Raw genomic sequence first — 120,975 nt, 5'->3', positions numbered from 1 at the left:
ACCGTAGGCAGCAGGTGCTGCGCATGTAGCATTCAAGCTCATTTCATCCAAATGGGGTTTTACCCGAAATTGTTTCCATATTAAAGAATTTGGTTCTATAAATCTTTTTCTTTATTTTAGAATTTTTTTAAATGGCACTCACTATAATTAGGGTGAAATTAGTGACCACCCACTATTATGTTCAAAATTATATGGAATCAATTGTCAAAATTACAAGTTGCCTCATGAGTCTGGAGATTTCAATCGATGGAGTCATAATTTATAAAATTAATTGTTTGGTTAACCGAATATGTGGAATGAAATTTGTGGAGTGATTTTTGTGAATGCGCAAATGTTTAGCATTTTTAGGGCCTATTTGGTTATATGAATTAAGATATTTGAATCTGAATTTACAAATGGGAGATTTATACCAGTTTTGTTGTGTGAATCCCTGGATTCATGAAATCTAGGGATTCACCTTTTTACACTAAAAAAGTATAATGTGAAATCCAAAGATTTCACCCCTATTATAAAAGCACTAAACATTTGAACCATGACTTCATAGATATTTTTTCAGAATGAATCTACAGATTTCATTCAAAAGAATTTAGGCTAACCAAACATTTAATTTTATGAATCATAACTTCATAAATTTGAAATCTTTAGATTTTTGAAATCTCAAACCTCAAGTAACCAAATAGGCCCATAAATCTACAGATTCACATTTTTAGTGAGAAGATGAATTTCTAGATTTCATGAATTTAAAGATTTTCACAACCAAATAAGTACAAATCTTGCACTCATGAATTCAGAGATTTGAAATCTTTGGATTCATGTAACCAAACAGGCCTTAAGTCATACCCAAAAAAATAAATTTAAATGACATTATTGCAACCAATACAAATTAGCCGTTGATTGTCTCTTTCCATCATCTGACTTCCCTCTCTTCGGCGGTAAAGGGGGAAGTCAAAGAAGAAGACTTGCATAAAGCATTTAGAATTTAAGCTTGATCACATAGTTGAGCGAAAATTCAAATAAGCTTGTTTGACCATTGAACTAACATTTCAGTTGTTGTAGTTGGCCAAAGGGCAATATCTCATAGTTCAAATATGGCCAAATCAAGATCGAGAGCTAGCTATGTTGGCATCGGAACTCAAAGACACAGAGATTGATCATTTCAACAGGTTACCAAATTCTCTCCTACTCATAATCCTCAACAAGATTGGAGATGTCAAAGCCTTGGGTCGCTGTTGTGTCGTCTCTCGTACGTTCCATGGATTGGTTCCTTAGGTCAATAACGTTGTGGTTCAAGTTGATTGTTTCATCTCCGACAACGATAGTAGTTCTATAGCTTCTTCAACAGATAAAAATTATGGTGTTTTCTCCAACTTCTTAACCGTGTGATCATTGGTGCCTCATCCGTTCTCTCCCCTGAAACTACCAAATTGGAGATTATTACCAGTGTTAGTGGCGGCGATGTTTCATGTGTTGGCACTAATGGAGACGACAATGGGAATATTCCTAAATCGTTTTATACTAATGGAGGATTGAAACTAAGAGTCGTTTCGACAATTAGTTCTCTAGCTGATAATTGCAGAGCACCATACTCTTGGGGCAATAATATCCAAAGGGCCTTTGGGTAATTTGGATTTTAAATGAGTTAAATGGAATAATGACACTTAGGTCATTTTACTCATGACTTAACAGAAAATCTAAAATGCGGATAATTCGTAATTTTGACAGTGAATATCATATATATTTTAACATAATAGTGGGTATGGTATGAAAAATTCTTTATTTTATCATGAAATAGATTTTGAAACAAACATTGATAATTTATCTTGTAACTTAGGGTTGGGTGAAAAGTAGATTTCACATTAAGGTGGACCGATTCTAGAGGTTCCATATAGTAAGGTTGATTGACTTGGAATCCAATGATATATTGATGATCCAAGAAAAATATGAGAAAAGTAATAAATGAATGATGAAACGAAGTGGGTGTTGTGTTATTACAAAGAAAGAAATGAGAAAGATAATTTTATCACAGGGCTTCTCCACGCGTGAAGCATGAGAATATTTCCTCAGTTCCTCCTACCCACAGAACATGCTTCAGCTTTTAATGATTTTAATGGGTTATCTAACTGGCAAACCGTACAATTTAATCTAAACTTGTCTCCATTTCAATTCTGCATTTCAGTTTATCAAACAAAAAAGAAGGAAAAAAAAAAAAAAAAGAAAAAAAATGCATTTCATTGTTTAATTAACTTTTTTTTGGGGCGGGCGCCGGGGGGGGGGCCGGGCGGCGCGGCCGCCGGGGCGACGGGTTCTCGAAAAATACAGAGACGCCCGTTGGGTTCTTGGTTAGATTGGAGAAAGCCAAGAATGGAAAAATGAAGAAGATGATTTCAGAGATGGGATCTTAAGTGGGATTTTAAGAGTTTTTAATCATTTGGGTTTTTTCTTTGGGGCAAGTATGAGTTAAATGGGTTTTTCTCGGGGGCTATTTATACTTTAAAATTATCAATTTTGATCTCAACTATTAAATTGGTATTTTACAAGTGTTGCAATTTAATGTCGCACTAGTGTGCATAGTAGAGAGATGTGCACAACAGACGATTTTTTCCCCTACAATTTATTTTACATTTATCAAGTCATTTCACTAAGTAGAACTAGAGTCAAGCTCATAAAGTACTCATTCTAGACCAGGTCTCATTATGCCAAATTTAGCCAAGTCCTAGACCCTAGCATAAACATAAATCCAAACAGGGTTCAGGTGAGTCAAGCCTAACTCATTAACCCCTTAAGAGAGTCAAAACATCATATCGCCCCCAAGCCCAGGGGCTCAGATGGGGGGGGGGGGGCTCCTGTAGTCAACATCTTGGGAAGTCCCATTCTATTACAAGGGTCCAGAACAAGATTGAGGAACTAACCTCCTACCCCGAGAAAAGCTGGATGGTTTGTTTATACATGCTTTGAGACTTAACATTTCATACCTACTAGGAGATCCATAGACCTTATACCTATTTGCTTAGGGTGGCATTCTAGTCGAACAGTGAGTAGGTTAGGATCTGTCAATGTTAGCCTCATCTGTCATATCAACAGGCCTAGACTCGCAATAGCTTAGAAGTGACGTGTCATCCCTAAAGGAGACTAATTCGGGGCAAGCTAGACAATCCAACAACTATCGAAGCACTAGGTTCTACTACAAATACCATTCACCTACGACCATATCTAGTAATACGCACATACAATTCATCTTCTTGCTAGTATTTTAAGTCTTCGACCTCAGGAGCATTGTTGATCCTGAATTTAACTTAAGCTTCGAAAGTGGTTGATTGGCCCTAGATCCGGCCAACACTCACTTTTCTTTGTGAACAAGTTATTGAGCCAACCAGTGGCTTCAGCCATGGTTCATGCGAAGGGGTCAGATTTGGGCGCAATAGGTCTTGAAGGGTTGACTCAGTTGGTAAAGACTAATGTCTCACAAGAGGTCAAGAGTATTTACCCAAAAAAAGAAAATAAAATAAGTCAATAATTCGAATTTCTTCAGTACCTAATATATAAAGCTCCCTTGAAGATTAGTTGAAGTACGTATAAACTAGTTTAGAGAGTAGTCCTAGTAATAAAGCTCCCCTTTTGCTATCTATATGTTCATCTATACAGCACGTTGTGTTAGTTAGGTTATTAAGATCAGGTCTTATATTGACTCACCAACAAGGGTTGAGGCCTTGTTAGTGCACGTTGAACCCACTTTTAACAATGTTTTAGGGCCTTTTTGGTTACATGAATCCAGAGATTTATGTGAATCTGTAGATTTATGGGTAAGGGGTGAAAACCAGAGATTTCAAAAAAGTTATACATTTGCACATTCACAAAAATCACATCGATCAAATAGTTTTGTAGGATGAATCCACAGATTTCATTCCACAACCAAACATCTAATTTTATAAGTTATAACTCCATAGATTTGAAATCTATAGATTTGAAATCCCTAGATATTTGAAATCTCCAGACTCATGTAACCAAACAGATCCTTAATGCATCTCTTTGTCATAAAAATTTAATCAAAAAAGCTTTTATATCTATCTATGAATAAGTTCTGGCTCTTTCTTATAAATAGATTGATAAATCAACGCCCTTTAATGATTTTCCCCTAACAATTAATTAGGTAAGAGTAGTGAGGTGACCACCAGAAGATTAGAACAAGAAAAAACATTTAAATTGTTTATTGCTATATTAAAAGTTAAATGAACAACTCGTGTAGTATTTTTCCAAATGATTCTAGTTCTTTAATGTATGCTTGGTACGATTGTAGTTTTTATTTGTTTGTTCTGCAGGTACACTTGGGCGATGACGGTTGGACTTGCTTGGTTTGCTTGGCTTAGATCACTTTGAGCCTACACCAATTTGTTAGATTTAGGCTTAGCTGTTTAAGGTTTTGGTTCATGGTTCATTTAATTTTTGTAATTTTTGGGTCGTTTCTTTGCTCTTCTTCTTCCCAAAGATTGTTAGGGTTCTTCAAGAAACCTTGTTGTCGTATGGTGTTTGGCCATGGTTCTTAGTGCACAAGGGATGATTTCGAAGCTTGTTGGTGTCATTGAGATCTTCTAGAGGAGGTCTATCTTCGGTTGTAAATGTTGTGTATAGTTGTAAGGTTTTCAGTACTCTCTTTCATGGTGAATTGGGCTCATTTCTTGAGCCCTGGAGACGTAGATCAATTAATCGAACTCCAAATCATTGCGATCTCTTGTGTTTTTGTCTTTAATCTCTTAAACAATCTCACTTGATTCATCACCGATTATAAATTTATAACAATATTACTTGCATTCGAAGATAGTTGGGGTTGGAGTTAAAGACTCCCATGTATTTAAAATCATCTTCTATAACATGCACTCTTTTTTCATTTTTGATAGTATATATACTTTCTATAATACGCAAGTGTAAAATTATAAACAAAAATTAAAAAAGAAAGTGAAATTATTTTAAGGCTTCTGATCTTGTGTCAGTAACTTATTAAGAGATCAATTAGACTTAGAAATTGAACAATTATAAAAGTAGAGGGAAAATATTCGTGTACCTACCATCTTAGGGTTGTTTTAATTGCAAGTCTTGTTTTTTTTTTCTTCCAAAAAATAGTCTCCTTTTCATAATATATATAAAATCACTAGTTCCAAGATTTTTTTTCTTTCTAAATTAACCAATTATATAAAAATAAAGAAATTTGTCATCAGTACTTCATGATTTATTATTTGATAATAAATATAATTTAATATGATAGAAAGCCTACCAAATATTTTATCTTTATTATTGTAATTGAGTTATTTTTCTTTTATTAGTACAATACGTAGAGTGGTGGGGCCAGATGACATCTCACCAATCACTAGAAAATCAATGGAAGGCGCTGATGTGGTAGTTAGATGTTCATTGGATTTTATGATTTGATAATCATATATAATTCCATGAAACTTCCACCAACATGTCACTGTCACTCACTATTTATTTCTATTTTCGATTTTCTTTTTCTTCTTTTGTATAAAATGGGCCAAGAAACTTAGAAAATATAACCAAAACGAATCAAACTAAAACACAACTCTTTAGAAAATCCTTTCTGAGTATATTTGTCATTTCTTGCGGAGGATCATTGAAAAAAACTAGACCCTCTCTTCCAATTAACTATTTCTTAGACAGCTAATCAACAATCATGTTATTTTGACCTAACATGACCAAATTTTGAATTTTCATTTTTTTTTCTTCTCACAAATTAGCTCATATGAAATTGGGTAGTTATCCGTACCTCCAGTCATATTATACATAGACCCCACCTTTTTTAATTAATCATCATAATTTATATTAGGCCCCAAAAAAAAAAAAAAATTCCAAAGACCCCAAAAATAAAATCAATATATTATCCCACAACCTTATCTTCTTCATGCGTCACACTCCATTTATTTTACAAATATGTGGACTTTTTTCATCAAAAGGAAAATAAAATAAAATATCCATATTTACCCAAAATCTCTCTAAAGGCCCACACAGTCACAAAGATCCACAGCGAGCAGCCCACAGCCCACAATCCAGAGCAAAATCTTTTCCATATTTTGTCTCTCCCTCCTCATCCTCGTCATTCTCAACTAGCCTTATCTCTCTTTCTCTCTCTCTCTCTCTGTGTGAATCGCTCGAAAAGAGGAAAGGAGTCTAGGTGTTAGTGAAACTTGTGAAATTGAAAATGGAGGAAGGCAAAGATCAGAAAGCCCAAGTCATAGTCTTCCCCTTTCCAGTCCAAGGCCATATAAACCCAATGCTACAATTCTCCAAACGCTTGTTCTCCAAAGGTCTTAAAGTAACTCTTGCCACCACTCACTTCCTTCTTAACCACTCTGCCTTCCAATCTCAAACACAGAACATTGTGACAGTAGAACCCATCTCAGATGGATTTGATCAAGGTGGCATTTCTGCAGCAGCAAGTATTGAAGCTTACAACGAGCGGTTCAAAGCTGTAGGCTCAGAGACCTTGTTTGAACTCATCAAGAAACAGAGGATCCCTGTTAAGTGCCTTGTTTATGATTCAACTTTGCCTTGGGCTCTTGATGTAGCCAAACAACTCGGTATAGCTGGAGCTCCATTCTTCACTCAGTCTTGTGCTGTGAGTGCTATCTATTACTATGTGAAACAAGGCCTTCTGGGTCTTCCTGTGCAAGGACCTACAGTGTCCATTGATGGACTCCCTCTGCTTCATTTAAATGATCTACCATCCTTTGTTTTTGACCCAGAATCTTACCCATCATTGCTCCCTGTTATGTTGATCCAATTCTCTAACCTTGAAGAGGCAGATTTCATCCTCTACAACACATTTGACAAGTTAGAAGACCAGGTGCAAACCTCTGGGAATTGTTCATCAATTCACTTTGGGACTTTAATTTTTTTTTCTATGAAAGAGTGCTTAGTTCCTTTCCTAGTTCTTCAAATTGATGATTGATGAAATTTTGTTTCAATCAGGTATTGAATTGGATGATGAAGCAATGGCCAATCAAGACGATAGGACCAACTGTGCCATCCATGTACTTAGACAAGCAGACTGAGGGAGACACAGATTATGGTCTTGATATATTCAAACCAAGTGAAGTCGATTCCATGACAAACTGGTTGAACAAGAGAGGAATATGTTCTGTCATCTATGTGGCCTTTGGGAGCATAGCTGAACTCAAAGAAGAGCAAATGGAGGAATTAGCACTTGGGTTGAAGGGAAGCAACTACTATTTCTTATGGGTAGTGAAGGAATCAGAGAACAAGAAGCTCCCAAATGGGTTTATAGAAGAGACAAAAGAGAAGGGGTTGGTGGTGACTTGGTGCCCTCAATTGGAAGTGTTGGCTCATGTTGCTGTTGGTTGCTTCGTCACACACTGTGGGTGGAATTCAACCATGGAAGCTTTAAGCTTGGGAGTGCCCATGGTAGCTGTGCCCCAATGGATCGACCAAAAGACTAACGCCAAGCTAGTTGCAGATGTGTGGGAAGTTGGGGTGAGGGTGGTAGTGGATGAGAAGGGCGTTGCTAGAAGGGAAGAGATAGAGAGATGCATTAGGGAAGTTATGGAGGATGACAGAGGAAGAGAGATTAGGGGGAATGCTATAAGATGGAAAGAACTCGCTAAGGAAGCAGTTGATGAAGATGGAAGCTCAGATAGGAACATCAAAGGGTTGGCTGAGAGAATTTTAAACTGGTCGGAAATTGATCAAAGTTAACCGTGCATGGCTTAATTTGGTATTGGCTTATCGTGCAAATATATGTACTCTTTTTTTTAGGTAAATATATATTTATTCATAAGATTCCAGTGGAGTGGCCGTTCAAAGCTCTAACAGCCACTGACTGGAAATAGGCCATTCAACCCGGTATAATGGTATGTAAGGTTGATTGCTTTCCTGGATAGGATATCCGCAATAACATTGGATTTCCTAGATATGTGCCTTGCTCCAAAATCCAGTGTGTAAATGTATATACTCACTAAGTAAGAAAAAATGTGTTGTCTTGAAAATCTTATTTCTCTAGCAACCAAAGAGAAACTCTCCTCTACTCCATTTGACTACTTCAATTGTTTCATCTACTCAAAAGTTAGGGGATTTATTTATAGTCTCTAAGTTAGACATGGAAGATTTATACTTTAAATTGAGGCATTATTTAGTTATAGCTCTAGAAGAAACAAGCACAACGTAATACTTTTAGGATCTATTTGATAATCCACCAAGTGTTTTTGCTTCAAGAAACGTCATAAACAGTTCTTAATGTTTTTGGATGCAAAACTTGCCTCTAAAATTAGAAATTTTAAGGTGTATCATAAAACTTGCTTCTAAAATTAGAAACTTTAAGGTGTCTGATAAAACTTGCTTCTAAAAGTAGAAATATTATCAATACACATTAGGACTGAAGAGTCAAAACCAAACAACAACAAACAAAATAATATGAAAACAAGGATTCTTTTGTAAAGACAAAGATTAGAGCTTCAATGGAGATAGAGAAGATGAAGAACGTTCTTGGTTGTTAGGGTTGAAGAATGAACAAACTAAAGAGTTCTGTTGTAACATGAGAGAATTTTAGTAGTTTTCTGTTTCAAGCAAAAGTAAATGAAAAACCACTAAGAAAATATATATTTGACAGCTGTGGGATTTGAACCCACGCCCTTTCGGACCAGAGCCTAAATCTGGCGCCTTAGACCACTCGGCCAAACTGTCAATGAATATAATGAGATTAGCTTTTAATTGACATCCTCTTCATCCTCTTGGCCCCCCCACATTATGTACGAGTCCCATATCCCTAAACCTACTCCCTCACTCTCCTCCTTTATCTCTAATGGTTTATGGACTCCCCCCGGCCCCTTCTCACATTTGTCTCACACAAGTTTGGTCCTCCCTTCCCCTTCCTCTTGGACATCCCAAGTGACCTCACCATTTGTCTTCCCTCCCCTACTAAAACCGTCACCACCTCCTTGGCTTGGAACCTTGTTCACTCCCCCCCTTGCCCCTTGGGCCACTTGGTTTGGTTCAAAGGGCATATCCCCTGCCACTCCCTAACTCTTTGAAGAGTCCCTAACCTTGGCCTCTCCACCCAAAGTTTCCTCATTAGCCACTACATCCTTGCCAATCCTATCTCCTTTGTTGGAATGGTTCAAAGGACCTTGACCACATTTTCTTCACTTGCCCCTGTATCGGTCCCTTTGGGGGAAATCCCTTGCTTATGTTTGGTCTCGCTTGAGATGCTTCTTTTGCTTGATATTGGTCTTGGATTTTGAGAATATTTTTAAGCTCCATTATCTTTGACTGAGTTGGTAAATTACTTTTCGCTGCTACTATCGACCAGTTGTGGTGGGAAAGTAACCTTAGGAGGTGGACTTCCAAATCTTGCTCCGTAGATATGATTTGGAAAGCCATCTGTTTTGATGTCTCTACTAGGCTTTAGTCTATCCCCCATCTGTTATTGATGACACCCCAAGGTTAATTGTTGATTTTTGGGGTCTAGGTTTCTGCCTCTAGCCTCCCTCTTAAAGGGTGGTCATCTCCCTCCCCTTTCTTCCCCCTCCATACATTCTTTTTTCCTTCCTTTTGCAGCTTTTAGTTAAGTTTATTATTCATCCCAAAAAAGAAACAAAAACTCTCCCCTACTCATTCAAATATTTCAATTGTTTCACCTACTCAATACTTGGAGATTTGCTTCTTGAAAGTTTTATTCTAAGCTAGACATGGAAGATCTACACTTCAAATTGAGGAAGTGTTCAGTTATATCTCTAGAAGAAATGAACACATTATAATACTTTTAAGACCCGTTTGATAACCCACCAAGTATTTATGCTTCGAGAAACAACATAAGTAATTCTTAGTGTTTTTGGAAGCAAAAACAATTTTATAAATATTTGATGAAACTTACTTTTGGAAGTAGCAATAATATCAACAGACACTAAGATTGAAGAGTCAAAAGCAAACAACAAACACATTAATATGAAGGTAGGGATCTAGTTTGCAAAGACAAGGGCTTGTGTTTCACTGGAGATAGAGAAGATGAAGATGAATTTTGATCACCAGAGATAGAGAAGATGCATAACCAAATGATTCTTAGCTATTAGGGTTGAAGAGTCAATGAACAGAGAGAGTTCAATCATAATATGAGAGGGTTTTAGAAGCGTTCTTATGTTTAGGATGCCAAATCCCATGAGTACCCCCTTTTAAAACTGATTCACTTAACTCATTTAGCTCCCATCTTTTGCTCAAAAAATTAGACACCAGAAGTTGTTGTGTTAAAAGTGCTTCTTGAAGCAGAAATTTAATAAATTTTAATTTATGTTGTAAAAATCATCAGTGTTGCGCCGACCCCTTGAGTGAACCACGGTTGACTTCAGTTCTTTGGCTTGAGTTTGTCCACAAGAGAGAAAGTGAGTGTAGGCCGACACTATGGTGGTTCAACCACCTCTAAATATTATGTCATTTCAGGAGCAACATCACCCCGAGAGGCGCATTTAGTTACTAAACCTGAAAGAGCTTAGTAGATAGAGTGGAAATAAATGAGCATTACCATTAACTACGATAAATAAGGCATATTTATAGCTAAACCTAAATCACTAGGACTGTTGGATCTTCTTGGTTATAAGTGCTCTCTATGACCTCGACACATCATTGGGCGTAGGCAAGGTTCTAAAAATCGCTAATATTTAGGGTTTGGTGGTTGTCGAAACCACTGAAACCTAGAAATGTCATCAATCTTTTTGGGGGAATTTTGATGATTCATTTCTTCCTCTCTTCCGGCAATGGTTGCGACTTGGGTAAATCCAATGGAAAGTACAGAGAAATCCATTGGTTCTTGAAACCATAGAAAGTGGAAGAAATACCATCGGTTTCTCTGTATTTTTTTATGTTTCTTTGATAATATATAGAGAAACCCATGTGCAATCCCTCAGAGATTTCTTTGGTATTGCTCTACTGTATTTTTTGTTGGACTTAAGTCACATCCAACAACAACAGTAGTAGAAAACAAATACCACTCAACCTTGTTCATTCATCACAGAATAGTCAATCAATAGCAACAAGAGAAGAGGATAGGCTTGTGACTGAGGAACCCATTGGAAAATACAGCGAAACAACAAATTTCGACAAAACCAATTTTTTGGTGACTTTTGGCCAACCTTGTTTTGGTGTGGTGTGCCATGTCGGTACCTATTGACACGGCAATATATTGCCGACATTGCATACCTTGGGTGTAGGTTACCATCGATACCTGACACCAAAAAAGGTTGAACAACTGATGTGACAACTCCAGGCCTGAATACCCAACAATTTGGCGGGAGTTTCAATCCAAGCTGATATGTTTGAGGTCAACTAATCATTTAACATGTACTGAACATTAATTGCAAAGATGTGAGAATCTCCTAATACAACAAAAGAAATCTTTCCGAGGGAGTGGACCTATCCACTGATATTTCTTGAGGACTGTGGATCAATCTTAGCAAGGCACTGTCCTTGACCTCACACTCCTCGTTTGGAATGGTCTACCATCTAGTTGAATTGACAATTGGGTCTATTGGCCGAGCTAGCAAAATTGCACAATAATCATAAACAAGACAACCTTTATCAATTGGTATTCAGGCAATTTTTTGTTTATCGAAGAAGAAACACTGTAAAATTTTCAATAAATTATCTAATAGATAATTAGGATTTGCTTAATAACCCATCAAGTGTTTCTGCTTCAAGAGACACCAAAAACAATTTTGAGTGTTTCTCGAAGTAAAAATACTTTAGAAGCATTTGATAGAACTTGCTTTTGGAGGTATTTTATTGCAATAAACGGAAATAAAGAAGATGAAAAATAAATACCCTGGTCGGAAAGACATGAGCTAGAATTTCAAGGAGATAGAAAAGAAGAAGATAACACCTATTGTATCAATTATTTTATTTTTCAAATTTTACTTTTCAGAAAAGATGAAGAGAAGTAAAAGAAACCATTATACCTAACACCTGTCGTATCAAAATTATTATTTTTTTCTTCTAATTTTAGATTTGCCAAAATAAAAACAACTGTAACAGAAAAATTGACAGCTGTGGGATTTGAACCCACGCCCTTTCGGACCAGAGCCTAAATCTGGCGCCTTAGACCACTCGGCCAAACTGTCCCCGAATGGCTAGTTAATGCTAACTATAATAACAGGGTGAAGATCCTCGAAACCCATGCCCTTTTACCTGATCCTTTTCTGGGGCAGTAAAGCTTATAAATTTGACAATCATGAAAATATTTGGTAATCAAACAAGTCATGAGACACACAAACTGTGCAATTTGAATAATGGTCATATGCAATGTATTCCGTATGGTGGTTATATGCGGTGCACTCTGGAGAGTGGCTACAATTTATTCAACCATAAAAAAACCCCTCGTGCAATGGACCAACGGGGAAATTCCATGTGGTATTGAATGGCTACTGTTGTATGTTTGTTTTCCCATACACATCTCGTGCTAACATTCTGAATGTTTTTCTTTTTCTAAGGTAAACCATTGTGAATGTTTTCATAACTAAATCTAGAACCTAGTATATGCGGAGTGTGAACTGATGGAGATGCACAGACAATGGAAGAAGAGAAAATATTATGAAAAATATATAAGTTACTTGTTTCATAATTAATCCCACACAGGAATACTATGATTTCAAAGATGTGAATCGACGGGATGTTACAAGCTTTAGGATACCACGCAAAACCGTGTGTTTTTTAGGGGGTTTATAAGATGAGAAAAATGTTGGATCCTGCTCAAGTGATTCAGTGTAACTTTCAAGAATTGAAACAATCTCAGAAAAGTGAGGACGTTTATCTGGATTACTTGACCAACATCGATTTATAAGATGGCTGAATGCTGCTGGGCATGTTGAAGGCAGTGGAGGCCTTGCATTCTGCACCAACCAAAACCAATAGGATACAAAAAATTAGCGATGAACTCTGCAGATAATGAACCATCAATGATGAACTTGGTAGATGGGAAAGACACATATAAAGAGTCTAGTTACTGTTCTGTGTGCTTCAAACTATGCAATCAACACATAAATGGTTTCATCTCCTTTTACGGCATTCATGTTATATCACATTTCATCTTTTGGAGCTTCGAGGGTTTAGGTTCTCAGATTTCCTTTCTGTCGTTTGTTTTTATTATCTATATTATTTCAAACTGGGGGAAGAGGATATCAAACCAGGCAACGGTAAGATCAAGATATATCAAGCAGGAACCAACCTAACTTGATATTAAGTTCAACTCTTCTAACAAATGCGCTTACATCATTGTCAATCCAACAAGCTACAAAACAGAAAGTGATCTAGAATTATAGTTTTACATTCAACAAAACATCGAATTATAAAATTTCCTGCATGAAAATTTTAGGTTTTGGTAACAAATGATTGAGGAGACATGTAAGGTTTCATTGTGGGGGTTCTATCGTACTAACAGATGGAATGCCACACACATTTGATGACTATGCACTGATAGGGTATGGTGAAGGTTCAACATGCACTAGGAGCTTCTGCGGAGAAGAAATATCCAATAGTCTGATTTGACATTTTCTATGTTGTTCGAATAAAGACACAGTCCCTTCAAACACCCTGCTCTCATTTTTTTTTGGTAATTACCCTGCTCTCATTTTGATTCAAGAATTTATGGTCTTGGTGATAAATATTTCATGAAAGAGGGTAATAAAACTAGAAAAAAAAAATTGGATGCAAGGAATTCACTCCCCATAACTATACTAGACTTTGTAAGAGAATCCACTTGCTCAGAGCAGTTAGAAATAATTTCTAGGCTAGAAGTCAGTGATTTGCACTCCAGTTTCCAATTTCTTGGTTTATAAGCTGCGTGTCGCTACTTCATCTGGGTTGTAGATTCTCCTGTGTCTGATGCTTACAAGATAGATAGCAGAGTAAAAACTAGAAGACAGTGACTGATTTCTTCAGAAAATTTCCACATTTGGTTTGGAAAAAGAGAAGAAAAGATGGGCATGTATCAGGCTGACTGAATCTCCAGTCCATTCTCCAGAGGGAATACAGCTAGTAAGAAAACCTTCTGGAAATCAAACTTTCTTCACAATCAAGATATGAGAAAAGTTGAGTTTTATCAGGCTACTTCACAGCACAGACTTATTGGACAGCTTAGGTGCTCTTCAATTTTTCTTCCCCCCCCCCCCCCCTTTTTCTGTTTGGTTTAATTTGGTTTGATGGGGAAGGGAAAAGGGATGGGGGTGCTTTAGTGCCACGCAGCGAGCCAGGAAGATGCAGCTGAAGTTGCCCAGAGAGCTAGTTGTGAAGCGCTGGGAATGGAAATGCCCGAAACACAATAGTCGAGCCAGAGAGGCCAGGCCGGGAGGCCTGAGTCAGAAGCTTTGGTAGGGTGACCAAATGCCCCATGGAGAAGACGTAACGCGAAGAGAGCGAGGGCTCAAGTAGTGGGAGCAGTCCTTATGTGGTGCAAGCAGTGGGAGGAGCACATACTTAGGGAAGTGGAGTCATTGTGAAGACTAGCGTAGAGGTCCCTAACTTTTATGGAAGCTGAGACCCCCCCTTACTCAATATAGGGGTCTTAGACTGGTTAGTCGCGATGGACACGTAGGTTTTGGAAGTTAGAACCCTGTTTCTGCCAGGTAATTTATTTCACAGGTGGCCCTTATCTATACTGGCATTCTACAGCTTTTACAAACAGACTGTTTGATTGTATAGAAGGCTTAATGAAGAAACAACCCAAGCTGCACACTTAATTTGTAGTAGTTCTAGAAAAACAAACATGTCAACTGGTAAGTTTTTAGCCTCTGGACATACAGTTATCATATGCTTATGAGTTTTCCATTAACAAAGTTGGTTGGCAAAAAATCCACAAGGCAGAAATAGCAATTATCTGCTGTTAAATTCAACAAATATTGGCATAGTAATAGGCAAGCTACTTTAGGATCGATGACCTCTTAGGGTGCCAATTATTGCACATACGTTCATGCAAAAATTCTTATTTAACACTATCTTGGAAATGAACAATACTCAAGGATTTAAGGTGAGTATACCTTTTCGGAGACTGCAAAAGCAGCCTGTTCTGATGTCATGCCCTCAAAAGGTGTCAACGATGTTAGAAGCTCCCAAAGGACTATCGCAAAACTGTATACATCAGCACTCCTCTTGTGATGTTTTCCCTTTATCATTTCAGGTGCCATCCAGCGGTATGTACCTTCAAACCCCTTTCCAGAGTCACACTCAGATTCTAAGCATGAGATCCCAAAATCAGCAACCTTCACACTCATATCTTCACCAAGTAGTAAATTTTCTGATTTAAGGTCCCTGTGGACTATCCCTTGTGAATGAAGATAACACATCCCGCGAGCAACATCAAGGGCAAGTCTCAAAACCATATCTAGTGGAAGGGAATTTGGCTCACGGTGATGGAGGTATCTTCTAAGTGAGCCTCCACATGAGTACTCAGTGATGATACAGAACACGGGAGGTTTTTTACATGCTGCAATAAACTGCATGAAGTGTAATAAATGCAGTTTAATATCACAAACACATAGACTAGACCACCCATCCCACCACCCAACCCCAGAAAAAAAGAAGATAATAATAACAATAATAACAAAGCACTGAAGATATAGCAGCAAGTTAAATTAAATGCTATGAAAATTAAATATGGTTGCAAACTTTAGCCGACACAGACAGACATGGTAATATACTAATATTGTAGTTCAAGATTTTGCAAAATAATTCAGTTTCGACATATCTTGAAACAATCTTGTGAGATACCAAAGGAATACAAGGTGTCAGGTTGAAATTTCAGTGTTTTGACAGATTTTGATATGTATTGTTTCGGCTGAATTTTGATGGAAACAACGGTTTTGATTTATGCTATATATACCACATCTCAAATGAACACACTCGAAGTGCATGGTTAGAAGATTTGCGCAAAATTTGAAGATGAAGGTATTACTTTTCCTAAAACCAGAATTTGCAACCCAAAAAAAAATTTTAAAAAATGGTATAATTGGTGGATGGCCTTCAATTTTGTGCATTGAAGACCATAGCCCGACCTATGACTTCACGGAGCTAGACTTGTTTTTGGTTTTGCAAATAGCTTGCTTCAAGGATATAGTGGTTTAGATCTTGCCCAAACCTGATATGGTACCAGGACTCTAGAGTGGGCAGAGGTTGACTCGCTTGAATTCATGACTCCCATATCTTTGACTCTAGTAGTTAACCATGTATGATGTATAACATTTGACAACCATGAAATAGTTGATAATTTTGTCTATTCATTCCTCATGCATATTTTAAGTTGTTTTAATTGAATTATCTGTGTTCTAGTACTAAATTTTGTGTGTAAAAGGCCGTATCAAAGAATGGACACAACCTATCCTACCAAACTGGGGCCCAAAGGCACAGTGTTAGTTAAGGATTTCTTATTTTTAAATAATATATAGAAAAGAAATAAATCTAAGGGTTTCAGTTTCACCATGTTAAATGGCAAAACATAGGGCTTTCTAGGAATTTTCCAGACCTAATTTGGGCTTGAAACCATTTACCAGAACTTACAAGCAAAACCTATAAGAATTGGACAAAATTTTGGTGTTTTAAGAAATATTTTGGCTTTGAGCCAAGTCAAAACCAAGCCCAGCGCCAGAATCCTGAATTGTCAGAAGAAAAGATTATGATTTGACATATGGTGAAAACTACTACTGTAACACCAAATAGTTGTTTGCCATAATCAAGCTAAGTAAATTCACCAATCTTGCAAACCAAGACATTTGAGCTTTGGCAACTAATGGAGAAAGATGTGATGACAAATCATATCAAAATATTTGAACAACTCAGGTGCAAATAGTGATTGGTTAGATGGTAAAAGCTTTTGTTAGCATGAAGGGTGTGGTTTCAAATTTGTGGGCAGCCACTTGTAGCAAACGATGCATTCAACAGGACCAACCCCTATCCACCTTCCTAGACCATGCTAAAGCAGGACTTTCACCTGGTTTATGTCCACTCCATACTTTTTGATGATCTCATAACTCATTAACAAGCATTTCTTCAACCAGCAGCATAAAATAATCAGAATATTGTCCAACGCTACAAAGGGCCAATCCAATGCTGAAGGCTTCCGCACAAGCAGAGTACCCGAACCTTGGAAGCAGGGGGGGGGGGGGGGTTTGGCAATTTTTCTGCGCAGCCTTACCCCCCAACAATTTTTCCTGAGAGGCTGTTTCAATACCTTGACCTCAGTCTACAATTGTGGTCCACTGATTCACTGACCATTGCGCCAACGCCCACCACTATTTTTTTGGGGGGCTACGTATGAGGCTGCAATCTGAGAGTTTTCACAAACTCTTGGCTCTTTGGAGTGAGGTCTACCACCTTATTAAGTCTATGTAAGAGTACTTGCTAAGGTGATTTTAGTTGAGGGGATTGATCTCCAGGTGGTACCTTATTATGAGTTATTACATTGAGCATGAACTTTGTTTCGTTCTAGTTGGTGGGGTTTATACTTTATGCAAAGTGAAAGACATCAATGCAAAGAAAGCTCAACTTTGAACGAATAATATGACTCCAACAACTTTGACAACCTATGAAGGCTAACAGCCACTTGCTATTTTACATGTTCTAGAACCAGACCAAACTTGCATCCAGGATTTACAGTAAATCAGGACAGGTTGTAGCAGCAAGGGGTGACACTGAGAAAGGACAAGATGAGTAGCAGATGATTTTAGGGTAGAATAAGGTACATTTTATACGGAGTAACAGAGAGGGCAATGAGAGAAACCAATTATGCAGCCTTTTAGAGGAAGTGATCTGCTGAACTTTCTGATTATTTCTTTTTGTCTTTGCATGGTGAAAATGAAAAACATCTATTGAAGATCTAATGTCCTACAATCTCTAAAAAGTAGGGAATGGAAAAAAGTCAGAGAGATCTTTACATTGTGCAACGAAGCTTGGCCCAGCAAACTTTAAATCTGTTCCGGACACATGTTTGCGTCAGTGAAGCTAAAAATGTCTTTACATCAAAAGTATCAAGAGAAGAACAGCAGGGTGTATTGTAGTCAGGTGATAGAACAATCAATTGAGTGTTGTGCATAATTTGCCACAAACCCATAACTTGAGAATTTCAAAAATGAGAACCTAGAATTCTACAAAGTACTAGATACTGAAAAGGGAAAAACAGAGCATCTTTCTGAAAATTTAATGAGTAAGAAAAAAATAATAATAAATTATTTTCTTGAATTTTCATGAATACAAGGAGAGCAATATCCCATTAATTTGCAAAAAGTGAATCTTCAAAATCCAAAAAAGTCTTTCAGGAAAAGAGATTAAGTTTTAAAAGGAGAAAAAACCTTTTCAATATGGGGGCGACAGTTGATGCGGACTGGTTATGTAGATAAATGAGACTCCACACAGCCCACAGGATGAAGTAATTAGGAAGTCCCAGAAACTGACAATTTTGTGTGTACGAGTTCAGATTCTTCTCATCCTATACAATATTAGAGAAAGGCCCAAAGCAATACGCAATGAAGTATTGGTCAAAGAAGCACAGTCGACATGGTTTCAAGTGTAAGCGTCAGACAACATTCTTCCCGTCTTACAATTCAGGGGAAGAGATTCAAGAACATTCAAAGCTAATGTTCAATGAGGAACAGAGCTTACAGTGATTATATTAGGGTGCTGAAGACGAAAGAGCAACGCAACCTCGGAAGTGAATTGTTTTTCCAATATAACAGCCAAACCCTCGTCTTCCTCAGGCTGGCTTACCAGCTTGATCGCCACGGCTCTTTGTTTGTATATGCCGCGATAGATACGACTGTGCCGCCCCGAAGCAAATTTATGCCCAATGTATAACTGAGACAAATCGGCGCTCCACGCTTCCTCACCCTCTCCTTTTATTTCTGCACCAGGTGAAACCAAGTATTTGGACCAGGAAATGGCTCGTTTGTATTCTCCAAAAGAGAGTCTCCTTTGAAGTCTAACACGATGTGGTGTCTGCTTGAACCACTGAAGCTTCTTCATGTTATCCGATTCACTACTTCCGGAATCATCAAATCTCCCCTCGTGATGCTCTGCCTGTTTCTTCGAGAGCTAAACCGATCACATCGCAGAATTCCAACGTTAGATGTCTGAAATGATGTACAGCATTATACCAGAGTGAAGAGTACAAGCATAATATCTAAACACATCTCGCCATTATCGAACTCCTCAAGTGCTGAGACACCATCAAAGTGCATCTAAGGACGAGTATCCTTCAATAACCCAACATGTCGACATTTTACCACCAAATCGAAAAACAATTTTGCTCTTCATCGGAAACCAAAACTCATAGAATGTTGAAGCCTAGAACAATGCTCAAAGCCTCCATTTTTCTGCAGAAACGAGAGAAATAGAAAACCTACTAAATTTAGGCACCAACATTGAAATCCCCAGCTGGAAATGAAAATTAGGAAAAAAATCCAGAAAATTCCAGGGAGAATAAACCATTACAGCTCAAATGTAAAATAACTCCAGAAAATTACATAATAGAAATCGAAGAAATCGATGTGAAGCTCAATTCATGGGACTGATAAATTTGTTACGGAGAAAAAGCTCAATTCTAGGGTTGCAGAGAAGAGGAAGTAGGAGAGTAAGTGACGGTTGTTGTGTCGGTATCTTGTTAGGCGCAGGAGAAGTGGGTCCTACTTTATCTTTCCCAACGTGGTAAGCTTCACGAATGAGGGACAGATCTTGTCATTTCTGATCGAGACTTCAATCACCTACATAGTTCCATTTCTCTTAAAAGCCCTTTCTGGCCTTATAATTTTCTGAAATGCCACTACCATCTTCTAAGTCCTAACCATTTAGATGGTTCAACCACTGGTCTGAAGTCTAACCGGTCGGACCTCGACCCAAACATCTAGTTCGATGAAGGCTGTCAGTTAAGCTGTGAAGCCTGCAGAAAATTATTAATAACTAATTGGGAACGGTTTCGTTTTTCTCCTCACATGCCAGATCCTTCGAAGGGCATTATCGTCAAGCGTGGAGAAAAGAATAACGGTTAACGGAAGGAAGGTTGTTTTGACGCTTTAAAGGGTAGTTTAGGCCGTTAGAATCCAGACAGAAAAGGGTTGAGATTTGGTCTTCCTTTGGCAGGGATGGGCAGTTTTGAGCAGTCAGGGGAGTGGAGCTGGGAGCAACATGCGGGCTATGGTCGGAGAGTGTCGGACGACCTTATGGTACATTCCGAAGAGAAAATGAGTTCGACTTCAGTGCTACGCAATGTACTGTAAATGGTCGAGATCGGGTGCTTTAGGTGCTGTGCAAGCAATTTCTTATTTATCAGCCCGACCTTACATCCTAAGTTTAAAATTACTATTTGTTAAGTCAGACTGTTCTGGAACTGGTCTGACCTAGGTATGGTCTAAATAATAGTTCACAAATGGAATCAACCAAGTGATCAACCAGCTATCCATTCCTAACTCTCCATTGATAAACCTAATTTTTTTGAACACTTTCCCTGAAAAACATGAAAGAGACCCACCCATCTCAATCATATACGGATGTGTATGAAGTGTCTGTCAGCCTCTGTATGGAGGGCGCAAGAACATGTGCCAGCCACGCACAATAATAGCATTGACATCTTACCTTTACACGTTATCAAATATCATCCAATTAAGACTTGGCTTCTAAAATATCTAATGTTGAATAGGACACATGCAAGGAATCACCTCTAACCATTCCAAGAAAGCCCTAAGGTTATGAATATAACTTATGTATGATTCAGATGGGATCTACTTGAAGCTATAGCTCTTTTCTGTTCTCATCTAAGTTCAGAGAGGTTTCTTCATTATTTGCTATTTGAATTAGACTTGGGCATTGGAGGCGGTATCTCGATCCATGACGATCAACTCACTCTTAAACCCCTGTTTTTTCTCTATCAACAGTCCAATCCTATTAGAACCAACTCCAATTAGTTTAACCATGAGATTTGATAGCAACACTATCCATGAATGGTATTTTCCAAACTTTGCGAAGAATTATGATTGGGAGATAAAGAAGTCATAGACGGTAAAAAAAGCTTAAGAAATGAGTCAAATGTAGAATCTTGTATTCAATGTTGTTTTTGTATTTTTGAAAAGTTTAACTTGCTCACATCAGCATTTAACTGTGATTTTCTAACGATAGAAAGTATTATTGATATATTTTCACTTTAATGATAAATTGAATGACTCAACGAGTGGCATTAGTCTTAAGGAGTAATTTAAGGGGGTGGCATTGAAAATTTCCCAATTGTTAAAGGTAAAAAGGTTGAATCGGCCGGACAATGGTTGTCATGTGGAGAGAATATAATGATGACAGTTTAATTACCCTTTTAGCATTTTAGAGGGGCCAATTACATAATTCTCCTTTGTGGAACCTATATTTACATTACACCCACTTGTCCAAAATTTACTTTGACAGTTTGAATAGTGTCTGGTTGTATGGCATGTGTGTGAGCACTTCCTTGAGTTTACTAGTTGTATGGCATCTGCCATTTGCAACAAAGCATGAGGCAATGGAGTCCGATTCACCTTCTCGTTGGGGGAGCAGTTTGTGGCTTTTTGTTCCCCCGATGCTTTTTCTACCACAACAATTTGGGGGGTACAAGGGATTCATTGTGGGCTCCACGTCTAAAATTTCTTCTACAATTTTGCATTCGTGGGTCTCACTTGTTTTTGAGGTCTAAAAGTGTCGAAACTGCTCTCCCAACATGGAGGTGATCCTAATTCGGAGGCAATGACAATGCACATGATGGCACCAATGGGTGGGTCCAAATATGGTAGCAAAGTCTCTCATATCCATTTATAGGTAGACATATTATGTTGGATCCGAGTTCTCAAAGCTGCAATTTCATGTTGGGTTTGGGCTTATATATTCGAAACCTAAAGCAACTCATACTTTCAGTGTTACAAATACCTTTGAGCCCAAGTCCTATTACCTGATAAACACAATGTCCAACAGACTTATGTTGGACCATCCATTTCTTTATGGATGAGGGACATGTATTTATAGGTCACATCAAAAGGTTGAGAGTAAATTCAAACAAAAATTTTCTTATTTTTCAAATCTAACATTAACCCTTTTGATGTGATTATGGACATGTGTCACTCATCCATAAAGAAACAGATGGTCCATTTCCTTGTTAGAAATGGACAGGATGAAAGTCCAACTTAGCTAGGGTGGACTGGTGGCACATAAGCCCACAGGACTAGCGTAAATTACTTCCTATCTGTAACTTCTCCAATACAAGGTCTACCTAAAGAGAAGAATAAGTTACATTTACATCCCTTGGGCATGGAAATATTGTGTTTATACTCCTTGAAATTTATTCTATTACGTTTGAACTCGTTGTGTTTTAGATTATGTATCAACCATATCTATACTGTTAGAATAATGGGATTAAATATAACTTAATATTCACTACCCTCTTCTACTTTCAAAACCATTTCAATTTTTAGCAACAGTTGATTTTGTATCATTTTTTATTTTTTATTTTTTTTAATCTCATTTTTAAGAAGATTCAGCAACAGTAAACACATATTTTTTCATTTAAAAGCAACAGTGTTAGGTACAGATGATGTTTGTAATAGAATAAATTTTTAGGAGTCTAAATATAATAATTTGTAAACTTAGAATGTGTATATATAATTTAAACATTTGTCCCTTCCAATCTTAAACTGCCTTTTTGTATTTAGATGCTTGCATCCTTATTGAACCAACATATTCTCCCTTACAACTTTTTGTAAATTCTTTAATTTCTCTGTGAATCACTTTAATGTTCCATTGATAGCCATTATTATCCATGACGATTTTTAGTAAACTGTCACTACTTAGTGTTCATTGGATGCAATTTTCTGAAAACCACCACTAATCAAAAGTCAGAAGTGTCACTGATGATGTTAGTTTTTTTGTAGTGTCTGTCTTGCTCTGAATTTATATTTCTCATCTGAAATTTTTTTCTTCTTCTAAATATTATAGGTGTATTCTCACACTAGCAATACGAGAAATCCTGATCTTCAGTGTCCACACTATAAAAAAATGGGTATTAGTGACAGTTTTATCCACCACTAATTATGCCGAAAACTGGCACAAAATGTTAACCATCACTGAATATAAACCAATTGAAAATTAAAAAGGTCACGGATTCTCCTTTTTCTTGTAATGCCAATATCAACTAGTTTGGTCAATCTTACTACCCTTGATTCACTTTGCTAGACTATGAGAATATCATTTTGAAAAGGTTTGCTAGTTTCCAAAAAAAAAAAAAAATTCTTACCTCATAAAGTGTGGTATCATGTATGGATATGATTGCACCTCAAAAGGAAATACCTTTTGACCAATTTGACCATCTAAGAAGAATCTAAACTTTCCAAAGTCTCTAATTACTGGTTATCCTTATAGTCATTATAATTATATTATTCAAGACATGTGTGTTCTCAGGGTATTCTTATCAATGATTTATCTTGAAAGATGAAAAAGAAAGAAAGCAGAAAACATAGGATTCAATTCTTTGATTCATACAGTCTGGAATAGGTTGTTGCTGTCACCTTTTTTTTCTTTTTGACCTAAGATGTAATCATCTTCTTCATTCTTTAATCTCCAATACCCACAGAGCCAAGTTGCAGGGATGGGTTGAGGAAAAAAGACAAGGAGGAATTAAGGATGAAAAAGAGAATAGAGTTGACCGATGAAGGAAGATGATGATGGCTGGTGATGTTGATTTCTATTGTTCAACTATGTAGTTTGACATTTTTGAAAGTGTGGTTTGATCTAAAGGCTTTTCTGTGGAGATTACTAAAGCAGGTGGTGGGAGACAGATGACCAAACAATTGGTGGTGGAGATGTGGAACAGAATCCTCATCAATCCCCACATGCACGCACACATGAACAGATACAACACAGAGTGATGAGGTTCTCTTCTCTTTAGACTAACTCTTTTTTTCTTTCTTTCTTTCTTTGTGGAGAAAGAGGAGAGAAGAAGGGTCCATGGAGAATTTAGAATATCCAAAGCTCCAAATCATCATCTGGAATCTCCTCTCAATGCCCAATCACTAACAAGTCAAATGTCAAAAAGCAAAGTTTTCCTTCCTTTTCTTTATTTGCTTGCTTTCTTCTCCCCCAGTCAAAACTCCGGAAGTCCTCTCTCAACCCCAATGGCAAAGCCCACCACACAATCACACATCCCCATTCTCACCTGCACATATATCATTGCTTCCACTTGATAGAGCTCGATCGAACTCCTCTTGAATGTATGGTGAAAAGATGTGAGAACAACGTTATTCTCTACTCTCGAGAGTAGAAGATTCCAACTCAAATATCTTAGTTGAATATGTGCAATGACAGCTGGATGAGAGTCATGCCGTGCACAAGCACACATCATGGTTAATGTGTGCAGCATTGCTCACAACCAAGCTGACGTGTGCCGCAGCATCGGAGATGAGCTTAGTCCATGGTTTAATTACTTAGTGGTATCCTTACACAATAATCCTTCACCATGAAAAGAGTCATACAGATAATGTATCGCAATAATTACAAAGACGGATCAAAATAGATCATTAACACTCTCTACTTCTTATAGCTGTGGTTGCACCACCTCGGCAATTATGACAGTCCAATGGTACAATAATCAATCTCGATTTATCAATGGATCACATCCTAAGGTGTTAGAACAACAACCATCACTATGAGAAGTATAAGATAAAGGAAGTAGAGAGGATATGGATTTGGTTCAAGCAACAACTATTTTTTAAGATTGATGTATGGATTAAGAAAAGATCATAAAACGAGAACGGGACATATCTGTTTTGATGCTTACAACCTTATCTGCATACTTCATTTTACTTTTTGCCGAAAGTATGGAAGATGGTTTTTATTTTTATTCTTATTTTTATTTACCTGACTATCTGAGAAAGAAATGGGATATTAATTTCTTTTTTTTAAAACCCAGAACCAAGTGGGCATGGATGGGACTTGGAAGAAGAGAATGAATGATTTTCCTTCATTTTATCTCCCTTTTTACCCCTGAGTCGAATCTTATCGTTCTCACTTTTCACTTTCCTTAAGGTTTATCTTCACATATGATATGATTCATGGTATGACAAGAGACAGGAAAATCTACCCATATGGAATTATCTGATTTTGTTGTTTATGATGCATATATCTCAAATTCTTCGTCAGTAAAACCTCCCTCACTTGGGGTGTCAAGTGAAGCAGCAAGAGAAAATGGAGTAGGCAGAAGCTGATCGCAATATTCGGGTTCTTGTGTGGACCCAGAAAGCCAGAAGAATATGGATTGCTGCCAATGTCATCCATTGTTAAGGTTACGTTGATCTTATAATCATCTTAAGTGTGTAGTGCATGCAGATTCTCCAATGGAAAACACCAATGAGCCTAATAATACCTTCTCAAAAAGAGAATCATTCTGACCCTCAAAAATTTTCTTCATCTACAACTATAAATACCTTCCCACTCCAACCTTCTTCCATAGCTCCTCTCTTCCTCGTCTCTTGTCTCTCATCTCCCTTATACATAGATAATCAAATAATGATGGACAGCAGAACCGACTCTTCTGAGACTCTAAGGTATATAAACTCTCTCTCTCTCTCTCTCTCTCTCTCTCTCTCTCTCTCTATGTGTGTGTGTGTGTGTGTCTGTGTGGCAGTACTGTTGACAACTAAATTGTTTTCCTCAGAACCCATGATGTAAATTTAGTCATGGCTTCCAGGCCATGAACTTGCATACAAAAGCAAGTTAGCAGTTTGTGGGTTTTATCCCAAACATGGGATATTGATTCTGTTAATGTAATTTTACAGAAAACTTACAAGAGTATATATCATCAACAGGAACAAGTGTGCAGCATGCTATAGGCAATTCAACAAAAAGGAACACCTAGTGGAACACATGAAGATCTCATTTCACTCTTTTCATGAACCCATGTGTGGTGTCTGTGGAAAGCACTGCAGGTCTTTTGAATCACTTAGGGAACATCTAATAGGCAAGCATCAAACATCAAACCTTAATACCCATTAACTACTTCTGCCATTAACATCAACTGATTTTATTCTACAGGTCCTTTGCCAAAGGTGGAATGTGCAAAGATTTTCAGTCTTAGAGGTTGCAACTTATGCTTAACTGTTCTTGACAGCTCTAATGCTCTTAGGTTCCACCGAGGAAGATGCCAGTTCTCCCGTGCAACCCCCGCAGTAAGTCAATCAATAAGGTTTTAATTCATTGCATATCCATTGATGAATTGGTTCAAATAAATAATGTGTTTGTGATCTTTGTTTCTTTTGTAGGGATTGATCTCCAGAATGTCTAATTTAGGAATACAAGATGAACTGGTCAGAATTGATAATGGAAGAACAAGAGGGCCACAGGTAGTTGCACTTGTTTGCAAAATGGTTGGTGGGGGCAGTGATGGATCATTAGATCTTTGTGCCAGGGTTTGCCTTATTGATGAAGATGAAAACATTATCTTCCATTCTTTTATCAAGCCCCAAGTTCCAGTCACAAACTATCGGTAACTCGGGTCATTCTTTGTTCATGTTTAAATCATTGAAACTTGCCACAAAAGCCTAGTTAGTAACTAAGAAAACGAAATACAATTTCAGATACGAAACAACTGGAATTCGACCAGAATACTTGAGAGATGCAATGCCATTAAAGCAAGTGCAGAGGAAGGTTCAGGATTTCTTGTGCAATGGTGAAGCAATATGGAAAATTCGTTCGAGAGGAGGAAGAGCAAGGATTCTTGTAGGTCATGGTTTGGATCATGACCTGGATTGTTTAGGGATGGAGTATCCAGCTCTTATGATCAGGTATATATATGTCCCCTTAAAAGTGAAATCAGTTAAGAATCTACTCCATCTTATTAACTGATTTCTTGATGATCATATGACCCTCTAGGGACACAGCCATGTACCCTCCATTGATGAAAACAAGCAAGCTCAGCAACTCACTCAAGTATCTGACAGAAGCTTATCTTGGGTAAGAACTCAAATTCCAAATAATGTGCAAAATTTCCTTTTGATTTTTCATATCATCAATGGAATATTAACTAAAGCTCTCATTTTCCTTTGGCAGGTATGAGATCCAAACTGGAGTACAAGACCCCTATGAAGATTGTGTAGCTACAATGAGGCTTTATATGAGAATGAGGTCACAAAACCATACTGCAGAAGACTATGATGCATCAAGTCGGAACAGTTTTTCACTTTTAAGACAAAGTGAACTTGAGAGAATGACACCAGATGCATTGTTGGCTATCTCAAAGTCTGACTACTATTGCTGGTGCTTGGACTCTTAGGAGAGTGGTGGAATCATGAACTCATCTGGCTCACCAGCAGAACCTATTTCCTCCATTTCAATAAATCTGATGCTTAATAATAAAATAGAAAAATAAATGATCAAATCTAATCATCTTGATTAGATTCTAAATTTGTGCTATGACTAGCCTTATTATGTTGCAATAATGTTCTTAATTTTCCCAGCTTGTAAGGGCTGGGTTTGATCAGTATTCAGTTCCAACTTATAATTGTAACATTGATTCACATCCATGAGTGAAATTTGCAGTCCAGAACCATTTGCTCATGGTTATTTCCAGTTATTTCTTGATCTATCTTTCTTCTCTCTCATCAAACGATTAGCTCCAACTTGTTTCTATCACATATGGCAGGAAACTGACTCCTAGAAGTTGCGGCAAAATCCACCAGACAATTGGTGCCAAAGAAACAATTCTGTTGAGTGAGAAGTCCAACAGCTTTCTCCAATTCAAGCTGCAAGGACTAATGAATATTAGGTTCTTCTTTTTCATTTAAAATTACAATAATCCAATGTGAGAAGGAATAGTTTTTGAATCATTAATAAAGTTTTACTACAACGATGGTCAAGGGAGCTCAACTGACCTTTGACCTAAGGATATTGATTCGCCCCAAAAATGAAAAGGATATTGATAAGGATATGAAACCCTTTTCCTTCCTTGTACAGTAGGGCAGGCACAAATCCTCTATTCTCATAGAACGTAGCCACATCGATAAAATAATATGCTTCACAAAAGAAAATTTGATCGATTTTACTTGCAATTATTCCCCGTCTCCCCTTCCTCCTTTGCTTGTCTCCAAGTTCATACCTTAGAGCCTGTTCTGGTGGTTAAGGGCCAGCAATAGTGACTCTTCTAACACTAAAACCTCCCCTCTTTTCCTCTTTGGGGTAACAGAGAAACAACCGAGCAACACCTTTTTTTGGGGGCCAAGAATGATAGAACTACCCAAGAGTATCACAGAGAAAAAGACAAGAGTAAACACCAATTATGTCTCTCTTTTTTCTGAAAAATCTCTAGAATACCCCATCAGCAAACTTTGTTTAAGTCATGATTGGATAATTTCACAATCCTTGAATTACCCTCAACCATTTGTGCCTAGCAGTACACTCAACCAATTAGGAGTGCTTGTTAGACATACCTTTCGAGCACCAAACGGTCTTGCCAGTTCTTCTACCTCAGTTCCAATCAAATGCCCCCTCTGATAAATTCTCCTTTTACTGTTCACTTTCCAATGGAAAATTTTGTTCCTTTCAACCAAACTAGCACCAGAATCTCACCTCCTTTGATTCCCTTACACTACCATTAAGTTCTCATTCGTAAAATTCCAGCTAAATTTGATGGACACAAAACGGTGAAGTAGTCTTATGTCACACATCAAGCATCAACCAGAACTGAATTCACCACAGGGCAAAACATAGCAATAAAAGACCAAAACAACCAAGAGAAAGAGAATGCATCGACATACACAAATGAATGAATGGCATTAAAAAGTGGATAAAGAATTGAATTTAGATATGAATCATAGATATGTCCAATCCAGCCCATCCATACATGATGCATATCACTAAGGGCCAAAATTAACGGTCTACATTTCCAGAAGGCAAAACTAACCCATTACCTTTGAAAAAAATGCTTGGATGTACCTGACCAATGAAACTATTGCATCTCCTTTCTCGGCAAGAGTTTCATTGGTTGTAGTTGGTTTATTCCCAAAAGGTGGAGAGGCAACTTTTTCTCATTTTTTTTTCTTCTATATGACCTCAGAAAGAAAATGAGATAAATATCTTCAATTCTCTTTTGAAGGGGGAAGTCGTGGGAACTTCTGTTCCCCAGGCCCCCCAGAAAAAGCAGCATAGAATTCCGTGAGGGGAATGGTTACTGTCGTATCTGGGTCGGTTGATCAACAACTGCGCATTCCATCATGGGTGTCAGAGACGTTCTTGTGGGGCCTCGAGATACAGTTACCAACCCTCGATGTGCAGCACCTTCCATGGCATTTTCCACGGCAAAATTGTCCACATAATTTTCTGGATTAGAATTCTCTATTCGGATTGATTGGAGCAGACCCTGCAACCTCAACAGATTGCTCTGGTCAATAGGCTGGGTTGGCACAAAGTGCGTGGAGGTTACAACGTTGGCAGGCATCCTCCCTAAATCAGCATGGAGATTAGAAAGTGCACTGAGGTCAAGGTTGGGGAAGACGCAGCATCGGCAACGTGGGCACTTGGCATTCAACCGAAGCCATTCATCAATGCACTCCACATGAAAATTATGCGCGCATGGGAGCCCACGAACCTGCACCATTTCTAGTAAGAGACTTGGAGCTGAAAAGTATAATAATTCTTACAGAAGCAAAAAAGATATTGCAATAATCCATTCTAACAGTACTTGCTAATCACCATTCCTGAAAATACATACTGCTTGCTTAAAATGGTCAAACAAGTAGGTCAGATGAGTAGACAAAAAGATGACTAAGGATTCAAAGTGCCACAAATTTGTGTTGTGAGAGGGAAACCATCCATTAGTGATCACACCAAACTAGAGATTAGTATTCGAACCACCAGCCGGTGGGGCAAAGGTATAAAATCAGTCCATAGAAGAAGCAAGCATTCAACAATTTAAGGACCAGGATCAGGGGTGAGATTGGCTACTGGGAATACCTATCCAGATCCGTTGACATTGGGGTCTGGACCGTGCAATCTGACCCATGAACACAAAGAAACTTGTATGGATGTACGAAAGTCCCTAAAAAAACTGAGTAGTTTTACTTCATAATCAATAGGAGAAAAAGTGAACCACACATTTGAATCATGGTTGTTTCAGCTATTCCGATAATAAATACTAAAATTGAACTCAAATACATAGCAGGGGACCATATTTAATTTTATTTGATAGAAACATGCGAGGATTTGTCCATCTTTGACTCTGAATCTGAACAAGCATAATCTTTAGCTTTATGCTTTAGATGAGACTGTACCATGCCCAAGAAAGCAAAAACTACAAAAGAAAAATAGAAAAATTTCCACACCTAACCAAGCTTGTCAATTTGATTTAAGGATCTTCAAAAAAAAAACCAAAATATAGAAGTTAGATCTCTTTAAAACTCATATCTCTTGTTGATTTTAGTGCCGGAAAATTAGAGATTAAACAAAAAAAGGCGATGTCATGAATTTCAGAGAAGAAGATATCACAAGATTTCCATGATAGAGCTCAGGTATTCGTTGCAGACTTCCAGCCTTAGGTTTTGTAGCAAGTCTATATAAGGGCCTCCAATTAATGCTACTCTATAATAGCCTCATAATTTGGATTACCAAACAGCAACCCGATCTGGATCAGCCATGCCAACAAATCAGGTTGCTCTCTTCATTAATATGAAAGTAAAGAGCAGATGCAACTTCTAGAAATTAACCATGTAAAGAAAGTTGCCAGAATGAATAACTGCTAATTAAGAGACACCTACCTCATTACCAACAGAGAAGTCTTCAAGGCAAATAGGACATTCAGTGCAATCAGTAGGAACAGCCTTCAGCCTAAACTTGGGAAGTTGTCGAATAAGTGCCTCCACTGCTTCTCTCTATTGTGCATTTAAGCATCATAAAAAACCACAGCCATCAGTATCATCAAGAGAGTAAAACTAACAAAAGCAACATGAACCAAGGGACAACATCTCTTCAACCCTACTGGCAGTTTCATACAGATGTTTCCCTCGCTAATATGAATCAACAAAAAATATCAATGCAAGGGTGTTGTAAGTATCAACGGAAAAAAAAAAAACTATAAGCTTAGCATTAACATGAGGATTCACAAGGCCAGAACAGAAAGAAGACAACCACCAGTGCTTAATAGGGCCCTATATACAGAACAGTCTGTCAACTTAGATTTCTCTAACCCCAGCCAAGCTGTTAGCAGATCACAACCTTCATCCAGAAAATCATATTTCTAGAGGCACTAATATGATTATATGAATGCCAAAAGACCCCCCATCTCTCAACTACAACAACGACAAGCCTTGTCCCAACTAAATGGGGTTGGCTACATTGATCCTTGTCTTCCAATCAGCTTTATTTGAGGCCTAAGCTATGCATATCCTTAGGCCTCAACTCCAACTACTTAATTACAAACAAAACTTGGTTAACTTTAACTAATAAAAAATGTATCCCGTCCCATATGGACAGAAATCTTAAGACTGCTACAATCAAGGACATCAATTCTGCAAAGAGTCAGACATGCCAAGTTGACTTGAAAAGTACAAAACCAGCCCCTTTATGATACATAAATTAGCCCCAATACCTGCAGGACCAGGAATTCCTTGAGAGCCCCACCAAAATTGAACTTAATCATCATAATAGGAACCAAAAATCTGCTGAAATCATTAGAAAACAGTGTGGAATTGATAACTAGATCCATTCCTTCACAAAGGAGCTAGGCCCAAGAAAAATATTAGACATTGCAGCCCAACCCAATGAACAGGTTCCAGTTATAACATTTTTCCTGTTTCCATCTTCATCAAATCGAACCCCCCCCCCCCCCGGCACAGTTATTTCTTTTAGCTAATGAAAGTCCTTCTCATTCTATCTTGCAAATAATGAATCAAAATGACCCCCAAATAAATATGGAGCTTTAATCAGAGAAAAGAACAGCAATAAGTTATCAGCACAAGCTCTCTGGCGTGAAACTGAAAACGGAGGAAATCTTCTTTTCTTAATCAAATTATCCTAGTCATGATTTACATGTTCAACAGATTGCCAGATCACTGCATTTCTCATTAAAATCATTACCTACAACCTTTTCTTAAGAATACTATCTAAGAAAAAGAAATTAAGGATCTCCTATACGGGTTGGAATCTATTTCTGAGGACTGTGAGGAGAATATGATGCAGGAACATCAAATTATCAAGGTGGAATAGAACATTCCCTTCTGTAAGGGGCAGAGGAATGATAATGGTGTTCCAATTTTGTTGTTGTTGTGGTCGTCGTCGTCTATGCAAATGGAGAGGTTCATGCTTACATAGATGAGTCGAAACAACGGAGAGAGGAACAAAGAACTAGGAAAGTTCACCTTGTGAGATCAAAATGCATTTTCAAAACCATGAAATATCAGCTTAAAGATGCTCCAGTGAATGAAACACCCTCAGCAAACTAGCTGATTCAGCCTCGACTGAATGAACCAACCCAAGATTAGATTCTCGAAATAGGCTGTAGAGAGTTATTTTGGCAAATCTAATGGTTAGATTCGAATAAAACTTTAAGGGATTGGTATGCAGGTCCTAAAGAGGGTACGGTGTGAAAATTGGCTAAATCCGATGGCATTCTTAAATCTGGTAGCAGTTTCAGTCCTAGGACTTCTATGATTAATTGGTCTGAAGGACTTGAATGGAGCTGTAACTTGGGAATGTAAATTTGATATGGGTTAAAGGTTCCTCCAAGTTTGAGTCAATTCAAGTTTCCAACAGATAGATTGGCATAGGTCTGACCAGGAAATTTGATGTCTAAGGGAATCTGAAAATTTAAGAAAATCCAAATAAAAAGGTGAGATGGAAGGGGGGGGTGGACAACTGGCTGCCACTTACGTGAATGTAGGAGACTTGTTTAATGCTGTGGAGGATGGTCAACTAACTTGAAGGCAAGCTGAATGCAAGGCTCTAGAGGAATGCTTGCTTGGTTTTACAAGAGACCCTTATCTCATTGGAGGTTCCTTAACTATGCTGAGAACACTATTCTCGATGGAATAGCAAACAAACACAACCTGAGCTTAAAGCTGATACAAACCTACCAACTGTAACATGTGTAGGAGCCGTTGGGTTTGGGTGTCTTGTATTCTGCAGGTCTATGTAATTATAGTTTCGGTTTTATTTGTAATTGAAACAAGGCTTCAAGTCAATTACTAGTATTGGGTTAAAATTGTAATTATATGGGGATTAGAGCTTTAGGTTTTCCTATAAATAGTCTCTATGGGATAACCTAGGTAACAAGACAAGCAAAGGGTAGCACTTTGTGAGGTGTGAGAGTGGGGTGAGGTTTTCTAAAATAGTGGAAACTCTTTTTCTCTCTGGTGAACATAGTCAGTTTTGTCAAATCACGCTAAATTTTTCGTGTGTTTTGTTTATGTTTTTCTTCGTGGTTGTGCATCTGTTCCCCAACAAGTGGTATCAAAGCAAGGTTCGATGGATCGTCACAGAGGTGTGCAAAGATTCCGATAGAGGAACGGTGGTGTAGGAATGGAGAAGGCTTTCATAGATTGATCGAAGGTACGATTCTCTAGTTTAGAGATCATGAAGTATTTTTATTGTGATTGTCCAAATCGGGTGAACCGGGGGGGAAGAAGTGGACAATTGGTTTGGTCATCAGAGAAGAAAAGGCGATTCAGTTTGACACTTTTTTCTGGTTCGTAGGTTGTACAAACATTTTTTGAGAAAAGAAAAAAAACAAACAAAGAAGCTGTTTTGAGGTCTAAACCTTTTTTTTAACAAAGAAATCATTACAATTGAGTGGGTGGGGAAAAAGAATTCTAAGTTGTGAAGAAAAGAGAAAAAAAAATTCGAAAGGTTTATTTGGTGGAAGAAAAGACAAAAGGGAAGAGTTTTTTATTTTTATATTTTTATATTATCGGATATGTACTGTACAGATTGTTTCCACAGGATTTTATGTGAAGGCTTTTTGTGCGGGGTTAGGTGTTCCTAAGGTTTTCAGGCGTTTTGGACTTGGTGGAAATGATGGATTGAAGAGATTTCGTTCTATTCGTACGGAGAGAAACGGACAGGGTTTTTAGGTTGATGAAGGGTACGAAGGGCACGGATTAAATGGCGATGAAGAGTTCTAATTTCTCCATAGAACTTCTCAATGGTCATAATGATTTCACTTTGTGGTAACAATGGGTGAAGAACCTCTGTACACCGGAAGGGACTGTAAAGGCTCTTAGGGAAAAATCAGAAAGGCCAGAGGCGATGAAGGAGGATGAGTGGCAAGAGTCAAGGAATCTAGCAAACAGTACAATCCAGTTGTACCTTACAGATGATGTTCTTCATGAAGTCATCGGGTTGGCGGATCCAAAGGAAGTCTAGGCAAAACTAGAGAGCAAGTACAAGTCCAAGTCATTGACAAATCGGTTGTTTCTGAAGAAACAGTTATATGGCCTTCAGTTGTCAGAGGGAGCGAAGTTTGACAGGCACTTGGATGAGTTAAACAGGATTTTGATGGAGTTGTCGGCTCTTGACGAGGAGATCAAAGAGGAGGACAAAGCATTACTCCTATTGGGATCATTGTCTTTGTCATTTGATCATATTGTTACCACATTACTTTTTGGTAAGGATACTTTGAAACTTTGATGATGTTATTACTACATTGCTGATGAATAAAACAAGGTGGAAAAATAGCAATAATAGGGAGTCAGATGAAAGTAGTGCCTTGGTTGTAAGGGATGGTCATAGTAAAGGAAGATCAAGTGGGAGAATGGAGGGGTCTAGCAAGTCAAAGGGTTACTCATAGTCTGCTGGTCACAAAGTGGTTTGTTATTATTGCAAGGTGGAAGGTCATATAAGGAAGGATTGTCATAGGTGTAAGGAGGATAAGAAAAAGAAGGACAAGGAGAGTGATGAATCATCTACTGTTGTCTTATGGAGTGATGATGAAGGAGATAATGTCTTTTAGACTTCATCATCAAGTTGGATACTTCAAATTGGATTTTAGATTCTATGTGTTCATTTCACATGTGTTCAATCAAGGATCAATTTGATACATATCATACATCTGAGGGTGGTACTGTTAAACAGACAAATAATGTGGAACTCGGAGTTGGGGCTGTACGGATTCGCACGTTTGATGGGATTGTGCAAACTTTGATTGGGGTTAAACATGTGGTAGGTCTACGGAAGAATCTATTTTCATTAAATACTCTGGATTCTAAAGGTTTCAGATGGTCATCTAAAGGTAAAGTTCTCAAGGTTTCAAGAGGATCCATGGTTGTGATGCGGGGAAAGATGATTAGTAAATTGTACAGGTTTGCAGAGAGTGTTAAAACAGGTGGAGTTCCAGTTAGCATTCGGGTAAGGGGTACAGGAAGGTGGACAAAATTTGCAAGTTGTTCAAGTACCGAGCAAGGGCAAATCTGGAAAGTAAGCGAGTGAGTTTCACTTCAAATTTGGTGAGTGGCGGTGATCTCTCGAATCCGGCTGCGACAGTAGGAGAGATGGAGCCATGTCACGTTGTACGATGCAATGAATTGTATAGGACACTCAAAGTGGGGGTGTACGCCATGTTGGTTTTGGTGATGGCGGTCAGGAAGGCATCCTCAAAGGAGACGTGAGCTATGTGGTAAGGTGTGGCAGATACACAGAGACATGTGATTGCGAAGAGACATTAACTTTCTTCAAGGTGGTTTGCAGAATCCAACCAAGGTGGAGATTGTTGGGTTTGGGTGTCTTGGATTCCATGGGTCCATGTAATTATAGGTTTTTGTTGTATTTGTAATTGAAATAAGGTTTTGGGTTAATTACTTGCACTGGGTTAAAATTGTAATTATATGGTGATTAGGATTTTAGGGTTACCTATAAATAGTCTTTGTGGGATAACCTAGTAACAAGGTAAGCAAAGGGTAGCACTTTGTGAGGTGTGAGAGCAATGTGAGGTTTTCTAAAATATTGGAAACCCTTTTTCTCTTGGGTGGACGTACACGGTTTTGCCAAACCACATTAAATTCCTTATGTGTGCTTTGGTTGTGTTCTTCTTCGTGGTTGTGCATCCATTCCTCAACAAGAGCTTATTTATAGCCTTACAATTGTAATCCTACTTGTACTTGAAATACTTTACTGAATTGAAATAGAATTCTAACAATATGGACTATCTTAACATGGACTAATTAGGTATCATGTATCAACTTTGATAAGTATCATTACTTGATGTGTATAACTCTTAATACACCTGACCCACTTTAAACAAAACAAATTTTACCTATTTTCATACTTGACCTAGACAAAACTTATGGGCCCATAAAATAGGTCGATGACCCTGTAAACAGAGGAAACGAAGGCCCAACCCCCATATCTACCAACCCTAGGTTGATTTCAAAGATATATAGGCCAATTCAGCCCCAGACCTGCATCAGTGGCTTTCTTGGTTTGGCATTGAATCTCCAGAAGTACTAACAACGGTGATCTATACACACAGACGTGGTACACACACAAATTTTAAGAAATAAAATATAAAAAATATATATTAAAGACCCTAGGACTTCTGATGGGAGTTGTGATACATGATCCAAGAACAATATGGTAGTTCTCTTTGATTATTTTCAACGAGCGGGTATGGCTAGAAAATTGGAAGATTAATGACTAATAGCTTGAAGTAAGCAACTCAAGTAAGTGTTGCATCCAATAAATATCAACTTAATACCAAGAAACTGTATTAAATAAAAATACATAAATGAATAAATTTCTGGTGACTACTGAAATAGTGGTCTGTACATTGAGAAGAGGCCTTTCCAAGAGGGAAACTTAGGAATGCACACACATCTCTATTAGCTAGTGGTCGGTAACTTAGCGAGAGGAAAAAAGGGCATTGTTTCAACATTGACCTAGAACCTTTCACGTTGGCTTTCTCTTAAAAAAATGTAGTTTGAATAATATTTGGCATCATTACTCAGTTACTGTAGACACATTACCCCAAAAATGGTGTTTCATCCAGTGTCAACTGCTTTTGAAAATTTATCCACTAATCCATTTCAAGCAAATATTGTCACTTTGCACAGAATTGGAGGTCTGGTAAATTTGAATACTAAATTTGGGGGACTAATTCACAAAGATGAGGGATGTCCACTGATGGCTCATGCAGGGAGTGCGTAAGAGGCTAAGAGCTACCAGTTTTGGCCATGGAAATGCAGACCATTTATAAAGGAGTTCAATTTTGCATTGAAAAGTGTTGAAGTATATGCAAGTCTGGACTATTTTACTGTTCATGTTACTGTTCACGTGAACAGTAAAAACTGTGTTACTATTCACGTGAACAGTAAAAACTGCATAGTTTCTATTTCTAATGTAGGAGTCTTGCTACATAAGTTTTGGGAGTTTTTAGAAAGCATAGTTTCTATTTTGGTGGTAGTTTCTATTTTCAGAATTTTCTATTTTAGGAGCTAGGAAGTTACTAAAGTTGTAATTTTTTGTTTCCTTTTTCTAAAGGACAATTACTTGTCTTTCAAGTTGTATTAGATTCATTAGAAACTATAAATAAAAGGGCTCTGTGATTCTAGACTCTTAAGCAAGAATCACAGGCCTCTTCTACTTGTTCTTCATCTCTCTTCTCTTCTTCTTCTTTTCTCTTTTCTTTGTTCTAGTTCAGCTGTTATTTTGATTATTTAATGCTTGTTTTCTAACAAAAATGACTTGCTAAATGTGTCGATCAGATAAGACTCCAAGTTGGCATGGACATCAATAATGGCAGCAATCAGGGGCCTTGGAAGGTGTAAACATTGAAAGGTAAGATCCTCCACTTGATCTCAATGCTTAGGCAGGACCTTCTGCATGTGTGGTGAGAGCAAAACCAACCAGCAGCTTTCATGACAGGAGTGCAAGTTGTGAATACAGAGTTTCTGTAGAACCCTATTGAGTTTCATATCAAGGTGATAGATTTCATTAGAAAAGATGCAGAGTAACAAATCCACTATATAGTGTAAACAAGACTTGGACTTCGTTTGGGGTAATGGTTACAAGGGTATGGCCTTTGAGTTTCCACCCCCCCCCCCCCAGGTGGGGGTTCCTACCAACTGCCTCCTCCTGTGTGGTTGTTTTCTGATATAACACTGTTGTAAGCTTGAGGATTATTGCTCAAAGAAAGTTTAGTTTATTGATAGCCCTCAATGGGGAATTTATAGCTTACAATTTTGGCAAATCCTCCTTTGAGTAGGAAAAGAAATATAAATACATGAAGGAATAGAAAACCAATCTAGAACTGAAATTAGAAATAAAAACAAGGCAGGAAATAAATAAAAGAAGGAACCCAAGACTCCAGTGCTAGATTGAGAGGGACTATTTTGTCCTCCACTCAAAAAATACAAGACTTATTTAAAATTAAAAAAGAAGAAGAAGAAGAGAAGAAAAACAAACTGCTCTTCCAGGTGTTAGTCAAAGTTCAATAGTAAAACTCCATTTGAATCAAAATCTAAGCATAATTCAGACAGAAATTCAGAGCCAAACAACATTCTTGTATTTAATAATAGGGATAATTACTATTGCCCCCTTATACTTTGGTTTTATTACTAATCAAACCTCTTTCTTTATGAAATTACTATTGCCCCCCTCACTTCTAACAGTGTTAAGTGGTTGTTAACATCAAATATGAAATGTCTATTTTGCCCTTCATTAAAATTAAGAAGTCAAAAATATGGCATTACCCTTATTTATAGAAACTATATTGAATGTCAATTATATCCTTAAAATCTTATATTTTAGAATTAGTTTTGGATTTGGTGGGACCACTTACTTATGGTTGTTGAAACTCTGACATTCTACTTAAATTTTTCATAATCACAATGATGGAAGTTTTACAAACATATTAGCATATAAGATGCTAATTGATAGGAAATTTGGTGACATGCATAATGGTCAGCATATATTAGGTGAATTTCAATTTCCAACTTTGAATTAAATTTGATATTTCTTAATATTTTAGTTTCTATTTCAAGTTTTATCTAATTAATCTTTCCTTTATTTGATGATTTCTTTTTAGAAAAGAAAATTCACATCTTTCCTTTATTCAGTAGTTTCTTTTTAAAAAAGAAAAGTTAATTTAAAGTTAATTTTTTCTCATAGTTAATTAAGGGTAGTATTATAACTTGACAAAAGAGTAAATAAGTAAAAAGATAATTGCAGGGTTATTTTTGGGATTTTAAAAAAATATATAGATGCCACATCATCAATAAACTAACGAAGCTTAACGGTAGGGGGCATTAGTAATTGTAGACAATGTTAAATGTTGGATGAGCAATTTTAAAAAGTACATGGGATAAAGTAGTAATAAAATCAAAGTACAAAGGGGCAACAGTAATTATCCCTTAATAATAAGATGGCCCAAATAACTTGATCTAGTACTAGCACGTAACAACAATTACCTGGGTTACAGTCAAATAAAGTCCCGGATGGTATGCAGTTGTATCTTGGCCCATCGCTCTCATTTCCCGACTAGCTGCTTCAAAAGCCCAATCAGGTACCCGGACCATGTCAACCAACACCTGAAACAGAAAAGAGTGACCTTTCAATGTAACATGTTCAATGAAAATAAGGAGCTAAAGGACAGGAAAGGTTGCCCAGTGAAAGCCACAACATAGTTGCACATTACAAAACAACAACAGGAAGTAAGGAAATTCCACTGTCAAGTGTCAACTAAAGAATTAAATCAAGCCTGCTAAACTATAATCCATCAAGCATATTCTCACCACCTCAACCCACATCCATTTTGGCCTTGACCTGCCCCTTTCACTGCATAGTGCATTTTGGCTGGATTTAGGGAAGAACTAAAGCAGGGATGGAAGTAAATCACCAACACAATATATGATTCGAACTTGCAAGATTAATGGCAGATATGCACCAATAACAGTGAAGTGGCAGAACAAAGGGTGAGGTAAATAATCAGGACAAGTAAAGTTGCATTTATTTTCCACATTTCTGTGGTTTTACTCTTCTGGCTCACACAGAACAACCTAATAGTTTGAGATGCCTTTATTTTTCAATTGGGAAAAAGAATGCTAACTAATCGTGTGCTTCCTGCACGGTTGCACCTAGACACATGAGCAAACTACAAAACCATAAAGCCTTCCCCCAGTGAAATTGAAATTTCCATCCGGATAGATGCCTCCGTGTGTACTTTCATTGGTCCCCATACTGGTGCAGTAGCTTTACGACCAATTAGCATTTTCTTGCCCTTTTCAATTAACATAATATGGCTTCACCAATTCCTTCTTCCTGGACATACAGAATTCTTTCTCAACTTCTACCAAAACAACTGATAATCATATCCTAAAAGTCTCTGAGAGGCCTAGGATGTAGCGGAAAGTGAGGGGGAAGGGTATGGGTTAATTACCATTGGGAGGGGAGTGACTTTAAGATCTGAAACTGAGGGGAAGGGGTTGGGATGGCTGCGGACAGAAAGGGGAGAAGGCTGGGGTTGGGAATGGGAATGGGATTAAACTTACTTATGAATTGAAAGAATTGCAGAAAGCTCTCTGTAGAATGCTTGAATCGATGACCTGGTTGAGAAAACAATGAACAAACCCAGCTGCAGGGTATCCCTAAGTATCCCACGACTTTCACAAGCTAATATTCTCAAACTCTATTTTCATTCAATGATCAAGACTGACTCTTACAAGAAAGACTCTGGCTATTTATAGCCACTCAAAAGTCAAACCCAACAAAACTCAATTTCCTAATTTAAAACAAACTCATAATAAGACTTCCAAAAGGGAAATAACTCTTCCCAAATTTAAGGCAGCTCAAAATAGGACTCCTTAATAGGAAATATCTTGACTCTTTAGTAAACTGATACTTATCATATTTGAACTCTAAAAACAGATTCAAACTCTTAAGATAAGGTTTCCTTGAAATTAGGAATCTTATCCTAAGACTAACAATTCCAATTAGTAATCAATTACCAATAAGAACTCAACCTCTAAGACTCTAAAATAGGAAATAAAACTGAATTAACTAATTGCACTAGACTTGGTCACCATTAATACTCAATCCAGGGGTAAGAAATGACCACTCTACCCCTGGGATGGATTCGGCTCTTCTTAGTTGGGCCCTAATTGGGGGCTGGCTAGGGTTGGATACATCAGCCCCCTCCCTCCCCCCAACAACAGAATAATATAGGAGTTTAAACCTATAGGCGAAGTGCCTAGAAATTTAATAATTAGAGAAAGATTTCCTTCTAGGCCAGAGAAGGAAGAAACTTTTCAGGTTTGGTATGCCAATAAAGTTATTATGGTTGAGTAAAAGCATTGATTCATTTACAAACAGAAAAACTTTCAGCTACAACAGAATTAAAAAAAGGAAGTCCCAAGAAAGCACTAAATAACTCCAAAATAAAATTATGCAACTTACACCAAATTCCGAAATTGGAATTCCTTGTTGACCACGTAACTGGTGTGCTTGCCTTCTTGCCAACCACTAACTCAAAAAAACATCAACCATATTAGGATTAAGATATCAGAGGTTACAATTTTAGAACACTAGTACACTTGCTAAATCAGATCATATAGACAGATAAAGTTAATGATTGAATGAGAAAATGAGGGGGGGGGGGGTGAACAAATTACAGCCAGCTGACTAATTGTTATTCAATCATGGGGGAAAAAACCTCAATTCCTTGGGAAAGTAAGGTGACCAATTTCTGATTGTGCTACACGAGCAGCCCTAAGAACTTCAAGATATACACATAACTGCATTATGCCATAATAAATGGCACAAACTCTGACAATCATCACCATAATCAAGAAACAAACTTTACCACCAAAACTGGCACATTATGAAGAGTTGAATTAGCAAACCTATAGTACAGCTCATGTACAAAATAAAGAGAAAATATAAACCTCCAAATTCATGACCTGACAACCATCAATCTTAAAAACAAAGAACTGTCAATAAACGAGAAAGAGAGTTTCGTTCTAGTTGAAATTCATGATGTTTGAAACTTTGAAAGTTGTCAGAACTACTCTCCTCTTTCCCCAGGGAAAAACTTAGGATCACTCAGGTAGATAATCTTTTGAAATGACATCTAACAAAAGATACCCCGACTTCCAGGTGATACTGGTAATTCCAACTGTTAGACTGACAAGTCAAGGCCTGAATCAGCCAATATCAGATTTCAGCATCAGATAGTCCTGGATTTCTTCTCCCACCCAACTTATTCAGATTAAAAGTTGACAGTGAACATGGGACCTTGGATCAACATGTCTACAAAATCTGAGCCCCATCAGAGAGCCATGTGAAAGATATTTAAAATGAGGAGCAATTTGTATCATCAACTAAGTGAGTGACACCTTATGAGACCCTTCCCTGAGGAGAAAATCTGGCAATATTGCTGAATCACAGCAAAACCTGTCAAAAGTTGGCAAAAATATTTCTGCTTCCCATGGTCCGAAATCTCTTAACCAATCTAAATTTCAAACATTAACACTTCATCCAAAAGAAAGGCAATTGGTTCGTGATTGACCTCTAAAACTAAACTTAATACCCATTGTCATACTCAACTCATGTACCCATACATTTCTACATTAAACCCAATGGAGCAAACGCCCATAGCCTTCCTAAACCATCCATAGGCTATCTCCTAGGAAACGAAGCCCAATCTTGCGCTAGATCTGCATCAAGGACTTATCCGATCTTCTACATGCTAAACTAGTCTATCATTTGTTCCTTTATTCTCCTTTCCCACTTTTTCAATGCTTTAATTTTATTTCCTTACAATCTTGGTTCCTGTAGAGCTCTTATGTTATTGTTAACAGTACCATTCACAACCCCGCCAAACACAAGAATTATTTACTTTCAATTTTCTCAAACCTTAGGATCAGTCTCTCTCAACCTAAATCTTCTCCAAAACCCTGGTTTATAATCTATTACTGCTGAATGCTGATATCTTACTCTTATCTTAAACAAAATCTCTTTGAACCATGCCATAAGACTTTTCCCACCACCTCTTCCCAAAGCATAGGCCTAGAAATCATAAACCATAAGTGCTACTACAGCGCTCATGCATAGATCTTGTAAACATTTAATTGTACACTTACGATTTTTGCTGGAACTGTAACACAAATTATCCATTTTAATATTCTTCAATTCTACTGCCTCCTAACCATATTAGAAGATACCAATTTCATGCTCTAGTAATGAAATGTCAAAACCATAGTATATTTGGAGCATCAAAAGAAAATCTTTATAGTGTTCAATCACCTGAGTTTTCAAACCAATAAAGATCAGAAATTATTGGAATGATTGGAAGCAACTCACTTTTCCTGTAGAGATGCAGGCAATGCAAATGAGACCACAATAGCTGAAAAGCAACCAAATAAGGAAACCCCATTTCTGACCTTCCTCAGGCAACTGCAAGCGAAAAATAGCAGAGCATATAAAGATGAAGCTTTGTGTGCAAACTTTGTTGCCTAGCCATAAGAAAAGTATTCAAAAACTCACGCAGCTTCTTGCACTAGTAAACCAAAGCATCCCAATTACACTCCAAGCCCAAAGGAATGGATATAGTAGCAGTGAAAGAACTGCAAGAACCACAATTCTTCCATAGAAGCGAACATATCTTTGCTGCCACCCAAGATCTCTGGAAGCATGTAAGATTGAACCCAAGAGGGGTAGAATCATGTTATTTGCAATTCATGCATGAAAGATGAAACACAAATACAGGTAAATAATTTCCTTCAAAGAAATCAATGGTAAAAATAACTGTTTTTGTAGTAAAGAAAGTGCTTTATTAAAAGGAGATTGAATTGAAAATGGAACAACTATTGAATGAGTTTAAATCCATCCTTAACTCTACCAATTGATGATTAGAAAGATATAGATTAATCAAATCAGAGGTTGTCGGAAAAGCAGAGAGGATAAAGTGGCACCCTTGGCAACTGCATTGGAATTTGATGGATTTAGCATCCACAAAGTAATATAGAGTTGGTGGAATCCTTAGTATTGATGTTTGCACATCGATACAATATCTTGAACCAACATTTTTTGCACATCATGAATTCATGAAGCATAATTGTCAAGAATTCTATGCACATTACTAGTAAAAGGATCAATTGCTGCAGACTGAGAGAAAAGAAAGTATTGAAATTTCAAGTGGAATAATTAAAGCTTGTGCACCACCACTGATAAACAGCATGAAGCTATATGGCTGAAAAGCATGAAACGTCAAACACCACTGATCTCCTAAGCCACAGAACCATGAAAACAAGCTCACCATTGTGAATGACTACATGGCCAAAAACTTTGATAGACTTCATTACCAAATGGACTGTAATTGTGATTTCAAAGACCAAATGGCAATAAAATAGCTGGTAGTGAAACATAAGTGTGCTACAAAGTAAGAGCTAAACAATCTAAAAAGCCTAATTCAAACCAAAATAATATTTTTGAGGTGCATTCTAATTTTGTGAAAATATAAGTTATGGGGAATTGTCCCATCAACCATACGATGAAAACTTAGGTGCTTCTTTTCACCAGAGTGACGACACCTTGAAGACATAAATAAGGAATGTTGCACTTTTGGACACAAACACTATGAACAATGTAAAGAAGAAGAATCACAATCTGCATAAAGTTCATGCACGAGGACATGAATAGCATCCCCATGGGCACCATCGGATTTAAAATTCAGTCACCTGCAGCATAAGGTGTGAGTACTTACAAACCCATCCCTGCAGCTAGGCCATTATCGAGGAACATCAACAGGCGGAAAACAAAGACAGTTGTATAGTCAACCTGCAATAAAAAGAACCAGCAGAAGAAATTAAAATGGGACGGATCAGAACCCAATCCTCTGATAAGTACGGAGAATTTTCAAAGACTGCAGAAGTCAATGTTGTAGTCTTCAAAAGCCAGAAGCTCACCACAGTCCATAAATGCAAAGGATATGTACACAGATGGTAACGCTTCCAGTTCATCGAAACAATTATTCTGTTAAAGATGTCGTTAAAGAATAAAACTCAAGCTTAAAGTCCGACAGATCAAGTTCAAATTGCAAACGTTTTCAGTTCACATCTTCGGATTCTTAAACTAAGACGACTGCTCGTACAAAGAGAAGGATACATACTAGTCGCGAGCATGGACAAGAAGAAGCCATCATACCTACAAAAGAAACTCCAAAAATGATAGCAATAAAAACCCTTGGACGGCAACTGAAGAAAAAGTAAAGGAAAAGAACAGGGAAATGTACATAAACATCTTCCACCAAATAGTTCTCAACATTTCCAAGAAGAATTTGGACTGACCACTTGAAATTGACACCTCTGATAGCCATAGAAGTAACCAAACCTGAAACCTAAAGCGCTAACAAGATTCAATTATCGCTTCAATTCTAACATCTAAGATCGGCTCCTTCCAAACTGCTGCCCGAAATGCAACGATCACAGTAGAACAAAGAAGAAATTTCCATCAAGAGATGAACCGTGAACAAGAGAACAGATTGACGCTATGACATGAAGATAAAAATAAGAGAAAATCTCGGAGACAACTAAGTTGGCAGCTAGAGTAGCAGAGTGACAGATCGAAAGAGAAGATGAACAGTGAATAGAACAGTCCTTTTCTTTCTCTTTTCCTTTTTTTCTCTTTCTTTTTGTCTAATAGAGCAGCCCTTTTCTCGTGTCGTACGGATCGAAAAGTAGAGGTAAAACCGTAAAAACGCTCCTTGTCGATTCACTCCGTTACTTAACAGCGTTACGATCTGTCGGATAAAAGCACTATGCTTCTTTACTGGGATCTATGGGGAGTTAAATACGACGGCGAGTGATGATGCAAGGCAATATTAGTTGATGACGTGGAAAAATTTTAGGTTCGTTAAGTGGGTCTCACTTTATGTTAATTACAGGTTTATCCGTTGATGACTCGGTAACCAATCTAAGTGCCTCTACACCAATCGGGAGAAGCATAAAAGAATATTTTTTTATTATGATTGTCTACACATGAATGGGCCAAGTGTTCAATATTGCATGTTGTAGTCACAACGGATCTGATTGGGTCAGATCATATTGAATTGTAAGAAAGCCAAAGATCCATCAAGCTAGGAGAAGAACAAGCATGTTTGGAATTGACTTGGCTTTTCGTATTAGAAGTTAGAACTTAGAAGATCAACAACCGAGTTAATCTGCGTAGGAACGTAGACAAAAGAACAAGTCAAATTAAGACAGTAAAGTTGAACATAAGCTATATTGGGGGTAAAAGAGGATGGGGGTTTTTGTGAATGAGAAGTGAAAACGATGTGCTTCTTTTACGATTTTAAATTATATGATGAGGTGGGGTCCATATGGAGTCAGTTAAAATTTTGGTTTTTTTTAATTTTGGTAATAAAGGCGCTTTATGTATAGGGAAATTGGAAATGAGATTACATATGCCGCTAGTAAGGAATAAATCCACAATCTCTCTACTGAGAGGTGAGGTTCACAACCACTCTACTATCCTTCCATTGGCTTTATATATATATTTTAGTTGACGAGTTTGTATTAGTGGGGCGGGGGGAATTTTTAATTTTTTTTGGTATCTGAGGTTCATCCGGGCTAGCTTGCGTGTACCTCGATTACGTCCTCAAGCTTAGGGGGAGCTTTGTCGTCCGCAAGAGTCGAAACCATGACTTCTCCACTGAGAAATATGGATCTTACCACTCTATCAACCCTACATTGACAATATTACTAATATAAGTGCAGTCTAATATAAGTGCAGCCGAATGAATGTGAACCGAACCCATTACATACCCATGAGAATTTGGGCTTTTTTTTTTTTTTTTTTTGGGTAAGAAAAAGAGGGGATGCAATAGCGGCGACCTAGCGCCCCCCCCGCTACGCAATGTTATGACTTTTTATCGAGTGCGACCAATGCAAACATTAGCCATGTGCACTACCAGCGCAAGTACTGGCCCCGTCAGCAGAGCCCCATCGGAGGCCTAGTATAATCCACAGAAGCCTGTAGCACTCATGCCCAGACCAAAGAGCACACAACTGTCCAATGCAAGAAACAGAGGAGCAGAGGGGATTCGAACCTGGGACATAAGATTTACCAAACCACTTGGGAGTGAGCTTTGGACCATTAGACCACCACCCCATGAGAATTTGGGCTTTCAACCTCTCAACTAATCCACCATTGACAGTTTTATTTTTTTTCCGGTGTCCGACTCTTATTGTTTAGTTCAAAACTACTAGGGAGCACATTTTTCTTCCCTAACGGGATGCTCTAGACTTAGCTTTTGTTGGGGCTTTTCAATAAGATTAATGACCTCCGGACAATCAAATTTCGACAAAAAGCTTTGTCCACAATTTCTGAAATTGCATAGAGAATTTGATTTAATTTATAAAAAAAAATGGAAATTAAATAGAGGAGTTTACTACGAATTCTTAATTTCTAGCCCATTACAAGGGAATTTAAAGATTACATCTCAAAAACTGTCACAATGAACGTAGCTAAATAGACATAGGGGACTTGGCTGCTTTGTAAAGGCGTCAATCAGTATAGTTTTGGTAATTCGGTACGATATCAACTTTGAATATAGAAAATCAGAACCATATAATATCGAATTTACACAGTATGATTCAGTACGGTTTAGGTATTAAATCGGTGCAAAAAAACGGTTTAAACACAATATCAAGTGTGATACATTTTTTGTGCGAACAAACCCATGTCACTTTTGTTATTAGTTCATTAAGATCCTAAAGAAATTGCAATCAAACAATCGATAGAATAAAATAAGAAATTAGGGATAGGGTAAAGGCAAAGTGTTTTAATTGCAAAATTACATTTATATCCCTTAATTTGGTATGGTACCATTTGGCACAATTTCGGTACATATCGATAGTATGAATACCTGAAAGTAAAATCTTAAGAAGAATTTGGTTTCGGTATGTATCGTATCGAATTTTGAATAGAGCGGTACAGTGCGATTTTAGACACACGCTGTTCGATACGATTAAACAGTTTAATTGACACCCTTACTTCTTTGTAATCTTCTAGTAGGTTTGAAAAAAAAATAGTGATTTTTTTTTGTTTTCTTTTTAACTTACTGAGAAAAGAAAATGAAGATTATTACATGTACCATCAAAGATGGACCCCTTTAGTAAGAATGTCTCTTTTGTTCATTACACAACTACCCCCAATGAAACTATAACATGTTTGGTTTTTTTCAGAAAGAAAAGGGAGAGGGGGAAGGGCTCAAAACCTTACATGTGACAAACAAATAAGATGGCTCTTAAAAAAGAAAAGACAAAAGACAAACAAATAAGAGGGCCTATGCTATTATGAAATACTCTAGTGCTTTACCCTTTTTTGGCTTAAAGTTCACTGCATCTACCACATCGATCTTCTTCCACGACTTTATGAAATAATTGAGGGCTCACCTCCTTAGGACATGTCCCCACTCATATACATGTATCACCTTTTTTTTTCCCATAACGATAATGGTTCATCAGATCTACATTCCACCTATGGATATGAGTGAGTACCTTTCAATGGTCCAAATGTCACATTTTTCATCCCAATCTATAATTGGTCAGAAATTGATGGAAAAGTGGGTCCATGTGTGGTGTGCCACTCATAAACCCTGAATTAGCTTGGAAGCGAGACTAATTGAAAGGCACATCAGGGTTGCTACTCCATTTGTTCTGAAATGATCTTCTTAATTGAGAAGGATTGCTACTCCATTTGTTCTGAAATGATTTTTTTTTTGGTAGAGTTCTGAAATGATCTTCAATGACAATTTTTTATACTAATGCATCCATCAATTGTAAATGTTTCATTGCACGAATTAAAAGAATGACCAATCAAGCACTTAGAGAACAAAAGTTTTCCCTCGCCATAAGTAAAGGAAGAGTCAATCATTTTTCTCAAGTTATTTAACTTTTTTTTGCAATCACTATCTGTTTTTTCTTTACATTTGTGATGAGTGCGATAGGTATAAAGTCCATCCGTATGTTTAATTATATATATATATAAATATATTTTTTTAAATGTTTGATATATGACACAAAAATGTTTATGATACAACATAATAAATGTTGCTTTTATTTTGGGTAAGGCCACAACTTGATCCCCCTCCCAAGCATGGAAGGAAAAATCGGGCCGTTTCGGAAGTCGGCGGTATGAAAAGGGGCAGCGATACTATTTTTATCAAATGTATGCAAAAAATCGACGATTTTTCCTTTTTATCAAAATCTCGAGATATTTTGACGATTTTTCATCAATTATAAACGAAAATTCGAATGAATGACTTACTAGTTCATTTAAAAAAAGGGTCAAATGCTTGTATGTGAAGTCAATAAACGATTAGTCCACAAGTATAAGGGTAAGGGATAATAAATGAATAAGGTCAAAGACTTAATAAGGACAAGACAAAGTGAAAGACTGAGTGATAAAACAAATTGAGAAAAGCATACACACTCACTCCTACATCTAGACATGTTTAAAGAAGAAACACCCACCTCCTTGCATGCTTTAAACTCTATTCATTGGCAGCGAATTCGAGATGGTAGACACTCAAGTGGCTAGTTGGTGGAAAGATGGGAAAGAACAAGAGAGGGGTGGGTGAGTCGAAGCTTTGAATGACGCATTAGTTGGATATGATTATTAGAAGTATCTCAATTTGTCATAGACATAGGGATAATTGTTGGAATCCCACTAAAACCCACGTCCAATTTCGCTGAAATTTCGGCGATATGTCGGGGTTTTGGCAGTTTTAGCAATCATCGAAACCCAAACTATTGCTGAAATTTCATACCTTGCTACCAAGTCACAACTCAAGTGAGAGTACCACACCATAATCTCAAACCTTTGCTTGGTGGGAAAAGAAAAAAAAAAAAGCTCTTGGGTCATGTTTTGCAAGGGTATTGAAACAACCTCTTATAGAAATTATCAAGGTAAGACTAGTTAAGAAAAATGACTAATTGAGTCAAAAAGCTTTCAAACCCTCTTGTGTGACTTTTATAATAAGAGATTATAAGGGATCCCCTATCCTAGCAGCATCAACCTCTATTAATATTACATCTACTCTAATGGCATAGGCAAAGGCAATGAGAGAAGCCATGTTAGTTGTAGTTGTGAAAGGTGTTCATGGTGTGGTGATAGAAGGATTGCAAGAAGCTTGTGGATATCCTACATAAACATGTGTTAGATTTAGCCATTGATATTAGACCTAATCTTTGACATTTTTGTATCTAAGCTCCTATTTAGGAAATGTTTCTAGTGCTTTCCTATATGGATTATATGCATTGCAGGGTAACAAGTATGATTTACGTCTATATCTTCTTTTTTTTTATAAAATATTGTTGGATCATATTCACTCCTTGGTTTTTATTTTTTATTATAACAGATTATTTTATATATTGTCATAAGTGAGTCAAATTTATGACTTCTTCATTGAAACGTATTGGTTTATCTCTTACTTATCGAATATGTACTCTTAGGGTGCATTTGTTTGCAAAGGTGGGGTGAAAAAAAAAAGGATGGAAAAAAAAAACATGTAGACTCCATGTGTAGTGGGATGAGGGAAATGAAAAGATTTAGTGGAAAAGTAATAGTAGTGGGTTTCACTTTTTACTTTTCTAAACTTTTTCACAAAACCCCACCAAATTTGTGGGGTTTTAGAAAGCCTTGGGGTAGAAAAGTCAGGCTGTCACCTTACCAGATAAGCTTTATTGATTCAAGAAAGTTTGTCTCTTACTTTCTCACCCCTAAGCAACCAAACAATCTACAATTTTAGGATTTAAGAAAAAAATAAAAAATCTACATTTTTTTCAATAATTTCTCCATTCTTTTTTTTCTCACCCCACATTTATTCCAGCAAACAAGCGCAGCCTTAGTGTGAAAACCTATACCCGGATTCGGCCTTTTTCTTTTCTTTATCCAAAAAAATATATTTTCCCCTTTTTTTAAAGAAATAACATTATTAATTACATTGTCCAACGTCTGCACTCCTGATTTTGTTTAATTTAATGCGTGACAATTGGACGGTCAAGATTATCACTCCACCCAGTGACGTGATGCCCATCAAAAGGAACGGTATTCTTCTTTCTTTTTGGGTTGAATAAAGCAAGGGTATCCATGACCTGGAATATATTGCCCTTGGAAGTTGGAAGTTCGTCTCTGATTGGAGGGAAAAAAAGAAAAAGAAAAAAGAAAAAAAAATATCTTATCATGCTTTGTTTTTTTTTTTTGTAAACATAATGCTTTGTTGTACACAGCAAGAACTTGAATGAGACTGACTTAACTCTTCAAAACCCTCTGCCGCGTTTTATATTTAGCATTAAAACGGGTCAATTTCTTAGATTTGGGTTGAAGAAGCTCTTATCGATCGCAAATCCTATTGAGCTTGTTCAAATATGTTCATCACTGTTACTCTTATGATTTGGTTTTGGTCGATTTGATGGGACTGATATATTGACAGGGACTTGAGTTGGAAGTAACTTGTTCTAGGCTTCTAGCCATGGTAGATTACGGAGGAAACCTTGAGAACCGATTGGATAATGGTAGAGATACTCGATCTCAGTCGAGTTCTCCGATTGAGACCGGAATTTTTAATTTAGTCGACAGGTTCTCTGAATTGGGTGTCCATGATGATTCCAATGAAAGTCTATTTCAGCTCATAAAGGCACTTGAAGCTGCTGAGAGCGCCATCAAGCAACAGGTTAACGTTTCAACGATCGAAATGAAATTGTTTCTCTTGAGTTTTAGTATACTGTATTCGAAATGTAGTCTTCTTTAGGAGTGAACGTGAAGTGAACTCTTCTAGCATTTCTGGCTTTCTCAGTTTTTGTGGGTATGATGTTCATATTCGCACCGGCCACCTTATCTTGTCGTTCTTTGTAGACCTGGTCTCAGAGGGTTACGGATTTCACTTCCATAAACCATCCTATCAGGATTATCCGATGATCATTTTTGCTGAGTATGTTTGTGGCAGGTTATTGTACAGTTAACTAGCAATTACACTTATTGTTGAACCATCAAAGTGTTGTGGAATTGGACACCAGAGGCCTACGGATGGGAGTTGGGCATTCATTTTAATCTTACTAATCAAGGGTAGACTGTTGAGATCTATGGATTCAGTCTTAGCCTTGCATGTGTGTGCATACGCAGATGCGCTCACATTTACATGTAATGTACAGGATGGACCTGTCTTGGCTTTATATAATTGGATCAAACCTTGTCTTCAAAATTGTGTTGTTCATTTTATCAGGTAAACTGTCTTTAAGCTTGAGTAGTCTAGTGGTTTTTGAGTTTTTGGTTGTTGTTTGTCCAGACAAACTGAAGGTAGCTCAACTTGGATGTGAGGAGTTGTCAAGTAGAATATCTAAGAAAAGAATGTTGGCCAAAAAAAAAAATATTAACACTTTAGACGTTAGTTGGAGCTTGGAAGGTGAACTAAAGGGTTTCCTTGCCATACTTATATACAAAATGGACACTGTAATTAGCTGAAAATGTAAACAAACTGGATTGAGCCTAGGTGAAACCATTATTTGTTTTCTTAAAAATTTTGGTGGTAAAGGTATATGAATTTACTACTGTAATTTTAAAATTCAAGATTTAGGGCTTGATCAACAGTAAGATTTCCCATAGTTAATCATAACTGGTTAGGTTGATAATATCTTTATGTATGTTGGTCATATTTGGTTTGATTGCCTGAAATGGGTGACTAACTGTCAAACTGCTGTACATTTGTTAGGCAGAAGAGAAGAATTTTTTGAGGAGTGAACTTCAACGAAAAGCGGAGGAACTAGAAAGATATGTAAGTGCTTTTATTTTTAGCTTCCATAGGAATAATATTTATCTTCCATATTTAGCTAAAAGTTGGAATCTAAATCCAAATTTAGCACACGCTCACTGATTACAGTGAAGCAATTGGACAGTTCATTAATACAACTCAACCTAGCCTTATCCCAACTAGATGGGGTCAGCTACAAGAATCCACTTACTGCCAATAAATCCTATACGAAGTCATACTTGTTGCCAGTCCTAAGATATGCTTGTTTTTCATCACCACTAACTCTTTCCTTTTCTCCGATCTGAATCATATCACCCATCCTCCTCAACACTCTCCTTTTCAGCTGCACTAATATCAATTCACTTTTCCTACAAAGCTTGATGTTTCTTGACTACGTTACCTTTGATGTCTTAACATCTGGAGCAGATGATCCTGAAGTTATGCTTCTAACAGCGCAGCACCTGTTTGCCACAACTCTTTATTGTGTTAGTTCCATAGGTACCTTTTTTTTTCTTGATGAAACAGAACAACACTTAAACATTAATTGTTGTAAGTGTTACATACGGATCTTTGGTATACAACCTGGAGCAGCCTTGTGTCGTACTTCCAAGGATAGGATATGACATAAATACTTAGGGGGGTGACAAAACATAACGTCAGATGCCAAGTATTTTCAGATGTCCAAGAGGAAGGAGACCAAATAGTATGGCCAAGGATCATGGGGTTTTGGGGAGAATTTTGTACCAAAAAGGAAAAGTACAGATGACCACTTGACCTCAAGCTGCAACTTCTATGCTTCCTTTAAGGCTGTAACCCAAATTAAAATGCCATGATAAGCACCTTCTGTAACTGAGTGAAGGGCGCACATCCCAAACGTAAAGCCATGCATTCTCCTCTGTGTACAAAACAAAAATATCCAATTCCCTTCATTTGAGGTGGAGGAGGCCAACCCTGCAATGACTAAGGAGGTCATAGTCAGGGCATTCCAAGTAGGAGGGGAGGCAGGATGGGATGAGGTAATGACTGCACCAACCTTATATGAATCAGACCAAACGACAAAACCTAAATTTAGCAAAATATCTAACTGGGTCACCCAAAAAGAAATCTGACTAATAAGAGATACTGGCTGTGCTTTAGAGTGAGCAAATAATATTTGGTTCCTCATTCTCCATATATAATAGCATGAAAGCATAAACCCATTAAGAAACCATGTTAAGGATTTAACCTCCCAATGAAGCATGGAATAAGCATCAAATGAGAAGAAACATGGGCCCCATTAAGCTAGACATGCTTAGTCTGAGGACACTCAGAGAAGAGATGGATAATACTCTCGGTATCAGAAGGGCAAAAACAGCACATACCATCCGATGTTGTCCATGGACAATATTACCTTTCACATGAAGACCATGGAGCAATATTACTTGTCACAGGAATTCCATAGGTGGATTTGACACATCTAAAATCTGGTGTTACTAAGAAATGCAGGCCAGAAATCCAGGATATGATAGTCCTGGTAAATAATTAAGAAGTAATAACAGAAAATAACACTTCCTGAATAGACCTTTCTTGCCTTCTGGTCTGGGATCTGTTTGATGTCTTACAATAGTTTCTCTAATCTGTTCCTATAATTCAATGTGCTCTTAAAAGTAAAGGCTTGTTTCCATGGTGAGCTTTGTTTTAAGGAATGGTTGCAATGATTACTTTTAGCTGTCAAATCAAACTTCTAGGAAGAAAAGGAAGTGTATTTCTGGTTAATATTGAGTTATAGCACTATTAGAAAATGTCCCATTCCAAATTGTTGAAAGGAGAGGCAAACACCTCTAATGAGGAAAGCTTCTTCTAAAACGATTCTTTTCTGCAATGACCACCCTCCTTTGCATTTCCATTGCAGTTTGGCAGATGCAGACAAGATTACGTACACTAAAATTTCTTTCTTTCTTTTATTTATTATTATTAATTTTTTTTGGGGGGGGGGGTGTTGGAGGAGGATGAGTCTCTGCACTTACAAACAGTCGTGCACTTGAGCTTATGCGACTGAGAAGAATAATACATCTGGGGGATATTGTGTTTGGTGGTTTACCTGTTAATGTTGTAATCATTACTAATAATAAGTTCCACACTACATATCATGGTTTGGGAAATTGGTTTTAGAGCTCAACTTGGTTAGGCAAAAAACCAAATTGGATCAAGATCTTGCTGCTTTGGTGCAGTTTCTTTTGGCTATATTAAAGTCATGTTTTTGTTGGAAACATACAAGTACCAAAATGTTACTGACATCTTGCCAAGATATCGAGACATGAATGAGATATCAGGGTTATCCCATTGTCTTGCCACCCCTCCCCCCCCCTCCCAAACAAAAAAAGAAAAAAGAAAATAAAGAGAGATACTTTCAAGGCATTAGTGAGTTCTCAATCTATGCTATAGATCTACATCCATTGCAATTGTTATTTCCATGATTGGCAAGCAGGGATTTTCTTTAAGGCATCTTATCCCAGGTAAAAAAACTCAGCCTTATCCCAACTAAATGGGAATGGCTACATGGATCATTGCCCTCCAATCAGCTCTGGTTCTAGTCATACTTTATACAAGGCTAAGCTTTGCATTTATAGTAGCTTTAGATGGGAAAGGATCCAACTAGAAGCCAGATTAGGGTTTCTAGGTCAAATAAGGGTTAGGGTTTGGTAGGAACTACGGTTTTATGGTAAGGTTAGGTTAGGTTGATGTAGGCTGTCTATCAGTTAACTTTATGTTAAGTTTAATGACAGAAAGTGTGCTGGAAGCTTGGAATTGAATTAGCGGCAAGTTAGTGTTGTGTTTCTCAATTTGAAAAGAAGAAGATGAAGGAATCTAGTGTTTTTTTTTTTTTTGGTGGAAAAGGAATCTAGTGTTTCTAATGATCAGGAAGAGCTGCTTCTTCATTGTCAAGGGAAAATAATCAGGTTGATGGAAATGGAATTGGAGGGAGGAGTAACATCAGTCTTCTAGGGTGGAAGAAGAGTGGAGAGAAATCTGGTTTGGGCAATTGGGATGTCAATCCCATATGCATGGCTCCACGACACTGAAATTCTTAGAAAGTACTCCTAATCACTCTAAAAGTTTCCCAAAAAAAAAAAAAGACGTCAAAAGACAAATATTGGAGAGAGACTCCTGATTTGCGAACTAATCACTTTATGAGTAATAAACTCAAAACTCTAACTATTAAGTATCCTCATCTAACTCAAACATTCAATTTAACTGCTGACCCCATGCATTGACATTACTTCAACTTTATGAACTTATATATTAGGCCTGTGGGCCAAAATAAAGTCTTCTAAAATCTAAAGCACAATTGACCGCATTGGACAATCTTAATTGCATCACATGACTTTTCTTATTTCTCTTTCTAAGGTCATTTTAGGTCTGCCCCAATTCTTTTAGCTCTTCCATTCTGAATCGAATCACTCCTCTGTATTGGTTCATTGAAGGGCCTTCGTTAAACATGGCCATGCCATGTTAAAATGGCTTTCTTATGAACTGATAAAGTATCAAAGCGACTCCAGAATCAGCTCTAATATGATCATTCTTACTTTTTCCTTCCTAGTTTTGCCACTCATGCATCTCATCTTCATCATCTCCTTACACTGTTTGTCTATGTGATGTTTCCTATCTGGCCAACGTTCCACTTGATACATCATACTAGTCATATAATCATTTCTTATTTATCCTACTGAGTTTTGCAAAATCTTTATTTCATTAATTTTCACCACTTTATTTTCCTTGTGTGACCGAAGTTACACACCTTATAATCCATCTTCTTTGTACTTAAATTAAAACCAAGGTTTATCTCCATAATTCCAACTGGGTGCTAGCCCCTTGTTTTGTCACCATCCACCAAAATAATTTAATTTGAATAAAGCATACAATAAGGAATCTCATCTTGAATACGTCTCTAGTTAAATCATTCACGAGAAGAGCAAATGAGTAAGGGCTTAAAGTTGATCCTTAATATTAATCCAATTGTAATTGGGAATTCACTATCTTGGCCTCCACAGTTCTTACATCTTTGACATGTTTAATGATACATAAAATGCCATGAAATACTCTTACAAGCTTTTTTAAAATCTTGGAAACAGTCATTGTCTCCCTAAGCCATCATTTAATACTCGTTTTTCTATGACGATTAATATCAATTCTATTGAGTAAAACTAAAATGATTTTCTTCTATTTTATTTAGTTTTTATGGTCTCCTTGGGATGCAGGGCTGTTGTCAGTCATCCTTGTTTTTGGTATGTTTTGGCTCCACTAATACAGTCTACAGTTGGAGATATAGACCACAAAAAATATGAGGGTGAACAACAATAAGAAATATACTTGCCCCCTTAGGGTGCATCTAGCAACGATTTCTAGTTTGTCTTTTCTTCTTTTACTTGTTTTTAGACAAGGTTTGTCTGATTCTGGCAAACATATTTAAGGTTCAACTGTCCCTATGATATGATTTGATGGAATACCAGTTTTCCTTTTGACATTGAAGTGAGACTGAGATTTCCCTCTCTCTCTGTTTCTAGAATCCCCCATATTTCTCTCCTCTTTCCCATCGCTTCATCCAAATGACTCCCTTTCTTCAATGTCATTGTTGTTCCATTGATTGCTGTCTCTTCCTTTCTATCTTAAAAGAAAACCCAACACAACAGATCCATCGAATTGGTTTGAATCAAAGAGCCTTCCATGCAGAAGCAAATCCTAGATGAGGCCCGGCCATCATAATAATTACCAATTATACGGTATCCTGTAGTATATATTCTCATGAAACATATGCCTGTATCTTTAGTTTACTGTTTTTCCCCCCTTATGGCTTGTTACTTTTATTGTCTCTTGGATCACTTGAATCATGAAGTTTTAGGGGACAGATTTTTGTTTGCCTCTGAGGCTGTGTTTATTGTATTACTATCATATGCTTTTCTTTATAGATAAAATAATTCATTCATCAAACTTTAAAAAAAGAGAGCCTGTCCATTTGGCAGAAATCAGATGATTCTAGACCTCATTCAGATGGATTAAGTGAGCATAATCTGGGACCCTACAGACCAAGTGAATCCATTTCACCTGTAGAGGATCAAGAAGATAGGCTCCGATGGATGGATAATACTTCATCACTTGGCCCACATGGTATGCTAGTTCTTAACCAAGATACATTGCCAAAAAATGAAGACCCTGTCACACAGGCTCAGTCAAAAAGCTGGCACTATTCTGATGGTAACAAGGTAAATGGGAATTTGAAGGTACTTTCTGCTGCACAGACATCTGGAGGCGCTGCTGGCTTTTCCCAGTTTTCTTCCCCATCTTCAACATCCTTTTCTCCTACCAGGTACTCAACATCACATACAACGCGATATGACATACATTTTTTGGTTCCCTTGTCATACTTCCCAAAGGATCTGCCAAAAGGAGGAATGGGATTTAATATAAGTACTTTCTTTCCCCTCAAGAAAAATTTCATTGTTTGTCGCATAATTTGGTCTAATTATTTGATGTACAGGTTACCATCTTTGTCGCAGGATCTTGTTCTCAAGATCCGGGAGCATGAAGAAGAGATTAGGCAGCTGCGGAATCGTCTTGCTGAATACTCCAGCAAGGTAAGAATAATGTATCTTGTTCTCAATTGCCTCCCAGGTATTCATTTTCAATCTCGTGCCTTGTCACATGCTTACTGAAGGCACTGATTATCATTTATAGGAAATGCAAATACGTAATGACAAATATGTGCTGGAAAAACGAATTGCCTGCATGCGTTTGGTAGGTGAACCTTCGCTTTAGCTTGCTTTTTTGTGTTTAATATGAGTGCAATTTTGTTTTTTTACTTTGTGACCTTCAAGTTTTTGCTGATTTTTGTTTTTCTTGGTAACCTGATGGTTGCTTTTAGGCTTTTGATAAGCAGCAACAAGACCTGATTGATGAGGCATCAAGAGCTCGTTCATACAGACAAGATATAATTGAAGAAAACATACGTCTTACCTATGCGTTAGAGGTACTTTTTTTTTTGGTTAGGATTTGGTTGAGGTTCCTTGTACTGATATAACTGACATATGTTTTATATATATCATTGTTTACCTGATGCATAGCTAGTGAAAGCTTATATTTAAGAAAAAAAGAAGAATTAAAGATGATTGGGAAGTAATGAGATGATTTTTGTTTCTTGCTCTCGTATAGCTCAGTAATTTATTAGTTGTTTCAGCAATATGTTTTCTATGACAGTACAAGTTTGAACAAGGGACTAGGTGTAGCATTTAATTTTTCCAGCCATATTTTTGGCTTGATCAAACTAAAATAAAATTTGAGACTTATTTTCTGTTTCTTTCAGGCTGCACATCAAGAAAGATCAATATTTGTCTCGTCTTTGCTTCCTCTTCTGGCAGAATATTCTTTGCAGACGCCTATGCCTGATGCACAATCTATGGTTAATAATCTTAAGGTCTGCATGATAATCATGATGTCCTCAATTTATTTATTATTAATATAGTATTCATGCCTCAGATACAGTTTGCCAGTTTCTAATCGGATGTTCATATTTTATTTATAAGTGGCGATGATTTTGCTTTAAAGCATATCATACCCCAGTGTCCTGAATTGCACCAACTTCAAGATGCATGGAATTGATTTTTACTGCTTAAAAAGCTCACTTATGTTTGGATTTTTCAATGAGATGATGCATATAACTGGAACACCAAATTTGAAAAGCATGAAAGTTTAGAACACCTATTTGGCTATTGTGTAAGCATCCACAGTCGTACAACTCTCCATTATACGACTCGGGATCATGTGGGTGATTTGATGTATATGGCGATGGCTGAATGAGCCACCATAGTGTGTCTGTAGAAGTAATGGCACACAACTAGTATATGCATGTTCTTTAGACTGACTGGTATATGCACATATTTTTGGTGAATGCTAATAAGTAATAACTAATCAGTTTTTATTATCAGTGGGTCAAGCCATCTTCTAAAATATTGGTTTTTTACACCATTTCTCACATCATTATTTTTTTCATGAGCACTGTTTTTTATTTTATTTATATATGAAACTTATGATAACAGCAGAGGATGGCATGGGCTATGTGCTTAACTCTTTTCATTGCCCCCTAACTGCCCCATAGTGTAGCTTGGCTGTAAAGACAATGACAAGCTCTGATAGAGTCGAGCATTGTTAAATGTAAGCCAAGGAATGCACCAGTAATGAGGAGCAATATGGTCCCTATTTAAGGAGCTAAAATAGCTAGGTGTAGGCCTGAATTGACAATGATCGAAGTTGTGAGAAAGGATCTGCATGCTGTTCCTCATTTGACATCTGATAGAGCCTATTGGAGGGCAAGGATCTATATTGCAGACCCTGTTTGGCTGATATTCTCAGGACTTTCTGGGCTGCGTATGATCCCTTTTGATTTCATCTTACTTTCTATCAACTCCCCCCCCCCCCTTTTTTTCTATTCAACATCTTCCTTTTTATGTTTTGACCTCTATTTTTCCTGCTTTGTTTTGACTGGATCCATGTAGCAGACCCTGTTAAGTTGGAATAAGGCTGAGTCTATTGTCTGTTGCTTCCAATCAATTCTCTTCATTTCACATTGTTTCTATCTTTTCCTTTCCCTTCTTTCTTAACTAATTCACATTGTTACTTTTTTACAATGCTGACTAGTTGTCCTGTGTCTGCCCCTTGTGGTCAGGACTGTTATGACTATCACTTTTTGAAATCCCAAAAACTTGCAGAATGTTTCATTGAAATTACAAGGAGAATACAGGAGGCAGATGCAGGACTTGCTATAGAACCTCTGATCCAGCTCTCTATGGAACTTCTATTTTGTTTTCCTTTGTGGCAATTTTAGACTAGGCTAGAGGTGGCCTTCTTTTTTTGCGTGTGCATGTGTGTGTGTGTGTGTGTGTGTGTGTGTGTTTTAAAGATTCAAGTGTGGATTATAATGTATCAAAGATTTGAGCCTATAGACTTTCACTTCTATTAGTTCCTGTTTGTAGTTTTTTTGGCTTTCTGTTTTTTGTTTACTGTTTTCTGCATGTGTGTGTTGGGGAAAGAGTGGGGAGCATCTGTAGATTCAAAGGTAAAATTCCTAAGTTCTGTTTGATGACCTGAGAACTTGAGGTATAACCTATACAAGAAGATAGTAGTAAATGAAATATTTATTACCAATAAACTGAAAGTGATTAAGAATGCTGCATATAATTGCTTCCATACAAATATATAAATGGTATCTTACATGATTAGCTTTTCCAATTGCAGGTTCTGTTTAGACATTTGCAGGAGAAACTTCTTGTTACTGAGGTATATTGCATACTTGGAGGATCACAATGCTGCTATTCAGGGTTTTAGTTGTAATTGGTGCCATAAGGCTTTTCTGTGTTGGAAAACTTACCTCACTTCTTGATGACTTTCAGATTTTTAGCTGTATTACATATTTGCTGTGCTGGAAATAGATGGGCTTATTTGAGGGTTTTATATATATATATATATATATATATATATATATATATATATATATATATATATATATATATATATATATATATATATATATATATATTCATGTTGCAGACCAAGTTAAAGGAGTCTCAGTATCAGTTAGCCCCATGGCAGTCTGACGCATTCCATCCAGCCTCACCAGCTCATTCCCTTAATGCTGCACTAAATACTTCAGTATGGTCATCTGTCTTTGTATACTTTTAACTTTTGTTCTTCATGATGGAATGCTCATCTTCTTCCTTTATCACTTAGGTGCTGTGCTTCAATTTTTATGTTTCCGTTTCAGAACAATAATGGGCTTGAACTGGTGCCTCAGCCAACATATATGCGTGGGCAGGCACCAACACCTTCTCCTTCTAATGTTCAGACAACCACAGGTTGGGCCCCTTTCACTGCTGATGCCACAAAAAATCTGGAGCTGGATAATGTCGGAAGGTCCTCCACTTCTGCAGGCAGGTAAATGAAGTGCAAAAGTCTCAGCTAATGCATTTGTTGGTTAACCTATTTGATCGGACATTTTGTGCAGTAATTTTGTTCTAATGTTTGCCGTAATAGTAAATATTGTGATGGATCTTTTACTGCTGAACAATGTAGCAATGAAACATGTGGGGTAACGGCAAATCAAACTATGCTCCTGCTTGCAGGCCAATAAACTCTAATACTCAAACATACCACTCATTAATTAGATGAAGTTTTTGCCTTTACCGTTAAACCAAGGACTATGATCATTAATTGAAGTGATGAAATAATAGACATAGGCTGATATTGGAGAAGGTTTTGTGTCAGGAGGAAGCATGAGGATGTTGCTCGAACCTCTTCTTCAATTAACGAGCTTCCAGTAAATGTTAGAGGTCAGAAAGCACAAGCACACGTTGTGAATAAAATGGCTTTTAAAAACCGTATTTTGGGTAGTGGGGGAAGGTATTGCCTTTTATGCCTTGTTCTTTATTCCCATATATCATTATACTAGTTCGGACCAGACTGAGTAATTTTACGAAATAATTTTTTTTGGTAAGTGTTGAATGTTAACTATTGTAAAGGTTAACCACAAGTCAGTCTTTTGTGTTGTGTGTAAATACACATAAGCTGGGGGATTTTCTTATAACTAGTCGTGTTATTAAAAGTCATTGGCATCTGGGAGGCAACGCATTCCAGGGGGTTGAAAACTAAGGAGAAACCAGCCAGCCATTGGTGGAGGCCTAGGCAGCAGTGTAGCACCCAGACACCTAGGCGTCGCCCTGACAACTAATCATTTTTAAATAAAGGTTATTGCTGCTTATTGGATGTGACCTATTTTCTTCTAATTGGTTAGCTTCTTTCCTCTCACATGGTATCGGTCTATTCACGGTTTACAACCCCTGATGAATCTGTTTTTGGAGTCCTCAATGACGATATGTGATATTTTCTGCAATCATTGTTGCTGGTTGTGCTATGCATCTATTGATCATGAGGTCTGATCACCAACTTGCATATGTGATCTTTGTCCAACTCAATTTTTTGGCTGACCTAGTTGGTGTCCAGAGCTGAGTTCTTGAGCGTTGCTAAAAACCACTGCTTTTTTTAAGAACTGCTGTATTTTGGAAGATCATCCAGATTTTATTTTGCTTTTGTGGAGGATTAGAAACTGGGTGTGGGATTTAAAGTACTAGATCCCAGTGGTGTGAAATTTTGCTTCCACTCTTCTTTACATTGGTTTCACCTGGAAACGTTCCTTTTACATGGTTATTTTTGGGGAGCAAATGGAATTTAGAGGAATAAATAATAATGGAAAAAGAAAATTCTAAGGTCAATGGCTAACTGGTGGGAGAAAGAAGAATCCAATAGCTACTGTATCCAAGAAACTCATGTCTCAATTTCTCCTATGAACTTCTTTCAAACGGTCATCCACAATAATCAAGTTTCTCATTCTTGTAGGAAATCTTGGGCACAATGTATATTCACAAAATTTTCTGAATCTTTGTAATTTTTTGGAAATTATTGGTGTTATATATGGTTGTGGCTCCTTGGATGCTGTAGCAGTACAATTCTTCTGGTCGTAGCTGATGTTTTCTTTGGCTTGTTTCTTCTATTGTAGGAATTTTGCAGCCCAAGATGTTCCTACACAAATTCTGGTTTCTAATCGTGATTCTCATGGCAGTCATTTTGCTGAAGAGTCCTTTAACAAACAGCTCGCCTTCAATGATCCTGTTTGTGGCAATGAGATGGATGATCCAGATGCTGCTACTAACCAGAATGCAAGAGGTCCTTCTTCCAATTGGGGGTCTGGAAACTCTCCTTTTATGACACCTGTGCATGATGATCCGCATTCTGCATATCCTCCTTATTTACCACCAGTACTGGAGGAACCTTCTTCCTCATTTTCTGAAGGCAAAACCTTAGTTGAACTTTCAGCTTTTGATCTTTGTATCAACGTTCTTTTGTTAGCTTCATGTTGATTATTTAGTGTTCTGTTTCAGCTGCAGAAGATGATCCTCTACCAGCCATTGAAGGCCTTCAAATTTCAGGAGAAGTTTTTCCTGGTCGAGAACTTCAGACAAGTGGCTACTCCATTAATGGAACAACCAGTTGTAACTTTGAGGTAGGGTTGAGGGAAATTGGTAATTTGCATTGAATGCATTTTTTTTTGGGGTGGGGGGGGGGGCGTAAAGGGATCTTTTTTTGGGACCTCTAGCGACACGTTTATGTTTAAACTTTCAAAGTAAACATTGTATATATGAAACCAGTTCATGTATCCATTCAAACACTGGCATAGTGCACACACCACCAACCTCCAACCGGAAAGAGAAAAGAAAAAGAAGAGGCGGTACTTTTGCTTGAAGTTGCTAGTTTTGGAAAATGTTTTGTTGTTTTATAAATTGTAAGTCCGGTGAAATATTGTTGCATTTTTCATGTTGCCAGTGGGTACGCTATTTGGATGATGGGTCAGTGAAATACATCGACGGTAAGTTTTTCTACCTTTTTAAGTCATAAACAGGTGTCTCGTTTTCTGATTTTATTTGAAAATCCAAGTCTTAGAAAACATATGGATACAGGGGCAAAACAACCCAACTATTTGGTTACTGCTGATGATGTTGACTCATACCTTGCTGTTGAGGTCCAACCTCTGGATAGCAGGAAGCGCAAGGTACTCATTCTGGCCTAAATTTTCGTACTGCCTAATTATGATGATTTTCTTTTCCGTTTCTCTTTGTGGTGATTGATGCTTGTGACATAATGCGACCAACTAGATGGACATAAGAGTAGTGTAAAAATTGGTGGACATTATTGTATCACTTTGATTACATACTCTTCATTTGACACAATGCCAATAGGGTGGCCTAAAATATGAAAGTTGGGGCACTATGACAGCACCAATTTAGACTTGTTTTCCAAGGAAGAAGCCTAGGATTGGGTTACATAGGTCATGGGTCCATGATCCTTGAGATTTAAAGTGAAATGGCCTCTTAATGGGCCTGTAATAGGGTATCTAGCTCAAATACGAAGTAGGTTAGTTGCTTATTTTATTTTCAGTCTTTTGTCTTTTAATTGAACCAACGGTTCAATTGGTTAAAAAGGATATTACATTGGGTCACTTTAAGTTTGGCCGTATAGGTCATTTTGTGCCGTATTTATTTTTATGCTTAGTCAGAGACTCAGAAATTTATCTAGGATTCACACTTTCCGATTCAAGGTAATGTTTTGTTTTAATTAGCGTTAGCTTTCATTTTTTATTTAGCACTTTGTAATTAGGCCATTAAGCCTCTATTTAATGCCTCAATGTGGAAGAACAGAATTAGACTGACTATATGATTAGCAAATTTCTTTTGCAAAGAGTTTTGAACTGCTGGGTTCCATCATTAGAACCTTGGCTGGTGTGTAATATCCAGTTGTCTTGGTGTATAATATCCGAGAGGACTTCTAGGGTAGTCATATCCTAGTTGCCAAACCCTGATCTGGTGAGTAATATCTAGACATCCTCTTTTCTGCCATCTTTTTCTTTCCTTTCTTTCACCCCTGTCCCCTGGCCCCACCCCCAGGTTTTTGGGAAACCCTCATCCGAAGAACCTACCTACAGCCCGTATGCTGTATGCACCGTCAGGATCCATCCAAACTTGAACATAAGCCTATACACATCATCCTCCATCCTAAGAAATATCCACAACGCATCTCATTACCATTTCTTTTCCTATCTTAGTTCTAGTGCTACATCACTTCCATCAGGATCAAAATAATGCAAACCTGAGAAAGGGGTCTGCTATGATGGGCCTTCACAAGGGGAGAGTTAGAAAGATAGGCAGAAGAGGAAGGGGGAGATCATATAAGAGAGGGGAAGGGGGAAGAAACATGGACACACACAGCCACGCATGCTCTCAAAACCATAAACTCCTCATATATTCCAAATTCCAATTTCTGTCTAACGATGGGGAATTACATCATATTTATAATGAAAATAAAAGACTTACTCACAATAAGACTCTCTAACTAGGTTTCTAATTCAAGTACGGAAAAGAACTAGAAACTAGAGACTATGAATCTAACTTTGAAGCAATTGGAAACATAGTTGTCAAAGCGTCCGCCTAGGCGACAAAGCGGTTTTTCAACCGCTTAATTGATGACCAATCTGTAAAGGAACTCCAAGGCCCAAAGTGACATAGAACCTATTTTTTGCTCTGGGGGCAGCCCGCCGGCAACAGAATGTGAAGCATAAGCCATACTCAACATCAAGAATCAATGAATCAGTAAATGCCTAGGCAAATGCTTTGACAACCATGGTTTGATGAGATGAACTTATGTTTGTGTTCTTTTTTTGAATTATTTTTCATAATTATGATTCTTGAATGCTTTTTTTAGGGTTGAATGTGACTATTGAATATTTGTTTGGTTTATTATAGAAAGTAGTTGTATTGAAAAGTAGTTATATTGAACAATTTTGACCCAACCGCTTTGGTCACCTTATTGCTGCCTAGGCGCTGCTTTATTGCCTAATTGCCTAGGCGAGTCCCCAATCGCTTTGGTCACCTTGCTGGTTTGACAACTATGATTGGAAATAATAAACAAAGACATTATGTCAAGATAATATATTTCCTAGTAATCCTACTAGACCCATGATTCATGTTGGACCTGGTTCATTTTGGTCTGGGAACCCGGTTTGGGTTTAAGTTGGTCCAAGGGTGTGATTCTGGATCACAAAACCAGTAGAATGTTTCTGTTGCTGCCAAAACCACTTTGACTTCCGCACAAATCTTCCATGGATGCAGCAAATCTTTTGGTCCAGTGCATTTCACTAATGCAGCCTGTTTCCTTAGGTGTTTTATATTGTTGATTTTGTGATAATGCTCGATTTTTTGAGTAACCTTTTTCTTTTTGTTTCTTTGACACCAGGGTGAACTTGTAAAGGTCTTTGCAAATGGACAAAGAAAGATCACTTGTGGTAATACTGTAATAGAACCAAAGTTTCATTTGTCTAAGCTATGTAACAAAGTGAAATTCATTCTATTGTGTTTGTCTTCTTCTAATTGTGTTGTTATTTTACGTTCTTTAATTTGTTAACAACTTGAAACGTTTTCTTTTTAAAACCTTTTTGAACAGATCCTGAAATGCAAGAACAAATAGAGAAGACCCTTTATGATGGACATGCTTCATATAATGTTTTCTTTTCGGTATGGCCGAATGGCGTTGAGGCAAATATCCTCTGATTGGTTCCCTTGGTTATTTTAATTTTTTTTAAAAGCATGCTGTTTCTCACCATGATTCTTGGATAGTTTCTTTTTTTCTGATGCATGACACATTTTATGCTAATAATTAGTTTTATGTATAGGCTGGAAATCTTGATACCTGGGAACCATCTAGTTTGGCGATTAAGAGAGAAGGTTACAGTATCAAAAGTAAAGGCCCTCGTGGTGTTATTCACACAGAAAAGTTTCAGCAAACCACAAGTGTATGATTCCTCACCTTGTTCTTCTTAATGAAAATTAAATTTCAAAAGCACTTAATAATCATTTATATTATTATGGAAATTTTGTATGTGCTGGGGTGGAGTGATCACGATTAATGAAGGAAAATTCTCTCATGTTAGGGCAAAAACAGAGTACTTGAAAGTATCGGTCAACCCATGTGCCATAGTGCCAACTAGGTACAGGCTTGGCCAGCTCAATCAGGCTGTTGGTGTTGTGGCTCAACAAAGCCAACCACACCAACAGCCTGGTTTAGATAAAATGGATGAGAAGTTAATTCCTAGCTTAGTTTATCACCCTTTTTATTCTGTAATTGTTGCCTTTTAAATTAGTTTTTGATTGCTTAGTCAAAGCTATATTGGGAACAAGTTATTAGTTACCCCTTGCCATAATTTTGTTTTTTGTTAGTTCTAACTGTGTAATGTAATGGACCTGCTGATCCTCCCCAGGATTTTAATGAAGAAGCTTGTTTTGTTGCTTTGTTTAAGGACAACCAGTGAAAGGCTGTCCCTCACCTCTTCTTTGTCTTCCCTTTCACCAGACCCGTCTGGCTTCAAGCCCTCTTCTCCATCTGGTTCAGATCTAGACGCCCCAACCCTTTGCCACTAATAACTGCTGGATCACCTCCACTATTGGGGGAACTATGATAGCTGATCCCACAAGGAAGTTTTCACTTGGTGCTTGCATCTCCCACATTCTGGATGGAAATTAACATCACTCACAAATATGGATCCCTTGATCAGATTTGGAAAGCCATTTGTAAGGATGCTTCATCCATAGTCTCTCTTTTGCCTCACCAAACCTCTTGTAGATAGCCCAAGGAACAGTTACATTGTTTTTGATTGGGGCGTAGATATTTCTCTTTTAGTCATTTCCAAGACTGCTTAGTTTGGGGCCTCTAGGCTAAACCCCCCCCCCCTCTTTTCTTGTATCTTCTTCCCTTCGAGGCATTTATATTAACCCGAAGGAAAAAAACCAGTCAAAGGCTGTGAGGTGAGAGACCTTGGTCTGATCCCAAGGGTGAGATAATCTTATTCTGTCATCTTTTCCTCTTCTCCTATTGGTTCATTGTTCTTCCTGTTCTGGTTTCAATTTCTTTGGACAACTGAGACCAGGAAAACTCTATTAAAGTCGTTGTCTTGTTCTGAATTTCTCTAGTGAAGCCCCAAGCTTCTGGCGCTGCTGTTATAGTTGCAGATTGACACACAAATTCCTGCCTTTTAGGTTTTCAACTTGAGTTATGCAGTGATTTTGAGTCTTCATATTTCAGCCACCTCTCCGGGTTTCAGTTCTAAGCACCACACTTTTATAGTCTAAATTTTTTGTTTTTTCATTTTGTAGTTTGTTTAGTTAATGTTCTTTATTAGCAAGGAAGGAGAGAGTGAAACTTGGAGATTATTTTTTTCTTCTCCATGTGTGGAATTCAAAGACTATTGTTGATACTTTTTCACGGTGGATGTAGTAAGCCCATATTATAGTGGAATTCTTTTTATTTATTTTCACCACCCCCACTGCCCAAGAAGGGAATATGAAAAAATCCCTACTATTTTCTGGGTATTGTTTTGTGGTAAATGTGTTTTAGTTAGTAACTGATGCATGTGTTTTCTCTTGCAGGTTACAATTCCCTTTGGGCATGCAACTGAATTTTTAGTACTTAGTTCCGGTAGGGTGGAACTCATATTGCGAACAGATGACAGCCCGTAAGTTCACATTGGTACTTCTTAACTTGTGCATTGGATGAAGATTCAATTAAAATTTCTGAGATCCAGAGAGTGACAGGAGAGCACTTCATATCTGCAAGTTAATTAAAGAATTGAAAAATTCATTTCCTTCCAAAAACAGATTTTCCTGTGAGAACTTCAAAGTTCAAAATATTTAGGTTATCTTTTGGTTATGGCCTTTGAGCTTTCTATAGTGACTAGTCTCAGGTCAAATTTCTCAGAAGCCCATAATACATGTGGTGCATATTAACTTTCATTATGCATCATCTGTGATATCAAGGATTTATCAGTAAACCTTTAAACTGGTAATCCTTTTAGGCAACTGTTACCACCCTAATGGTCCTACAGAAACCTTAAGAAATAATCTTAATAGACTTGATACTGGAATTTGGGCATGTTACTCTGCTTCCACAGTTACACTCTGTACTGCATCATTTTTTCCCTATCAAAATGGAAGGATATTTAAGTAGCCTTATTGAGGAGATGACAATTTTTGGCTACGCAATTCCCATTAGGAGTGCCTGATGTATCCATATGTAATTTTTTCTCATTTTCTCTTCGTTTTTCAGGTTAAGGGATGTCATTGTTCTTACCATGAGATTGTTTATCATGCGGGTATAACTTCATCTTCTAAGTGACCTTACTTTGAATTAATGCATGCTATGTTACAACCCTTTTTTTTTCAAAGAATGCAACCCCCCGCCTGTGGGGGACTTAGCTTGTGCGTAAGCCTTTGGCACCGGGTTCGCCCCTTTTTTTTCAAGCTTTATATTGGTTTATTTAGTGTACTGAATAGGTTCAGTACAAACATCACCTTTAAATTAACAAACAGCCCTGGAATTATTTTTTGCAATGAGATTTCATAACTCATTTCCCAATTACTCTACAAGACAATCGTAGACCACTTATTTTTACAAATTTCGTACTAAAAGTAATTCGACATTGATATGTCATATTTTAAAGTGTCGAGTGACAATGTATCATAGATTCATAGTTTGCATGGTTCTCAACCTGCTCTGCTTTAAGGGGGCTTTTACTGTTACTTTTTCTAGTGCAGCTATGAAATTTCCTCTCTTTGGTCGCATGGGAGCAGGTTTACCCCATTAAGATTAGGGGAGGGATTTTATTATACATTAAGGCACCATTTGTTTGCAAAGGTGGGGTGGGAAAAATAAACATGTGGGATCCATATGTAATGGGGTGGGGGAACAGGAAAGGAAATGATTATATGGAAAAGTTATAAATGTGGGTCTCACTTTGTTGTTTTTCACACTTTTCCACCAACCCTTTTGCCCTTCTCAATAGCTCTTTTACAGCTATGACTTAGACCTTCTAATCATCACAACAAGGACTGTGAAGATTTAATTGCTTTGGGTTTGGACCCTAAGTTGAGGGTGTAGGTAGGGGAGTTGTAGGGGACAATTCCATACATGTGGGGTTGTGAAGGGATGATTTCCTAGGGGGTAAGTTTAGATTAATGTTTATGATCAAATATGCTTAAAATGATAATTAGTATATTACTATCCTAAAGGTATATAACTCATCTCATGGGGGTATGGGATAAATTCCTTGAGATGGAAGCTTAGGTCTATAAGTGTCCAAATGGGTTGAAACCTGGATGGAATGTAGTAATAACATAGGAATATGATCCCCCAAGTTTGGTGGGGGGGGGGGGGTTTGGATGGCTAAATTAAAAGATATTAAGGTTCTTGCTTATGGGGTCTTGGAAAGTACGAAAATTCAAGAAAATAATTATATCTTGAGATTGGATGGTCAGGATGGGGTCTTATTCGGATCTAAGGTCACGAGGGTTGGGGGGTGAGGTCCTAAAGTTTGGGAAGGATCTAACCATTAGATTGGTGCACATCTGATCTTAAAATTTGGGTCTCCAGAAAATTCCAAAAATTCAAGGGAAAAAAAAAGAAAAGAAGGGTGTGATGGATGGGGACAGTTTGGGACTGAGGTGTACTTATTTTCTGTAGGAGACTTGAACTGCAGAAAACTTGAAGAATCAATCCTGCCGCAGGCTTGAAGATGAGAGGGGAATGCTGAAATTGCAGAATATGAATATTAATTCACACACAGCCGTGGGATTCCGCCTAGGAACCCACTACTCCAATGCTTCCTTTAAATCTGTTTTTCATTCAATTAATCAAGTCTGATTTGTTACAACCCAGAGTGACTTATTTATAGCCTACATGAAGGAAAACATAAAGGGACTCAACTTCTAAATAGAAAACAGACTTGGACTCCAACTTGCAAATGATCCTATGTAAGACTCTTACTTGACTAAAGACTTTAACTTGAACAAGGATTCTATCATATCTCACCTCAAAGGTTCCACTTTGGATTAAGAGTAGATATGGAATCCTAAAAAGACAAATTAGGGATTCCTTCACTACCTAGGAATCATACATAGACAAGGACTCCTCAATAACTCACAAAATAATGACTCAAATAAAAAAACAAAAGTAGATCCAGCCATCCAGGGTCCTAATAACAAACTGGACCCTATGGCACCCTAACCTTTGACTCCACGGAAATTGTTACACCCCTGGTATGACTAGGGGACCATAGGGCTGGAGTAAAGTAACACTAGGCCCCATGCTGCTCCTGGGAACAGTTTACATCATATATACTCCATTGGGCACTCGAAATGGATTGGTCTATCCTCAACCTAGTTTGATGGCCTGGTTTGCTGCTGACATTCTTGTTCGTTTCAACTGCATCACAAGTGCATGAAGCAGATTTTGTCAGGATGGTTTTCTTTGCTACATAATCAGTAGCATTTTCAGCAATGTTAAAGCTTTATGTCCATAGTCTAATGTTGACAGTACAAATAAAGTGGTGGTCCCTCTTTACAGCTCAACATGGACTACAACTTCCTCACCTGTATTATGGAGTGGATACAAACATTCCTGTTGGTGGGTTGTGTTCTTTCTTTTTTTTAATTAAATGCTGGAAAAGAAAAGGGTGAGAATTTATTTGCAGCAAGGATATTCTGATCACCCACCCTTTATTCATGATCTCATTATTCTCTATCATGGGATTCTTGAGTGGAAATTCATAACCTAGAAAAGACAACAAAATGAATGAAAAAGTCTTAAGTTGTTATAGGCTTCTAGTAGGATGGATCAGTTTGGGAAACTTTTAAGGATTTGAGTGTAAAGTTGCTTTGTTGACAGCTTGACCTTTGGATCTGATCTGATTCTGTCTGATTGGGTTGAAACAGTATTTCGCCAAAACAAAAGAAATATGGTACTTCAGGGTTCAGTGAAAACTCTTCTAACTTGTTTTTGTTTGAGAGATGCAAATGACTTTATGTAACATGTACCTCATCCCTTGTTCTTCTTTGTGAACTTTGGTAAACCATAGATATCAGGAGGAATAAGATGAAGAAAGAAAAAAAAAGAAGAGAAAAAGCAGGGGAGAGGAGAAGGTCATAGAAATTTAGAGGAGCCTCTATCATTGTGAGGATCTCCATCAGAATAGTTTTTATTTGTTGGAAAATTTCCAGACTTAAAAATCGAACTTCACTTAACTAAGGAAGAAGAGTCCAATACAGACTCAAATTATTCACAAAACCCACCTTGACTGAATCTTGAGGCTCACATTCTTTTTCCAAAATTATTCCCAAAACCCAGCTTGACTAAACTCGAGGCTCACATTCTTTTTCCAAAATGCACACCTTGTTATATTATTGCGGCTTTATACTTACAGAAAACACTTTCTTATCTCCAACCTGTTATGTGGGGTTCCCTGATCATTCTTTTCTTTTTTTTCCTCTTTTTTTCTTTTCCGGGTGCTACTATAAACGCTAATAATGATTAAGATTATTCCAATTTTCATAAACTCTTAGCTTTTATGCACTACCAATTGCCAAACAGTCTTCTTGTTATTCTCCTTGTTGAAGTTTTCCTTTGGTATGTAAAATACCCATTTCTTTTTCCATTCTTTTAGTTTGCGTTTCCTTGTCTTTCATACGCATGTGTTGTAAAAAACATATTTATGAAGGTCTACTCTTTTGCAGGCTGTTGAGAAAAGGAAAGGGAAGAAGAAGGGACTGTTCTTTAACAAGTAGGGAGCATTTTCCCCTCAGAACAGCTGGGGTCATTTGTTGTAAAGAGTGTAATTACATGACTCTGTACTTTCTGAGTGGATGTAGTGTAGGTTTCACATGAAATTACCTGCTAGATGATCTTGTAATAATGATGCGAATTTTTTTGAAGAGAGTTGATCAGGTTGTGTTCATTAGCCTAATGTTCCCAATGCTTCTTCACTGTACCTGGTGGTATAGGTTAGGGTGATGAAGGTAGGATTAATTCCAGAGTCCGGGGCATGTCAATCCAGTCTTCATCAGTGAGAGGGTGGGATTCTGAGTAATATTATTCTTGATTATTTTTGGTTCTTTGGTATTGAAAGCAAATTTATTCAGAAAGGAGCTGATACAAGCAGCAGCTTCAGATCTACAAGGATTCAAAAGCCATGGATTGGTAATAGGCATTAGCATCCCTTGAAATGCAATTGAAAGATCATATAACATAAGAATTCTTAAGTTGTTGAATATCTTGAATGATAGGATCAATCTCAATGTTTGCTGCTGAAGCAAGAAAATTTGTAAAAGTCTTCACATTCAATTTCCATAATATCTTTGCCCTGCTTCTGTAAGCTTGAAGGAGAGGAGACCCAACTGTTGTTGCTTCTGCCCTGCAAGAAAAGGCTGAAAAATGAAGGCCCTGTGAAACCCAAATTATAATTTCCACATCACCCACCATCCCCCGCTCCCCTGTTTAAAATTTGCACACCAAGCTCCGTCGTGATTGACTTTATAAAACTCCGCAGGAGGTAACCATCGATGAATTGAGCAAGAAAGGGTGGACTGAGTAGACACCTTACAAGAAGCAACAGCAGGTGCTAATGGAAACATATTTGAATATCATAGTAAACGCAGTTTGGCATGTTACCATGTCAATGCTAAAATGCCTAGAACTCGAGGCCCTTAAACTTACACTCTTCGATAGGTTCCTACTTAAGATGATTCCTCCAGCCTTGACAAAATTTCTTCCAACACCTGCAAAATTGTTGCTTGTTCTTTGCAAGTTCATCATAATTCTTGTAGACTTTCATCTCTCCCTCTTCTTCTTCTTTTTTCTTGACGTCTCAGTGCTTTTCAACCTAGTTAGCCTGAAGACATCTCTATTGACGTCACAATCAAAACTAGTTAACCTGAAGTTAACAAATTTCCAACTTCTCATATCAACTGGAATTCTTGAAGTTTTTTGAGTTTACAATTTTGTGTTTGCTATGTTCTTGCCATGGAAGGAAATTTCGGCGAATTTCGCCGAAATATCGGCGAAATTCGCCCAGTTCGCCGGTGGGCGAAATAAAAAATGGATCGAAATCGATATCGCAACTTTTCGCCGGAAAATCGCTGTTTTCGCCGGAAAATCGCCGTTTTCACCGGAAAATCGCCATTTTTGCCGAAACAACCTATGGTGTGCCGTTTAATCTTTTGACTCAGGATTCTTCTGTGGTAGAACAGAAGAGAAGAAGCCGTCTTTAACACTTCGTTATTCATTCATTCTTCTTCTTCTCTCTCTTTCATCTTGGTGCCCCTGAAGCTCTGAGAAGCAACTAAAGATTAGCGGAACAAGTTTGTTTGGTTTCCTATTTTTCATCTCTGATCTCATCGTCGGAACAGAAATGCCCTGCTGCAAGGCTCCATGGTGGTGGTGTGGCTGTTGCGTTGTTTCATCTCGTGGGAAACTCCCTGCTGCTGCTGCGTCTGCAAGAAAAGAGAAGAACTGAAGAAATGAAAGAAAAAGAGGAACACAAGTTGATACGCTGGAAACTCCCTGCTGCTGCTTCGTCTGCAATAGAAGAGAAGAAGTTAAGAAATGAAAGAGAGAGAGGAACGACTACGACCAGCTTTTTAGATTAAAAAAAGATAATAAAAAAATGAAATTTAGGATGGGCTTTTGTAACCATCCACGTGGTTGCTCATTCTTCTTTTTGTCAAATCAACATTTAATGCATTTTTCACTTTCCCCAGCCATTTTGCCTTTTCATATTTTGTATTTAATGCATTTTCCCCATCGAGACTTTCACCAAATTTCGCCGAAATTTTCGGCGAAATTCGCCAATTCGTCTTGTTCGCCCATGAGCGAACCACCGAATTCAACCGAAATATCGTTCCTTGGTTCTTGCTTTATAAACTTGGGTTGCACTCGGCACTTTACACTTTGTTTTCTGCAACTCGTACACCTGGTTGAATCATGCAATGACTTGAACGGGCTGAACTCTCTCTTTCTGTTTACCTATTAACACCATAGGCCTCAGCCTCACTCGTATCTGATTCACCGATCTATTCTCCTCACATGAAGAGTGACTTAGATGGTAAGATCGAAATGTTATTCTTTCTCAATTGAACACCAAAATCTACTGATCTCAGGTTTTTCATGAATTATTAGAGGGAGTCCTCTTGTAACATCCAAATCTACAATGTAATTGTTAAAATTAACATCTCAAAGATTCTCTATCCGAGGTGTTGTGTCTCTTCCTCTCTGAGTCAACAGACTTCAGACAGTGATTGTACAGAGTTCAGGCACTGACATGACACAATTCCAGAATCCCTAGTAGTAGGATGAAGCCCTTGGAGAAGATACTAATGCCTCAAAGGGAACGAGTAGAAAGCACTAGCAGCAGAACGAAAAATCCAGTGTTATTTATGGGAGTAAGACATGGGCAATCAAAAGAAAGTTGTACTTTTTCAGATTCACCAGGTTGTGACAAACAAGATAGATTTGAATTGAAACCATTATACATCTACATCTCTGCCCCAGAGAGCAAATGTGCTCAAAATTGTGCAAAGTCAACATGTAGGCCTCAAATTTCAGAGCAAAAAACTTTACATCAGAATAGCTTGTACTCAACTACATTATTTTTGCCACCCAAAAAGGAGGACAAAGAAAAGGGGGGGGGGGGGGTATGAACCAGAATAGTAATATCTAGTGACCTAGTTTTATTTGCATGACAAAGACTCCTTGAATAGAAAGCTATCTGCATATTTGAGGAAATGCAGAATCAGAGATACTGGCTGGCAATTTTTCCCTCCTTGACAATGTAATTTTGTGCAGGGAATTCTTCTCCCTTGAAGTACCTATCCAGCATGTCCTTAGTTCCAGCTGCATACCTCAACTGCACCAATTTACCATTTTCTTTCATATATCAGAGTGCAAACAAAACAGAGAGTGAAAATAAAAGAATCAAAGGTGGCCAAAGGTGGGTGAATGAAACATTCAAGAATTCACAGTTACCTGAGCATCAATTGTCGTGCCTGAAATATGTGGTGTCATGGCCTGGTTTGGCATGTATCGCCATGGATGATCCTTGGGAGCTGGTTGTGGATTCCACACATCACCACTGTAACCTGAAAATACAAGTAAACAAGGACACATTAGTCATGGGAATAAGGACATAACATTGTATGGTTCTAGTCCTCCAATTGTATTAGTAATCCCCTAGCTACTCTAATAACAAGCTTTCAATAGAAGAACAAACAGAGAGGTAACCAATTAACTTGAAAACAGAGGACATAATCCTCTAGGTGTATTCCCCTTCAGCATTATGTGTTCATCATGGGAAGGAAGGGGAAAAAAAACATTATCAATTTACCTCCAATTTGCCCACTAGAGCATGCATCAACAACTGCTTGAGTATCCATGATTGCCCCTCGAGCGTTATTCACGATTAGAACTCCCTTCTTCAACTTTGCAATCCTTTCTTTGTCAAACATTCCTCTGATGCATTAAGAACCAAAGTCTAAGTTACACAAGAAACAGAATATGCAGATTCTATTTGAGAAAAAGTATAATTCATGATAAATCAGGAATTATATAGAAAACCAATCTGAGGCTTCAAATTTGTTGTTTATTTGTTCACAACACATTCAGCAAATCATACCTTGTTTTCTCTGTGAGAGGCATGTTCATAACAATTATGTCACACTTGGGAAGCATAGCATCAAGATCCTCCTCAAACTTTGCCCCAGTCTGAGCCTCCATTTCAGGTTCCATCTTGAGCCGATCATGATAAAGGAGATTACAGTTGAACGGTTTCAACCGCTGGAGCAAAAGCTTACCAATGCGTCCTGCACCTACAGTTCCTACTGTCTTCCCCTCAAGATCATATGCTCTATGAGAAATAGCAGCAACTTTCCACTCTCCATTGATCACTTGATGGTGACCAGGTACGAAATTTCTTACCAGGATAAGGATTCTCATGAGTTCATCTTCTGCAACTGAAACTACATTACTTCCAGTGACTTCAGCAACTGTTAATCCTGCAGCAGCTGCAGCTTGCAGGTCAACGTGATCAGAACCAATTCCAGCCGTTAAGAGGAGTTGTAAATTCTTGGCTTTCTTAATCCTCTCTGCTGTGACATATGCCGGGTGAAATGGAGTTGATATCAGAACATGGAGATCAGGGATGTGTTTCTCAAGCTCTGCATCACCAAATAATTACAGTTAGGAAGGAATAAGGGGTGTTCCCATGAAGAAGCAAATATAAAATATACGAACCACAATCTGGGCCCTCTTTGTCGTCGGTGACAATGTACTGATGGCCTTTTGATTCCAGCCACTCTCGTATGCCCAATGCATTCTCCGCGCAACCCAGAAAGTTTGGATTCGCTGAGGCATACTCATTAGCCTTGTAGAACACCCCAACTATCTTCTTGCTTCCTGGAGATGCCTGTTTACAAAATATTTCCAGCAAGAAAATGTATGAAAATACAGAAAAGCAGATATAGGAACAAAAACCCAAGCACCATTTTCACCCACAAATCATCACGAACAAAACCCATTAGTCCAAAACCAACGATAGATAAAAGGAAGATTTTTTTATGGTGAGATTAACGAAGAAAAGCCAAACCCACACGGGATCAAAGAAGCAAGAGAAATGAAAAGTGTTTGCAAATCCAAACAATGACTTCACAATGACGATAAAACAGGAATAGCAGAAAGATATTTAGTACATACATGAAGTGATCTGGAGATGGATGATGGTTCTACAACCCCTGAACCAAGAACGGTTTTAATGACAGACGAAGCAGCCCTCTTCATTGCCATTGCTGAAGCAGTCTCGCTCTGTCCCTCAGAAGAAAAGAAGATGATGTGGTGATAAGGTGTGGAGAATCAAATGTGTCTGTCATGTACTTATAAGGACTGAAAATCCAAGTGATCAGCATTTTTTTTCTTCTGCGACGGCATGCTTTGGGTTTATTCGATTAATTAAATGACTTCTGACTTGTAGCAGCTTTCATCAGCTTTTCAAATCTTGAGCGGCTTATTCTAGACACCAACAGGTCTTTTGTTAAAAATGGTTTTAATTGATTTCGTTTATTAAAAATGGTTTCGGGTCGGGTCAATGCCTTTCTATCTCAACTATTCCAAATCCGGATGGTTGGGTTAGGTTACAACAGACCTTACCCGTTTTTGCACTAGATAATGGTTTTTTTCATGTCATATAGATATTTGGACTATGGTGATCGTTGACCGTTTGAAGAGAAATCTTGTCTGATTTGTGCAACGTGGGGATGGTCACTTTTAGATTCCATATGGATGGTTTTAAGATGCGAAGTATGATGGCGTGCATAGTTTCTCCAGCATGATGGGACTTGCCCTTCCACGTAAGGAAGAGGTAGATAGACGAGAGACGCTTATTCCGTTCTTCATGGCTGGCCCTTCATGGAAGAGGCAGGGACGCTTTTATCTGCCTCTTTTAACCTAAAATGTGTTTTTCAGATGGATTAAGGTGTAAAGTGTAATTTCAATAGTTACTCTTGGACCTTGAGTCCTTCATACAACTTTGGAAATGAGGTTCATTGTGAGGTAGGGCCAGCCGGCCAGCGATCCTTCCATCCTTCCCCGGATTCTCTCCACCCAATTGCCCATCCTTACATCCCACCATTGTTACAGTTGAGCCTACACGGCTACACGTAAACCACAGACAAGCTTTTGTCAACTCAACCATGAGGGTGGGAGGATGGGGGATAGCCCGCTTGCGGGGAGATGATCCAAGCTATGGGTGTTAAATTGCGTATTGAAACTGTTCAGTCATATTGAACCGCGCCGTCTAAAACCACATTTTATCGCATAGTTTAAAATTTAATACGGGATGTATCGAAACCGAATTTCTTCGGTAAAGTTTCGGTTTCGATATGTAGTACTCATACCGTCGGTACATATCGAAACCGTACCGAATTGGTATTGTACCAAATTAGGAGATATAAATGTAATTTTACAAATTAAAACATTTTACCTTTATCTTATTCATAATTCCCTATTTCAATTTTTCGTTTCGTCCTTCACTCATCTTCTTAGATTTACTTGTTTTGTCTCTGTTAATATTAGATTCTATCTATTGTTTGATCAAAATTTCATTAGGATATTAATGAACTAATAACAAAAGTGTCACAAATTTGTTTGTACCGCCTTAAATACTGTGTTTGAACCGTTTTTTAGTACCAATTTAATATCAAAACCGTATTGAACCGCTTTTGTAAATACTGAAAACCGTACCGTACTGTGTAAATTCAGTACGGTACAGTTCTAAATTTATGTATTCAAAGTTGGTATCATATCGAAACCGTACCGATTGACGGGTTTCAATCCTTTGCGACCATCAAAGGAGTGGCCTCTCCAGATGGCCCCCACGTGTCATACAAAAAATCAGCACCGTTGAAGGTTTCTAGAGTTTTTCTTCCATTTCCCATTAAACCGACTACAAAGAAACATTCAACGGTGCTGATTTTTTGTATGACATGTGGCGGTCATTTGGAGCGGCCGCTAGATGGCCGTAGCAGAGGATTGAAACCCACCAATTGACACCTTTAATTTTCGGTATTCAAAATTGGTATCGTATCGAATTTAGTTGCCAAAAATCAATTTGCTCTTGGTTTTTCAAAGACTAAAGCCGTTGGGTGAAGACATCAATGCCTCAAAGGAACGACTAGAAAGTAGTCAAGATCCTCCGCAAACTTTGCTCCGATCTGAGCCTCCATTTAAAATGGTTCCATCTTGAGCTGATCATGATAAAGGAGATTACAGTTGAAGGGAGCAAATGCTTACCAATGCGCCCCGCACCAACAGTTCCTACTGTCTTCCCCTCAAGATCATATGCTCTATGAGAAATAGCAGCAACTTTGCAATCTCCATTGATCACTTGATGGTGACCAGGTAAAAAAAAAATTAAAAAATTCTTATATGGATAAGGATTCTCATTAGCTCATCTTCTGCAACTGAAACTTTCCCACATTACTTCCAGTGACTTCAGCAACTGTTAATCCTGCAGCAGCTGCAGCTTGAAGGTCAATATGATCAGACCCAATTCCAGCTGTTAAGAGAAGTTATAAATTCTTGGCTTTCTTAATCCTCTCCGCCGTGACATATGTCGGGTGGAATGGGGTTGATATCAGAAAATGGCGATCGGGAATATGTTTTTCAAGTTCTACATCACCAATGAATTACAGTGAGCAAGGAATGAGAGGGTCACGCCCTGAAGAAGCAAATTTAAAGTGTACCAACAACAACCTGGGCCTTCTTTTTCATCGTTGACAATGTACTGATGGCTTTTGATTCCAGCCATTCTCGTATGCCCAAGGCATTAGCCTTGTAGAACACCCAAACTATTTTCTTGCTTACTGGAGACGCCTAATTACAACATTTTAAGGAAACAAATGTATGAAAACAGAGAAAAGCAAATGCAAGAACAAGAACACAAGCACCATTTTCACCAGCAAATCGTTGCCAATAAAGCCAACGAGTCCAAAACTAACAATAGATTTAAAGAAGCTAGAAACCCACATGGGAATTCCAGAAGAAAAGCCAAACCCACATGGGATTCAAAGTAGCAAGAGAAATGAAAAGTTATTGAAAATCCAAACAATAACTCCATGGTGATGAAAAAATAACAGAATAAGGGTATTTAGCACATAAATGGAGTGATCTGGAGATGGATGTGTTAGGGTTATCCTAATATAATATGGGGACTTGGATTAATTAATGGGGTTAATAATTATGGGGTCTCAACACATCGGGCCAATGCATTTTCATTAAGTTTGAGATAAGCCAAACCGGTCCATTGTAGAATTGGATTAGGATTTGGAGAAGGTTATCTTACCCTGTAAAGTATGCACAATTCTTTTAGGGCCTGTTTGATTACTTGAATCTAGAGATTTCAAATTTCTGGATTCATGAATCTGAGAATTATACCCGTAACCCGTTTGGTTGTAAAAATTTTCAGATTCATGAAATCTAGAAATTCACCTCTTAACACTAAAAACACGAATCTGTAGATTTATGGGTAAGGGGTGAAATCCCTAAATTTCAAAAAAGCAATACATTTGCATACAAAAATCACGTCTATCAAATAGTCTTTTAGGATGAATCCACAAATTTCATTCCACAACCAAACATTTAATTTTATAAATTTTGACTCCATAGATTTGAAATCTCTCGACTCATGTGACCAAACTCTATAAGGGTTAGAAAAATCCAAAATTACTCCAATAATATGATAGTCCTACCACCTCTAAACCAAGAACTGTTTTAATGACAGACAAGTAGTCCTCTTCATTGCCATTGCTAAAGCAGTCTAGCTCAGTCTGTAGAAGAAGTCAAGAAGATGATGCGGTCATTCCATAAGGTATGGAAATCCAAACGGGTTTGGACTGAAAATCTGAGTGATTAGCATTTTTTTTCTTCCGCGACGGCATGCTTTGGGTTCATTAATTAATTATATCACTCGTGACTTGTGGCAGCTTTCATCAGCTTTTCAAATCTTGAGCAGCTATCCTTCTGGTCAGAAAGCAACACCTCCCACTAATCATCTGATCCCATCAAGTCGGGTCGACCAACAGTCCGATCTGATCGATCCGGTTTGACTGGTCAACGGCCAGTCCGGTATAGAGCTGTATCGGTTGGGCCTACCAGTGTACTACGGGTCGACTTGGGTGGAGAGAATCTAGAGTCGTTTTTAAGTACTAACAAACTTAAATGATAAAGTGTGAGAGAAGCATAATCCTCTTTACCCACAAGGTAAAAGATACGAACTCTAAATCCTTTAATTTTAAATTTTTTTTTTAAACTAACTTTTTGATGCCTTTACTCATTTTTGGCTTACGAGTAATAGTAGCATCATTAGAATGGGAGACCAATAAGCATTGCAAGTCTCAGGTGGGTGCAACGATCACTGAAGTAATTCAAAACTCATGGTTTAGAGCAAAAAGAAGAGATGTATGCCCAATTTTAGAACCTTTTATCATAATCTTTCACTTAATTGATGGTGATGGAGAAATAAATCCATTTTTTTTAATATTACGAGAATAAGAAAACAACAAGGTGTGTTGTTATTGAACATTGCAACATAAATTCATCTGAGTATAAGAAGATATTGAAATTGTTTGATGAGTCGACAGACTTTAGGCAGTGACTGGACATAATAACATAATCCTATTTTCTTTATTTTTGTCAAAATAACAAATCCTTAGTAGTAGGAGTGAACCCCTTTGGTGAAGACACTCATGCCTCAAAGGAACAACTAGAAAGCAATAGGAAGCTCAGTGCAAAATGAGAAATCCTCTATTTATGGGAATAAGATGTCCCACATATAAAGAAAAATATGTTTTAAGTGGCACAATTAACATCTTCAGGGCTTTCGCAGTATGTCAAGGTCTATCATTATCTTAAAATTATAGAAAAGCCAGTGATGAAAGGAAGGAGGCTGGAATAAGCCTTTGTGATGTCTACAGAGATTGGTTTTGTAGATAAGACAAGAAAAATTTGAGAAAGCAGACCTATAGCATATGTGTCTAAGTCATGTAAGCCATTCCAAGCTGATGGTGATTAAGAGGTCGTCGATGTTGAAGGGACTTCCTCAACTTGAAGTGAGAAGAGACACAATTTGTGCAGGATGTCAGTGTGGGAAAGCACACCAGCTACCATCAGTTGAATTGAGAAGATCAAGTAGGATTAGGAAGCCAAATCCCAAGAATGCCAATGCTACCATTATTGAAGGAGCAGAGGCAAAAGAATCTAAGAACTCTAAAGAATCCAAATCCCAAGATTATGCAACACCTTTGCAAAGTAGTAATCTTTCAGCAATATGGTTGGCAGAGAATCCAGGCTTCCATGCTATGACTAAGCATGTGGAGGTACATTATCCTTTTATTAGGGAGAAAGTCCTGAAAGGGTAAGTTGAGTTGAGGCAGATTGGAACAGAAGGTCAAATTGCATATTTGTTTACAAAATGATTGAACAGTGGCAAGCCTGAAAGTTTACATTGTCAGCTTGGCATGATGGAAAGTACAGGAGGTGAGGTTCAGAGATGGTGTTACTTGAACAACATCAGCAACGTGGACCGGTTCTAAGAATTAAGGGGCAGTTGTTTTACCAAGTCCTTGTTTTATGTTGCAATTTCTTCCTTGTTTCTCGGTGTAACGTTGTAGGAAGTTAATATTTCATAATGTTTAGAAGTAGCTGAGTTATGCAGTCACGCTCCCCATTATTTATCAGCAGTTAATCATGTTTTCTGGAAGAAACAAGTCCTTTATTTATATGGCTCTTTTAAGGCTGATCTAGTTTGTTGAATATAAGATTAACCAGGTTGAAAAGTTGTGTCTTACTGCAGTCAAAAATACTCTGTTTTGCTGTTAAAACTTCAACATAAGACATGGGCAATCAAAAGAAAGTTGCAAGTTTAAGATTCACCAGGTTGTGACAAACAAGATGGACTTGGATTGAAACCGTTACACATTTACATCTCTTCCCAGAGGGAAAATGTGCTAAAGTCTTCCAAACCCAACATCTAGTCCTAAAATTTCAGAGTAAAACACTCTTCAGATCAAAATAGCTTGCACTCAACTACATTATTTTTGCAACCCAAAAAGAAAAGAAGAGAGGGGGAACCAGAACTGAAATATCTAGTGTAACTAGTTTTATTTGCATGACGAAGACACTCGTTGACTACAAGGCTATGTCCATACTATGAGGAAATGCAGAATCAGAGATACTGGCTGGCAATTTTTCCCTCATTGACAATGTAGTTTTGTGCAGGAAATTCTTCTCCCTTGAAGTACCTATCCAGCATGTCCTTAGTTCCAGCTGTATACCTCAACTGCACCAATTTCCCATTTTCTTTCACGTATCAGAACCCAAGCAAAACAGAGTGCAAATAAAAGAATTAAAGGTCGACAAAGGTGGGTAAATGAGAAAACATTCAAGAATTCACAGTTACCTGAGCATCAATTGTCGTGCCTGAAGTATGTGGTGTCATGGCCTGGTTTGGCATGTATCGCCATGGATGATCCTTGGGAGCTGGTTGTGGATTCCACACATCACCACTGTAACCTGAAAATTCAAGTGAAAACAATGAAAAACAAATTAGTCATGGGAATAAGGACATATGGTACTAGTCCCCCAATTGTATTAGTAGTCCCCTGGCTACTCTAATAGCAAGCTTTCAATACAAGAACAAAACAAGAAGTAACCAATTAACTTGAAAACAGAGGACACATCAAAGAAAAAGACCTATCAATTTACCTCCAATTTGCCCACTACAGCATGCATCAACAACTGCTTGAGTATTCATGATTGCCCCTCGAGCGTTATTCACTATCAGAACTCCCTTCTTCAACTTCGCAATCCTTTCTTTGTCAAACATTCCTCTGATACATTAAGAACAAAAATCCAAGTTATCCAAGAACCAGAATATGCATCTTCTATTTGAGAAAGCACAATGAGATGATAAATCAGGAACTCCTATAAGAAGCCAATCGGAGACTCCAAATTTGTTGTTTGTCTGTTCACATTCATCAAATCATACCTTGTTTTCTCTGTGAGAGGCATGTTGATAACAATTATGTCACACTTGGGAAGCATAGCATCAAGATCCTCCTCAAACTTTGCCCCAGTCTGAGCCTCCATTTCAGCTTCCATCTTGAGCCGATCATGATAAAGGAGATTACAGTTGAAGGGTTTCAACCGCTGGAGCAAATGCTTACCAATGCGCCCTGCACCTACAGTTCCTACTGTCTTTCCCTCAAGATCATATGCTCTATGAGAGATAGCAGCAACTTCCCACTCTCCATTGATCACTTGATGGTGACCAGGTAAGAAATTTCTTACGAGGATAAGGATTCTCATCAGTTGATCTTCTGCAACTGAAACTACATTACTTCCAGTGATTTCAGCAACTGTTATTCCTGCAGCAGCTGCAGCTTGCAGGTCAACGTGATCAGAACCAATTCCAGCCGTTAAGAGAAGTTGTAAATTCTTGGCTTTCTTGATCCTCTCTGCTGTGACATATGCCGGGTGAAATGGAGTTGATATCAGAACATGGAGATCAGGGATATGCTTCTCCAGCTCTGCATCACCAAATAATTACAGTTAGGAAGGAATAAGATGGAGTTCTCCTGAAGAAGCAAATATAAAATATACGAACCACAATCTGGGCCTTCTTTGTCGTCGGTGACAATGTAGTGATGGCCTTTTGATTCCAGCCATTCTCGTATGCCCAATGCATTCTCTGCGCAACCCATTAAGTTGGGATTTGCTGAGGCATACTCATTGGCCTTGTAGAACACCCCAACTATCTTCTTGCTTCCTGGAGATGCCTGTTTAACATTTTAAGCAAAGAAATGTATGAAAATAGAGAAAAGCAGATGGAGGAACTAGAACACAAGCACCATTTTCACCCGCAAATCATTACCAATAAAGCCTATGAGTCAAAAACTAACCATGGATAAAAAGTAAGTCAAACCAACATGGGAAAAGAAAATCCAGAAGAAAAGCCAAACCCACATGGGAATTAAAGTAGCAATAGAAATGAAAAGTGTTTGAAAATCCAAACAATGACTTCATGGTGATGAAAAAATAGGAATGGCAGAATTGTACTTAGTACGTACATGAAGTGATCTGGAGATGGATAATGGTTCTACAACCCCTGAACCAAGAACAGTTCTAATGACAGACGAAGCAGCCCTCTTCATTGCCATTGCTATAGCAGTCTTGCTCTCTCTGTCTCAGAAGAAGAAGAAGAAGAAGAAGTTGTGATTACTCCAGTGGGTCTGTTGTCTACTTATAGTAATGAAAATCCCAGTGATTAGCATTTTTTTTCTTCTTTGACGGCATGCTTGGGGTTTAGTCAATTATTTGGATAACCTTTTAATTAATTAGATCAGTTCGTGACTCGTGGCAGCTTCTATCAGCTTTTCAAATCCCGAATGGCTTCTTGACAACAGCAGGTCTTCTTCTGGTCGGAAACCAACACCGCGCAGTCATCACCTGATCTCATTAAATCGAACAGCCCGGTCGGATCGACCCGGTTTGACTGGTTAACGTTTGATACGGTATGGAACCATACCGGTTGTTTCAGCTTGCATCGGGTTTGCCTTATCATATTCACGGGCCACGCCAAGATTTATTTATTCTGCCCTTCCACGTAGGGAAGAAGCAGATAAACGAGACACGCTTCTTCTTGCTTGTCTGGTCCTTCATGGAAGAGCTGGGGACGGTTTGACCTAATGTGTTTTTCAGATAGATTTACTGATTTAGTATAAAAAGTGTACTTTACCCACCCAAAATATATATATATATATATATAGTAAAGCGTACTTTCCACAGTCGCTCTTGGACCACCTTGGGAATAACCTAATGTGTTTTTCAGAGAGAGATTAAGTACTAAAGTGTACTTTCCATAGTCACTCTTGGACCATGTTAGGAAATGAGGTGCATAGAGTCCGGATCGTCTCCCCAGGGTGCTCCCCCGACGGCTATTGACCATAAATTACAAGAGGCTCACTGGGTTAGGTGATGAAGTTTATTTTTTAAAATTTTTTTATTATTTTTTATTCCTACATAATTTGTAGTTGTAACGCCGTCCGGGGACCGTCTTGACAGATTATCCACACTCCACTTCTTATCCGATGGTCCTTTTACTTGAGGAAGAGTTAGAGATGTTCTACACATTTTCTGCTTTTAGTAAGGACACATGCCTCGTTCATTGAATCTAATAAATCTTTCTTTTTCTGATAAATTTTAATAATTTTTTTTTTGTTGGAAATTTTTTTTAATAAATCTTCTTAGTCCATATCTTTTACAAGCGGGGATTGTATTCTTATCACACTTTAGGATTTTGCTCGGCTGGTGCATATGACATGTTGTTGCTTGTAATGCCCAACGTTGGATGGACACTATATAAAGTCTATTAGATTTCAGCTGTATAAATGAGTAAGTGTAGATTACAGATCAACTTAAATTAAAATAAATTTATTTTTTTCAAATCTAAATTGAGTCATTCTTTTGTTCTACTGATATTTAATGAAGTTCACATGATGTCCATCTAACACTGAGCACCATAGGCCTACCATCAAACACCCTAGTCTAACAAAATCCCCATCTTTAAGTACCCATAAGGTAAAGCTTCTCCTAAATTAATCTTATTGAGAAGCTATAAGATCGCATGTCTAGATCCTCTTGTTAAATTAGGTTATAATTTTCCCCCCATATAGAGCCGTGCCACCCCCACCAGGCCCCATCAACACCGTCACATCCCCATCTTTAAGTACCCATAAGGTAAAGCTTCTCCTAAATTAATCTTATTGAGAAGCTCTAAGATCGCATGTCTAGATCCTCTTGTTAAATTAGGGTTTTGATAATTTTCCACGTGCATTTGCATCAACTATGGTCCCTGTTCATGCACCGCCATATAAAACTATATAATCCCTTATTAAAAGAATAGAAAAAAAATGTTAAACTATGCTAAATTGGTAGCAGACCCTTTTCCTTTAGAACAATTACTTGTTAAGAGAAAGTGACAAATATAGCATAGTTGTATTATTCTCTCATAATATAAAATGACGAAAAAGAAAGTTAAACTATACCAAATTGGTAGCAGACCCTTTTCTTTTATAACAATTACTTTGTTAAGAGAAAGTGACAAGTATAATATTCTATATCTCATAATATAAAATGAGGAATGAAAGAAAAAGGAAGTTATGGAAGAAGTTAAAGAAGATGAAATTCAAGATTCTATTTTACAAGGGCAACATTGTAAAGTGACAGAAGATTAAGGGTGATTTAGGATTATAAAATTATTTAACCATGATCAAGATAAAGCATATCAGAGAATTTTGCCGAGTTCGATAGAGAGCGATTTAAAAAAGGAAGCGAAAATGATATTGCAAAATTTCGCCGAAAAATTGGTATCTCCAAAACCTCGACAAAATACACGATTTTCTAGCAGCCTCGCAGGTTCGACAGCCAAAGAACGAGAGAAAAAACTCCGATTCTCTCTCCTTCTTTGCAACTCCTTCCTTCGTCGGAAAAATGATTACTAAATCTATTTTCCTGTAACATCGTTGGTTTGGTTCGGTTGAAAACGATTATTTTCCTGTAAATCTATAAGAGAAGCTTAGACAAAGTCAATCCAACAAATCTATCTTTACAATTATGCTTCTTCAGCTTCGCCTCCATTGCCGGCCATCTCAGCTCGCCTCCATTGCCAAGGATATGCTCGAACTCCCCACCTGAAATATCAGTGACAAGTCGACAAAATTTGCCAGTTCCTCCAGGTTCGCCAAGGGGCGAACCGGCGAATTTTACCGAGATATCATACTCTTACCATGATAAATTGGAATTTGCTAACAAGTGTACTATTGAGCAAATTTTAGAGACATTTTGGGGGATCATTGCCAATTTGTCATAGTTTTTGGTTGTCTATACATTATGTATATTATCTTCCAAGTACCCCTGAAATTTTCAAGCAATAGAAGATTCTATTAAGAGTAAATTGCTTTGGCACCCCCAAAATAGAGGCCTCCATACATTACAATCCACTTAAAAGTATGAGGATGTAATAGTGTTTACAAGTGCACCATTAATCATTCAAACGGAAATGGAGTCATGTGCTTTTCAAAGATAAAGTAGGGCGTTTGTCTTTGACGGTCTCCATTTTAAGGTGCCAAAAGAATTTGCTCTTTTTTCGTTTCCGGTAGAGAAAGCAAGAGGAAATTTCCACCACTATGTTTTTATAACTTAGAAAATCTTCATTTTTCCTCCATGTTGAATTAGAATCAAATAGAAGTATAAATTGAAGGTACACCTTTCTCATACAAAACTTATACTAAGGCCACTAAGGGTTGCTTAGTCCGTAATTAAAGTCACCTCTTAATGAAGAGGTTATAGTTTTTTCTTTTACAACGATCATTTTCCTCGAGTAGAACTTTTATAACGATGTAGACCTAAAAGATGTCATCAATAGATTAATTATGTATTCCACAAGGATTTATACTGCCTATTGTTGATGCAAAATCCTGCTCGACCACCCGAACAAATGTATTTGCAAAGAACGTGCTCGACCGTGTTGGTCAAATAATGTCTTCGACGATCAAATTAGCAAGAAGCGATAAGTGGAAAATTTTAATCTTCTTTCAACCACAGTCAAACTCTTAATTCCAGAGTTTGAGACTCCAGTTTGACTCTTTTCCTTGTGTCGTAATTTGGGTTCAAGTGTTTCTATGTTTTTTGTCTGTTCTCTTTATCCCTAATTTTTAGGAACTCGGATTACCTACGTCATCTTGGTGGTATCTGTCTTGCTGATTTGCCATGTTGTCAAACTGATTCTGATTGTTTTTGGTCGCGGTCTGGTCCCCTCCTTTGTTCCTTCCCTTTTTCTTTCCCTGTGTTTCTTGTTTCCTCCCCTTTTCAACTTTAGCTTACTTACGAGTGTCTGACATGCCATGGCTCCAATGACACCTGAACGATTTTCTCATAGGTTCCTTTACCATAAGAAAGTTTCAGAAGTGTATCACTTCTGAAAGACCCCCACTTGCCCCTTTACCAGTTGTACAAATTCTGATAATCATTATGTTTAACAGAAGTTGTTCATACTATACCACATCCTAACATCAATCAATTTCCTGATCTCTTCCTAGTTGATAGGCGTGCAGGATGACATTGGATATGCAGAGATGGACACCTACTATCCGTCATTTTTGGTAAATGTAGTCCTACGGTTACTGGAGGCTCCTGCTTCTACAGATGGGATCATATTCAACTCCTGTTGAATAAAGATAGAAGAAATTTTGTCTAACAACCAATACATTGTTGATATTCTACCTACGCCCTCAAGAGGAAAATGGTCCCTAGGAGAATTACCTACATCAATCGATCGGTCCGTGTGTGGGAAAAAGGTTGGAAAATTTTAAAGTTTAATTCACATTCCTAACCCAATGCTCCTAATGTTTGGTTGAAAAATATACAAGCTGCATAGCAACTTTCCCAATCTAACCGGATGGACTCTGGAATAGCAAAATATCCTAAGTCAACTTCCACAAGCCCTGCTTTCAGCCCACTAATTCTGCTTTTTTTCCACCCACCTTGCACCCCCGTTTTGGGTGGCTCAAACCACAGCCAGCACTAATCTGCTTTATCTACTTTTATTCTACCAAAAAAGAAAAAAAGAAAGCTCCTTTCTTCTTGTTGTCGCTGCTATTTCTCTTCCTCCTCTTGTTCTTCCCACGATACCTTCAGCGAGGGAAGGATGCAAAAACTACACATTTTTGAGATATTCAAACAATCATCAACATCATTTTTGTTCTCTTCTAATTTTAAATTCCTGATAGTTTACTTCTCCCTTCCTATTTGGAGAAAAATTGCGGGAAACAGACAACGGTAAACTATGTAAGGTGCGGAAACCCTAAATATACTCCACAAGATACAAGACTGCAAATCAAAAAAGCTGACCTCCCCATCGCGATCAGGGATTCGTCGTCGCCTCCATTTCTTGAAACTCTATCAGCCCCATTCGTCGTCGCTTCCATTTCCATTTCTTGGGTCGAGTGTTGTTTCAGGGTGCAGCAAGAGGCAACCAATTGTTTCTCTGTCCACAACAGAGACAGAGTACTGAGTTGCAGCAACGACAGCTCAAGAAAGTATATGGCTTGTTCAACTGTTGAAGGATCTGCATCAACAAGCAGATTATGCTACACCGTTGCAAGGTAATAATCTTTCAACAATATGGTTGGCAGAGAATCCAGGCTTCCATGCCAGGACTAAGCATGTGGAGGTACATTATCATTTTATTAGGGAAAAGTCCTGAATGGGGAAGTTGAGTTGAGGCAGATTGGAACAGAAGGTCAAATTGCATATTTGTTTACAAAGGCATTGATGGGTGGCAACCTTGAAAGTTTACGTTGTCAGCTTGGCATGATGGAAAGTTCAGGAGGTGATGTTGAGGGATGGTGTTACTTGAACAACATCAGCAACGTGGACTGGTTCTAAGAATTAGTGGGCTGTTGGTATACCAAGTCCTTGTTTTCTGTTGCAATTTCTTCCTTGTTTCCCGGTGAAACGTTGTAGGAAGTTAATATTTCATAATGTTTAGAAGTAGCCGAGTTATGCAGTCACGCTTCCTATTATTTATCAGCAGTTAATCATGTTTTCTGGAAGAAACAAGTCCTTTATTTGTATGCCTCTTTTAAGGCTGATCTAGTTTGTTGAATAAAAGATTAACCAGATTGGAAAGCTTTGTCTTACTGCAGTCTTAAATACTCTGTTTTGCTGTTAAAACTTCAACATAAGACATGGGTAATCAAAAGAAAGTTGCAATTTTAAGATTCACCAGGTTGTGACAAACAAGATGGACTTGGATTGAAACCATTACACATTTACATCTCTTCCCAGAGGGAGAAATGTGCTAAAAAGTCTTGCAAACCCAACATCTAGTCCTAAAATTTCAGAGTAAAACACTCTTCAGATCAAAATAGCTTGCACTCAACTACATTATTTTTGCAACCCAAAAAGAAAAGAAGAGAGGGGAACCAGAACTGAAATATCTAGTGTAACTGCATGACGAAGACACTCATTGACTACAAGGCTATCTCCATGCTATGAGGAAATGCAGAATCAGAGATACTGGCTGGCAATTTTTCCCTCATTGACAATGTAGTTTTGTGCAGGAAATTCTTCTCCCTTGAAGTACCTATCCAGCATGTCCTTAGTTCCAGCTGCATACCTCAACTGCACCAGTTTCCCATTTTCTTTCACATATCAGAACCCAAGCAAAACAGAGTGCAAATAAAAGAATCAAAGGTGGACAAAGGTGGGTAAATGAGGAAACATTCAAGAATTCACAGTTACCTGAGCATCAATTGTCGTGCCTGAAGTATGTGGTGTCATGGCCTGGTTTGGCATGTATCGCCATGGATGATCCTTGGGAGCTGGTTGTGGATTCCACACATCACCACTGTAACCTGAAAATTCAAGTGAAAACAATGAAAAACACATTAGTCATGGGAATGAATAAGGACATAACCATAGATGGTACTAGTCCCCTGGCTACACTAATAGCAAGCTTTCAATAGAAGAACAAAACAAGAAGTAACCAATTAACTTGAAAACAGAGGACATAATCCTCTAGGCACTCTCGTCAAAGAAAAAGACCTATCAATTTACCTCCAATTTGCCCACTACAGCATGCATCAACAACTGCTTGAGTATTCATGATTGCCCCTCGAGCGTTATTCACTATCAGAACTCCCTTCTTCAACTTCGCAATCCTTTCTTTGTCAAACATTCCTCTGATACATTAAGAACAAAAATCCAAGTTATCCAAGAACCAGAATATGCATCTTCTATTTGAGAAAGCATAATGAGATGATAAATCAGGAACTCCTATAAGAAGCCAATCGGAGACTCCAAATTTGTTGTTTGTCAGTTCACATTCAGCAAATCATACCTTGTTTTCTCTGTGAGAGGCATGTTGATAACAATTATGTCACACTTGGGAAGCATAGCATCAAGATCCTCCTCAAACTTTGCCCCAGTCTGAGCCTCCATTTCAGCTTCCATCTTCAGCCGATCATGATAAAGGAGATTACAGTTGAAGGGTTTCAACCGCTGGAGCAAATGCTTACCAATGCGCCCTGCACCTACAGTTCCTACTGTCTTCCCCTCAAGATCATATGCTCTATGAGAGATAGCAGCAACTTCCCACTCTCCATTGATCACTTGATGGTGACCAGGTAAGAAATTTCTTACGAGGATAAGGATTCTCATCAGTTGATCTTCTGCAACTGAGACTACATTACTTCCAGTGATTTCAGCAACTGTTATTCCTGCAGCAGCTGCAGCTTGCAGGTCAACGTGATCAGAACCAATTCCAGCCGTTAAGAGAAGTTGTAAATTCTTGGCTTTCTTAATCCTCTCTGCTGTGACATATGCCGGGTGAAATGGAGTTGATATCAGAACATGGAGATCAGGGATATGCTTCTCAAGCTCTGCATCAACAAATAATTACAGTTAGGAAGGAATAAGATGGTGTTCTCCTGAAGAAGCAAATATAAAATATACGAACCACATTCTGGGCCTTCTTTGTCGTCGGTGACAATGTAGTGATGGCCTTTTGATTCCAGCCATTCTCGTATGCCCAATGCATTCTCTGCACAACCCATTAAGTTGGGATTTGCTGAGGCATACTCATTAGCCTTGTAGAACACCCCAACTATCTTCTTGCTTCCTGGAGATGCCTGTTCAACATTTTAAGTAAAGAAATGTATGAAAATAGAGAAAAGCAGATGGAGGAACTAGAACACAAGCACCATTTTCACCCGCAAATCATTACCAATAAAGCCTATGAGTCAAAAACTAACATGGGAAAAGAAAATCCCGAAGAAAAGCCAAACCCACATGGGAATCAAAGTAGCAATAGAAATGAAAGTGTTTGAAAATCCCAACAATGACTTCATGGTGATGAAAAAACAGGAATAGCAGAATTGTACTTAGTACATACATGGAGTGATCTGGAGATGGATAATGGTTCTACAACCCCTGAACCAAGAACAGTTCTAATGACAGACGAAGCAGCCCTCTTCATTGCCATTGCTATAGCACTCTTGCTCTCTCTGTCTCAGAAGAAGCTCTGTCTCAGAAGAAGAAGAAGTTGTGATTACTCCAGTGGGTCTGTTGTCTACTTATAGTAATGAAAATCCCAGTGATTAGCTTATTCTTCTTCTTTGACGGCATGGCATGCTTTGAGTATAGTCAATTATTTGGATAACCTTTTAATTAATTAGATCAGTTCGTGACTCGTGGCAGCTTCTATCAGCTTTTCAAATCCCGAATGGCTTCTTGACAACAACAGGTCTTCTTCTGGTCGGAAACCGCGCAGTCATCACCTTATCTCATCAAATCGAACAACCCGGTCGGATCGATCCGGTTTGACTGGTTAACGTTTGAGTACGGTATGGAACCATACTTGTTGTTTCAGCTTACATCGGGTTTGCCTTATCTTATTCAGGACTTTTCTAAAAAGATTCTTAATTTTTCAATAATAGTGGACAGATGTTTCTTTTTCACACGTGGGAAAAGAACCAAAAGAGGAAATTTAAAAATAAAAAAACACTGGGGTGAGGCTTTGAGGGGGACCACCTTCGAGTGGTATTTTTATTTGCAGCCATCACTCCTGGTGGTTAAAAGTTGAGGTTTCAAAATGAAATCATGCCAAATGAAGTAGCGGAGTTTATTTGTAAATATTATTTTTTGTTCTTACATTATAAGGGTTTAAGTTTAATAGTTCCATGTAATCCCCTATTTATTCGGCTCTGTCCTTCGCCTTCTTTTCTCATAAATTTAAAATGTGTGGAAAAAATTCAATAAGAAAAGAGAAAGAAATAGTAAAAAATCAACAAAAGAAGTTCACATGTTAGAGCTCCTTCTAGATTTTGAAGTCAATGAAAAAATTCAAGAGAGATTTAGGGCCTCTTTTGGTTATATAGGAGATTTCAAATCTATGGGGTCATAATGCATTAAATTAATTGTTTGGTTAACGTAAATTTGTGGAAATTTCATTATAAAAAAGCGTTTGGTTGACGTGATTTTTGTAAATGTACAAATGTTTAGTGTTTTATAGTAGGAGTGTACCCAAAAGTCTTCAAATTCAAGTTTTTAGTGTAAAAAAATGAATCTCTAGATTTTATGAGTCTATATTCATAACCAAACGAATATAAATCTCACATTTATGAATCCAAAAATTCAAAATATCTAGATTTATCTAAACAAACAGGCCCACTGATGGTGTGACTGAGAAAACTCAGACAATTCAAATAAAAACACCTTTGAGTGCGGATCACCTTCCTCTTTGGGAAAAAAAACTATGCGCTCATCCGACACGCTTTTTTATCATAAAGTCAGGTAAGGCCACATCTAAATAATAATAAAAAATTTAAAGATAAACCCAATAAGTAGGTCAAGCATGGGCCCCACTGATTGTGTGTAATTCCTCCAACAAGATGGAAGTTGGTTTATTTATTCTGCTTTCCACGTAGGGAAGAGGCAGATAAACGAGATACACTTCTTCTTCTTGTCTTGTCCTTCATGGAAGAGCTGGGGACGATTTAACCTAATGCGTTTTTCAGATAGAGTAAGTAGTAAAGTGTACTTTCCACACTCACTCTTGGACCACGTTATGAAATGAGGTGCATAGAGTCCGAATCGTCTCTCAGAGGACTCTTCTGATGATTTTTTACCTCAAATTATAGGGATTAGGTGATGAGATTTTTCTTTTTTTAATATTCTACTATTTTTTATGAGTTTTACAAAATTTGTAGTTGTAACGCAGTCCGGGGACCGTCTTGGGAGATGGTCCACACTCCACTTCTTATTTGGTGGTCCTTCTGCTTGAGGAAGAGTTAGAGATGTTCTACACACTTGATACTTTCAGAGTTTCAGTAAGGATACATGTCTCTTTCAATGAATCTAATAAATCTTATTTTTTCTCTAAAAATGTAATAAATATTTTTTATTTTGGTGGAAAAAAAATCTAGTAAATCTTCTCAGTCAATATCTTTTATAAGCAGTAAATGATTGTATTCTAATCTAATACATAAACAGTACTTCTAGCTCCCCTTCTCTATGCTTAGCTCATCTGGTGGAGGATATTAGTGAGTTAAGCTCATCTTTTCTCTCGTGCTCCTTTTGTTTTATTCTAAAAGCGATAAATACAGTTGCGGATGCTCTTGCAAGGAGGGCCCTGTTGATCCCGTGTACGACAATTTGGCCTATTTCCATTCCTTGGCTTTAGGGGTTATGCTCTCCAGTTGCCTAGGTTGTTTCACGGGTTTTTTTTTTTTTTTTCTTCTTTCTTTCGGTTAATGGAAATTTCTTACAAAAAAAAAATGATTGTATTTAATCACATTTTAGAATTTTGCTTGGCTGGTGCATCGGACCTGTTGCTGCTTGCAATACCCGACATTGGATGGACAGTACATAAAGACTGTGTAAATTACATATCAACTTAAATTGAGATAAATTTATTTTTTATAAATCCAAATTGAATCATTCTTTTTTTGGGATTTGAGGTTCGTCTGGGCCAGCTTATGCACACCTCGACTATATCCTCAGAATAGCTTTGTAATTAATATTGGCAAGATTTCACCCCTGGCCCTAAGGGGATTGAAACTCGGACCTCTTATGTGGAAGTGTTGGTCTTTTTCCAATTGTGCCACCCCTCAGGGTTAACTAAGCCATTCTTTTGTTTACATGATGTTGCACTGATATTTAATGAAGTTTACATATGTTCATCTAAAAGTGAACACCACAGGCCCTACCCATCAAACACAACGGTGTAACAAAATCCCCATCATTGAATATCCATAAGGTAAAAAATGTAGAAAAAAATTAATCTCATTGAGAAGCTATAAGGCCTAGATGCTCTTGTCAATTTGATCATGCAAAAGGCCATAGGGAACGCACAATAGATCCTCTCATGGAACTAGCCTGCAATAAGGATCCATAGGGTTTTGATCATTTTCCACGTGCATTTGCATCAATTATGGTCCTTGTTCATGCACGGGCATATAAAACTATTGAATTTTTTAATTATATATATAATCCCTAATAAAAGAATATACAAAAAAGGTTAAACTATACCAAATTGGTAGCGGATCCCTTTTCCTCTCTTTTTCCTTTAGAAGAATTATTTGTTTGGAGAAAATGACAAATTAATATACTGTAGTTGTATTATTCTATATCTCATAATATAAAATGATTGAATGAAATGAAGGAACTCATGGAGCAAGCTAAAAGAAGATGAAATTTCAAGATTCTACTTGACAAGGGCATAAAGTTACAGGAGATTAAGGGTAACTTAAGATTATGAAATTATTTAACCGTGATTTTCTTAACAAATTGTAACATTGAGCAAATTTAAGAGACATTTTTGGGGATCATTGTCCAATTGTCATAGTTTTGGATTGTCTATACATTCTGTATATTATCTTCCAAGAACCCTTGAAATTTTCAAACAATAGAAAATTCTACTAAGAGTAATTGCTTTGGCACCCCCAAAATAGAGGCTTCCATACACTACAATCCACTGAAAAGCATAAGGTTGTAATAGTATTTACAAGTGCACCATTAATTATTCAAACAGAAATGGAGTCATGTGCTTTTCAAAGATAAAGTACGGCATTTGTATTTGACGATCTCCCTTTTAAGGTGCCAAAAGAATTTGTTATTTTTTCGTTTCTGGTAGAGACAGTAAGAGGAAATTTTCACCACCATGTTTTTATAATATAAGGAACCTTTATTTTTCTTCCATGCTGAATTAGAATCAAATAAAAGTATCAATTGAAGGTACAACTTTTTCCTACAGAACTTATACTAAGACCATCGAAGGGTTGGGTTGCTTAGTCCGTAATGAAAGGCACTCCTTAATGAAGAGGTTATAGGCTGGTGGGGTGTTTTTTTTTTTAACAATGTAGACTCAAAAGATGTCATCAATAGATTAATTATGTATTCCACAAGAATTTCGGTTGCCTATTGTTGATGCGAAATTCTAATCGACCACCTGAACGAATGTACCTAGAAGAGCGTGCTCGACCAACATGGTCGAGTAATGCTTCCAACAATCATAGCAAGAAGCAATAAGTAGAATACCTTAAACATATTTATGACTTGGGGACTTGGGCCGTGGGTCGTGGGCTTTGATCCGAAAGGCCCATTTTGTCATGGGCCCTATTCTGGAGAGCCCACTGCTAGGTGAATACTTAGAGATGCCATGAGAGGCACTCTCTTGCAAGGAGGTCAACTGGACAGGTACCTTCCTGAAGGGAGTTGATCTTAAAGGTACCCTCACAAAGAGAGGTACCTTACCCTTTCACCCACAGCCTTTGGGGCTCTATATAAACTCAATTTCGTGTTCATTTTGAACACTGGATTTTCTCCTCCTCTTTCTGTCTATCTCTCCCTGTAGTTGTTCTGTCAAGCAGTAAACATTACCTGATACACCTTAAGTAACCTTTCTGGGGTGCAACCTTAAAGGTTGAGCTTACTGATATTGGGGTGAAGACACTGTAGAACCCGTATTGCACAAATCGGGGTGTCTAAATACCTTAAAGAACCTTAAAGAAAGTACATTTGATACGTTTCAGCTCTCTAAAAGAATTGTAAGGTCAAGTGAATTTACAGATTCTTCAACAACATTTCAACAGAAATATTTAATCTCACTTTCAACCGCAGAGAAGCTGATCTTAGAATATTTGCCTTTCTACAACGACCCACTTGGTATTTATAAAGTTTGAACTGAACTTTATTTTAGACTATTTTCCTTTGTGTTGCAATTATGGTGTCCAATCTGTACCCTATAAGTAATTTGGATCTAGTCTCTTTATCCTTAATTTTTAGGAACTCGGATTACCTACATTATCTTGGTGAATATCTGTTGCTTGGTGCATGATTCGACCATAAAGTTGGTCGAACCGACTCACAATTTGCTCAACGATAAATTTTGGTACTGATTCGTTAAAGTCCGGTCCAACCAACTCCTTATAGATCGTCCATATCACCAATAATAGTTACTTTCCATGTAGTTTCATGAAATTTCCTCCCCCAGATTTTACAAATTTTAACTTCCGAGCGTCTGACATGCCATGGCTCCAATGACACCCGAACGATTTTCTCATAGGTTCCTTTACCATAAGAAAGTTTCAGAACATTACCAAATAAATAAAAAAAGAAAGTTTCAGAACTTATACACTTCTGAATGACCCCCTATTCGCCAGAACTCACAAAACCAAAAGCAAGTCATAAGCATTGTTAGAATTCAAGAAGCAAGGCTAAAATGAAGATAACTAATTTATATAAAACTCAGGAATTGAATGGCGAGGCCTTTGGGATAGCAGAAATTTGTAAGATTCTGAGACTGGAAAATCAAAATAAAATTACAAATCTTAAAAACAAAACAAAATGCACCAATATTTAAGACACTAATATGGACTGAACTATGCATCTACATCTAAGCCCCACCAACCTAATAGACTTCTCTATAGTAACATTCATGTCACAGAGTTCCTCTGTTCAAAGGGCAAATGTGAACAGAGTTTTGCAAGCATTTAGTAAACTACCTTTATTTGAATGACAGAGACTCTACTCAACTACAAGGTTATCAGCATCTCCCAGGAATTGCAGAATCAGAGATATTGGCTGGCAATCTTTCCCTCCTTGACAATGTAATTTTGCTCGGGGAACTCTTCTCCCTTGAAGTACCTGTCCAGCATGTCCTTAGTTCCAGCTGCGTACCTCAACTGCACCAATTTCCCAATTGCCTTGGCATATCAGCATGTAAACAAAACAGAGAGAGGAACTAAAGAATCGAATGTGGATGGAGATAAAGAAACATTCAAAATTTCAATACCTGAGCATCAATTGTGGTGCCAGAAATATGAGGTGTCATTGCCTGGTTTGGCATGTATCGCCATGGATGATCCTTGGGAGCTGGTTGCGGGTTCCACACATCACCACTATAACCTAAAATTCATCAAAAATAAAATCTAATTGAGATATAAGGATTAAGGACATGAACATCCTTTTGTGTTAGTAGTTCCATGGCTACTTAAAAACAGAGGACATGATGCTCTAGAGATGCTTTCCCCTTTAACATAAAAGGGCATTATTTCTCACCAAGTTGCTCTTCAGTAAAAGCTGTTTTCTTATATATGTCAACACATTATTTGCACATAAAGGAAATGCAAAACATTCAAATTACCTCCAATTTGTCCACTTGAGCATGCATCAACAACTGCTTGGGTATCCATAATTGCCCCTCGAGCATTGTTCACAATTAAGACTCCCTTCTTCAACTTTGCAATCCTTTCTTTGTCAAACATACCTCTGACACATAAGAACAAAACTCTAGGTTATTAAGTAACAAGATATGCATATCATGTCACAAAGATTTTTTTTCCCTAGCAGTTTGAGAAAATATGATGATGTGAATCATGTGATAAATCACAACCAAACCATACAGAACTCTTATAAGGCTCCAAAATTGTCTATTATCAGCAAGCAGGTTTTCAACTGTTTTTACATAGCAAGTAAACATCTAGTAAAGCAAAAAGGAATCCGTGTCCTTCACATTTGCTTCCTACAGGGGGGGGGGAGGTGAAGACAATAGTAGCAGGACTAGGACATTAGCCCTTATATCAAGCCCAAGAGCCAAATAGTCGAGCATTGGTCCACCTCCCACTCGTGGGTGTTGACTGAAGCAGTTTAAAAGCATCACCCTTCTCTTATCAGAAAAGGAGCAGGGGTTGCAGCGAGTCTGATACTCAATGATTCATGGTTGCAGCGAGTCTGATACTCAATGATTCATGTTTTACGTCGTCTTCAAGGGCTGATTATATCCCCAATTTGGTGGCATGTCTCCCCTCTCTTTCAAATAATTTCAACTTATTCATCAAAGAAGAGAACAATTAGTGATTAGACTGGCAACCAGCTAGCATTAAATTCTGGATCAGAAACAACTATCTGATCATCAGAAAGATAACTCTAGGCCCAGAAGTTTGCTCTACTAGTTGATTGTCATAAAAAGGAGAATTGTGGTGACGAATAACTTTACGTCTCAAGTTCTTTCTTAGGAAGGGGTGTCCGGTAGACACACAAACCATACACCAATCCCAAATGGTTAAACCAACTGGATCCGCATAATGGCTGATATACAAAACAAACTCCTGTTGTGGGACTTAATCCACCAACTCTGAGCTGTCTTTTCAGTAATCACACAATCCACACGCCAACCCCAAAAATTTTTGGACTGCAGGATGTGGATAAGCACAACAAGAAGTATGTTTATTTGTTCAAAATACATTCAGCAAAAATAGTGTGACCAATGGAGAATCCTAGGTACAAGCCCAAATACATACCTTGTTTTCTCTGTGAGAGGAGTGTTGATAACAATTATGTCACACTTGGGAAGCATAGCATCAAGATCCTCCTCAAACTTTGCGCCCGTCTGAGCCTCCATTTCTGGGTCCATCTTCAGCCGATCATGATAGAGGAGATTACAGTTGAAGGGCTTCAGCCGTTGGAGCAAAAGCTTACCAATTCGTCCTGCACCCACAGTTCCTACTGTCTTCCCCTCAAGATCATAAGCTCTGTGAGAAATAGCAGCAACTTTCCAATCCCCAGTTATCACCTGATGGTAACCGGGTAAGAAATTCCGTACAAGGATGAGGATTCTCATTAGCTCATCTTCTGCAACAGAAACAACATTACTGCCAGTGACTTCAGCAACCGTTAGTCCAGCTGCTGCCGCAGCTTTCAGATCAATGTGATCAGAGCCAATTCCAGCGGTTAAAAGAAGTTGTAGATTCTTAGCTTTCTTTATCCTCTCTGCGGTGACATATGCCGGGTGGAATGGGGTTGATATCAGAACATGAAGATCAGGAATATGTTTTTCAAGTTCTGCATCAGAAAAAAAAATCAATTAGGAAAATCATGGAATTCCATAAAGAAAAGCATTCTCTCTTAATATTATGAAATATTTAGCTATATAATCATCACCAAATGAATAACTCGTACTAACCGCAATGGGGGCCTTCTTTGTCATCTGTGACAATATACTGATGGCCTTTGGATTCCAGCCATTCCCGTATACCCAAGGCATTCTCCACGCAACCCAGAAAGTTGGGGTTTGCTGAAGCATACTCGTTAGCCTTGTAAAACACCCCAACTATCTTCTTGCTCCCAGGAGATGCCTGTATACAACACATTGAAAGAACCATAACCAATAAATCCTAAAAGATGAAATGCGTAGCTTCAGTAGAACACCCGAAAAACGCGGTTAAATTGTTAATAGTGTATCAAGTATACATGCTGGCTGTAAATGGAAAAATACGATTATCTACCCAAAAAAAAAACCTAGTTAATGAAAGCTGTTTCTGTGAGTGAGGAAAAAGTGGGAGAAATACGAAAGATGCAAGAACAAACACAAGGACCATCTTCACTTACATCAAACCCTTAAGCAATTTTATAATGATCGAACTCGAATTTAACGGCTCATGAACTAATAACAGATAAGAAAGGAATTTTGAAACATATAATGATTTAGAACTGTTGGGCCTAAGAGAAACAAACAATCAATCGAAGAGAACATCCATGCAATACATCCACACCCACAGGGTGAGTCAAGAAACTAGGAACTGAAATGGATTATGTGCCGAAAATCAGACAAATAATTTCAAAACAATCACAAAATAAACAAAAAAATATAGGATTTGCAAAAGGAAATTTACATACATGGAGTGATCTGGAGATAGCTGATGGATTTAAAACACCTGAACCATGAACGGTCCTAATCACAGATGCAGCAGCTCTCTTCATTGCCATTACTCTCTCTCTCTAATCAAGGAGAAGAAAAAGTGATCAGTGCTCACTGAGAAAAATGTGGAGGCATCAACGAGGCTCCGAAAGCATTTATAGCAAACAAAGTAGCACACGGATCACATAGTGGGTCCCATTGATAGGGTGCGACGGTTTTACTCAGTAACGGTGGGATTTTGAGCAACAAGAAGATAATGTAAAACTTTGATGTTTATCTTGTCCAACAAATCAGGTGAGTGGAAGAGGCATCTACGATTTTTTTTTTAAATCACATCACAAGGTAACCAGGATTTTTTTTCTGTTTATTTTATTCGCTAAATGGAGGAAGGGATCGATCAGATGGAACGAGCGGTAACTTGCCTTGAGGGTGTGGGTGGCGGCAACGGCGGTGGAAGACAGCCTGTGGCCTATGGTCCACGTGTCCAAATGCCTGAAAGTTTGGGAATCGTCGGATAAGAATCTGGTCCACTTTTGTGTATTAATCCGATTAATCTAGATCAATGGTTACGGTTACGGACGCTTAACCTGTCCCTTCCATGCATGGAAGAGCTTTAGAGACGCTTTTACAGATTCGACCCTTCAACGCATGGACTAGCCTTCGTCTTGTATCTGATGAATTATTTTATTTTAAATTATTTTTGGCAAGAAATTCTAATTTAATTAATTAAATTTAAAATAAACAAAAAAAAAAAAAAGTAATCCATAGCCATGCTTATTATGCTCATGCCCATAGCTTATGGAAATTTTCTTTATTCTTCCTAGTCTTTTATTATTACAACAGTTAAATATTAGTATATGATTCTTCTTTTTCATAACTGAAACCTTAGGCTCTCTTTACATTTCATATCAATATAAAATAAGTGATTTTTAAAATATATTTTAAATACAATTTAATTAATTAAATAAAGACCTATTATTTTATTTTTTTGTCAAAAACTAGTAAAATTGTGACAAGAGACATTTTAGGGGGGGAAATGTTGTATTCTTTGGAGAGTAGCAATGTAACTGTGATTTAACAAAAAAAATTAGAACCCTAAGAGGTTGGCTCAGTTTACAAACACTTCATCTCATTATATGAAATCAATAATTTAAATTTCTTTATCCAAGTAAAGCCCTTTACATACATAAAATTGTTATTCCCTCGACCCCCAATATATAGAAGGTACCCTTGAGGATTATTAACATTCGCTAGCATGCCTTGGTCATAATATCACCTCTCCAATGTGTGTGATATGATGTAATATAATATGAATGTTAACATCCAAATACGTAACATCTATAGCAATGATTCCTTTAAGATCCTATCATATATAATTGACATTCCACTCCTATGAAGGTGTAAACAACTTTCAATTTACAGAAAAGCTAAAGACAGGTTACTTCTATTTCTATAACTAAATGTTAATGACTATTGGCATTTTTCCAATAAATATATAATAGAAGACAAATTCTAACATATGTCATGAAGCATGACAACATCTTTTTTTTTTTTTTTTTCACCTTATTAATATTCATGATACCTTCTGTCACTTTTTTATTTTATAATTTTTTTTGTAAAATTTTGTTATAATTATTAAATATTACTTGAGGATCTTGTAATTAGTATTGATATTAATTATATGATATTAGATTATTTTGAGCATTAGTAGCTAAACGGAGGTGCCAATTTCATGGCCAATTTATTATATACTACATGCATGTAAGGTGCATATACTCCAATGTTCTCTCCACTCTCCAGTCTACCTGTTGCACTCTTCAACATTAGTTAGAACGGTAAACAAAACGAAATACTACTGCTTATAAATTGACACTTGTCTATTTATTCAACACAAGCTATCTATATTAAAAAAAAAAAAAAAAAAAAATTTGTTATCTAGCTCCTCTTGAATGATGCAACTCTGGAGAAATGTTGGAGTTACTGACTTATGTGTCTATGACACTTAGTTTTTTAATATATATATATATATATATATATATACTTTTATCTATTATAAAAAATTATAATGACATTTTTTTTTTATCATAAAAAAAGAAAAGAAAAAGAGTATCTTCTTTATGCTTCACTAGATTGATGTAGATAAACCCATTGTTAGAAAAATAAATTTATGGATTTGCTTCTTTGTGAAACCATTTGATTTCAGAACCCAAGAGGGAAATTGTGCAACCATATAAAGTGAAAGCGTGCTTTGTAATTATATATTTATGTTTACAGTTGCACCCTTCAAAACGCTACCTAAGAAATTATTTTTGTTCTACTTCCACCCCCTTTTTCCCAAAAATAAGTATGTCAACAGTGCGGTTTAGGGCTGAAAGACACCTAGCACAAACACGGCCCTTTAACAAAATAATGGATTCGGGCCTGTTTTTATTTGGTGTGGTTTGGATTCGGATTAACTAATGGTTTGGGCTAATGATTTAAATTTAGGTTAACTAACGATTTGTAGTGTGCAAGAAAAACAACAAGAATAAATAATTGAGCATCATACAACAAAAGCCAAAATTTTATGGAAAGCAAAGTTAAGATTGGTCAACTTCTATTAAAAAAATCCACCCATGCTATAAAAATCAAGAACCTAGATATTAAGTAGTAAAATGACTCTTTGAATTTTGAATTTAGTCTTAATTTTTTTAATTTTCTATACTAACTACCTAATGGTAATATAATTATTCAAATACTATTTAATGTAAAATTATAAAACGAGTTCTAAAACGTGCTATAACGGATTGCAATTCGGTTTCTGTTTGGTGTGGGCTTTTATTTGGGTCTCTTTCAAATGTGGATTTTCTTCCCCGAAGGAGAGTATCCGTGCTCTTTGACACATTACATGACTACAACCACAAATTATGTAAGTCCAAAAGTAAAAAATAATAAAATTACTTACAAAAATAATCTCATCTGTGGGCCCTTGTAATTTGTGGTTAAGAGCGGTCGAGGAGTCGAGGGAGACGATCCAGACTCGTTGGTATATCTGCCACGAGATTTTCTGATTCGGAAGACCAGTCATTATCTGAAGTCTACTTGTACGGTTGAGATGTAACATTGCGCTCTAAGATCGACGGTCAAAAATGTGTTCCCCTTTCATACTTAAAGGCTTCTTCATTCAGATGAAAGTGGTAGCGAATAGCCACTTCTCATTTAGTGCTAGACAAAACGCACAGGAATCCATCGAAAAGTCCAGTTTTTGGATTCGCTTTCACTGCATTAGCGAAGGTTAATATCGCTGCTGTAGTTCATTCTCTGTTTTCAACGTGTATCATACAATTTCAGTCAATGTTGGATTGATCGATCTGAAAAACTAGGTTTTCGTTTGAATTGATCTGTTTATGTTATTTATGTAACGGAATCTCATGTTCGCATATTTATTATGTCTACATTGATCTGGATTGCTCAAGGGCGGCAGTGTGTCTCTGATTTTTCTTTAGTTCGTTAAATTTTTCTTTTAACATTATTTTCATACTCGCCCTAAATGCAGGAAAGTTCTGAAAAACGAACTGAGAATTTCACTTTATCAGCTGAAAAATGTTCTGTTCGTTTTATTCGAGAATCGCTCTCTCACGTACATTGAATCACGCTTATAAAGATGTTCATGCATATGACCTTGTAATTTTGCTTTCTGTTATGGTCTTGCATTGCTTTGCTTGTCTTTTTTGGTGGTTCAGTTGTTGTTCTGATGTCACATTATTCATCTGAAAGGTTCTTAAATTGGCTTTACAAGGTTATAAATGGCTGAAACAAAGCCTGGAATGAGGAAGCCAGTGTTCACCCAGGTTGATCAACTCCGGCCGGGAACAAGCGGGCACACTCTTACAGTGAAGGTAGTGAGCTCAAAAATGGTGTTGCAGAAAGGCCGTCCTGATGGACAAGTACGTCAGATGCGCATAGCAGAATGCATGGTTGGAGATGAAACCGGAATTATTATCTTTACAGCCAGAAACGACCAAGGTAATATTTCAACAGTTGATTACTGCCTTAGTGCAAGATCTACATCCTTCTATTATATTGTATTTATGGCAACATGTCTAAATCTTACATGAATTTCAGTCATGCATTATGGACATTATCATAATCCAACAGTTCCACTTATTATTTCTCAGTTCTTGTTTCTTATTTTTTTATATTGTTCTGCTGCTACATCATTTCTTTTTGCTTTCCAGGTGTTTTTGTTTTCAGTCATTCTTCCAGTGTTATATACGATCTGTTTGAGTATGTCTGTGGGACTAACAATTGGATCAATTTTGACTGGATAAGGGTAGATACATGGCAATGTTAATTCTTATTTGCCTGAATGCATAAGATTGGAATATTTTATCTTAGTCTAGCCTGAATATGATTTTTAAGAATTATTTGTGTATATTACCTCTATAATTTTAAATGGGATGAGTTGTTTAAGGAAGAAATTCATTTTAGTCCTACTGCCATTTTTTAAGTATCGAGATTGGATTAGATGCAACTGCTGATCTTAATTGGGATTGACAATGGGTGGATGCTGATCTATTGGTAATGTATTGAGATCGTCATAATTGTCATGGCGCCTAGGCAAACAAAGATGGTGGAAAGGGTATGTTTTTCCCATTTTCCTGAGTTTTTCTTAATTGGACAAGTATCCTGGTTGGAGAGTTAGTCTTTACTTTAGGAATCTTTTATTTCTCTCTCTATGTCTGGTGTATTTGTACATAGCTGAATATATTGAAAAGCTTATTTGAATTGATTGCGTTTGAGAGTATGCATGCTGTGAACTTTAATGAGTTTCTTCTTGCCCATCTCCCCTTTATGTGATTTGCACCCCTCCCTTGTGATGTTGAGACCGCTCTCCGCTCTCCTCTTCTTCCCTAACTATCGTTTGCTTCCGTAGATATTTCTACATGGTGTGCCATATGTGATGTAAACCAAATATAGGACCACCTAATTAGGACTCCAAGGGCTTACTAGTGTCCTATGGCCTCACCAGCAACCCACAAAATTTCGGCCAACACCAGGGGTGTTTTGGTGATTTTGCAATTTTTTGGTTGAGTCAACCTAGGGTTCCATAGGTCCAATACATTTGTGGGGACCTTAAATCAACTTTTGTTTTTTAATTTGAAACAATATTTGTTAAGTTATTGAAGAGTCATTGTTAGGTTAGGATTCCTAAGTTGTAAGGGAGTCAGTCCTCTAGTTTTGTCCCACTTCTCTCAAGGATCCCATATTTACTCTTAGATTTGAATTTGGGCTTTTATAGAGTGAGATATGAAGGAATTCTTGTGTGAGTAAGAGTCCTTAGTAAAATAAGAGTTTTATTTAATTTGGGTTGCAAGTTGGAGTCCTAGTTTGTTTTCTTTTTTGAAGTTGAATCCTATTATATTTTCCTTTTGAAGGCCATAAATATGCTTCTCTACATTGGAACAAATCAGACTTAATTTTTGAATAAAGCAAAAAAATGAAGGCAAAGCAGTTGAGTCGTGGGCTTCTTGGAGGGTGGCTTGTGACTAGTTTGTGAGACTGAGTTTGCTGAATATCTTCTACTTCCGGTCCCCTACAAATAAGTATTGCATCCGCAATCCCATCCTAAGGCTTCCTCTTCTTCACTCATCCATCACACCCTTCTTTTTTTTTCCTTGAATTTTCTGGAATTTTTGGACTTTCCTAGAAACTCAAATTTCAAGGTAAGATCTATACAAATCTAATTGTTAGATGTCTCCCAAACTTCAGGAGCCTCATCCCCCCAACCCTAGTGACCTTAGATCTCAATTTATTTGTTGAATTTTCGTACTTCCCAAGACCCTAAAATCAAGAACCTTTATAACTTTTAATTAGCCATCCAAACCTTGCCAAATTTGGGGAATGATATCCCTATATTATTGTCTACAATCCCTTCAAGTTTCAAGTTTCAAATTTCAACCCATTCTGACATCTTTAGACCCAAGTTTCCATCTCGAGAATTTATCCCATATCTCCCATGGGGTGGGTTATGTATCTTTGAGAGGACCTGTGACTCAAGACGGAAGCATTTTTTGCTTCCTTATTCCATAGATTGACCACAAAACATTAACCTAACCTTTACCCTTAGGAAATCATCCCTTCACAACCCATATCACAAAGGAAACCCATATCCTTTTAATTCCCAGAACCTTAGAAACCCTTGAAATTACAAAACCCTAAATTTCCTAAACCCACCCAAAACCATGGCACACGATCTCGCGAGATCTCCGAAATGCCATAACTCGACTTAGATCTCGGTCCACCCACTAGTAATCTCACATTTTGAGTGAGATTGGATGAGATATTGATCTATCTTGCCTCCTCTCGCTTCCCATTCGCCAATAGCTTCCCAAGTTCATTTTTGGCCTCCTCTCGTCGGCTGCTTCCCGAAGCCACAATATCTATTCATGGGCCTAAGCTTATACTGCATAGGAAATCCAGGTGCTTAAAGTCATATAGGGCCTCTATAGGCCCAGGGGGCAGTGCAACCCCCGTTGGAGCAAGATCTTGTGTGTGTCGAGGGGGAGGTTGTCGGTAACAGTATGTGAAGCATGAACCATACCCAATACTTGTGTTATGATCTATGAACTTATGATGGTTGTATTATTGTATTCTCAAGAGTTGAGAATGCGATTTTCTATTGTACTCATATGGATGGAATTCTTATTATTTAAGTTATTTGATGTATCTTATCACTTACTTATCATTTATATATCCTAATGATTCTATATTTCATGTTTTATAACCTTGCATGTACATTCTTACAACATTTCAGTTTCAAACTTAGGGTCGAGTTAGAACTTATAATTAGGGTTGTTTTCTCATAAATCTAAGGCATAGTGTGTTCAGAGTGGCTAAAATAGGCTAAATACCAAGTTTGAGCCCAACCTAACCTGTAAAACCCCACGAGATGGGCCCTCAAGTTCACTAGATTTGGCTGGGGAAAAATACCAGATATTGAGTGAGATCTCGCTTTTTTCTCAAGGGCGAGATTGTCCTTTGAGAGTGCGATTTGGTGCCATGCCCAAAACCCTTCCACCAAAGGCACTTAAAACATTAGAAGACTATTGATTCTTAGGAAAGAGGATCCTGGAGTGAGCTTGATTCTAGGGCAATAATCCAATACCTAAGCCCTAGAATTGGTTGACATCAATTTGATATAGAAATCTTCATTAAAATCCTCTTTCTTTGTATGTATATGTAGGTGCGTATATATATACATGTATGTATGTACGCCCCTCGGAATATACATTTGAACTGGTTGCTTTCAGCTGACGATCAACAGGATAACCTGGTGGAAAGAATCAACCTTCCCAGTCCTTGTCATAGAATCTTTAGTCGGGGAACTGTCTGGTGTCGGTTCACATCTTAAATCTGGTGTTTCCAATCTCTTGTGAGTTTTTATCCTATTTGGGTCCAATTTAGGCCCTTCTTTTCTTTCCCAGTCCACATTCCGTAGAATCTACGCTAAATGTTTTGATTCTTCCCTTTAGATTCTTGGTTATTGTTTGTGTTCATGGCTGAAATTCATGGTTATTGTTTGTGCATTACCTTGTGGTTGTTACTTGGATGTATACCATCACCTCAATGTTCCTTACTGTACATTTAACCAAAATTTCCTTAATATCTCTTGGTGTGTAATGTGGTGCTAGTTTTCGTGTTCTTTGAATCTTGTTCAACCTCCAATCCACCCTTTACTTTCCTTGTGGTCTTTGTTTCCCTTGAGTATAGCATGTTGGGTTGGGCACTTATGCGGCTCAACCTGATGTAGGATAACCACAATGGCTACCTTTTTCTGTGGCCAAAATTAAAGATTGATCAGGGAATGGAAGATAAAGTCGTAGCTGCTGTTGAATAGCTGGTTGACAATTTATGTTATCAACTTTAAAGTGTTGCATGTTTGGTGACAAGAGAGTTAAGTCTGGGTCAACTGCAGTTGCTATTGAGCTTCTAAGAAACTAGAGATCTTATATCTAATTTGAAAGCCAATTCTGAAAATTATGTTCTCTATTTAACATACCAGTCAAGGTCTTCTGCGTTGCTGAGTTATAATCTAGTTATTTTGGCATAAGGTGGGAAGCTTTAGTACTTAAATGCGTGCAAGAATTCTGATGTAGCTTGAGATTGAAAATTTGGGAATAATGCCAAAGAGATGTCTAGGATGAGTTGGGTGCTTGGTTGTGTTGTTTTGGGGTTTGGAATGGTGTTTTGTTTGTGCGTGTTTTTTTTGGGGGGTGGGGATGGTATTCACCTCAATTCTTTGCATGTTGTTAGAATTATGTAATGCACATGGTGCATCACCTCATGTAATTATCAATCACCTCGTATTAGTTATATCGACTTTTAATAGTCATGTGCATTTAATATGAAATTAACAGTGTATATATGTGTTTAGATCATGGAAAAATTGTATTTTAAGCATTCTATCATATGCATAGCATTTGAGTTTTGTGAGATATGATTAAAGTATTAATGCATTGAGTAATTTGGGTTTTTAAAAACATCATTGAGTGCATACAAGTTTTAGATTCAATGTTCTATACAATTAAAATATACAAATTATTGCAATGATTACACTCACTGTTGCCTAATTGGCTTGTTTGAGTAGAATCCAGAAAATTCTGTTTTCGGTGTTCTTTGTTGGAGTAGCTCTAATGGAGGTAATTATATTTTCATCATTCTATCATATACATAGCATTTGAGTTTTGTGAGATATGATTAAGTATTAATGCATTGAGTAATTTTGGTTTTTTAAAAACATCATTGAGTGCATACAAGTTTTAGATTCAATGTTCTATACGATTAAAATATTCAAATTATTGCAGTGATTACACTCACTATTGCCTAATTGGCTTGTTTGAGTAGAATCCATAAAATTCTGTTTTCAGTGTTCTTTGTTGGAGTAGCTCTAATGGAGGTTTTCCTTGTTCCTCAAGCTATAATGGTGAAATGTGGTTAGACTTCATTGAAGGAGACAATGTGCAAGCATGGTAAATTTTCCCATTATCCTTTAGGAAGATTTTGAAAATATATAAGTATATAACTCAACTTCAACTTTAGTTTTGACCCCCTTGAAGGCATAATTTGAAGATCACCATTTTCTTATGGAAATTGAAGACACAGGTGTCTTATATTTGTCAACTTGGGTAGCCTTTTAATTTGAGCAATATTCACAGAGTTGTTACTTTTAGAAGTGGTACATATCACATTCTCTCTTTCTTATTTCTTTTTTCTCCTTGGTTGACCATGTTTTCCAGCTCCTCTCTCTCTCTCTCTCTCTCTCTCTCTCTCTCTCTCTCACACACACACACACACACACACACACACACGATTTTGGCTGTGCTGTAGTGTGAAGCTCTAGTTTGATAGGTGCCACTTATACTATTTAAACAGTTACATGCCCTAGTTGGCTTAGTTTTCTCCTAATATGGTTTGGTTAATATCTTAGAGCCATATACAATTATTTTAAAACGGAATCCTTAAAGTCTACTGACCCTACTTTAGAATAAAAATAGAGTTTATAGAAGGAATAGTTTTTTAAGTTAGATTAGGCTACAATCAGGATTTGGATCAAGTATTGGTCAAATTAAGTTTTTGTTTCAAGTGTAGGATCAATCAATGTTTGATTAAGCTTCTACTTTTGAGATGTGGGGGGATGAGAGAGTGAGGCCTTGGACAACATGGCCGAGGAAGTCAAAAAACAAATAAGATAGAGAAATTGTTGTTGAAACCTCTGACAGAAGTGTAATGTACCTCTTATCAAAGCTGTCACTGTTTGAAAATTGATCAAAATAAAAAGAAAATTTTATGCGTACGTCCCTCAAATTGGTGCAGAACTTGGGTGTAATCCCTATTACCCCATATACTATGTTTGGGTCACCTCCGCCAAAATCCGTTTAAAGCCATTAGTAAAATTCAAATTAAATTGAAAATATGACCAAATTACTGTCAAGTATAAAATTATTTTCAAAAGATATTATGATTTTAACATATAGGTGGTTGAAGGGCATGTTCCTCATTGGTTAAGTTAAGAAACCGCCAAAACCCCCCACCCCCACCCCTTAAAACACCCACCACTGCCTGAAACCACCCACTAAAACCACCTATCTTCAGTTAAAAATGAGAAAAAGCATTCATTTTTCTCAAAGAAGAAGACCTAGGTTCTTTGTTCTCTTCTACTGGGTTCACTAGTTACAATTTTGAGATCTAGGTTTTCTCTTTTTTCTCCAATTCATTCCTCCCAAAAGGCCCCCCATAAATCGTGTTCTTTGGAGAGATCCAGTTCTGAATGAGGTGTAAATATGCAAGAAATTAGACCCACAAAAAGAAGGAAAAAAAAGGGTGTGTGTGTGTGTATGTGTATGTTTTTAAAATAGCAGTGTAATATCATTTCAAAACAAAAAGAGTCAAACACAATGAATGTTGCCAAAAGAGATGAATGACACCGTTGCAACACTCGTAAGCCTAACAGCACCCTCTTGGTATTTGAGGGCTTAACAAAGCAGTGGCACAGGCAGCCATAATGACTAAAACCATCGCCACCTTTCATCATCTACCCACCCTAAAGGTAAACCTTGGACGTCTTTTTAATTCTGATTTAGAGAAAAAGAACCTTAGGGTTTGGACTTGACACTTGACATCTCAGACTAAGCATGCGGAGTTAGATCCAATTGGTAGAGTCATTTAGTGTTTGGCAGGGGCAAAAGGGGACTTTGGATTGCAGTCGTCTTGCTTCGTTTATTTATTTTTCTGGTTTGTGGTGGGTGGTTTCTAGCGGTGGGGCAATGGTGGGTGATTTGCCCCTTCACCCACCTGTTCCACCTTCACTCACTTGTATGGTTCTATTATAGTAAGGTATGGGGTTATAATTATAATTTTCAACAGTATAAGTAAGGGTTTACTGGTAATGTTATTTCTTATTTTTTCAGTTGAAGGTATTATGGTCATTTCCCCTTAAACGTTAACACCCTTGGTACGGTGTTAGTTTGAGGGGACCTAACGTAATACATGGGGTAATACGGACCACACCCGAGTGTCGTGCTAAGTTATGTAAATGTTAAATTTTAAAGTATAAAGCTACCAGTGTTGATAGGTAAAAGATGGATGTTTGTCTTATCCAGTATAGACACGGTCCATTTCCATCCATTTCTTTATGGATGGATGACATGGGTTATAACCAACAGTCTAACGGGTAAAATTAAATGTAATATTAGAAGTATTTTACCCATCCTTCTGTTCTTTTTCTCCGTCTTCATTTCTCTTTTTCGGTAAACAGAGGAGAGTTAGGAGACCCATGGTGACTCTACCCTTTTTCACTGCAAATTCCGTCTTCTTCATTTCTCTTTCTTCACAAATTTATTCTCATCCTTTTGAAATACAGCATTACAGGGATCTGATTCTCAAAATTAAAGCTGTATGCAAAATCAACCTTTTGGGCGGCATCCCACCATAAACCAGAAACCAGGAGAGTCAAACATGAAACCTGGTTATGAGCTAAAACACGGATGACGGAACAATCTCTCTTCATTTTCCGCAGCTGAGCTTGGGTATCCTTCTTCCCATTTTCAGTTTCATACTTTTTTGAATACAATGCCTTTTTCTTTGACTTGGACCAGTTCATATAGAATAGCCTCTTCACCTCCTATTGAGCTGCTGAGCCCAAGTAGTGTTTGGAGAATGAAGACCTCTTGGTATCTTCACATAACCAACAACTCTAACAACAACGATGGAGATGTTTCAATCGCTGTTACTGCTTCACATTTATCCTTCTTGTGGAGCTCTGCAACACAAAGAAATAGAGGTAAGGAAGACGGAGAAAAGAGAGAGGAAGTGAAGAAGACAGAGAGTGGGTGACTGAATGATGGGTAAAAAAATGTTACATCTAATTTCAACCATTTGGTTTTGGTTGTTATCCGTCCATAAATAAATGGATGGAAATGGACTGTGTCAATATTGGTTACGATAAAAATCCAGTAAAAACCACCATTTTTTTTCAAATTTTGTAGGAATTTCAAGTTTTAACTCCAAGAGATAAGAGAAAGAGAGAAGAAGAGTTTTTTTTTTTTTTGGGGGGGGGGGGGGGGGTCAAAATTGGAGTTAAACTTCAGATATTGATCCTGAAAATCCCGTATTGCAATTTTCTTGAGGGAAAGGGTGATGGCTTACTTTGCTTGTACCCTGACTTAAAGTGATTTTAACCATCGGATGAAGAAAAACCTCCATTAGAGCAGAAATTAGAGCTTCTGCTCTAATGAAGAACACCCAAAGCAGAATTTTTTTTTTGGTTCGTTTTTGACGACCCAATTAGGCAACGGTGAGTGTAGATTAACGTTGATATTTTTTTATAGAACACTAGAATAAAACTGTGTGCACCTTATGATGTTTTGTTACTCGTTGCTTTATCACCCTACTTGTATTTCAGGAATCCCTGATGTTATGCTTGTTAACTTATGGGGAAGAAAGTGCTTCTGTGCCCCCCTCACCTTGCCCGGCATGTGATTTTAGAACATATGGATATCATGTGTTGAATGTGTATGATTAAGAGTCTGAAAGGTTCTTGCCATTTTTCTTATTAATTTTCTATTTTTCGTTTGCGGTTGATGTGATAGAAAATATATATTTTTTCTCTGATCTGGAAAACAGAAAAGAAAAGAAACCAGAAACAGAATAGCGACTAATAGGTTCATAAGTGGATCTAGTTTTATACCAAGAAAGCTGAGCGAACATAGGTTACAGATGCAAAGATCAGACAATAAGAAAATTAAAAAAGCGTCCCACGATATCGGCTAGATTGAATTTCCCACTAATCCTAGGAAAATTTGTATTTGCTTATGGTTTCTCATTTCTTGCTAAGTTTGTATAATACTGTGTAGATGGTGTGAATCATAATTCCAATATTTTTGTATTATTGCATTGTATTTTTGTGGTATATTGTCAACGACATGTGTTTTGCCCAGTGGACTTGATGAAAGAGAATACAACTGTAATCCTGCGCAATGCGAAAATTGACATGTTCAAGGGTTCAATGAGGCTTGCTGTAGACAAGTGGGGCCGTGTTGAAGTGACTGAACCAGCGGGTTTCACTGTGAAGGAAGACAACAACCTGTCACTGGTGGAATATGAACTGGTAAATGTTGTTGAAGAGTGATTTTTGCAAATTAGTTGCGTTCCTTTCTGAAGAAATCAAACGAAGCATGAATTATATTTTGTAATCCTTTTGAGGTCGGCAACATGTTTTTCTGGGCATTTGCTCGTGGTTCCCTTGGTAGATTCTCCTTCTAGGAAATCTTGGCAGAATCACACGAGTGATGTTAAGTGGCCAAAGTAGTTGTTTTGGAGTACTTTCCTGTTGATCTTAGGACTAAGCGTTCTCACTATTTACAACAGTGTATACAAATGTTCCTCTGAGTGTAGTACTCCCAATTTCATGCTCCTACATGGATCTTCTTCCAGCCTGCCTTTTCCGGCAAAAGTTCAGTATTTTAATAATTGTCGGTGTTTGGTCCGGTCACTTCTGTTCATCTGTTAAATTTCTTCACGAGGTTAGACAAAATAACTTCTTTACGAATAGGCTTTATCAAGTTGGGGAGTACCAGCAATCACTCAACTGAGAAGATGATCTCCTCCGGGGCCTGCTTCCAGGAAGAGGTGCACTTTCTGCTAATGCATTGATCGGTTCAACTGGGAGTAGCTGTGCACATTGTGACGATCGTATTAATGATTTTCAGCCAAGATCCTTTGCATTGCTTTGGCAGGTATCCCTAATCAAGGGTAGCGCGAGGTGGATGTTGGAGTCATTTGGAGTCATATGACATACAACGTTAACCGCACGGTAACCTGAAAAGTGAATGAGGTAAACTGGGGGATATGCCAATGAGTCATGTGAATTGATTTCATGATTCGAGGGAAAAATAAAGAAAATAAAAAGTCAAGTGTCTTTTACTAGAACAAGGGAAAGTATTATCTTAGTAAGAGTATGGCTTTGACATGCATGAGATTCAAGTTGGATGTTATTTGCACATAAAAGAAAAGAGTCAAACCATCGCCCACAATAGATGATGTTCAAGTGGATTCTGTGCTTCCTTAGTCAAGCTGATAGAGTTAAAACCTTGTTGATTCATGGTACCTCAAATTGTTGCGTAGATGGATGTAGAAATATGAGTTTCAGGTTGACCTTAGCAGTTGTTTCGGGCGTCACAGATGGGGAACTAAAATCTTCTGTCACGCATCGCATCTAGCTACCTGAGGTTGATTTTTACCATACGAAAAAAACGACCTGTGAGTCTCTGGTGCTGGATGAATTCAAAAAGCCTATATCTTTAGTTACTTGAAAGTCACCACTTTACACCGTTAGTCACATGATACTTTTAATTTCCAGAAGTTGAAGTTAGAAGATGGTCTAAGGATGTTGAAGTTACAAAAGAATTTTGTGTTTGTTATGGTTAACTTTCTCATTTTCAGCCTGTTTGTTTTCAAAGACAGTGATGGTCAAAAACAGAAAAACTCACCTTTCAAAACAAGGCAGCTCTCATAGAGGACTTTCTGTACCAGATCAGATATAAAGCCAAACTACATTTCTTTATGTTTTACAAGAATGAATATTTGATAGCAAAGAATAATATCAGAAGATAAAGTGGTAGGGTTAAAGGAGTAAGGGGAGAACACAATTAGGGCATGTCCACCCGGAAAATAATTTTTTTAAAAATTATTTATTCATGTCCACTTGACTTACTTGCCTTTTGGAAACCTGATGATTCGGTTACTTGAATTTTCAATACGATAAATATGTAAAGTTTAGCTGAAAAAATACAAATAAGATCATTGAAATAATTTTGAGCTTACACGTTTCCTTTTTGGTAAGAGTTTGAGCTTATACCATTGCAAAGGCATCCAATAATAGTGTTTTTTTTCTGGGGGGGGGGTGTGTGGAGGAGAGAAATCATATATATTTGAAATAATTTTGAGCATATACCACTGCAATATCCAATAATAGGAGGGATGGAGGGACAGAATTTATCATCTAAATAACTTTGAGCATATACCAATGCAAAGATTCCCAATAATAGGGGGGGGGAGAGAGTGAGAGATATACATAATTGAATATGTTTGTGGTTTATACCAGTGCAAACATACCACAAACATATCAATATCATCTATAATTGAAGTACTCCTAGACTTATACGACCAAACATCCAATAATAGGAGAGGGAGAGAGATAATGTATAATTGAATTACTTTTGAGCTTATACCATTGCAAACATATCCAATAATAGGAGAGAACGATACAGAGACAGAGAGGCTGAGCACATAATGATGCTGAACTGGGGTAGGTGACTGAGTGATAGGGTGAGGCTGTCAATTCTAACATTGATCTCTGTGGGACACTACTGCTGGGAGCACATTACATCTGAAAAGGATTCCCAATAAGCCTGAAGAAACGATGAGGAGTTGAAAAAGAGGTTGTCAACCGCTCCAACTTAATCATCATCTCCACTAGAATGTATCTTTGGGCTACAACTAAACTAGTTGATACCATGAAATGTCCTCGAGAAGGAATTTCAAGCACGCACGGACAAAGCAAGTCATCTATAATTATGATCAGTCTTGTTTGTGGGGCTCTGTTGTTGAGCTTATTTAGTGAAAGATGGCCCAGCAAGTTCTACACTTCTATGCTTGGTCACACACAGACTTCACCCTCACTTCAAACTTCACTATGGATAGTTACTGTTATTGGCTATATGGCAAGGTTGGGTTAGAACAGATGACTATTGTTGTCTACTGCTGATATCGTAGTATCACATGGAGATGCATCTCTGATTTCAAAATGACTATCTAAATTTGTCGAGTTGGTGGAAGGAAGTCTTTGTCAGATTTTGGGATAATATGTATCCCCAGTTCATAGCTAGCAACCAACTTACTTGTATAGCATTGTGTTAAGAAGAACACAATGGAAATGAGGCTTAGGCAAGGTGAAAGACTATCTCAGGTTAATGTAACTTTGGTTTGCACTATTGAACAACCTCAAATTATTGGAACTCTGAAAGTTCTCACTTTTCTATATGTGGAGTGTTAGCTCTTCTAAGTGGGTATTCATGAGAGGGTTTTTACTTTTATTTTTCCTTTTGAGTGGCTTTACCATTTCCTCTCCTTATTCTATTTTCCAAGTCTTTGAATCAATCATGGCATTTGTGGACCCAATTTTCTTTTTCTTCCAAATGCTCAACCTCTTCTTCTTTTATGATTCTTTATATTTCATATAGAAAAAGTTTCAGATCCAAAATTCTTTAACTTTTAGTTGTTTATAAGAGGATAATATCATACTACACAGCAGCCAAGACAGATGTTGTAATACACAAATGAAGTAGACATGATAAAGAAGGAACTAATGAGAAAACTGGAATTGTATTACACAGTTAATGACTTCATCTCTTTCTTATCTGTCCCTTTAGTTGATAGGGTAATGATTTGTAAGATTTAAAGTATAAGGGCCAAATCCTTAGGAGGTTGATTATTTATTTTCAAAGCTCAAATCACTAGGGATTGACAGTCACTCTCAGTGGAGATTTGAGGGAATAAACCAAACCTTTCAATTCTAAATTATGAAATGTTTAACCAATTCTTTCTCCTTCTTTTGAAGATAACTTTGGCCATTATACAGGTAAGGCACTTGGGTTCCCATAGCTGACTCTGTAATAAGTAGAGTACAAAAGCAACTTTCAACTTATCTCTTATATATTCCTTACCTTAATGGTAGAGCAAACCAACCTAGAGTGGACCATTGTTTTCATTAACTTGGTGGATGCAGAGAATCAAAACTAAGGGCCACAAGATAATATCTTTTTTTGGATGAATTAATTTTTTCCCATTTTTTTTGGGGGGTTGGTGGAAGGAAACGAATTACAAGAGATTGATATCAATGTGCATGAAGAATTATGTGAAGCCACTGTACTACTAGAAGATATCTATCATGTATGGGGACGGAGACAAAAGAAGATGATGGCATTGTTCAGAACTTAAGAATCCAACCACTTGTTTTTCATGGCTCTTGCAAAATAGTTTTCGGGCAAGGCTTCTCCAGGCCACCAGGGTATCCTAGATCTCACAGAGAATAATCTGAATTATTGAGATATCTTTCTGTAATTCTGTGTTGTTTTTTAATTACACTGTCCATTGAAGTTGCTTGACTATATACAACATGGAACCCATGTAAATTACTTATATAATTGTTTGTGTGTGTTCAGTTATTTTCTGGATCGTTTTAGGTTCTCATTTCCTAGAGACTTACAGTGGTTTATTTGGGTTATCATGTGCACTTTAGGAGTTCCTCCAACAAGCCATATGTTACTGTGGACAAAAAAAACTCAAGAGAGTTTTAAAGGGACTGAAACTTGGAAGCAGATGAAAGCAAAGCTGCTTCTGCTTTATAATGATTCTAGAGAAAGATGACTGAGGCTGCTCAAGTGTGACTGGGAAAAGTGGAAAGCATGCTGGTCTTCACTGTATAGCAGAAATGGACATTTGTTTCGCCATGTGCCTGACACTGTTAGAACATATGGGATAAAAGAAAAGAAAACTTGCAGAAGAATCCCTTTTGCAATCTCCAAATACATGTCATTTGGGTATCTATTAAGATGAAAATCATCACTTCTGATAGGGTATTTCTAGACCAACCCACAGTAGAATTAGCACTAAAGCAGCTTTCCCAAAAACAACTTTGTAGCTTGGGTAACCAGGTTTGGTTTCACCAGAGCAGCTTGTCTAAAATAACTTTGAAGCTTATCTAGGTAACTGGATTTGGTTTTCACTGGAGCACAAACTTCAAGGGTGTTCTCTTTAGCCATTTTTGGTAGAATTCTCTTTAGTCTTTTGATCCCATGCAATGCTAACGTTAGCAAGCAATCACATTAGTTTATAAGAAAGAAGGTAATAACTTTATCTTTTCTACAGCTTGTGACCCACCAGGTCAGAACTGTTATGTAGCAAATACACATAAAAGACCTTTAAGGCTTTGCTTTTATTTTGTTTTGGATAGAATTTATAAAAGCTTCTTAGACAAGTTCCTTGAAAGGTGTACCACACTTCGGGGTACACAGTTTCCACATTTTGAAATAATAGTAGTTAACAGTTCCAGTTCATTATAGTTCTATGGGAAGAGCATAAAAAGAAGGACTACTGAATTGATTATCTGAGCTGAAAATGATGTTAAATGCCCCCACCCACTTTGGTTCTTATATATATTTGAGTGTTATGATCACAAGCTTTTTATGCAGAATAAGGTTCCATAATTTGGATACACATGCGATTTAGAAACTCATAGAGGAAGGTTAGGGAAGGGAACTCATCAGATAGCTAAAACTGAGCTGATGAAGACAAACTAGCT

At 37.5% G+C, this 120,975-nt stretch overlaps 10 protein-coding genes, 2 non-coding genes and 1 pseudogene across 17 annotated transcripts; 4 read left to right on the top strand and 9 right to left on the bottom strand.

The window, feature by feature from the left end:
• The first annotated feature begins 6,044 nt into the window (after positions 1-6,044).
• On the top strand, positions 6,045-8,075 carry LOC149007004 (mogroside I-E synthase-like). Its single transcript, XM_089164671.1, has 2 exons — positions 6,045-6,850; positions 6,976-8,075. The coding sequence occupies exons 1-2, from the start codon at positions 6,206-6,208 to the stop codon at positions 7,717-7,719; spliced, it is 1,389 nt and encodes a 462-aa protein (XP_089020797.1). The 5' UTR covers positions 6,045-6,205; the 3' UTR covers positions 7,720-8,075.
• A 548-nt stretch (positions 8,076-8,623) lies between these two features.
• TRNAL-UAG (transfer RNA leucine (anticodon UAG)) lies at positions 8,624-8,703 on the bottom strand. The gene has a single exon. It is a non-coding gene; the product is annotated as a tRNA-Leu (tRNA).
• A 3,342-nt stretch (positions 8,704-12,045) lies between these two features.
• Positions 12,046-12,125, bottom strand: TRNAL-UAG (transfer RNA leucine (anticodon UAG)). The gene has a single exon. It is a non-coding gene; the product is annotated as a tRNA-Leu (tRNA).
• Positions 12,126-12,258: 133 nt separating this feature from the next.
• Positions 12,259-19,635, bottom strand: LOC149007001 (serine/threonine/tyrosine-protein kinase HT1-like). Of its 2 annotated transcripts, none has more exons than XM_089166654.1 (4): positions 19,477-19,635; positions 18,649-19,358; positions 15,036-15,491; positions 12,259-12,893 (listed from the first exon to the last, which is right to left on the bottom strand). In XM_089166654.1, the coding sequence occupies exons 2-4, from the start codon at positions 19,006-19,008 to the stop codon at positions 12,645-12,647; spliced, it is 1,065 nt and encodes a 354-aa protein (XP_089022780.1). In that variant the 5' UTR covers positions 19,009-19,358; positions 19,477-19,635; the 3' UTR covers positions 12,259-12,644. The 2 variants fall into 2 exon arrangements, with proteins under 2 accessions (XP_089022780.1, XP_089022779.1); XM_089166653.1 differs by having other exon boundaries at positions 19,509-19,635.
• Positions 19,636-25,554: 5,919 nt separating this feature from the next.
• On the top strand, positions 25,555-27,313 carry LOC149007000 (RNA exonuclease 4-like). The gene is made up of 7 exons (XM_089167431.1): positions 25,555-25,589; positions 25,851-26,002; positions 26,077-26,207; positions 26,304-26,527; positions 26,619-26,825; positions 26,914-26,994; positions 27,091-27,313. Exons 1-7 carry the CDS (start codon positions 25,555-25,557, stop codon positions 27,311-27,313), a joined length of 1,053 nt encoding a protein of 350 aa, XP_089023557.1.
• Positions 27,314-28,388: 1,075 nt separating this feature from the next.
• On the bottom strand, positions 28,389-45,626 carry LOC149006999 (E3 ubiquitin-protein ligase SIS3-like). 3 transcript variants are annotated; one of them, XM_089164927.1, is made up of 10 exons: positions 45,300-45,626; positions 45,118-45,156; positions 44,919-44,985; positions 44,717-44,790; positions 43,498-43,636; positions 43,315-43,407; positions 41,410-41,475; positions 39,426-39,545; positions 30,789-30,902; positions 28,389-29,623 (listed from the first exon to the last, which is right to left on the bottom strand). In XM_089164927.1, exons 1-10 carry the CDS (start codon positions 45,326-45,328, stop codon positions 29,204-29,206), a joined length of 1,161 nt encoding a protein of 386 aa, XP_089021053.1. In that variant the 5' UTR covers positions 45,329-45,626; the 3' UTR covers positions 28,389-29,203. The 3 variants fall into 3 exon arrangements, with proteins under 3 accessions (XP_089021053.1, XP_089021055.1, XP_089021054.1); XM_089164929.1 differs by having other exon boundaries at positions 45,122-45,156; XM_089164928.1 differs by having other exon boundaries at positions 45,343-45,626.
• Positions 45,627-51,248: 5,622 nt separating this feature from the next.
• Positions 51,249-73,817, top strand: LOC149006998 (uncharacterized). 2 transcript variants are annotated; one of them, XM_089164777.1, is made up of 20 exons: positions 51,249-51,688; positions 52,724-52,786; positions 57,763-58,106; positions 58,278-58,374; positions 58,475-58,534; positions 58,662-58,766; positions 59,100-59,210; positions 61,028-61,069; positions 61,340-61,441; positions 61,554-61,723; positions 63,342-63,634; positions 63,724-63,845; positions 64,166-64,208; positions 64,300-64,391; positions 66,629-66,677; positions 66,836-66,906; positions 67,065-67,184; positions 68,815-68,900; positions 69,491-69,536; positions 72,952-73,814. In XM_089164777.1, exons 1-20 carry the CDS (start codon positions 51,488-51,490, stop codon positions 73,000-73,002), a joined length of 2,268 nt encoding a protein of 755 aa, XP_089020903.1. In that variant the 5' UTR covers positions 51,249-51,487; the 3' UTR covers positions 73,003-73,814. The 2 variants fall into 2 exon arrangements, with proteins under 2 accessions (XP_089020903.1, XP_089020904.1); XM_089164778.1 differs by lacking the exons at positions 51,249-51,688; positions 52,724-52,786 and having other exon boundaries at positions 57,824-57,907; positions 58,021-58,106; positions 72,952-73,817.
• Positions 73,818-75,902: 2,085 nt separating this feature from the next.
• LOC149006997 (formate dehydrogenase, mitochondrial) lies at positions 75,903-78,095 on the bottom strand. Its single transcript, XM_089166535.1, has 6 exons — positions 77,960-78,095; positions 77,501-77,672; positions 76,884-77,424; positions 76,596-76,720; positions 76,238-76,350; positions 75,903-76,118 (listed from the first exon to the last, which is right to left on the bottom strand). Exons 1-6 carry the CDS (start codon positions 78,047-78,049, stop codon positions 76,005-76,007), a joined length of 1,155 nt encoding a protein of 384 aa, XP_089022661.1. The 5' UTR covers positions 78,050-78,095; the 3' UTR covers positions 75,903-76,004.
• Positions 78,096-79,911: 1,816 nt separating this feature from the next.
• On the bottom strand, positions 79,912-80,787 carry LOC149006996 (formate dehydrogenase, mitochondrial-like; annotated as a pseudogene).
• Positions 80,788-83,627: 2,840 nt separating this feature from the next.
• Positions 83,628-86,044, bottom strand: LOC149006995 (formate dehydrogenase, mitochondrial-like). Its single transcript, XM_089166534.1, has 6 exons — positions 85,885-86,044; positions 85,422-85,593; positions 84,804-85,344; positions 84,521-84,645; positions 84,216-84,328; positions 83,628-84,095 (listed from the first exon to the last, which is right to left on the bottom strand). The coding sequence occupies exons 1-6, from the start codon at positions 85,972-85,974 to the stop codon at positions 83,982-83,984; spliced, it is 1,155 nt and encodes a 384-aa protein (XP_089022660.1). The 5' UTR covers positions 85,975-86,044; the 3' UTR covers positions 83,628-83,981.
• Positions 86,045-91,800: 5,756 nt separating this feature from the next.
• LOC149006994 (formate dehydrogenase, mitochondrial-like) lies at positions 91,801-93,891 on the bottom strand. The gene is made up of 6 exons (XM_089165900.1): positions 93,771-93,891; positions 93,336-93,507; positions 92,718-93,258; positions 92,435-92,559; positions 92,120-92,232; positions 91,801-91,999 (listed from the first exon to the last, which is right to left on the bottom strand). Exons 1-6 carry the CDS (start codon positions 93,858-93,860, stop codon positions 91,886-91,888), a joined length of 1,155 nt encoding a protein of 384 aa, XP_089022026.1. The 5' UTR covers positions 93,861-93,891; the 3' UTR covers positions 91,801-91,885.
• A 5,238-nt stretch (positions 93,892-99,129) lies between these two features.
• LOC149006993 (formate dehydrogenase, mitochondrial-like) lies at positions 99,130-102,690 on the bottom strand. Its single transcript, XM_089167335.1, has 6 exons — positions 102,554-102,690; positions 101,841-102,012; positions 101,179-101,719; positions 100,023-100,147; positions 99,672-99,784; positions 99,130-99,561 (listed from the first exon to the last, which is right to left on the bottom strand). The coding sequence occupies exons 1-6, from the start codon at positions 102,641-102,643 to the stop codon at positions 99,448-99,450; spliced, it is 1,155 nt and encodes a 384-aa protein (XP_089023461.1). The 5' UTR covers positions 102,644-102,690; the 3' UTR covers positions 99,130-99,447.
• Positions 102,691-105,745: 3,055 nt separating this feature from the next.
• Positions 105,746-116,959, top strand: LOC149006992 (uncharacterized protein At4g28440-like). Of its 2 annotated transcripts, none has more exons than XM_089165236.1 (3): positions 105,746-105,848; positions 106,332-106,580; positions 115,553-116,959. In XM_089165236.1, exons 2-3 carry the CDS (start codon positions 106,361-106,363, stop codon positions 115,741-115,743), a joined length of 411 nt encoding a protein of 136 aa, XP_089021362.1. In that variant the 5' UTR covers positions 105,746-105,848; positions 106,332-106,360; the 3' UTR covers positions 115,744-116,959. The 2 variants fall into 2 exon arrangements, with proteins under 2 accessions (XP_089021362.1, XP_089021361.1); XM_089165235.1 differs by having other exon boundaries at positions 106,354-106,580; positions 115,553-116,958.
• The last annotated feature ends 4,016 nt before the right edge of the window (positions 116,960-120,975 follow it).

This window comes from Hakea prostrata, chromosome 8, assembly GCF_041222555.1.
Source record: "Hakea prostrata isolate BN-2017 chromosome 8, UWA_Hpros_2, whole genome shotgun sequence".
NCBI lineage: Eukaryota > Viridiplantae > Streptophyta > Magnoliopsida > Proteales > Proteaceae > Hakea > Hakea prostrata.
Note: the sequence above shows the minus strand (reverse complement) of the source record. Positions and strands in the feature narration are given on the sequence as shown.

Bases quoted from the DNA above. Each gene is read 5' to 3' on its own strand.
- LOC149007004 (XM_089164671.1), top strand. From the start codon at position 6,206: ATGGAGGAAGGCAAAGATCAGAAAGCCCAAGTCATAGTCTTCCCCTTT. The intron at 6,851-6,975 runs GTGCAAACCTCT...TGTTTCAATCAG, and splicing joins TTGACAAGTTAGAAGACCAG to GTATTGAATTGGATGATGAA.
- LOC149006995 (XM_089166534.1), bottom strand. From the start codon at position 85,974: ATGGCAATGAAGAGGGCTGCTTCGTCTGTCATTAGAACTGTTCTTGGT. The intron at 85,345-85,421 runs GTTCGTATATTT...TTGGTGATGCAG, and splicing joins CAAAGAAGGCCCAGATTGTG to AGCTGGAGAAGCATATCCCT. The intron at 84,329-84,520 runs GTAAATTGATAG...TTGAATTTTCAG, and splicing joins CTGTAGTGGGCAAATTGGAG to GTTACAGTGGTGATGTGTGG.
- LOC149007000 (XM_089167431.1), top strand. From the start codon at position 25,555: ATGGACAGCAGAACCGACTCTTCTGAGACTCTAAG. The intron at 26,528-26,618 runs GTAACTCGGGTC...ATACAATTTCAG, and splicing joins GTTCCAGTCACAAACTATCG to ATACGAAACAACTGGAATTC. The intron at 26,826-26,913 runs GTATATATATGT...ATGACCCTCTAG, and splicing joins TATCCAGCTCTTATGATCAG to GGACACAGCCATGTACCCTC.
- LOC149007001 (XM_089166654.1), bottom strand. From the start codon at position 19,008: ATGAAGAAGCTTCAGTGGTTCAAGCAGACACCACATCGTGTTAGACTT. The intron at 15,492-18,648 runs GTAAGCTCTGTT...CACTTCATGCAG, and splicing joins AGCACCCTAATATAATCACT to TTTATTGCAGCATGTAAAAA. The intron at 12,894-15,035 runs GTATACTCACCT...TGGTTGGTGCAG, and splicing joins CTTTTGCAGTCTCCGAAAAG to AATGCAAGGCCTCCACTGCC.
- LOC149006994 (XM_089165900.1), bottom strand. From the start codon at position 93,860: ATGGCAATGAAGAGGGCTGCTTCGTCTGTCATTAGAACTGTTCTTGGT. The intron at 93,508-93,770 runs GTATGTACTAAG...AATGTTGAACAG, and splicing joins CCATCTCCAGATCACTCCAT to GCATCTCCAGGAAGCAAGAA. The intron at 92,560-92,717 runs GTATGATTTGCT...TTAATGTATCAG, and splicing joins CCTCTCACAGAGAAAACAAG to AGGAATGTTTGACAAAGAAA.
- LOC149006997 (XM_089166535.1), bottom strand. From the start codon at position 78,049: ATGGCAATGAAGAGGGCTGCTTCGTCTGTCATTAAAACCGTTCTTGGT. The intron at 76,721-76,883 runs GTATGATTTGCT...TTAATGCATCAG, and splicing joins CCTCTCACAGAGAAAACAAG to AGGAATGTTTGACAAAGAAA. The intron at 76,351-76,595 runs GTAAATTGATAA...TTGTATTTTCAG, and splicing joins CTCTAGTGGGCAAATTGGAG to GTTACAGTGGTGATGTGTGG.
- LOC149006993 (XM_089167335.1), bottom strand. From the start codon at position 102,643: ATGGCAATGAAGAGAGCTGCTGCATCTGTGATTAGGACCGTTCATGGT. The intron at 101,720-101,840 runs GTTAGTACGAGT...TTTCTGATGCAG, and splicing joins CAAAGAAGGCCCCCATTGCG to AACTTGAAAAACATATTCCT. The intron at 99,785-100,022 runs GTAATTTGAATG...GATGAATTTTAG, and splicing joins CTCAAGTGGACAAATTGGAG to GTTATAGTGGTGATGTGTGG.
- LOC149006999 (XM_089164927.1), bottom strand. From the start codon at position 45,328: ATGGCTATCAGAGGTGTCAATTTCAAGTG. The intron at 45,157-45,299 runs GTCAGTCCAAAT...TTTCTTTTGTAG, and splicing joins AGAGGTGTCAATTTCAAGTG to GTATGATGGCTTCTTCTTGT. The intron at 29,624-30,788 runs GTAGGTGTCTCT...GAAATGGTGCAG, and splicing joins ACTTCTCTGTTGGTAATGAG to GTTCGTGGGCTCCCATGCGC.
- LOC149006992 (XM_089165236.1), top strand. From the start codon at position 106,361: ATGGCTGAAACAAAGCCTGGAATGAGGAAGCCAGTGTTCACCCAGGTT. The intron at 106,581-115,552 runs GTAATATTTCAA...TGTTTTGCCCAG, and splicing joins TACAGCCAGAAACGACCAAG to TGGACTTGATGAAAGAGAAT.
- LOC149006998 (XM_089164777.1), top strand. From the start codon at position 51,488: ATGGTAGATTACGGAGGAAACCTTGAGAACCGATTGGATAATGGTAGA. The intron at 52,787-57,762 runs GTAAGTGCTTTT...TCCATTTGGCAG, and splicing joins CGGAGGAACTAGAAAGATAT to AAATCAGATGATTCTAGACC. The intron at 66,678-66,835 runs GTAATACTGTAA...CTTTTTGAACAG, and splicing joins ACAAAGAAAGATCACTTGTG to ATCCTGAAATGCAAGAACAA.